The sequence below is a fragment of the Diabrotica virgifera genome, chromosome 4 (assembly GCF_917563875.1).
Source record: "Diabrotica virgifera virgifera chromosome 4, PGI_DIABVI_V3a".
NCBI lineage: Eukaryota > Metazoa > Arthropoda > Insecta > Coleoptera > Chrysomelidae > Diabrotica > Diabrotica virgifera.
Window position 1 is genome coordinate 111,958,076 of NC_065446.1, and position 144,179 is coordinate 112,102,254.

Consider the following 144,179-nt stretch of genomic DNA (forward strand, 5'->3'; position numbering starts at 1 on the left):
TTTATTGACGATATAGAACATGTGAATAGATTTACGTACCTAGGAATGAATCTGGTCGCAAGCAATGAAGAAGAACCGGAAATAAATAGAAGGCTTGTGCTGGCAAATAAAGCCTATTTCGCGATCGGCCACATATTCAAATTGCGAGACGTACACCGGAAAACAACAGAGGGATAAATTTACTGAGCACTATACTGAAACTCACAACAAAAATACTCATGGAGAAAATAATGGCGTGCATAAATATATCGGATGAACAACAAGGATTTAGAAGTGGAAGATCATGTAACGATGCAGTTTTTGTGATAAGGCAAATAGCGGAGAAATCATTAGAATATAACAAACCAGCCTTTTTCTGTTTCATAGACCTAGAGAAAGCGTTTGACAGAATCCAATTAAAAGATTTGATACACCTTCTATATGAGAAAAATTTACCACTGGATATCATAAAACTGATAGAAAACATATATGTAAGAAATAAAATAGAGATGAAAGTCAATGGAATAATAACAGAACCCATAGAAACAAACACAGGAATCCGGCAAGGAGATTCACTAAGCTCTCTACTGTTTAACATAATATTGGATGCAATAATAAAACAAGTGAAGAAAAAAAGAGGGTACAAAATGGGCAATAGAGAGATAAAAATACTCTGTTACGCTGATGACACCGTGTTAGTAGCAGAGTGCGAAGACGACCTACAAAGATTATTGCACGAGTTCAACATTAACGCAAAAGAAATGAATATGAAAATATCAGTCCAAAAAACAAAAAGCTTAGTAATTACCAAAGAACCAATAAGATGCAAATTGGAGTTAGACAATCAAATTATACAACAAGTAATTACTTTCAAATATCTGGGAATTAATCTATCAGCCGACAAAAATATCGAAGAAGAGGTAAAAGACCAAATAATTAAAGCCAGTAGAACGGCCGGATGCCTAAACGACACAATTTGGAAAAACAAACACCTAAGATTGGAAACAAAGGCCCGAATATATAAGTCAGTTATTAGGCCAGTTATGACTTACACGGCCGAAACAAGACCAGATACAAGCAAAACACGAAGACATCTGGAAACCAACGAAATGAAGATCTTAAGAAGGATTGCTGGAAAAGGACTACAGGATAGGGTAAGAAGTGAGGAAATCAGACGCATATGTGGAGTAGACAATATAAATACCTGGGTAAAGAACAGAAAAGAAGAGTGGAATGAGCACATAAGCAGGATGTCTGAATCAAGGATAGTAAGAATAGCCAGGGACAAGTCACCGTTAGGCAGGAGAAGTATAGGACGCCCAAGGAAAAGATGGAATGACAACTTAGGAGCAGAATGAAAGGCACCGTTGAAGAAAAACAGGCAGTACTGCCTATATAAAAGAAGAAGAAGAAGAAGAAGACACCGGAAAACAAAGCTCCGGGTCTATAAAACAATAATCAGGCCCATAGTAAGTTATGGCTGTGAAACATGGGTTGTGACACAGAAATCTGCCAATGCATTAGATGTGTCTGAAAGAAAAATATTACGTAGGATACTGGGCCCAATAAGTGAAAATAACAACTGGCGAATTAGGTATAATAGAGAAATATATGAGCAATATAGCGAACCAACTCTAGCACAATACACTAAACTGCAAAGTTTACGGTGGGCAGGGCACGTGGTCCGCATGCATGAGAATATAATCCCCAGAAAATTGCTAAATGCAAGAATGCAGGGAAAAACACCTGTTGGAAGACCTAAAAAGAGATGGGAAGATGAAGTCGATGAGGATGCCAGGAACTTCCTGGGAACGCGTTCATGGAAAAGAACAGCGGTAAATCGAAATGATTGGAGAAGCTTGTTGAAGGAGGCCAAGGCTCGATTTGGGCTGTAGTGCCATTGGATGGATGGATTTTTTTAAGAATTAGAAACATTTTGGTATATTTTTATCGGTTTTGTACGTATATTACCGTTATAAACATCCTTCTTGGATAAGAGCTGAAAGTTCACAACTGTGATTAACGAATATTCTCTTTATTTTCTATATTTGTGAAGAAGACGAACTATTCACTTCTTTCTCTCCTTCCCAGCTTCTCCCTTTTCAGGTATCGCTGTTCCTTACTCTTCTTTTCCTGAACCTTTTCCTCTCAAATGCTCTGCGACACATTCCTATGGCTAACGTTAACCAAACCATTTCTGTCGTTAACCGTAAATATTTTTTAGACTGTAGTTAACCCAGCTCCTTTCCCAATCCCCTCGTTTTTTATTCTGTTCCTTTTGATGTCTTACCCAACTTCCACCGTAACATTTTCATTTCATCTACTTCCATTTTATTTTTCTGAATCTTCTTTATAACATACATAACCCACACTTCACCCCCGTACACCAACGCAGGTCTTACCACCCTCTTGTATATTTTTCCCTTCAGACCTTACATTTTTCGATAACAGAGTACCATGCTCATTCGCTTTCAGATAAACAAACCAGCCTGCCTACGGAAAATTTTTAGATCTAGTGGCCTATTTTCTGTTATGTATGAGCCAAGGTATTTACATTTTCTTACTCATCCTACTTTTTCTCCAAGTAATTTTATATCCCCACCATTTCTGCTCCTCCCAACTACGTATAATCCGTTTTCGACCTGCTAACGTTATAAACCAGATGAAATCCCTGGACCAGATGAAATCCCTTTAGAAATACTTAAACTACTGGATGAAAGGGGAATTTCAGCACTACATAAAATATTTAATTTTATTTATGAAACTGGTTGCTATCCTCAACAGTGGTTGCTCTCTACATTTATTCCCCTATCCAAAAAAGGCAATGCAAAAAGATGTGAGGATCACAGACTCATTAGCCTGATCACACTTTAAAAATATTCTTAAAAATACTACATCAAAGATTATACAAAAAATGTGAATGGGATATCAGTGATTCTCAGTTTGGGTTTAGGCAAGGTTTAGGAACAAGAGAAGCAATAGTAGCAACACAGGTGTTGGTCCAAAATTGTTACGATCAGAGAAAGTACGTGTTCCTGTGCTCTTTAGATTACGAGAAAGCGTTTAATCGTGTCCAACATCACAAGTTAATGCAGATACTCAAGAAGCTTAATATAGACCAAAAAGACATAAGATGCATTGAAAACTTGTACTGGTATCAGACAGCACAAATAAAAATGGACAATTCTATATTCAAACCCATACATATAAGAAGGGGAGTTCGGCAGGGATGTGTGCTTTCCCCTCTTTTATTTAACATTTATTCGGAAGCCATATTTCAAGAATCTGGAAGATGCAGAGATGGGAATCAAAGTGAATGGGGTATTGATCAACAACATACGATAAGCTGATGATGCTGTCTTAATTAGTGACAACATAGCAGATCTTCAACAACTTGTCACTATAATCTGAGAATACATTAAGCGAATGGGATTAGAGATTAATACCAAAAATACCAAATTCATGATCATCTCCAAAAACTTGGATGCATTTGAAAACTCCATCATAAAATTGAATACTAAGTCCATTGAAAGAGTGAGCAAATTTAAATGCCTGGGAACGTGGCTTTTTGAAGACTGGGCATCGGACAGGGAAGTAAAATGTCGCATTGAGCAAACTCGACAAGCTTTCGTAAAATTCAGGAAGGTACTTACTTGTTCAGAGTTCGATCTTAAACTGAGACTAAGGTTTACTAAATGCTACGTGTGGTCGGTGCTGCTATATGGCATAGAGGGTTGGACACTCAAAACGAGGGATATAAATATATTGGAAGCCTTCAAAATGTGGCTTTATAGCCGTATCCTAAAGATACCATGGACAGCGAGAGTCACAAATGTAGATGTTCCTAAAACGCCAACCAAGAGCGCCAACTTTTCGAAAACATCAAGAAAAGAAAAACGACGCATTTGGGTCACATCATGCGAAACGAAAAATATCAGTTTCTTCAGCTTACAATCTGGAGTAAAACTGAAGGCAAGCGAGGAATAGGACGCAAGAAAATGTCCTGGCTCCGAAACATAAGGCAATGGACAGGGATTAACAGCATACAATCTCTGATACACATTGCAAGACACAGAGAGTTAATGGAAAATGTGATCGCTAACATCCATTATTGGATTTGCATCTGAAGAAGAAGAACCTTATAAACGTCACGTCTTCATTAATTTATATTTAAATAATTATTTTATTAAAAAAAAGATAAAAGTCCCAGATGCAAAATTCATTATTAAAATAATAAATAATAATTTAAATCAGAAACTTTCCGTGGAACCATTTTCTGGTAACACAATTTATCTCTTACTTTTACAATTTATAAGACAAGAGACGACGAATAAAGAAGGCAAAAAGACTCTGAAATATGCAGTCACATTTCGCCTTACTCGTCTAGGAAAAGGTCCGAAAGATAGTTCCTAGTACTCAAAATCTGAGTAAAGATAAAAGTGAAAGGCAGTTTGTATTTCCTCTGGATTCAAAGGTAGTCCACCATCCCCAGACAGCTGTTTCTGTCTCTCCAGACGTCTTCAGTGGGGCTACATGAACATCTCTTAATCGAAACGAAACCAAAATTCAGAGGTGTTCATGTAGCCCCACTGAAGAAGTCTAGAGACAGAAACAGCTGTCTGGGGATGCTGGACCACCTCTGAATCGAGAGGAAACATAAACTGCCTTTCACTTTTATATTTACTCAGATTTTGAGTACTCGGAACTATCTTTCGGATCTTTTTCTAGACGAGTAAGGTGGAATGTGGCTGCCTATTGTAGTGTCCTTCATGGCTCCATCTGGTCCTGGGTCTTCCTTTTCTCTTTTACCACCTATTGTAGCGCTTATCATGATTTTTGACATCCTAACTTGGGCCATTCTTTGGACATGTCCTAACCATCTAAGTCTTTGTGCTCTTACAACTGCAATTATATTAGGCTCCTTATACAATTCTTCTAACTCCTTGTTTGTTCTTCGTGTTCACTGACTGTTGATCATTTTCCCCTAAATATCCTTCTAAGTATTTTGCTTTCCCATACTTGTAACATTGATTGCTCGGTTTTTGTCATAGTCCAGGTTTCTGAGGCATACGTAACTATTGGTCGTATCACAGTTTTATACGTTCTTAATTTAGCTTCTTTGGATATATTTTTGCTTCTGAGTATTCTATTGAGTGCATACATGCAACGATTCCCTGACATTAGTATTTTGTGTATTTCTTCAAGGATACTTGATCTACTAGAAAATAAGGTCCCTAAATATTCCAATCTCTCTACCTTTTTAAATTCATACATTTGTCCTTCATTCGTTGTTATCATTAAATATTAGCCTTGTTCAAATTCTTTGTCGGTCCATTCCATGTACTTAGTTTTTGTTTCATTTCTATAAAGTTCTTTTTCTCGAGCTGCCTTTTCTAGTCGTTCTACTACCTCTTTTAATCGTTCCTCGCTTCTGGATAGAATTACTACATCATCCGCGAATGCCAAACATTGATGTTTTTTATGATATAATGTGTCCTGATCTGTTAATATTAGCCTCTTTTATTACCATTTCCAATACTACATTAAATAGCAGTGATGACAACGGATCCCCCTGTCGTACTCCTTCTTTCACTTCAAAATTTTCTGTTAGTTTGTTATTTTTACCTTTACCCTATTTTCTGTTTTCGTAAGTGTAAGCTTTATCATTCTTATTATTTTTGGTGAAACTTCTAGATTTTTTAACGCTTTATATATTTCTTTTCTTTTTATTCTATCAAAAGCTTGCTTAAAATCTATGAAGAATGCCATTTTCGGTTTATTATATTCGTAGCTCTCAGCTTGTATTTCTCTTAAAATAAAGATGTTGTCTATTATAGTACTTCTCCATTTTCTAAAGCCACACTGGTATTCACCTATGCTATTGTTAAGACTTCTTGCTAGCTTGTTTTTGATGTGAACTGCTATCTTATATATTACATTTAATAATGCCACATCCCTATAATTTTGACATTCTGCTTTGTCCTTCTTTTTATAAAGAGGACATATCACTTCTTGCTTCCACTCCATTGGTAGTTCTTCCTTTTCCCATATGTTTTTTAGTAATTTGTGTATTTTGTCTGTCAGCTGCGCTATTTTAACATTTCCGCTGTTATAGAATCGCTTCCAGGACATTTATAGTTCTTTAGATTCTTAATAATAATTTCAACTTCATTTAGGGATGGTGCTAGATATTCCGTACTGTATCTTTCCATATTCATTATTTCGTCTGTGTATCCACGTCTTTTGTCTTATAAATTGTAAAATTATTTTAATAATGAATCGCCTGGGACTTTTCACCTTTCCTTTAAGTGATGTCGCTACAGCGTCATAAAAGTGGAGTATAACGTTATTAATTTTTATAATTCAGCTTAAATACACAGTTTGATTTCGTTTCGATTCAGAGGTCATGTAGCCCCACTGAAGACGTCTGGAGCGACATAAACAGCTCTCTAGAGATGGTGGACCACCTCTTAGTCGAGAGGAAACGTACACTGTCTTTAAATAATTATTTTATTATAATTCCTGATGAATTTATTAATTTCTTATCCTTCTGTCTTGGTTTAACTATTTTTTTAAGAGAACAGTGGCGCCCTCTCTATTTCTTTTCTGTAGACTAAATATTCTGTTCTATTTTAAGACAGTTAATTCAATCGTATACATATATGTATATGCTTTATGCTTCTGTGCTACACTTCATTTCAGTTGACAAGACTCCGTCCAATGTTGTCAAAGTCAGTCATTCTTCTCAAGATAGCAGAATGTGTTTTATTAAAGTTGATATCTACCAATGACATATAAACACTGCTGTAAAACGTGGGGTCAACGTGATTCCCTTCGCCGGAGGGATATAATTTCGATAGCGAATAAATCGAATACAATTAAATGATGAAAGGGTTGCCAAGGAGAGTCCATTATACTATTGGATATAGAAATTGAGTCAATACTCGCAATCTTAAAGTTTGTATTTTGTTAGTTCTTACAAATTGTGGGGCAACCGGTTTCGAGGCTTACATTTTCTGCCTCGTCATCAGGCACAGTACATATAGTCTTCAAAATTACAAACTACAAAAGCTAAAATAACAAAAAGACAAAAATGTACAAAATATATAATATATATGTATATATGTTCACATATAATATATATTATATATTATATTATAAAAACAACTAGGTCTTGATTTAAATTAAAATACATACAATAAAGCAAACAACTGTAGAGTATTGAATTGAGTAGTCTATAGCATGTATATTGAGACATTTTGCCATTGGGAGTGACCAATCTGATGAGAATTGCTTGGTATATAATATAATACATAATGTGATATATACTAACATCAATCCTTAAGTGGTTAAGGGTTGATGGAGTCTTGACAAGATGGTATACGATAAAAATACACATAAAGTTAATAATAATAAGTCTGTACTTACATATCAGTGACAAGACTGTTCTACAGCCAAAGGTATTAATTTAAAAAATAATTTTATTAACGTTTATAAAATATAAATGGCACAAGGAAATAGCTTCAGAACAATATTCATGAATGTCACCAACCCCATCAACCAGCAAACTAGTTTAGTAGCTTTTAATATCTGGATTATAATATATGTGGATTATAATAATATTCGACATATTAAGAACTAATAAACTAGTCTGCTGTATGATGGGGCTGGTGACATTCATGAATATCTTTTGCTGTAAAACAGTCTTATCACTGATATGTAAGTACAGACCTATTATTATTAACTTTATGTATATTTTGATCGTATACCCTCCTGTCAAGACTCCATCAACCCTTAACTACTTAAGGATTGATGGTAGTATATATTATATATTATATTATATACCAAGCAATTCTCGTCAGATTGGTCACTCCCAATGGCAAACTTTAATTTAAATTAAGACACATGTGTTTTTATATACAGGGTGTCCAGAAACTCTACCGACAAACGAAGACAGGAGATTCCTCAGATAATTTTAAGATAATTTAACCCAATTCACCTAGTCCGAAAATGCTTTCTAAGGGAGCTAGAGCTCTTTGAAGATGGCGTCATGTAATTAGTTTTTCTTAAATACCTCCAGAACGCTTCTATTTAGAAAAACGAAAATTGGTATACATATTTACTTTCCAGAAATGAATCGATTCCATCCATTGCGAATTTCTAGTACCGGTCATAGGCGTACGTTTTGGGTAGGGCAACGGTTATTTTATCGCATAACTTTTTTGTCTTCAACTTTTAAGTACACACGAGAGCATACACGGAGAAATACACGAGTTTTTAGATACTGTTGTATCTGTGTGCTTGTTAGTATCCATCTGCACTTCCTAAACGCTACCCATACCAATCTGATTCTTCTTTGTACTTCAATTGTTTGGTTCTCTTTATTAGCTTTGATTATTTAACCCCCATGTATTCATCAATAACCTTAATATTTACGTTATTTATAATTATATTTATTCTCTCATTTGTATTTGTCATGATTTTTGTTTTACTCATGTTAACTTTAATCGTATCTTCTCTGATGCTTGTGCTAGTGAGTCAGTATTGTATCTAGTGCTTCTTGGTTGGTTATAAGAATAATCATCGCAATATCTGAGGTGATTAAGTTTCTTTCCGTTCATGTAGATACCTATGTCTCCTGATTCCAGTTCTTTCAAGGCGTCTTAAAGAGCAAAGTTGAAGAGTTTTGGATATATTACATGTCCTTTTCTTACGCATCTACGGATTGTTATACTGGACAATCATGCTCAATTCATTTTAAAAAGATATCCAGTGTTTAAATTTAATTCCTCTTACAAGTGTAGGAGTTTGGTTTCTTACTGTATTTTAATTTTCTTACCTTTGTTGTGTTACGTGAACAAATATTTCAGGTAAGCTTTTATCTATTCTTTATAATGTTTTTTTTCTTTTGTGCCTTTAGAAGAACCTTAATTTTTTCGTTCACCGTGTCCTAAACTTATTATATCGATGGAGCGCAGATATAGTATGTCCAAATTCCTTAATTGTTGAGGAGAACGTTTTGAAGTTTTCGCCTTACTTTTTGTTTGATACTGGTGATATACCGATACATCATAATGTTTGGGTAATAAGTTCGGGTATCATTATTAGCTTAATGTAGATATTTTTTAAAATACTAAGGTGTATGGACATACAACATAAGGCTTCCTACTGCTTGGACATACAACATGTGTAACCTAGATTAATAAAATAATTAGTTTGGTAAAGTTCTCTTTATTTTACGCCTTATTTGTTAAAACAAAAAGTGGGCACAAAAGAGTAAAACACAAAAGCAATTAAGCAATATATTTTATTCAAAATCATCTTCTTCATCTTCAGGGGTCCGCCAAGGTACAAGATCTTTTTTTTTATATCGGAAGACTTTCAAAATACGTTTTATAAACTATTGGTATGATCTCCTTATTTAGTAAATACAATAAGTCTTTCTTTTTGCCTCAGATATGTAAAGTATTTTTTGATATTTGGCTTTTAGCTGGACATCTGTCCATGCAACTTATGTAATTTGTTTAGTATGTCTTTTGTTTTGTATGACATCAAACTCTAAAAATTGTTTATTAGTCAATGAATATTTATATTGAATAACAAATGACCTTGCTTTTTCGAATCGGAACCACTTAACCTGGAGCCATTTTATTGCATTAGGTAACTTATTTTTCTTATTTTGTATTATAAGGGGAGCAAGATTCTGCAGGTCATAAAAATCTGAATAGTTCAGTCTATGTACTTCGTAGGGTTTTGGTTTGTGTCTTTGCTAATCAAAAGTGCCCATTATTCGGTCGTGAATATCTTTTTGTGCTTACGAGCATGCTCAATTGTTTCATGAATTGAGTCAGCTTCCAAATAAGAATGGCCAGATCCCATAAACTTTAGGTCGATCGTTTTAAGATTTTCAATTTTTGCAACAGCGTATAGCATCGAAGCACAAACAAACTGGTTGCGATTTTGCCCACCAAATGTGTCTGAGAAGTGGCTACATGTTCAATGGTTTCTGGCAAACTATACAGGTATTTTAAAAGGCATGTACCTATCTCTGAGGTACCTTTGGAACCCTGGGTTTCATCCCATACATAGCAGTGACCACTTTGATCAAATGAGTCATAAATGGTAAAATTAAAAACTGAAATTTTTCGTTTATAATAAATATGAGAATCTGCAGAAAATGACACTGTCAAAATTTCTTAAGTCAAACGTGATCGCTCTATAATTGATTCTTTTACTTCAATAGCTTTCTTCTTGTCTGCTTTTTTCATTGTCATAGCTTTCTCTTTCCTTTGCTTATGGAGTTTCCAATTATTTTCCAAAGAAGATTTGTCTGAGGCATTATAATAAATATTGCATGTAGAACATTGATCCTTTTTGAGAATGTGGAAGGACAGCTGTGGAAGAGCACAAATATTGCATGTCCAGACACACAATATTTACAGCCATGAAAAGTTTGATCGCGTGAGCACTAATATTGTATGTACAAAACATACTATGTTTGTGCACTTCCAACGGACATAATATATCTGTGCAAGTCGGTTTTTAGTACAAATGGGAAATACTATATTTTGGCAAGGCGGTCTAACCCATTTACAATCATTCTGGACTTACAATAATTATGCAGAACATTCATATGACTCTACTGAATATTCTTATGATGTTACTTTAAAATCAGCAAAAAGTGGACATACTATATCTGCGCTCTTAATCATCGATATATAAAATCTTCGGCAATGTATTGTTTGAAAGACTTAAACATTTTACAAAGGACATTGTAGGTCAATACCAATGCGGATTTACTGCTGGAAAGTCTACTATACATCAAATTCAAGCACATAGGGAGATTCTAGAAAAGTCACTAGAGTATAACATAGATACCCACCATCTCTTCGTCGACTTCAAAGCAGCCTATGACAGTGTTAAAAGAAGTGCATTATATAATACAATGATAGACTTTGGGATCCCACCTAAGTTAGTTAAGTTGACCCAACTAACACTGCAAAAAGTAAGCTCGGGCGTTAGAATTCAAGAAGAAAACTCTACGTCCTTTGACGTTGATAATGGTCTAAGACAGGGAGACGCGCTGGCGTGTCTCCTCTTTAATATTGCCTTGTAAAAGGCAGTCAGACAATTAAATATTAGAATGAATGGAACTATTTCTAATAGATCGACGCAAATTCTCGCATTCGCTGACGATATAGTTATAGTGGGCAGAAGTATGAGAGACATGGTACAGTGTTTTACAAGGCTTGCGGACGCGGCAAGTGAATTAGGACTTGTGGTAAACGAGGAAAAAACCAAATATATGTTGGTTTCTAAAACCTCCCGAAATATCCAACAAAGAATTCAAATTAACAATCACACCTTTGAGCAAGTCAAGGAATTCACATATCTTGGATCGCTAGTAAACTCAATAAACACGACAAGCGATGAAATAAAAAGACGCATAGCAATAGCAAACAGAACTGTTCACGGTCTCCATAAACATTTAAAAAAATAAAAATATAAATCGTGCAGTAAAGCTCAATATATACAAGATCTTAATAAGACCGGTTTTGGTATATGAAGCTGAAACGTGGACCCTATCTCAAAGTGATGAAAGACTTCTTGGTATTTTTGAGAGAAAAATTCTTAGCAAGATTTTTGGGGCAGTAAATGAAAATGGGCTATGGCGTCGAAGATACAACTTTGAACTTTATCAGTTATACACCGATCCAGATATTGTGAAATTCGTAAAATTGCAGAGACTTAGATGGGCTGGACACATTGCTAGGATGTCAGATCACGAATACACTAAGAGATTACCATTTTCAAAACCAGAGGGCACAAGAAGTAGAGGACAACCACGAAGAAGATGGATTGATGATGTGTAAGAAGACCTTAATATTCTAGGGGTCAGAAGATGGGGGGAAGTTGACAGGAATCGACAGGAGTGGCGACTTCTTTGTGCGCAGGCCAAGATCCACAACGGATTGTCGAGCCACTTATGATGATGGGTGTCCTAAGTTTAGGACAACCTGCTCTATATTTTTTTTTATTTAGCTCCATGTGTTTAACCCTTGTAGCACATTGTCCCCGATTATCGACATCCTATTTCGTCCAGTGAGTACTTGTGCTGACATCTAAAAGCTTTTGAACAAAAATATTTAATTTGTTGAACTATAAGTTTCTATAGTTACTTATAACTGGTGTATACAATGTGTATAATGCATTGTTCATCTCTGTATAAGTAAAAAATTGCTTTGTATGATACCGTTCATTGCTTATTGAATAAAATACTTTAGTTTTTGTTTTTTGTAAATATTCAAAAAAATATCCAATATTTTTACTCCATTGGCTCTTGATATCCTCAAATGCGGACATCTTGTAGTAACCAAACTGTGTATATTAAAAAAGTAAAACTAATATCAAAAATTCGCAAAAAATCATTCTTGCTACATATGTTATAAATTACAGATTTTTATCTTAAAGAAAACTTCGTGAACGAAAGGGTTAAGACAGTGTTTCTTAACGTTTTACCATTTGCGCCCCGATGTTCCATAATTATTTTCACCGCGCCCCCCTCGTTCAATAACAATATATCTATGCAATAATACATAATATACCTTGAGCAGCATGAAACCTAATAAACTAAAAAGACATTGGGAAACGCTTCACAGTGAGTGCATTAACAAACCCCGAGAATTCTTCGAGTTAAAATTAAAATGGCGTGAAAAGCAAACATTAGTTTTAATAAAAATTTTGACTGTGAATGAAATAGATTTACTTGTCTCTTATAAAGTGTAATATTAAATAGCCAGATCTAAAAAGCCTAACACTATTGGTGAAGATCTTATATTACCAACTGCAATCAAAATTGTAGAAACTGTGTTTGGAGATAATTTTGCTAAAAAATTGGAGTTTATACCTCTATCAAAAAATGATACTGTTGCCCACCGAATTAGTGATATAGCTGAATATGTACAGGATCAGCTAATCAGGAAGTTGCGTGAAAAGCTCTTTTCGATTCAGCTTGATGAGGCAACAAAATAGCAATAAATATGCTCATTTTATTGCCTACGTTCGATTTTGTGATGGCAGATCAGTAGTAGAACTACTTTTCTGCAAACCAATAGAATTGATAGCAAAGTCGCTTGCATTATTTGCTATGTTAAATGATTATAATATAAATGAAGCAAAAATAGAGACACTGTATGATCAACAAAGAAGCTCTGGCTTGAATATTGTGCTAACTACGATTGTAACAATAGTGAATTATCTACATAAAAATGAGACCTTTGAAAACTAGAGTCTTTTCTGTACTTTGCAAAGACATGGATGCGGTACATTCAGCATTATTATTTTATTGTGAGGCAAGCTGGTTATTACGTGGGAAATGTTTACGTGTTTTGAATTAAGACATGAAATCGCCATTTCTCTAGAAGAAGAAAAGAGGCCGCAAGCCAAGATGTTTCACGATGGTATTTTATTGATGAAATTGAGTTACCTGGTTGATATATTCGAGGAACTAAATATTTTGAACTTACAACTTCAAGGGGCCAATACGAATATATTTGATACGAATGATAAAGTTAACGCTTTCTGTAGAAAATTGAAATTGTGGAGCAGAAATTTAAAGCAAAAAACCTAGAAATATTTGAAAATGTGGATGAATGTTTTAAAACTTACCAGGTTGAAGCACAACACGTGAAAGTTGTTTTTGTAATCATTGAAAATCATTTAGCAATGCTGACAAAAAATTTTAAAAAATACTTTTTTGCCGACGACCAATTAATAAGTACCTAATAGTTATGAGTGGGTCGGGAATCCGTTTCAAATAACACCCGAAGAGCTCTCTACTGCAGAAGAAGAAACCTTCATAGACTTCACAGCAAATGCCGAAATCAAGAAACAGTTTAATATTAGATCCCTCTTTGAATTTTGTACAGGGGTAAATGATGAGTTTTCTGCACTGAAAACCAGAGCGTTCCGTATACTATTACCGTTTTCACCATCCTACCTTTGCGAAACAGGATTTTCCGCGATGGCTGCCTTAAAGACCAAATATAGATCGAAGCTAAATTTAGAGAAAGAACTGAGAGCGTCTATTTCTAATATTACACCCTGTTTCGATAAGCTTTGATCTGCAAAAGAGGCCCAAGGAAGTCATTAATTTACATTAAACTTGTTGATTTAGTGTTCAGTGCTCATAACTATGTATAGCTCCTTGTTCATGGGTATTTTATTTTTTGTTTGTCAGAATTTTGTTTTGCTTTGATTTTAGTAAATTAGTCAATGTTTTAAGTGTTTTTTTTTATACTTTCACGCCTCCCCCATGGCTAAAAGCGCGCACCCCTAGGGGGCGCGCCCCACAGGTTGAGAATCACTGGGTTAAGATGTTAGTCCAAAATCTTAATACATTAAAAAATATATTTTGTCGTATATAATATCACAAGAGAGAAAATTTTGCCGGCAATATTTTCGACTGGTATGAAAGTTTGTTGCCTGGCAATTTTCGCGAATTAAATTTTAACTTAAATCACGAGACGTCAGTCGAGTGATTTTGTCAAAATTTCATAAGCGAAAATTACCAAAAGGCAACGAACTTGAATGAAACCAGGAGAAAATTTTGCCGGAAATAATTTTCTCTCAAATGATATTCGACAAGACTATTTCACGAGACAATTAATGCACCATATCAAAGAAATATAATCTTTATTTATTTATTTATTTATTTATCTTTATTTATTATCTGTCATAATTTTGTCGCTGAGATTTCACGTCGTTAAGGAGTTTTGTCAGTAGGAAACGAAGCGTTGCTATGCCGTTTTATCAGTTAAAAACAGCCTAGTGAAATAGTCAGTAAAATTAATGACTAAAAAAGAATAGAATAGAAAAAAATGTTTTTAAATTAGCTTTATTTACATTTTATGTGTTTATACAGGGTGTCCCGGAAAATAGTGCGTTCTTTTAAGGTATGGAGAGAATACACAATTTGGAACAAAAAAGTCCTATACCATTTTTTTCTAAAGTTAAGCGTTTCCAAAAAAAAGTTAACATTGTTTTCCATATACCTGTATTTTAATGTTTGGAAATTTTAATAAACTGGCAACATCGTACGCACTACGGCATAATAACATAATAAGAACTCGTTTGTGATTGTGATTAACACTATTTAAAATAATCCAACCTAATAGTAGGTAATACTACTTATGTATTTACTATTTGTTTACTAAAATTATTTTCTTTTGAAATGTATTGAAATACCTATTGCATAATTTTAAACGAATTACACATCTTTTAACATAAAAACACATCTTTTAACTAAACTAGTATTATGTATTTAGTAAGGTTTAAATGGGTTGAATGCTGAGTATTGCTGAGGGCTTTAACTTAATTACATAGTTTTAATAGTTTACAGTGGAACTTAAATACACCAGATAATGTCTCAGTAATTTGTTTACTTGTGAACTGAAATAACTAAGTTGTACTTACTTGAAAATAATTAATATACCGAATAGATGTTTCAAGTAACCTTTCACAAACACCATTCATAGGTAATAACATAATAGGTAATACACTCACTATTCGAAAACATTTTCGGCATTGACACTAAACAGGATTCTTTAAAACTATCTGTTTACTATCATCTTCTATCTATTTACATGGGACTGTCTATGCTTAAATTTGCGTACCGCACATAGTTGTCAGATTTAAATTTGGATACCAAAATACATTTTAATTTTTTGGTCAAACGGTTGCATTTAGAAAAAAATGTTATAAGAGTTTTTTGTTCTACATGGTGCCTTCTACCTATACCTTTAAGGAACGCACTATTTTCCGGGACACCCTGTATAATGGTGTGTAACTTAAGTACAAAGTGGATAGTTTTGTGTCTGAAAACTGTTTATTGCATGATAAAAGTTCAAAAGTTGGTCTTAACTATACACTATTCTCCAATAATATATTCCCTTTATGTTTATTAATCTATCACGTTTGTTTCTTATCATTCGGATCGCGTTTTTAAAAGTTTCCTTCTATTTTTGAGGCCAGACAATTTCCTCAATCCACGGAATATAATGGGACACTCTGGTAAATGCTGACGGTAGTTTAGCTATTCCACAAGCTATTCCAAATGAAGAAATTCCTACTGCATCGTACATACAAGCTGTTCCGCTCTCATCTCTACGGTAAATTTGCAAAGGTCCTCCAGAATCAGCCTAAAAGTTAAAGAAAAATAGCAATAATAAACATATTGTACAATGTACAACTAAAATAGTTATTTATGTACCAAGGCAGTAAAGTAACTCCTTATCAAACGAGTCTAATATTACGACAGAGTGCGCGAAGCGAGCGAGGCGAGTAACAGACGAGGTAGATCCATTCAATCTCGGTTAACGTGATCAATATTTTGCGGCAGGTAAAGTTCTTCTTTCAGTACAATAAAGTGTTATTTTATTGACGCAAATGAGTACAATAATAAATGACTTTAGTGACGGTTGTGGACAAAATTTTTTAATTTTGTTACGTATATTTAAAGTTAAATGATTAAAAAATTATAACTTTGTTAATATAGATAATAATAATGTTAAGTTCTGTACTGCTAAAATCACTTTTAGCAAATAATATTTTATACATTTTTTCATTATTTCATCTTTGTGTTGTCATAACTCAAAAAAATTATTTTTAGCATACTTAATACGCTATTTTGTAGAGCTTCAAAAAGTTTTGTCATTTGAATTAAATCCGGAAAAATTCTAGAACTAATAAAAATGTTAAACGTCGTTTTCTCCGTACTTTGCTTTTTTGACTTATGACAATGTTTGTGCGGAGGTGTGATATACTATTTAGATTGAGAATAAAACTGAAGCACTGCGCGTATAAATATGTTGTCAAATTACATACTACGTAACAGTAATCGCATAAAAATAGAACGGGACTTAGACAAGGAGACCCAATGTTGCCTAAACTTTTAAATACGCTCTTGGAACATGTTTTCAAGAATTTGGAATGGATGACAAGGAGAATAAAAATAGATGGATAATAAATAAACGACTTACGTTTTGCTGAGAATCTAGGTATAGCAAGAGATATGGTTCAGGAATTCGTTGTGCCTACAGTTCCCTAATAGCAAAAGGACGTCCAATGGACGTCCATAGGACGTCCTTCACGGACTTTAAGGACGTCCCTTGGACGTCCGTTTTCGTCCGAGGAACGTCCTTTATACGTCCTATTTTGGTCCAAATGTCGCGCTACCGAACGTCCATTGGACGTCTATCTAAGGTCCGAGGGGACGTAAATTGGACCTTAATCGGACGTCCTAGGGGACGTAAATTGGACCTTAAAAGAACGTCCTAGTTTGGTCCAAAGCCACATTGCCAAATATCCAATGGACGTCCACCTAACGTCCGAGGGGACCTAAATTGGACCTTAATCGGACGTAAATTGGACGTTAATCGAACGTAAATTGGACCTTAATCGGACGTAAATTGGACCTTAATCGGACGTCCTAGGGGACGTAAATTGGACCTTAACAGGACGTCCTAGTTTGGTCCAAATGCCTCGTTGCCAAACGTCCAATGGACGTCCATCTAACGTCCAATGGACGTCCACCTAAAGTCCGAGGGGACGTTCGGTGGACGTCAATTGGACCTTCATAGGACGTCCCAGTTTGGTCCAATGTCGTGCTGCCGAACGTCCATCTAACGTCCTGAGAGGACGTTCGGTGGACGTCTAGCGACGATATTTAGACCTGTGGAGAATGTATTGTGGGAAATAAAAAATACATTTTTTAAGGAACTTATATTGCATCTTATATTAAATTACAATTATTGGATATTACATTATTTACATTAAATTACAATTACACTTCTCCAAGAAATTAACGCACCACCTTAAAAATGATGCATTTTTGATGTCTCGAATTTCCTAAACCTGTTGTCCAATCTCAGTGATTTTTTTTATAATATTATAGCCTAGGCTACAGGTTACCTCCTTAAGCTTGTCATGAACGGGGAGTTATACTGTAATATATTATGTATATTATATCATATCACTCCCTATAGTAATGAGTGAGCCTGGAGACACGGAACTAATGGTTCCGTGTGTGCAGGCTCACTCATTACTATAGAGAGCGATGTGATATAATATATATTACAGTATATAGCTCCCCGTGCATGACAAGCTTAAGGAGGTAACCTATAGCCTAGGCTATAATATTATAAAAAAAAATCACTTAGATGGGACAACTGGTTTAGGAAATTCGAGACATCAAAAATGCTCAATTTTTAAGGTGGTGCGTAATGGGCTGTATATTATACATATATTTCAAATCGACACCTTGCTCATTTGGAAATAATGGACAATTTCTTAAAAAGAAGATATTCTATCTATGTATACTTATTATATAGTGTAATATATTATAATATAATAATCATTCAACTTTTGTCTAATTTTTTTTTCAGCCGCCTTCGCTTTCTGTCTTTAGATAATTCAATATTATAAATAGATTATAAAATACTGAGATAAATACTTTTTGCTTACTAGGTACAATAACCAACCCAATCTGTCTGACAAAAGAACCGTTATTGGTAGAGGTAATAAGTTAAGACGAACAAAAGGCGACCCCGGTAGCGAAACTTTCCTTCAACAATTGTAATTCAAAATTCAAGGAAGTCTATACTTTATAGAAAATCAAAAAGATTGGCTAGAATACAAATATGTACTTATACAGAGTGTTTGGTAAATAATAGGCCATAGATTAACCTTAGATTTCGGAGGGTAAAATAGGTCGATTTAAGTTAACTTACGTTAGTACTAAAGTTGATAATAACCGAAATACAAGGTGTCAAATTTAAACTTTTATTTTATTTATTCTTGAATATTTCCTAACAAGCATGGGATAATATCACGAAATTTGGTAAGCGGGGTTTTTTTGGGACAAGAAATCTAAATTCAACACCAAAAATGATGTATTGCCCAGGAAATAATCAAGAATAAAATAAAAGTTTAAATTTAACACCCTGTATTTCGGTTATTATCATCTTTCGTACTAAAGTAAGTTAGCTTAAATCGACCTATTTTAAGCTCAGTAATCCAAGGTTAAGCTATGACCCATTTTTTACTAAACACCCATAAGATTGAAAAATGTATGAAAAATATACCAGAAAGAATAAGAAATATATATCAAAGAACATGAAAAAATATGTAAATGTAATAAAAAACGTAAATAATACCAATGTTTGGATACCAGTTGTCCTGGCTGGTGGTTTTGTCCATCATTCTCGGTGAGTTTGTCCTCTAGGCCATCATCGCAACAATTTAAAACATCTGAAGGCTTAAGACAAGGAGGAGTCATGAGCCCTACACTCTTTAACATCTTCATGGACGAAATAATCAAAGAATGTATACCACAATTAAAAAAGCTACATGTAGGTTACCGAAACCTAGAAAGAATAGGAATATCAGAATGTGCATTTGCTGATGATGTAATTGTCATGGCAGATAAAGAGGAAGATCTAAGAAATAGTCTACAAACATGGAATGAGGTATTAAATAGGCATGGGATGAAAATAAACACACGCAAAACAAAGATTATGGTAGTAGCACAAGAACAACCCGTATTAAACATACAAATCAATGGAGAAACAATAGAACAGGTAAACTACTTTCAATACCTGGGAGTAACAGTGGAAAACAACGGAAAACAACACAAAGATATAGAAGAAAGGATTAACAAAACGTCTAAAATATTCCACGCAATTAACAACAAATTTTTAAACAAAAAAGAAATATCCAGAAAAACCAAAATAACTGTCTTCAACACGATATACAGACCAGTACTTACATACGGGTGCGAGTCTTGGGTATTAACAAGAAGTATGAAGAGTAAGATCCAGGCACTGGAAATGAAATACCTAAGACGAGTAAAAGGAGTATCAAAAAGAGACAGACTAAGAAATATAGATATACGAGCGGAGCTCAAAACTAAACCACTCCTAGAATACATCGAAGAAAAACAGCTGAGTTGGTGGGGCCACATGAAAAGAATGAGAAGAAACATACCAGTAAGGAAAGTATGGGAAGCAAGAATTCAGAAAAAAAGAAACAGAGGAAGACCATCAGAAAACTGGGATACAACCATTGCGAAGATTATCCAAAAGAAAGGGAAAACCGTAGCAGAAGCAAGCAGACTGGCGCAGGATAGAAAACAATGGTCAAAGTTTGTGCACACGTGAATAGACATTAGTCCCGACACTGAAAAGTAAAAGGGACTTAAAAGACTATATATATATATATATATATATATATATATATATATATATATATATATATATATATATATATATATATATAATAATACCAATGTTTGGATACCAGTTGTCCTGGCTGGTGGTTTTGTCCATCATTCTCGGTGAGTTTGTCCTCTAGGCCATCAGGGATCGATAGGCTATGTCCAGACGGTGGTAGCAGCAGAGTCTGAATGCTTCCTCTTTGGCGTTCACTTACCAAGAAGTGACTGGCTGCCAACGTGGAGCTCCAGTAGCTGTCTGGGGTTGATGGCTCCGAAAACTCCTCATCTGATCGAGGAATCAGGAACATAGACTGTTTCGGCACTTCAGAAAAACTCCAGGAGCAGGAATCCTCAGGGTGGTAGATTAAAATGTTGTGCGCCTATGTCAAAGGGGCACATAATAATCCATTGGATGGGCTTATGCATTGATGCTCTAAATGGCCCGATGAGGCGATCGGACTCTGTGTTATGTTGTGAAACAGCGTCTTCATAGTTTTACGTAATATATAGTATATGTATAAGTATATTATACTTTAATTCGTATATAATATAATTTCTTACATTATGAAATTCAGTGGTTAATGAATAAAACTCTACGCGGGAGCCCTAACGACGACAACGACTGAGAGATCAACTCTCCAACTTCGACTGATATCGGTGGGTGAATCGAAAATCTATCGCCTATCGTTATAGTTTTGTGAACAGAGGAACCAAGTAGTGGGGGTGATTTTCAGACGTCCACAAAAAGTCCGTATTTCGTCCAGTACGGACGTCCAAAGGACGTTCGTATTTATTCCACCATCGGACGTCCACCATCGGAAGTCCGAAGGACGTACGTATTTAGTCCACCGTATTCATATTTATTCCACCCGAAGTACGTCCAACGTCGGACGTCCAAAGGACATCCATTTATAGTCCATAGACATTAGGACTAAGACTAGACCTATTTTGGGCACGGCCACGTATATTCAACTTCAAAAAGATGCTCTTAAGATTCATTTTTAGTACAGATACATTGATAAAAATTATATTTTTGCTTACTAGAATTAATTAGCAAACTTATGTCATCTTGGTAACTGGAATAATAAAATATTGTAACAAATAATTTACAAATAAGATTTTCACACTTTACAAAAAAAAAAACAAAAACATGTTTAGAATATTAAACTGTGCAATTTTGAATTAAATATAATTATCTTTTCGATGTAAACTATTTTATTAACATAATTAAGTTAATATTTTATTGAATTATTTTGCTATTTTATCCCTTAATTCGTATAATATGTCCAATATGGACGATCAGCAAACGTCCGTATTTCGTCCAGTACGGACGTCCAAAGGACGTTCATATTTATTCCACCCGAAGGACGTCCAACATCGGACGTCCGTAGGACGTACATATTTAGTCCACCGAAGGACGTCCAACGTCGGACGTCCGAAGGACGTACATATTTAGTCCACCGAAGGACGTCCAACGCCGGACGTCCAAAGGACGTCCATTTATAGTCCATGGACGTTAGGACCAAAAATGGACCTATTTTGGACGTCCAGAGGACGTCGTGTGCTATTAGGGTTAGGTGTTACATTTTCTAACATAAAGCTAACTATCATTTCTACTTATATAAGAATCTTGATTCCTCGATTATTTCAAAACGAACACATCTGCCCTTTGTAGCTTCCAAAGTAACTAATTCCGAGAATACACTGCTTCTCGAGGGTGGATACCCTTGCACTATGAAAACATTCGATTTTAAGATACATCCTGTTTCCCAGAGGCTCGGTCGAAATATTAAGAACAATTTCTATATCTTTAACTAAACAATGTATGATTTAAACTGTCTCCCTGTTCAGATTTATGTTTCCTAAAATCAATAAAGTCCTTTGTCCCTTTAGAGCTTCTGTTTACTTCTGAAACGTAAATTAGTCACGCATAGGACTTTGATAAATGAGTTCCCCTTCTTTTTGCTTTGAACCCGAAGGAAAGAGAAATCCTTATATTTAGTAGAGTTTAGTCTCTCAGTAACTTGTGAGCCACACTGATGGCTAGACGCTCGAGTTCTTAACTCTACTTAGAATTCTCTCGAATGATTACATTCCCACTTCACGGCTCGTATTTTCTTATTATCATTACTCGGTTTTTCACGCGAATTAATTCTTTCACTCTTTATTAATCACATACTCGGCTCTTAAACCGCGGTTTACTTTACTATCAATTCTATGTACATAGCAAATGTATGTATGTTGTATGTTTTTTGTTGTAGTAAACCCAATAATAATTATATTGTATAGTACTTGTAAATAATAGTGATTGTGTTAAATAAAATAATTATCCCATACGTATTTGAATTATTTCAACACCGATTTACACCTTGCTTCGACTCGACAAAGAATATCAGAGTCTAATTATATCAACCACTATAGAAGCTGGTTCCCCTCTTGTGTGAAGGACAAGAGATATTCACCAGGCCCTTTTACCACTGGTGAAGCGTCCTGCACAGTAGGTTTAAATATAAACATCGCAAAAACAAAAATAATGACAAATTTGGTACCCAACCAGAACATCAGTATTAGTGGGAAAGAAATGGAGCTTGTAGATAGATATAAATACCTGTGACAGAAAATTATAATTGACAGGGATAACCAGACTCGTTAACTGAAGAGGAGGATCGGTCTTGGGTGTGCAGCCAGGGCCCCCGCAAGGGCTACTGACGCCTGTGTGCAAAAATGATTTTGGCGCCCCAAGCCATTTTGGATCATGTTTTTCAAATTTATTTTATTGAAGGTAGTTAGGTAGGTGCTTGAAATAAAGCAAAAAACTGAACTTTAGAAGTAAAATATCAAAATAAAACAACCATAATAAAATCATAACAAAGTAAATTCAAATAAATTAGGTTTCACACAATTTTGAAGCATTTACTTAGCTAATGGGGTAGAGACACGTGGTTTATAAAATACTAGAAAATAACCCAAAACTAAAAATAGACCAGTAAGGATCTGTTTTAGGTGGATGTGAGAGGTGGCATTCAGATTTTTGCGGATAAAGTTAGGTGATAACTTCGTTAATAATAATTGACTTATGCTCTTTCTCGAATATGCCCGGAACATTAATAAAAAAATAAGGTATTTAAAAATTAAAAAAAAAAATTCGTTTTTTTCTATTTTTTTTGCTTATTCCTATAGGAATAAAACAAAGATAATTACATTTTCTATCAGATGCGATTGGTTAAAAATGTCTTAATTTATCACCCTTGCTTCAAAATAGCAATAAATATAAAATAAGGGGGCAAAACAGGCCTGTCCTTATTCAATGATTTTTCATCACTTAGGTTACACTTGGAACCTTCCTAATTCGCTTAGAAAATTTTTGTAATGTGCTAAAACCGTACCATTAAAATTGACTTACTAGATTTTGCATAATAATTTTGCAATCTAAACTTTTTTTTAAAAAATTAAAATTTTTAAAATCTTGCACAACAAAAACTAGAACATACAAAGATTTGTCAACTTTTTACATATAAAGAAGTACTCCACCTATCTAATGCACTTTGCAGAATTGAAATCGGATTATTTAAGCAGCCTCAGCAATGTTTTAAAGTTATAAACAATTTTTTGGCTTATAAACAAATTCGTGCTGTGACCAGGAGGGGGTGCTACGGGCTCCTTTATTTAGATGGACTTACCCAAGTTTTTTTATGTATTTTGACCCGTAGAACACGAATTTTTTGGGTAACAGTTGATCCAGATGTCGATAAGGTTGTTATAAACAAAGAACTTGAGGAATTACATACATAAAGTCGATTTTTCGCAAAATAAAAACATTTTTTGTATTTCTTGGGTAATTCTAAGCAAAAAATGTTCTTACAAGTTTTTTCATAGGATGCATAGTTTTCGAGATAAACGCGGTGGAACTTTCAAAAAATCGAAAAATTGCAATTTTTGAACGCAGATAACGTTTGATTAAAAAATAAAATAGCAATTCTGCTAACAGCATTTGAAAGTTTAAGTCAAATTATACCGGTTTTAATTATTTGCATTGCTAAAAATTTATTTTTTTTATTATTAAACAAAGCTATTTTTTTATAAGCCAAAAAATTGTTTATAAATTTAAAACATTGCTGGGGCCCCTTAAATATTCCGATTTTAATTCTGTAAAGTGTATTAGATAGGTAGAGCTCCTCTTTACACGGTAGACAGAGACCGGTATGCCTATACGCACGCTAGCTAAGGAGTGACGTCACGTGCGAAGCAAAGTTTCTAAGAACACTAAAATAACGTTTACTCTGTTAGTCGGTTAATATTAAAAGTAAGCATGAATATTTGGTACTTTATTTTATATGGTGTGTAGTTTACAATTTTTAACATTTTTTTGGGTATAGGTTTTCTGATTAATGAAAAATAAAACAACTATTTTCGACATTTCGCCGCTACATAAAGTGTATATATTGATATTAATGTAGGAATATAATAATGTTTTTTCAATTAATAAGCATGTAAATAAATTCTATTGTATATGTCATATTTCGATAGTCGGATTCATTACTGGAATATTTCGAAAATCGTGTATTTTGAACAAAATAGGTAGAATGGTTAAATATTAAAAACACTTTACGAATTACTTAACTAACGTTTACAATAATTAGAGGTTACAAAATATGTTTAAACTTTCATTTGCATTTTCCACCATTAGATTACTTGACAATGTTCCAATAATCAGAGGTGTAACCAGGATGATCCTAAGGGGGCGTTACAACACAACTACTTGATGGTCTCTGGGGGATATGGAATAGTACCTAATGGTGTTAAGCGTATAGAGCTCAAAGTACATTCAAATGAGGGGGTTATAACCATCAAATCCCCCCTGGTACGCCTATGCCAATAATGAGTCCGGCCGACAATTTATAATGAAGATTTATTGCACATTTATTGAATACCTATTTATACATTATTAAAATTTATTTCTTAGAGTTAACAAACTTTGATATTTTTTTGTCGAGTTTTCTTTGATAGTTACTCAAACTAAGCTTTCTGCTAATTTTTCTTAATCTTATATACGTATCCTACTGAGGCACAGAAGTACCTCAAATGATATCGTGATATTCACAAGTTGAGCCAAAGTTTTCTGTGCCAGCTCTTGGAAGATTTTAGCTTTTTTTGACACAGAGCTTCCATCGATTGTATAAAACAGTGATTCCATTTTTAGTGCAGCTTCCCAAAATTCTTCGTTTGGGTACATAAGAGAACCTCTTTAGACTGTCTGTAGCCAATCTGGTTCCATATGTGTCTCACAGGTTTTTGTAGGGTTTCCTAAACTATATTTATGCTTGAATTTGTATGCCACAAAACCAGCAACATACTTCAAAGAGTCCCGATGAATTTTTTCTTTCACCTCATAATTTTCTGCGACTTTCAAAATGTTATCGTCAGTTATATGATCCTTCTCCAAGTAGTGAGCTTCTATAAATTTATTTTGAAGTATTTTGTCCTCTTCAGACTGAGATTTTTTCGAACCTTCAGTTTTTTCTATCAAATTAGACAGCATTTTTTGTGTCAAGCAAATATCTTCTTATGGCGAAATATCGCTTGGCATTTGAGGACTTTCTATTGAGCTGTTACTTACGCAAGATTCAGTAGTTTCAATAGTATTGCGACATTCTGTAAAGATAGCCGCTAAATTTTTTCCTAAAATATACCACCTTAATCTATATTTAAAATCTATTGGCAAAGGATGATCGTTTGCACCACCCATTCCTCGAATATAAGAAAAAAAGTTCTCTAGCACGTCCTGATTCAGCTTCGATGTAAAAATATAGTCAACGTTGTATTTTGCTTGTAAGTAAGGAAGTTACTCTTTCAGAGATCTATTAGTAAGCATTAGTAAGCAATATCTCTTTTTGAAATGGAATAAGCCCTTTATGTTGTCATCTTGGCGCCGACTTGCAACCACCGTAGCAATACTTTACAAACTCTTCATTTTGAGGAAATCGAAAGTATTTTGTCTGATCCTTTCGTCACCCGATTATAATTCTTACAATTAGCTACGGCACAACCCGGCATGTCTTTATTAATACATAAAAACTGAACAAAACAGACTTAAATAATAGAAAAAGATCGAAAAGAGAACCTTTGTAAAAACAGTTCATCTACCGTACGATACACAAATAGATCAAACCGCACACGGGTGGTTCCTATATCTGGAACCTGTATTGTTGCTTCGTAGGTGACATCAAGCGCGTCGGGGTACACATTTTGATTTATTAACGAGCATACCGGTCTCTATCTACCGTGCCTCTTTATATGTAAAAAAATTAGCCAACTTCTAAATGGTCTACTTTTTGTTCAGAAAAATTTTAAAAAATTTGAACTTTTTTAAAATCATTTAGATTGCAAATTTATTATGCAAAATTTGTTAGGTCGATTTTAATCAAATTTGGTTAAGTTAAGTTAAAAGTTGGTTAAAAAATATTGAATAAGAACAGACTTATTTTTCCCCCATATTTTGTATTTATTGCTATATTGCAGAAAAGGTAATACCTTAAGACATTTTTTACCAGTCGTATATCATACAAAATTCAATTATCTTTATTTTATTTCTCTACGACTTTGTTCCAAAACGAATCGTTCTAAATTGATAAGCAAAGAAAACAGAAAAAAATCGATGTTTTTCGAAGTTTTTAAATATTTTAATTTTTTTATTAATGTTCCGGGCATATTTGAGAAGGAGCATAAGTCAATTATTATTACTGAAGGTGTCACCTAACTTTATCTGCAAAAATCCGAATGCCACCTCTCGCATCCAAAAATATAAGTTTTTTCGCAGATCCTTACTGGTCTAAAATGTCTACATACATAAATATAAGTACATACTACATGCTACTGATACTTAAATATTTTAAAAAATATGCAGATACTTCTGATAAAAAATACCTACGTAACTTCGTTGTAAAATCAACAGTGATAGGTACAATAGAAAAATAAAAAATAGCTGTTTATAGCGATATTTTCCGAGATTTTGCTGTTGCAAAGTCATTAATTACATCGCTAAAATTTATACCATCAAAAATTTCTTGTTCAATAATTGCTAATATTGCTAGCCCAGACATTCTTTCTTGAAGCATTGTCGATATTAAATAATTTTTAACTTTGAAAAAGATCGCTCGCCAGAAGCTACAGATGCAGGCAATGCCAAAATAATTATTCTTAGTGAAATGCTTATGTTTGGAAGGGCGGGAGGTTAAATTTTGTTTTCAAATATATATTGTAGAATACTTAAGGGGTCAGCATCATCAGGTAATGAAAACCACTTATTGCTTTAATTTCATTAAAGAAATCGTTGGAGTCTATATCCTTATTATCAATTTTACACAAAAAAAAGTTATTCTTCATAAAATGCTCTGCATCGTATTAAGACGCAACCATCAGATATCAAATGATATAAATTTTATACGAAGTAGGTAATATGTCAAAAAATATAAATTTCGCTAAAGAGTAAAGTACCTACCTTTTTATTTCAGAATATCAAAAAATGTTATTAAGAAAAGTTGTTTGTAATTAAAAAATGTTACAATATTCAATTACATTCTTATAATTGAAATATTGTGAACTATAAACGTACTTAACTCTTAAGCAAAATTCATATTTTTTGATATACCATCTTATGAAGAATAACTTTTTTTTCGTAAAATTGATAATAAAATAGTTATCATACTTATTATAAAATGATGTTGGGCATCCGTAATTCGAGAAAAATTTGCAGATTTTTTTTAATTAGAAGAATGTAATTGCATGTTAGATCACAGTTTTTTTAATAAAAATTTTTGATATTCTGAAATATAAAGGTACTTTGCTTTTGAACGAAATTCATATTTTTGACATACCTCGTATAAAATTGATAGAATTTGATATCTGATGGTTGAGTTTTAGATTTTAGACCACGCAGAGCCTTTTATGAAGATTAAATTTTTTTTCGTAAAATTTATAATAAAAAACTTTTCCATATGATTCCTAGTTACGCAGATATACTGTATAAGAGCTCAATTTTTTTTTGAATTTCTCAAATTGAAATGTCAGATTTGGTATCAGCATAATCAAAAAGGAAATAGAAACATTTTTGATCAAAGTAAAATGATGATTTCAACGATATTTTCAAAATCATGTATACAAAACAATTATTTAAACAATTTTTAAACAACTTATAAACCACTTATAAACAATTGATAAACAATTATTAACTTCCAAATACGTGAAGAAAACTTTTTACGTTAACATATATACCAGGTGTCCACTTATATTTTCCCCCATTTTAACTGCCTATAACTTCTCAATGGCCCAAGAAAGAAATAATATATGGTTTTCGCTGAAATGTTTTATTTTAGTAAAAGTTTTGTTTGAATAGATTGAATTTTTTATATCGCTTTCAATTAAAAAAAAAATGGGGAATTTTTGAAAAAATCGTTGTTGACTTTTTTTAATGGAACAACCAGTATACTTTTTGTAAATTGAAAGAACATTAATTCACCTATCCAGCGATACAGAGCTTTTTAAAATCGGTTGTCAAATGACTGAGTAATTAATTTTTAAAATATGAGAGATGCATTAATTATAAACACTATCTTATAAATAATGGGTCGATGTTGACAGTATAAAGTACGAAACACTTACCATTTTATAAAAAATCAAACCCATGAAATTGCAGTCAACAGGACTTGGTATTCAGCAGTTAATTTTTTAGAAAAAAACGTTGTAAACAAAATATACGACACAACACTTGACAAAATACAAATTACTTAAAACGTAGAAATTAATAGGATTACCGTAATAATACCTCCTTAGGCCACCCTGAGTTAAGTGAAATCTGCAGATATTTTTCAAATATTGTCGACTCGCTATTTGATAGGCGATTTGATTTACAAATCTTGTTGACTTGTCATTTTAGTCCGAGGCAATAAAGCAACACAATCCGAGGCAATAAAATTACCGCCCACACCCTTGCTCATCCAATGTCTGTTTGGAGTTTTTGCACGAAATCAGCATATCAGCCCATAGCTACAATTTATTTTGTATTAGGTATAACTACAGTTTTGTCTACGGTCAAGAAAGTGGGTGTTTGTTATTTTTATACTGAGATTTTTTATTTTATACATATCTAAGAAGACTTGAAAGACTGATAATGCCATCCAAAAAAAATTAAACTGAACTGTATTTAATTTCTAAACTTTTGTTTTAAAATTAATTTTTGGTTTTTGTTTTCTTTTTCAATTTTTTTATCTTGGGTTTTCGCGTCCCTAAAGGATGGCGCCCGTGTGCATTGCACACTTTGCACATATGGTAGCGGGGGCCCTGTGTGCAGCATATCGAAAACTGAGAGAAAGTGAATTGCCCGCATACCTAAAGAGAATGGTATTTGATCAGTGCGTCTTCCCAGTCCTGACATACAGAGCAGAAACACTTAGTTTAAGAGGCTACAGTAGCGCGTCATCAAAGCGGAAAACGCGTTCCAAGATTGAGGCTTTAATTTTGAATATTTTGTGGAGATATTTGGCCCACATATTCGTAATATAGCAAAGAATGGCGGTACAGAGCCCAATTTGAGAAATATGTTAGTATGAGGAAATTACTCTATAACTAAATACGATATTAAAAAAAAAACGAGCTTGTACCGCCATTAAGAAGAAGAAAAAAATACACTTCCTTCAATTAAACTTTTTTATCCGATCCCTAGATTTTGTGTCATATTGGAATTACTAACATTTTTTATCTGTAACAAGAAATCGAACATAGTATAACTAAATAAGTAATTAGTCAACATGGAGAAAGTGTCACTGTCATTTTGACAAACCTGCGTCAGATTTCTGTTATCTGTATCGATATCTGTTCAGTGAAGTAGTGTATTATTTTAAAAATTGGTTAGTGTTGATCCATAGGTAGCGTTTATTTTATAATTAATTTATTATATTTTTGTGTAATAGAACTAAGTTTTTGGACTATTTGAAAAAATAAATTATTGTTAATTGTGAGTTTTACTTATAAGTAAGTATTTTTACGTAAAAATATTTCGAATTCTAATACGAGTATAAAAAGTTTTATCAGGATTTTTTTCTAAAAATAATATCAATAGTTTAAAAAAATGGGATAAATGTTCATTTAAAGTTCTATTAAAAAGAAAGGGTTGAAACTACATAGTTAGAGTGCTTTTGGCGTTCATGAACTAATTAAAATAAGCCAGCTGTTGTTTCGCTTCACAAAGAAATAATCATTTATAATTATTGTTCTATTATTGTTTCGTGCAAATACCCATGTTAACATAAAATTTTCACCCATTTTGGTTTATTTTTATAAATATTTATTTACTAATAATAAAATTGTTTTCTATTACTTCCATTTAGCGCGCCTATTAATCCCTATCCGTTATGCCTATCCATTATGTCAAAATATTGATCTTAGATAATGCCAAATATTGCCACTGTTGCCAAAGTTTCGCAGAACTTTGGAAAAAGGATATATGCCAAATATCTCCACAAAATTAAAAACATCTAATAATATCTCCCGAAGTTATATTGATGACGCGCTACTGTAGGCTCTTAACTAGTCACACAGAGAAGAATGGAGCGGTCCATGTTAGGAATAACAACTCTTCGAGACAGAATAAAAAACTATGAGATCAAGAGAAGAACAAAGGTGACTGACGTTATCGAAAGGATAGCCAGACTAAAGTAAAGATGGGAAGGCACATAGCCAGAATGACAGATGGGCGATGGATAAAGAGGTTATTGAAATGAAGACCAAGAGAAGACAAGAGAAGCGTTGGTACACCGCGTACAATATGGACTGACGACTTAAGAAGGCGAAATAAAAACTAGATGAGAGCAGTTCAGGATAGACGGGATTAGACACAAGGGGGCTTATTTACGGTAGTGGACTGTAGTGAGGTTGGATGATGATGACTGCGCACATTCTGTTAATACCTGACATCCATCAAGAGTGCTTCCTCCAGCACACACCAGTTTATTATTTACTATTCCTTGTGGTAAATATTCTGGGACTTGACGTCTATAGGTCTTATTACAACTTTCGTTACTGTCAAAATCTACTATAACCTTTACCATGTGAGTTGGTCTTTCATCTAAATATTTTGTTGCACCCCATCCTAAAAAACAAAAAGTAAATTTTAGTGTAGTAAAATCTTAGCACTCGATATTAAAAAGAAACTACGATACGATATGATATTTGAAATATTTAGTAGCATAAAAAATATTAAAACAAACTCTAAACAGTATAATGCAAAATTATAGAATACCCAAACAGCACAAGTACATCCCTGGGATGTACCCGGGATTTACCACTAGGACATTCGTAAGTCCTGAGGACGTACGTTTCAAGTCCTGGGCCATTCTCAGGACGTACCGAGGACGTCCGATGTTACAAAATCATCCGTGCCCAGGACGTCCGACCAAACTCTCCTGGGGACGTCCGACTAAAACCTCCTTGGGACGGTCGTCCAAAACCTCCTTGAAACCTCCGACCAAAACTTTTTAGGGCATTATGTAAAATGTTCTCAGAAATTTAAACATGGCGTTTAATTACTATTAAACAATGTTAAAAAACTCTAAAATTATTTTATATAAACTTGCTCATAATTTTTAAAGATAAAATCTGCATTTAAAATGAAAAACACATATTAGGTAACTATATATCAAACAAATTTTTATTAAAATTTAACAAACAATAAGACGTCTTTTTATTTTCTTTATTTTGATAATTCTTTTACCTACAATCGTAGATAAAAGAATATACCTAAGTTCCTACCTTATATAAAAACACTTATGCCATAATTAAAATCGGGTCCTTGCTGATGTATTGTATCTAGCTGTACAAATTCTTCATTCTTCCTCTGTTTGCATTAGAAAGTTAATCTTTTGTGCAATGAATAGAACCTAACATTTCCTTCTATAACGGTTAATCTACCCCCTATCCTATGATTGGCCAGGCAGGGTTCTAGGCTTGACATAATATGACACTGTTGCCGTATCCTCAATTTTTTCACAAACATAACCACATCACATAAAGTTACCTTTAAAAATAACTGCTTCAATAGTTTTTAAGCACCAAAAAAATTATGTTTGAAAAAGTAAATAGTACAATATCAGTGTAAATACTGGATAGAAAAAACTCAAAAGAGGCATTTTAAATCAAAGTTAATTAAAATTGTTACAAAAAAGATAAATAAATATCAACTGTATATATGTTTCTAAATCAAAAGATAATTTAAATTTTTTATTAATGATTACTATTAAGACATTAATTGAAATTTAAATTATTCAGTAGATTATATTCAAAGTTAACTAACACTCTTATAAAAAGGAAGATCAACTGATAAATTAAGATAAACTGTATAAATTTTGTTTAGACTATAAATCTATCTCTATATATTAAACGTTCTTTTACAATCTTACTATTCTTGTATATTATACCATTGATTGGAATTATACAAGAATCAAACAAATAAAGTATGGCAACACTGCAAATGCCAAATAACTGAAGGTTATTAACTCCATTCCTGAACTGGTCTGGATTCGTAATTCCTAGGGACGTCCGTAATCGTACTTCCTGGGGCTGTCCGATTAAGGTCCCATTACATTCTGACTTAGCGGGACCTGAAACAGACGTCCTGGGGACGTCTGGATTTGCAATTCCTGGGAACGTCCGATTGAGGTCCCCGTACATTCGGACTTAATTGTGACCTGAAATGGACGTCCTCGGGATGTCCTGTGCTTTCTGGGTATAGCTATTAATTATTTCAGGAACGGCCATAATTTGCTATAATATGTGTTAAACAAACCGAGGTAATCAGTTATCGCATTTCGAAAGTCTCCTAATCGCATTTGCAACGACTCAATTATTTGAATGTTTATTTCTACAAGATTAACCAAAACTGTTGGTGTATTATTTAAGTTAATTTATAATAAATGTTTAGTGATATACAGTAAAATTACAAGAAGTGTTGAAGTGGACGACGTTCGGTACTGATGCAATCATAAAGACGGGAAGTAAATCCTTTCCTAACGTAATATAGTTTAGTGAATGAGGATTTATTGTAATTCCGTTTTTTTAACTAAGTACCCATATCATTTTCGATAACACTGTAGAAATAAATATTTGAATAATTCATCGTTGCAAAGCACATTAGAAGGCATTTCAAATGATGTGTCCCGTGACCTCGAATTTGTGACAACACTGATGGTGTAATGCCCAAAACATAAATATACTAGGTTGTTCAATAAGTTTTGCGGTTAGATAAGAAAAACACAATTTTATGAATTTACATACAATATTATTCAGTATAGTCTCCCTGAATATCAATACACTTGTTCCAAAGGGATTCCAATTCATAAATTAATCGCTAAGTGAGAAACTGGAAGGGCTGCAAAATATGCTTCTACAACTGTATGCACACATAAAAAATGCTTTCCACACCTGAATTTTTTTAGGTATTGGCACAGATTGAAGTCTCTAGGGGCCAAATCTGCTGAATACGGTGGATGCTCCAAGAATTTTAACTGTAATTAATTGATTTTAGCCACTGTTAAAATGCTCATATGACGCGTTGCATTATCCTGATGAAAAAGCATTTTTTTCTTCTGCAAACATGGTCTTTTTTCAGGAATTTTTTCCTTCATCTGGTCTAAAAGGTTACAATAGTATTCAGAATTTATTGTTTTACCAGTTTGTAAGTAACCTACATAGTGATAGACATAAGTCTCATCCATAGTGATGAATCGACGTACATCTACGAGTAGGTACTTTATTTTTTCGACGATGGACGATCGTCGAAATGAGAGAAAGTCGCATTCGAATGTGTTTTTGTTCCGTTGTTAACGAATGCGGCACCCATTGTGAGCAAAACTTTCTAAAACCCAATACTTTAGTCAAATTATTGTTTACACTGATCAATGAGATGCCTAGGGCTTCTACTAATTCTCATTCAGTCACTCAACGATTTTACATTACCATATCCTTAATTTTTTCTACGATTTCTGGGGTTGTTGCTGTTTTTGGACGTCCTTGACGTAGATCGTCTTTTACGACCACGGTTAAATTCAGCAACCCATCTTTGTACTTTACGTGACTGCAATAATTGAAGGCGAAGAGTCCTTATACAATTTCAATATTCGTTCATAAATTTTCTTTGCATTTAAACCTTTCAAAATAAAAAATTCAATCACTGCACGGTACTTGAGTGTTTCCATCGTAAAAAATACTCTAGTGTTGCCCAAATACAAGACCAAGACGAGACTTAAAGAGTCTTGGTCTTGATCTTGCACCAATACACCTGGTCTTGGTATTGCACTCCCCGTCTTTGTCTTGGTCTTGGTCTTGCAGCAAGAGTCTTGTAAGTCTCGCAGTTACCCACTAGCATATTGCTATTTATTAAACGTTACTTTAGATCTTAGAATAACGTAACGGTGTAGGTACATTCTTAGCTTGACTTAACATACAGGGTGAGGCAGATAACCTTCCTATTAGAAATATCTCGAGAACTAAAGACAACAGAATCAAGAAAATTGGAATAAGGGGCTTTGTAGAGTGATCTATTTAAATAAAATGTTTTTATATATTTCATACTTCAAGTTATACCGGAAGTTGCTTATAACTTCGTTTTTTAAAATGGGACACCCTGTATATTTTTAAATTTCTGAATTCTCTTCCATGTCTTCTTTCTAAAAGTATGAGGTTTTGTAATGTTATATAGGGTAGTTTAAAAGATAATTACGTTTTATTATTAATTTCGTAGCAACTTTCAAACCCTGTAGAATTGTAGTTATTTGACATTAAAAACTTTATTTGTGTTCAAATGATTTTTAATATAGTCTACTATTGTTAAAAATTATTATTATGTATATCTAAACAAGAATAAAAAACCGCTAAACGCCGTAAAAATGAGTGGCGCATACAATATTCCAGCTACAAAAGATCTGATATGAAAATTACGTGGCGCGAAAATGTATTTTCATTTTGATGCAAAACAAAATTCTAGTTTTATTTTAAAAGATTTTTCCATAATATTTGCTAACTTTGAAGTAAACGCGCCACGAAAGAGTAAATTTGATACAGTTTGAATTTTGAAACTCTTTTGTGGCGCGTTTACTTCAAATTTATCAAATATTATGGAAAAATCTTTTAAAATAAAACTAGAATTTTGTTTTGCATCAAAATGAAAATACATTTTCGCGCCACGTAATTTTCATATCAGATCTTTTGTAGCTGGAATATTGTATGCGCCACTCATTTTTACGGCGTTTAGCGGTTTTTTATTCTTGTATCAGGAGTTTTTCAAGTTATATACAAATTAAATGTATGAAGTTGAATGCAATTTTTCTCAATTACACGTTAAGCTTTATAAATGGTCACTTTTGTCGCATTATCTCCCAAATGATCTAGTGTCCATCGAATGTACTTCTTCTTCTTCATGTACCATGTCCTTTCAGAACGTTGGTTACCATCATAGCTATCCTCATTTTATTCACTGCCACCCTAAATAGCATGCTTGTATCAACACCATACCAATCTCGCAAGTTCTTCAACCATGAGGTTCTTCTTCGTCCTGGACCGCGTTTGCCTGCTATTTTTCCTTGCATAATATTTTGTAGCAACCTATATTTGGGACCTCTCATTACATGTCCGAAGTACTCCAGCTTTCTCTGCTTGATGCTTTTTATGATCTCAGTAGTCTTGCTGAGACGTTCTAGTATTGTGGAGTTTCGAAACTTCTCCACCCAGGAAACTTTTAAAATTCTTCTATAGCACCACATTTCGAAAGCCTCAAGGCGATTTAGATCGATTTTATTCACAGTCCAGGACTCGACACCGTAAAGTAAGACCAAGAACACGTAGCAGCGAAGTAGGCGGATCCTCAATGCCAATTTTAGGTCTCTGTTACATAACACCTTGGACATCCTTCTAAAAGCGGCTCTAGCCTGCTCTATCCTAGATCTAATTTCGCCGTGTACACTAGATCTTTTTTCCAGTCGAAATAGATTGAATAAAAATATTGGGATGGCCGGTAAATGAACTCGGATTGCCCGTTGCAGATCAAATTTAGCGTCGTAACCACTACAACTACATAAACCATTTCGGGAATAATCGTTAATTGGATTATACTTTTGTAGCTTAATAACTTCTAAACGGCTTAACCGATTTTAATCACTAAACATGAGTTTGAAACGTATTGACGAGTAGTATCTGATGCATCTGAGGTCAAGTATGAAAACTAAAGCTGTTACAGAAATGATTGAGCTTGAAAAACTGTTTTTCCCCATAGGAAATAGATTTGATCATACTTATGAAGGATATAACTTAAAATTTCGAATTTTCCCGGATATGAGGTAAACAACGTTAGATTCGTCTAGAGTCCTTCTACAAACGCTCAGTTATTGGCGCAATTCGTAGGTTGAAATTTTGAGTAATTGTCGAAAAACCAAAATTTTCAAAGTTTAGTTTTTCAATTTTTCGGCTATACTGAGCCGTGTGTAAGTGTGTATGTCTAAGCTTGATCGCTTAGGCACCATTTGAAAGCTTAACTCAACTCTATTGATGTGGTGTATTTGCGATTTTCCTGTCTCTCCTTGAACCTTAGATATATACGCCCAAAAAATTTGTCATTTTGTATCTACCTAGCCCTATAGCTGACTTACGAGTAGTCAGAAGTCAAAAATTACACCGGTTCTGAATCGGCCCTCACACCCTCTTGAAACACAGAAAAAAAAATTCAGATCGGTGTAACTTTTCCACATACATACATATCCACAAACATTTTTCCCCTTTTTAAATAAAAATTGAGTTCTAATTCTGAGCTCGGTAACTTTTGAACGGTATAACCGATTTTCAAAATTAAACATGCGTTGGAAAGGTAATGATCTGTGCTATCAGAAGCCGCAAAGGTCGAACTTAAGTTTTTGAAATTTTTGGGAGTTTTGGGGACGAGAACGAAAAAACAGACCCTAAATGGGAAAGGCCGTAAAATCCACAGCCTTGGACCAAAATGGAGAAGTAATATATGGATGGACGAGTCTTTTGCTAAACTTTAAGATGGGATTTGGCACAATTTTCAATTCAGTCAGGTTTAGAAAATCGAAAATTTCGTGTATATATAGTGTCGCATGTAGGGGTGTTGTGCGCCACTGGCGAGAACTGCCGTTCTCTGGTAATTTTCAAAATTAGATGTGCGTTGGAAAGGTAATGATCAGTACTATCAGAAGCCGTAAAGGTGGAACTTATATTTTTGAAATTTTTGATAGTTTTGAGAACGAGAAAGAAAAACAGACCCTAAATAGGAATAGACGTAAAATCCACACCCTATGACCAAAATGAAATGTTCACATATAGATGGGCGAGTCTTTTCCTAAACTTTAATTTTTTAATTCAGTCAGATTTATAAAATAGAAAATTTCGTGTATATATATTGTCGCATATAGAGGGGCTGTGCGCCACTATCGAGAATTGCCGTTTTCTGGGGTCGCCTTGGTCGCATTCTCTCCCAAATGATCTAGTACTTACGATACCAGTGATAAGACAATCTGAGTTCATATCCCAGCCATCCTAATAATTATGTAATTATGGCCGGCAAATGAACTCGGATTGTCCAATCAAACTTAGCATTGTAACCACTACAAGTACATAAACCATGATTGATTAATAACATTGATTTTTTCGATATAAACTAAGTTTCGATAACCAATAAATCGAAAACTATTAATTTTATCAAAAAAATATAAAACATTTTTTGCTTACAATTAATGTTTTTACCAACATTTGCAGTCAAAATATAATAAAAAATTTCCACCCTCGAGATGGGGTGGCAACCACCCCATGGTAAAAGCGTCTTTAGGCATCATATAGATTTTGATCATTGGACTATCCACTACTTATTGTCAAATTTTTAAGCAAATCGATCCATTCTGTAAAAATTGCGAAGTGAAAAGTTTCAGTTCCTGGACTAATTATACTTTTGGAGCTCTATAACTTCTGAATGGCTGAACTGATGTTGATCACTAAACATGAGCTTAAAACGTATTGACAAGTAGTATCTGATACATCCAAGATCAAGTATAATAACTGAACGTATTACAGGAATTATTGAGCTTGAAAAACGGTTTTTCCCATAAGAAATAGATTTGATCATACTTATGAAGCCTATAACTAAAAAAATCGAATTTTCCCAGATATGAGGTATACACCGTTAGACGCGTCCTGAGTCCTCCTACAAACACTCAGTTATTGGCGCAATTCGTAGGTTGAAATTTTGAGTAATTGTCGAAAAACCAAAATTTTCAAAGTTAAATTTTTCAGTTTTTCGGCTATGGTGAGCAGTGTGTATGTCTCAGGTTAATCGCTTAAGCACCATTTGAAAGCTTAACTCAACCCTATTGATTTGGTGTATTTGCGGTTTTCCTGTCTCTCCTTTAACCTAAGATATAAGCGCCCAAAAAATATGCTATTTTGTATCTACCTAGTCCTCTAGCTGGCTTACGGGTAGTCAGAAGTCAAAAATTAGACCGGTTCTAAATCGGCCCTCACACCCTCTTGAAACACAGAAAAAAAAATTCAGATCGGTGTAACTTTTCCACACACATACATACATACATACATACATACATACATACATACATACATACATACATACATACATACACACAAACATTTTCCCTTTTTTAAATAAAAATTGAGTCATACTTCTGAGCTCGATAACTTTTGAATGGTATAACCGATTTTCAAAATTAAACATGCGTTGGAAAGGTAATGATCTGTGCTATCAGAAGCTGTAAAGGTCGGGCCTAAGTTTTTAAAATTTTTGGGAGTTTTGGGGACGAGAACGAAAAACAGACTCTAAATGGAAAGGGCCGTAAAATCCACACCCTTGGACCAAAATGGAGATGTAACATTATGGATGGACAAGTCTTTTCCTATACTTTAAGATGAGATTTGGCCCAATTTTCAATTCAGTCAGGTTTAGAAAATCGAAAATTTCGTGTATATATGGTGTCGCTTGTAGGGGTGTTGTGCGCCACTGGTGAGAACTGCCGTTCTCTGTGGATGTTGCATTTGATATACAGGGTTCGTTGAAACTCGGAATGAGTATTTTCTGAGTTTTCATTAATGGAACACCCTGTATTTTAGTATTGTAATGAAATGATATTTTATGGTACTTTTTTATTTCTTAAGCATTCTCTATACCTAACTGCTTTAATTCATGCATCAATTCCGATATTAACATATGGGGCACAATTTGATGCATGCATTATTCCCATATTAACATATGGGGCACAAACATGGACAATCACAAAAAAGAATATGAACATACTCAGAGTCACTCAACAGGCGATGGAAAGAGCAATACTTGGCATATCACTTAAGTATAGGAAAACAAACATACGGATAAGACAGAAAACCAAAGTCACCGATGTGGTACAAAAATCATTAAAATTGAAATGGGAATACGCTGGACATGTAGGTAGGAGCAATCTTAACAAATGGCACAGAACAATTCTAACCTGGAGACCATACCTACACAAAAGACCCAGAGGCAGACCTCCTACGAGATGGACAGATGACCTGAAACGAACTGCCGGGAAAAATTGGCTACAAGTAGCGTACAACAAAAAACAATGGAAAGGAAGACTTGAAGAGGCTTATGTTCAGATGTGGACGTGAATGTCTAGACGAAGAAGAAGAAGAAAGAACTGCTTTAATTTGTGCTTAATTGTTAATCGCGCCAACAATGTTAACTACGTAGGAATTTTGATAGCTCAACCATTATTGGTAATTTTTAGGATCAGTCACTCACAAACTAAAGCAGTTAGGTATAGGGAATGCTTAAGAATTAAAAAGTATCATAACATATCATTTCATTACAATACTAAAATACAGGGTGTTCCATTTAAGAAACCTCAGAAAATACTCATTCCGAGTTTCGACTAACCCTTTATTCTAAAATTAAAAATTTAGCTATACTAACAATTCTTAAAAATAGTAGACTATCTTAAAAATCATATGAACGGAAATAGAGTTTTTGATGTCAAACTACTACAATTCTACAGGGTGTGAATATTGCTACGAAATTAAAAAAAATGTAATTCTCTTTTAAACGACCCTATATAACATTACAAAACCTTATATTTTTAACAACGAACACATCGAGGAGAATTTAAAAATGTAAAAATATACAGGGTGCTCCATTAAAAAAACGAAATTATAAGCAACATCCGGTATAATCGGAAGTAGGAAACAGATGAAAATACATTCATTAAATAGATCACTCCTTAAAACACCTTCGTTCCCATTTTCATGATTCTGTTGCCTTTAGTTTTCGAGATATTTCTAATAGGACATTTATCACTCACATCAAACAACTCACATCGGGTGGGGTTTGAACCCATGATCTAAACTATCCCTGCCTATACTCTCACTAACTGAGCTACCTACCATATCCCACGGGAGTCAGTCTATTTCTTTAAACATTTGCGTTTAATAACCTTATATTACATATTTGCTAAAACATGGTTAAAACAAAAAAACCAAATAAATGACATAAACTTGACTGTATTAAAGAACATTCTCGTACAATAAAACCTCGATATAACGGACTAATTGGGGGGACAAGGTGTCCGTTAAAGCCGAAAGTCCATTATATAAAAATAGGTTTAAATTAAAATAAATTAGACTATTTAGAAAGGTGTCCATCATTATGCTATAATAAAAAATTTATTGAAATTATTTGTAAAATACAGTTTGGAAGACACGGAGACCCCGTTGTTATGCAATGTATCTTGGTATGGACAGGGTTAAGTATGTATAATATAATGATGTTTTCTTGATCACAAAGCACTTTTTTAAAAATTACTTTTATTTATTAATACAAAATAAAATTTTACAACAAAATATTAACTTTGATACAATGAAAAGTAAATGATGACTGAAACATGAATGCTTGTTTACTAACTAAAATGTCTTTTTATAAGTTTATATTATCTTAATGGCCGTGGTCCAAGTCCTCTTGATAAAAGGTTCAGTAGCGTGGTTATGGTAATATTTTTCTCCTTCCTCCATAAGCGAATCCTTCGTTTGCGAGGATTCAAGAAATTCTTGTAGAGCTAGAGCTTGCTGGGCTGGAATTTTCGGGCTGAACAGCAATTTGTAGAGTCGTCGTCTTTTTCTTGCTATTATGTACATAATAATCGCTATGGCAAGGACTATTAAAAATGTAGAAAATAAACTTTTTTTTCTGGTATATCAAGGGGTGCTTATTATAAGACTACCTTTTTCTGAAAACATTTCGCCCCGGAACCTCCCTTTTCACCCCTTTAAAGGGGGTAATTTGTGGTTTTTGCGGAACGTAGCCCTTCCTGTAACTTTTACAAAAAATTTCTTTTATAGAAATATGAAGAGGACTATGTTTTCTACGATTTATTTCCGACACCATCTCTCTATCATCCACCGTTTAGCGGGGGTGGCGTCCTAAAGTTGACAAGTTTTTAAAAAAGATGTTTTTAAAAAATATATATTTCTCCCTAACTGTAAAGGAAATTAAGAAGAAATCCTGCGGCAATTATTCACAAATAATTGACTGATTTTTTGGTATAGGTTTCACTTAAGGCTAATTGCCCTTTTTTTAATTACAGGGTGTTACATTTTAAAAAACCTCTTTTTATACCATCTGAACCGTTTATGCTAGAGTAAAAAGATTTTCAGCGATTACCCATGTACTGGTGCTATTTACAAATTTGTATAATTCACCACCCCACCCCAAAAAAAAAGAAGAATTAATAAATAAATTGATTTTCTTGGAATCCGTCACACACAATGCCCTTTATTAATATGCTTCATATATCATTTTGTGCACGTTATTATTACCCATGCATGGACACCAAAAGCAATTTCCTAGTGCAACCCCTGTAGCAATAAAAAAATAAATAAAATGGGGGGTTGAATTTTTTTTTTGTTTTTTGCTTTTTGATCCATATGGGCATATGCTTCATCAATAGTGCTTTTCAAAAATATATATGGTTATTGCAACATATCTGCGAAAACCACTCCTATCCTTGAAAATATACTGCAGAAACTACCCCTATCCCTTGGCGAGCATGTTTTTACGATTTTCTCATTACCTATGTATTCTTTTTAAACAAAACTTATACAAGGTTAAAGACCACTATTTACTCTAAAAATTAGGTCCTATTCATTTTTTCCTATAAGCAACCGTTACGGCACAGTGGCGCCGTAAACCTCATATATGCTTTGGCGGGTTCCAGTTTTTGTTTTTTTTTTCATCATCTGTTCGTTTTATTGATAAAGTACTTATGCAAAATAAACCAACACAGTGTAACCTACAAATTATGACTTATGCACATTTTACATTCTTTGCTCCCCAAAGCCACAGTGGTGGCCCAAAATAAATTTTTGCATATTTTCGCCAAGTACATGCATTTTATTGCATTAATGCTACCTTAACAGCACAATATTTACCCTTAGGTGGTCGCTACGCAGTGGCGGATCCAGGGAGGGGTGATGGGGGTGATCACCTCCCCCCCTCTCAAACCAAGTGATATTATATTCAAAGATTATAAAAATATTCATTTATTTTTATAGAAATTTAACCAATTGGCACCCCCCTCTTAACGATGCTGGATCCGCCACTGTCGCTAAAGCATAAAAAGTCATTCTTATAAAAATAATATTAATATAATATAAGTATTTCTATAAGAATAAATGAATATTTTTATAATCTTCAAATATATTACTTGGTTTGAGAGGGGTGGGGGTGATCGCCCCCATCACCCCTCCCTGGATCCGCCACTGCTTAGGGACCACTTAGGGGTGAATATTGTGCTATTAAGGTAGCATTAACGCAATAAAATGCGTGTAGGTGGCGAAAATATGAAAAATTTTATTTTGGGCCACCACTGTAGCTTTGGGGAGCAAAGAATGTAAAATGTGCATAGGTCATGATTTGTAGGTTACACTGTGTTGTTTTATTTTACATAAGTACTTTATCAATAAAACAAACAGATGACGAAAAAATAAACAAAAACTGGAGCCCGTCAAAGCATATATGAGGTTTACGGCGCCACTGTGCCGTAACGGTTGCTTAAACGAAAAAAATTAATAGGACCTAATTTTTAGAGTAAATAGTGGTCTTTAACCTTGTATAAGTTTTGTTTAAAAAAAATGAATAGGTAATGAGCAAATCGTAAAAACATGCTGGATAAGGTATAGGGGTAGTTTCTGCAGTATATTTTCAAGGATAGGGGTGGTTTGCGCAGGGATGTTGCAATAACCATATATATTTTTGAAAAGCACTATTGATGAAGCATATGCCCATATGGATCAAAAAGCAAAAAACAAAAAAAAATTTTCAACCCCGCATTTTATTTATGGTTTTTGGCTACAGGGGTTTCACTAGGAAATCGCTTTTAGTGTCCGTGCATGGGTAATAATAACTTGCACAAAATGATATATGAAGCATATTAATGAAGGGCATTGTGTGTGAAGGATTCCAAGAAAATCACTTTATTTATTAATTCTTCTTTTTTTTTGGGTGGTTCCGGGGAAAAAATGGAGGTGCATTATACAAATTTGTAAATAACACCAGTACATGGGTAATCGCTGAAAGTCTTTTTACTCTAGCATAAACGGTTCAGATGGTATAAAAAGAGGTTTTTTAAAATATAACACCCTGTAGTTAAAAAAAGGGCAATTACCCTTAAGTGAAACCTATACCAAAAAATCAATCATCTATTTGTGAATAATTTCCACAGCATTTCTTCTTAATTTCCGTTACAGTTAGGGAAAAATATATATTTTTTAAAAACATCTTTTTTAAAAACTTGTCAACTTTGGGGCGCCACCCTTGCTAAACGGTGGATGATAGAGAGATGCTGTCGGAAAAAAATCGTAGAAAATATAGTCCTCTTCATATTTCTATAAAAAAAATTTTTTGTAAAAGGTACAGGAAGGGCTACGTTCTGCAAAAACCATAAATTACTCCCTTTAAAGGGGTGAAAAGGGGGGTTCCGGGGCGAAATTTTTTCAGAAAAAGTTAGTCTTATAATAAGCACCCCTTGATATGCCAGAAAAAAATAAAACCGGACTTGTGTCCATTTTGCAAGGTTCAACCTCTGTTTCCTACACTAATACTAATGGTTGAAGATTAAGTCTCTCGATTGGTTGTATTTATCGGTGCGTTCTTGTGACTTCTAATTTTTCCAACAATATGGAATGTTGTGGCTTAAGTTTGATTGGTACTATACTGGGTACTTGAATCTCTTGGGATGTTTGTGGTTGTATTTTCTGACCAAGTATGTATAATGTTTCATTGGTTATGACAATACTGGAGCGGGAAATTCTTCGTTGATTTACTGTTAATGGTTGAACTATTCCCAATAGGGTGGAATCTTTTGTTTCTTGGATAAAGTTTTCGGAGACGTCAACTATCGTGCATGTTTCGACATTTGGTATCTGGCATTTGGATTTTACTTTGTGGCATACATTATGGCTGGATTTCTGCATACAATCTTCGTACCAGGTATTGTTTAGAGTAGTATCTCGCAGGTGGAATAATCATCTGATGTTCGTCATTAGGTATTGGATAAATTTTAAAAATAGGGTAGTATGAAGGATATAGGATAGGTATTTTTAATATTATGAGCATATTATTTTGAGTAATACATACAAAGGCATGTGAAGATTCGAATAATTCGTAACGATGTTCTTCGTCAATAAGTAATGCATCGCGAGAATAAAGAGGAATTAGCATATTTTGTAAACTTTTTAATTCTTCAAGCGTAAATAATTCTATATTTGGTATATTTAGTTGGGAAAGAGTGATTGTTCTAATTAATTTTTGAATGTATTCGTTTATTGATTGGATTTCAAATATTTCATTGATAACGGCTAATTGTTGAGATATGTGATCTAATGCATCCGAAAGAATTTTATCATTGTCATTTATTTTTCTTAAAAGGTTATCAATTCTATTATTAAAAGTATCTCCAAAAGATATTTGTTTATTACATTTTGAGATTAATTCATTTTGTTTTGATTCAATTGCATTTATATGTGAAATTAAGAGTTCCATATCATTATTGTCGTGGTTTCCTGTGATAAATTTTATCGTTGTCCCTAAAATGTTAAGTAATCCTCTTTTTAATCTTGGTTTACGGGTTATCTTATTTAAATTGTCTTCTGTTTCCGTTAAAAGATGTTTATACTGGTTATTTAGTAAGTTAATGGCTGTGACATTAGGCAATAAATTTGAAAAGGTTAACGAGCTATTTGTTAATATTTGTTCTATGTTTGATAGATTAATTTGAATAATGTGTTTGTGGTAACGGGATATTGTGTTAGAAGGTCCAATTAGTTCTTCGTAATATCCATTATTTTGAATTTCTTGTATTAGGGCCGTTGACTGAAGATGTCGAAGCATCGACCTCCAAAGGGGATTTTTTATAAGTTTTTCGTAATCGTTTAGCGTTTTTAAGATGGGCGGTAGTTGTGTTATTCTTATCTATTAGACCGATAACTTTAGTTTTAATTTATTTCGTTGGCTTAATAATTTGATAAGGGGCTTTTAATTTTGGTTTATTTTTCGTCTTTCTTACGTAAATATTTTCGTTAATATCTGGGATTGTTTCAGCTGATTTATTTATTTTTGTTAGGGCGTCGTTTCGTTTTTTCTTTTGTCTATCGTATAAATCGTTTATGAAGGGAAGTAATGCGTCTTTGTGTCTTTGATTGTAAGTATCGTATATTGGATGGTCGAAATCAAAATGAATTTCTTCTGAATAGGGGCCATAAAGTATCTAAAAAGGTAAATAATTTGTTGCAGAATGGATGGATTGATTGTAAATTAAAATGGCACGAGTGAAGGTATCATCAAGTGAGTAATTTGGGTTTTGGGCTTTACGAGTGGGAGGTTTTTCTAATAGTGTGGAATGAAAACGTTCTATAGGTAAATTAGATGAGGAATTGTTGACTGTGATAAAATGTACCTCGATTTTATGCATTTTCATGAATTCTTTTATGAGAATAGCGTTGAATTCTTTTCCGCTGTCAAAGATTACTTTTTTCGGATAATTATGGAGACTAAAGAAATGTCTGATTTTATTTAGAACTGAAGTTGATGATTTATCGGGTAATTTATAACATTGTGCATATTTTGAAAATGAGTCAATTATTGTAAGATAATATTTTTTGTCACATTGAAATATGTCTAGATGTAGGATATCGAAAGGTTTTTGACCTAGTAGCGGTCCAAACTGAGGTAATTGATATGGGTGTCTTTCGTATTTGTTTTGCAGGCAAATTTCGCATTTATTGATGTAGTCTGCTATTGTTGTCTGCATTGACGGCCCGTAAAATTTATGTCTAAGGTGTTTATACGTCTCGGTTATACCGTTGTGATTTGATGTGTGGTATATTTTTACGCATTCTATTTGTTTATTTTCGTCTTTTATGTCTTGTAGAATTTGTAACAACTAGCTGATGATTTTCTGTTGGAGTGAATGAAAAGGGAGTGGTAAACTCCAACAGAAGTAGTAAAAAGAAGAAGATCTACTTAATGTAGCCAAAGGACAAAAATGTGTGGCTTCTCCGTTGAAGAAGCTGGAGTAACTAAAATACAACTTTGTAGTAGTATTTGTATGGAAGGATGCCAAGACAAAGAATATCGAATTGATACAGGACTAGAGATGAGAAATCATTAATAGATAGATATAACTTGAATGGCTAGCTAAATATGTATGAGAAGGGCCACTTGACACTCAAGGAAGGATTCGGCCAATTTGCACGGCTATTTTTGGCCAGACAATAGATTAAAGGAAGTGACAATGATGGCTCGAAAAGAAGATATGAAGATAATGTTCAGAAAATAGATAGAGTAAATATAATAATATACTGAAAATAGAATGAATTTTTGGGCGCCAGAAGAAGGATAACTAGGTTAACGCTCTTCCAGGTATTCTACGCTGCTATAGAGTATGTTAAATTTGTAGTACAAGTATGTGAAAAGTTATTAAAGATTATTAAATTATAAAATATACTACTAAAAATAAAGGATTAATAAGAAAAAAAAAATCACAATAAATGTATATTTATTGAATGTAACTACTAGATCTTTTTAACAATCTCTGAGTTAGGACAAGTAACTAGTGTGTAACTCTAACATGACAGGAAAAAGTGATACTAGTGAAAGTCAATTACAAAATCATCATACAACTATGATCTAAGAATACTCTTTATAAGGTTAGAAAAACTGACTACGGGTACCTCTAATACAGGAAGTACAACTTACAACTAGGTTAGTAGAACCCTCACCAAATAATAATTGTACGTTTATAATACGTACACCTTAATTAAATACTACCTGATACTATATATAACATATAAATACCTCACTGTGAGTGGGACAGGCACAAGCCTTATTGAATAAATAAACCTACGAGTGGATACACAGATCCTTTTCCTAACTCGTGGTTTATAATAGTAATAATAACAAGTGAAACCAAAAACTAATCTGAGGGATTAGAATCCAGAAGTTCATATGAATTTAATAAATTAAAGTTAAAGTTAAATAAAGTTAATAAGTTAAAGTTAAGTAAAGTTAATAAGTTCAAGTTAAATAAAGTTAATAATTACAATTTTGACTAATATGTGAAGTTAATTTTTAAAAATTTAATTAAACATATACTAAAATAATGGAATGAGTTTAAATAATTATACAAAAGTGGAACACAGCCTAAAAATAATCAAGATAAGAGTACCGACTACTATTATCAGGGAAAATATCTGAGCTCAGAAATTTATACCTTTATAGATTGCAGAGTGTTGGGGAACGCTATCAATTAAATATTATGTTGTAAAGAAAAAAAACCTATAAAAAATATAAAGCAGGAAAAATGTGTGTGCAATTGAACTATAAAAAAAAATGTACTAAATATCACAAAACCAGTCTGTCTTTAATAAGAGCACAGTAAATGTTCCCAAACAAACCACTCTTTCCTAATCTTGAAGTTGATGTAATGAGCACCCAAGGGTGCTAACTCTCGCTAGCAGCTGTCCTGCTGGAGGTACAGGAGAGGAAGACTGGTAGAAAGCAGCTGAAGGTACTCAAAACTGTTGGAAAGCAGCTGGAGGTACTCAAAAAAAAAAGAAAATGTGGAAATAATCCAGGCTGGTCGCCTATTGATTGTTTCTCTCTGTGTGGTCTGGCCTTGGTGTTGTTGTAGGGTGGCTTTAAGATTTCATGGTAGGTGCGGGGTAGAACTCATTGGATATAGTATGCTCTAAAATTCTTCAAATCCACTGCTGCTGGATAACTTCACTATACTTTTATTGTAATATTTAATCAATTTGGAACTGAGAATTAGAGGTGAATAATTGAGTCTAATGACCCCGCACACTACGATTCAGACCGAACACTCGAGAAACAATGGCAATCCAAGGCTCACGTTCACAGCTGAATCCTTCGTACCCCTCTACTAAGCATTGGCTGTCAAAGTGGGGAAACCAATGTTGCCACGTTTTAAATGTGACGTCATCAAGCATTTAAAAATTCTGAGATGGGTTTAAGTTCTATTTGAATAAACATTGAAAGAAAATAATTCTGAAAATAATTAAATAATATTTTGGATAGTTAAATAATATCTTCCCATCAATAATCGATTCTATAAGGGGCGGAACGTCACATTCCCTTTCAACCACCAGAAAAAAAATTTTATTTAAAAAAAATTTTTTTTTTTTTTTTTTTTTTTTCAAAATATTAAACTAGAGTAGTAGTGCTTAGTGTATCATTCCCCGTTGATTCGCAAGATTACAAATAATCACCACTAATAATCAAGGGAAAGTAGGATGGTCACTGCAGCAAATAACGGAAATTGCAAAATATGACCCGAAGTCCTAGTAAAAGTGCTAAAGATGAGACATAATTTATAATGACAAATAAGTGTCGAATTGGCAGTAAATCCAAAGTTGAACTATCCATGGACATCAGATTTATAAGGAGTATATCCAAGGACGAACAACCAGGCAAAGGTGAGAGCCAATTCATACCATAACGCAAGTACATATACTAAAGTCACCAATGAAATCAATAACTATAATAAGTGAAGAATCAAACACTCAATCCTAAATTGGACTAGCAATGGACACCAGATTCGTAATAGCATATCCAGAGAAGAACAACTAGGAATATTTATAGAATAATTTTCACCAATACCAACTAATATAAATAGTGAACATACCAAAGGAATGCAAACACATTAACCAAAATAAATGTGGAATCAGACACTCAATCCAAAGTCAGACTATCAATGGACAACAGATTCACAAAAGCATATCCAATGAAGAACGACCAGGAAGATTTATGGACCAATTCACATCCATACTAAATCATATAAATAAATTAGGTCTACGTACACCCACATCCGGTAATACGAACCTATACAACCAAATAAACAAAATAAGTGAAGAATCGGACACTTAATCCAAAATCGGACTAGCAATGGACACCAGATTTATAGGAGCATATCCAAAGAAGAACGATCAGGAAGATTTATGGACCAATTCTCACTAATACTAAATAACTAACTAAATTAGCTCTAGATCTACCCTCATCCGGTAATATGAGCCTATCGAAACTAAATAGTAAAAATAAAGGATGAACTTATAAGTTCTATGACTCCATGGTAAATACAAAATATGACGGGAACGAGCTCCCAATCTTTCATAAGACTGTATATTCATGTGAACATACATAGGATTATCCAGGAGATATTCCTGAATCTAAGCAACAATTAATGCCTAAGGAAAGAAGAGGGAATCTACTAAAAAGAAAATCAATAATTTGTCCCAGTGGGTTAATCACTAACATTACGACTCTACGTCTATGGAAAGTCAAGCATCAATATACTATGAACTAAGAGACATAAAATAAGCAAACTAGACTTCCCTATTATCGTGTGAAAATGTGCCTGGAATATTTGGAACAATTGCACAAGAATGGTTAGGAAGTGTTGTACACCATTTCCCAACCAGAAATATTATCATGGATAAACATCTGCCTACTCTGACAAGAAAGACATGGATTACGAAATCGGATAGCAGTGATCAGTTGCTGAACTTCGAACCCACGTATTCACCAACTTTGAGCATTAACAGACTAGTTCATAAGAAGAAATATGAAGGACTCAAGAATTCATTTATAAATCAAAATTCCAAATTCATTCCAGAATCATCCTGTGGAGGAAGTAAGAATCCGAATTAATATAAAGTATTTAAGGTACCTGTGACAAATATCAATAAAGTAACCCAATAACAAATTAACAACCACAACTTCTTTCCAATATGGCAAATCCAATGACATGATATAAAAACAATAAAAAAAAAATAATAGGTATGTAATCAAATATCCAAGATATAACACATAATCTAAGATATGGTAGTGTAACATAGCTCCATCTATATTAAGCAAGAATACTTGTATGAGCCCACACATCCAAATATCTTAATATATAATAATCAACAGCCCTTTTATTCTGAGAGGTTGAGTACAAAACTAAGAGTACAAGTGGAGGTTATTAACTTGGTAATACTACTGGCTGGATTAGTATTTGAGAATATTTGTCGATAATGACTCAAATGCAATCTATAATACAAAAAAAATAATAATAAACTCATACAAGCGGTATTACACAAGAATTCGGTACCTAATAACTAATACGTGAGAAATCATCAAGCCATGCCGAAGGATAAAAATTGCTATGGTCAGGCATTATCTGGTGATTAACAATTTAAACTAAAATACTATACCATAATAAAACTAATTAAAGGCAAACACAGGAAGATATTAGCTTAAACAACCCTGTTAAGCTAATCTTCTTCCGATGAAGTTGAAGAATCCACATCGTCCATGGTGTTGTCAGGCAGTAAATCCTTTACATGAAATTGACCAATTCGCTTATTAGTCGAATTGTCCTTTAATTCATAAATCAAAGGAGATATTACCCTTGAGACAGTACATGGGACATATTTCTGGCAAAACTTTGCAGAAATGGCATCACCCTTATTGGATTTGACAAAATTGCGCTTTAAGACTCGATCACCAACAAAGAATCGCAGATCTCGTTTCCTCAAATTATAGTGCTGCTGGTTCCTTAGGTAAGAAGTTTTTAACTTCTTCCTAATGTCTGCGAAAATATGAGGTAACGTCTGGAGATCATCTAAGCGATGAAGTTTCTCAGATATTTGAGGAAGATTTTCGGAATTGTCTGAAATTACACCAAAATAATCACCTGATAAAGCCACATTCCTACCAAAATTCAAATATGCTGGAGAGCACTGGGTAACTTCATGGACAGAAGTCCTTATGGCTTGAGCTATGGAATGAATATATTGATCCCAAGCTCTGTGATCAGGGTAAGTATAGGACCTTAGAGCTGTGACAATACTGCGATTTACTCTCTCAGTATGATTTGCTTGTGGATGGTAGGCAGCATTATAAAAGGTCTTTTGAACCTTATATTTAGCTAGAAGATCTTTAAAGGCCTTCGATACAAACTGAGGACCGTTGTCACATGACACAATTTGAGGAACACCATACACCAAAAAGACTTGTTCCTCCAAATATTTTAAAATTGCTGGAGTTGTGGCCTGGCGAAGGGGACAAACTAAAGGAAATTTAGTGAAATAATCCACAACTACCAGGCAATAGGTATTACCCTTGTAACTCCGAGGATAAGGTCCAATGAGATCCATTGAGATCATCTGCCAAGGAAAATTTATGTTCCTGAAGGAACCCATAAGTCCAGCCTGTGGTAGGTTACTTGGTTTACAAGTAGCACAAACCATGCATTTAGAAATGTACCTTTTTATAGACTTCCGCATACCAGGCCAATAATATAATTCGGCAATACGGTGATAAGTCTTATAAAAACCAAAATGACCCGCCGTAACTTCATCATGAAACATATGCAGAATATTTTCCCTATTTGGCGTAGGTACAACTATTTTCCACTCCGACATATTGGATAAGGACTCTATCGGACTTAAGATGTGTTTGTACAGAATATTATTCTCTACCTTAAAATCAGGATATTTTTGTGGGTCTTGAGTGACCCTATCAATCATATTCTGATACCACATATCAGGACTTAAAGAGGACAGATCTAGGACATTAATATCATGGACACGTGAAAGAGCATCTGCGACCACTACCCCGTTTGCCTTTCTATGGACAATCTTATATGAATAGGCAGCCAGTTTGCATATCCATCGAGAAAGCCTCTGTGAAGGGTTTTTCATACTATGAAGCCATACTAAGGAACTATGATCAGTAATTATAGTGAAATTACGACCTTCCAGATAATAACGAAAAGCTTCTAACCCATGGATGATAGCTAAGAGTTCTTTCTCCGTAGTTGAATAGTTTTTCTGGGCCTTGTTCAACTTCTTACTAGTGTACGCTATGGGGTGTTCGGAGCCATCTTTCAACTGAAATAATACGCCTCCAGAAGCTGTATTAGAGCAATCTGTCATTAGATAAAAATGCTCATCAAAATTAGGTGACATCATAACCGGAGCGCTCGTTAAAGCATCTTTAACGCGCCTAAAAGCTTCGTCAGCCTCAGGAGTCCAAGTAATGGTCTGTCCCTTTTTCCTGTTCTTCAAAAGATCAGTAAGAGGTGACAACAAAGTAGAGTAGGACGGTACAAATCGCCGATAATAGCCACACATTCCCAATATCCTACGGACTTGGGTGGTGGTCTTTGGTATAGGAAAATTTTTGATAGCAACTATTTTCTCAGGATCAGTCCTCAGCCCCTGGTTATCCACAACATAACCCAAGAACTTAAGACTAGGGCGACAAAACTGACATTTATCCAGATTGACCGTTAGATTAGCTTCCTTAAGACGTAAAAATAACTTATCTAAAATTTCCATATGAAGGGAAAAATCAGGAGTGACAACCAAAATATCGTCTAAATAATAGAAAACATAGGGCTCTAACGGTGGACCAATGACTAAATCCATCAGACGACACATTGTCTGAGGAGCAGAAACAAGACCGAAAGGCATGGTGACAAACTGGAATAATCCTTTACCACTGACAGCAAAAGCAGTATACTTCTTGCTCTCTTCACTCAGTGGGATCTGTAGGAAGGCCTTAGACAAATCAATAGAAGAGATGTATTTGGCATTCTGAAGTTTGCTCAAAATCACATCTATTCTGGGGATAGGATAAGCATCCCTGTTAGTTGTGATACTGTTTAGTTTTCGACCGTCAAAGCAGATCCTGAAGGATCCATCCTTCTTCTTCGTTAACCAGAGCGGAGAACAGTAGGACGATGTTGAAGGTTCTATGATATTTAAAGCAAGCATCGAATCTACTTCCTTTTCTAAATCTGCCTGCCAGGCTTGAGGTATGGGGTACTGATATAATCTGAAAGGAGTGGGATTTCCCACTTCGATAGTGTGAGAGATTAACGACGTACGACCTAGTTTGTCTTTTGAAGAAAGAGTAGTAAATTTAGAGATCATACTCTCTAATTGCCTTTGTTCAGAGCTTGATAAACTAGCAAAATCGTGAATAGCACTAAGGGTAGATAAATTAAATTCAGATATGGAAAAAGAAAAATCAGAACAACTTAAGGTACTATTGAAAGCATTGAAAAAGTCCATACCTAAAATTATAGAATTCTGCACGGAAGGAATAACATAAAATGTAATTTCCCTACATAAATCTGCCACTGTGATTTTAATTTGGAGTTTGCCCGTAATGGACTGAACTGTACCATCTGCAGTAGATACTTGCAAAGATGAAATGGGCATAATGGGAATACTAGAATTTTTCAATAAATTTAACGAATGTGCCCCTATCAATGAAATATTAGAGCCACTATCTAACAAAGCTAAACACGATTGTCCTAAAATTTGAATAGGAAGATATGGCCTATTATCATTTTGTTTCCTAACTAATAACGAATTAATATCTAGATCTAAAGTATTTGGTTGTCTACAACCGTTATATGGAACTAACCCAGACGTATCATCATCATTAACAAAACTAGAATCTAATATAGATAATGGAACCACATTACTATCACAATTATTATTGTTACGTTGAACACTACCAATCAAAGAAGCGTTTGTAAATGACCATCTGTGATCATTTGAATCAAGCGAATCTAACGTATTATCTATAGAAATAAATTTCTGGTTTAATTTTGTTTTGTGGTGTGTGCTGCTTTCTTGAACGACACCCCTTTCCCTTTTCGTGAAGATGGGTTTGGGTTGCTGGATGTGCTTGGTCCAGCAGTTTCGTTTGACGATGGGGTTTGATTCCCTGATTGGATGTTGGACGGAGAAACGTTCAGGGGACGGACCTCCGACGTGTCGTTTCCCGAACACTTAGAACAGTTTCTTTTAAGGGTGTTCTCTCGGCCACAACCATGGCAGAAAATACGATTTTGAGGAATCCCACAATTGTAAAATGGGTGACCAGGCTGATCACAATTCCAGCAGACAAGAGAACTAACAACCGAAACATTATGTTCATGACCCTTATTTAGCCAAGAACGTTGCCTAAAGGAAGTTGGCTGAGAAGAAGAGTTAGAAGAGGATCGAGATGTGGATGGAGGTTGAGAAGACCAGGATAACGTTTCCTCCAAACGTTTGCATTTTATAGTAAGGTCATCAATGTTCTGAATGTCCATAAGAGCTAATTGTTGATGATAAAAGGGCAATAGACATTTAAGGATGATTTTAATTTTAGCTAAATCTGACAAAGGAGTGTCTAAACGACTACACATACCTAATATAGTATTAATAAACATAGTAACAGATTCCCCAGGTTTCTGCTTATGATTCTTAATTTGATCTAATAAATCATCCTGGAATGAATACGGAAGAAAATCCGACTTCAACTTTTTAATCAGATCAGACCAACAAGAAAAATTACCCCTGTTATTCATAAACCATGTAAAAGCGGTCCCGGTGAACAACTCAGCAGAAGCAGCAAACAAATCCTCTTCCGAAACACCTCTAGATATTCGAAGACATTCAACCCTTTCTAAAAATGACATCACATCAGTGTGCTGTTTTTCACCTGAAAATGAAATACCCCATTTGTGTACTTGAACAGGTTTGGAGTACGTAAAGCTAGGTACATTGACTGAAGCATTAGGAGTAGAGGTAGCAATGGGGTTAACTCTAGAATCAAGTTCACCCTCTAGTGTTAATATTTTAAGAGAAACAGACCTCTTGAACGGTTCCTGTTCTTCAGAAGGACAGTGTAGCAAGTGTACACGGGCAGAAATATGGCCTAGACGAGATGTTAATCGCGCATACTCTGTATCCTTTACCGTTCCCCTAAACTTTTCGATTTTTTTAGACAAGCTGTCCAATGTTTCAGTGATTCCTTTTTGTTGTTCCTCAAAAGGAAGGGATACAGCTGAAATTTGGAGAAAACTTCTATTGCCAGCTTCTTGTTTCAAAGCACCTCTCAAAAGATTGCGTTTTTTATCGACAGTTGTCGACTCCTCTGGCATTATGTCCCGAATCTTTAATTCATAATCCAATTCATCCACCAGAAGATGTTCAGCTTTAAAAGCACACATGATGAGAGCAAAGTTATTGACAAATAGTCCAAAGAACAGAAATATGAAAAATATGAAAATATGAAAGTTTGCACGCAAAATATATATAATATAAACCGAGAAAATATCAGCAACACACCAACAAAATCAAAATAGCCAGCAAAAAAAAAAAAATATATATATAATGCAGTATATAATCTAATAAATAAGATCAAATAAATATATAAGATCAAATAAATGGATAAATAATCCAATAAATATTGTATACTCAAGTAAACCTACTACCTAAATACTGGAAGTAAATTTTTTTATTTATATGTAACTTACCACCACTCTAGAAAAAATATATATCTATAATAATAATAATAATAATCAACACTTAGTTGTACCTCCAACTATACCACTATTGACTGAAGAAATAAAATTGTTATATGAATTATATTATTAATAGCAATATTAAATATAAGTTCCCAATAAAAATTCAAAATCTAACCCAGAATGTAAGCTGCACAAACATATACTATAATGAGGTCCCAAAATATAAACAAAAATCAAAACAGCGTTTAAGAATACCTGATATGTATCAGAAATTAAAAATAAAATAAATAAGTAACAATATGTGTATAGGATACCAAACGGAAATAACAAAGAGATTTCAGATAAAAGAGAAGAATTGACCTAAATGAATACTGTCTCAGACCAAAAATAAAGCCACCACGTTGGAAAGCCGATGTAACAACTAGCTGATGATTTTCTGTTGGAGTGAATGAAAAGGGAGTGGTAAACTCCAACAGAAGTAGTAAAAAGAAGAAGATCTACTTAATGTAGCCAAAGGACAAAAATGTGTGGCTTCTCCGTTGAAGAAGCTGGAGTAACTAAAATACAACTTTGTAGTAGTATTTGTATGGAAGGATGCCAAGACAAAGAATATCGAATTGATACAGGACTAGAGATGAGAAATCATTAATAGATAGATATAACTTGAATGGCTAGCTAAATATGTATGAGAAGGGCCACTTGACACTCAAGGAAGGATTCGGCCAATTTGCACGGCTATTTTTGGCCAGACAATAGATTAAAGGAAGTGACAATGATGGCTCGAAAAGAAGATATGAAGATAATGTTCAGAAAATAGATAGAGTAAATATAATAATATACTGAAAATAGAATGAATTTTTGGGCGCCAGAAGAAGGATAACTAGGTTAACGCTCTTCCAGGTATTCTACGCTGCTATAGAGTATGTTAAATTTGTAGTACAAGTATGTGAAAAGTTATTAAAGATTATTAAATTATAAAATATACTACTAAAAATAAAGGATTAATAAGAAAAAAAAAAATCACAATAAATGTATATTTATTGAATGTAACTACTAGATCTTTTTAACAATCTCTGAGTTAGGACAAGTAACTAGTGTGTAACTCTAACATGACAGGAAAAAGTGATACTAGTGAAAGTCAATTACAAAATCATCATACAACTATGATCTAAGAATACTCTTTATAAGGTTAGAAAAACTGACTACGGGTACCTCTAATACAGGAAGTACAACTTACAACTAGGTTAGTAGAACCCTCACCAAATAATAATTGTACGTTTATAATACGTACACCTTAATTAAATACTACCTGATACTATATATAACATATAAATACCTCACTGTGAGTGGGACAGGCACAAGCCTTATTGAATAAATAAACCTACGAGTGGATACACAGATCCTTTTCCTAACTCGTGGTTTATAATAGTAATAATAACAAGTGAAACCAAAAACTAATCTGAGGGATTAGAATCCAGAAGTTCATATGAATTTAATAAATTAAAGTTAAAGTTAAATAAAGTTAATAAGTTAAAGTTAAGTAAAGTTAATAAGTTCAAGTTAAATAAAGTTAATAATTACAATTTTGACTAATATGTGAAGTTAATTTTTAAAAATTTAATTAAACATATACTAAAATAATGGAATGAGTTTAAATAATTATACAAAAGTGGAACACAGCCTAAAAATAATCAAGATAAGAGTACCGACTACTATTATCAGGGAAAATATCTGAGCTCAGAAATTTATACCTTTATAGATTGCAGAGTGTTGGGGAACGCTATCAATTAAATATTATGTTGTAAAGAAAAAAAACCTATAAAAAATATAAAGCAGGAAAAATGTGTGTGCAATTGAACTATAAAAAAAAATGTACTAAATATCACAAAACCAGTCTGTCTTTAATAAGAGCACAGTAAATGTTCCCAAACAAACCACTCTTTCCTAATCTTGAAGTTGATGTAATGAGCACCCAAGGGTGCTAACTCTCGCTAGCAGCTGTCCTGCTGGAGGTACAGGAGAGGAAGACTGGTAGAAAGCAGCTGAAGGTACTCAAAACTGTTGGAAAGCAGCTGGAGGTACTCAAAAAAAAAAGAAAATGTGGAAATAATCCAGGCTGGTCGCCTATTGATTGTTTCTCTCTGTGTGGTCTGGCCTTGGTGTTGTTGTAGGGTGGCTTTAAGATTTCATGGTAGGTGCGGGGTAGAACTCATTGGATATAGTATGCTCTAAAATTCTTCAAATCCACTGCTGCTGGATAACTTCACTATACTTTTATTGTAATATTTAATCAATTTGGAACTGAGAATTAGAGGTGAATAATTGAGTCTAATGACCCCGCACACTACGATTCAGACCGAACACTCGAGAAACAATGGCAATCCAAGGCTCACGTTCACAGCTGAATCCTTCGTACCCCTCTACTAAGCATTGGCTGTCAAAGTGGGGAAACCAATGTTGCCACGTTTTAAATGTGACGTCATCAAGCATTTAAAAATTCTGAGATGGGTTTAAGTTCTATTTGAATAAACATTGAAAGAAAATAATTCTGAAAATAATTAAATAATATTTTGGATAGTTAAATAATATCTTCCCATCAATAATCGATTCTATAAGGGGCGGAACGTCACAAATTGTATTGCAGGAGTTTGCTTTTACTATATTATTAATATTGTCTCTAAAATAATTACAAATAAACGGTCTGTATTCGTTAGGGACTTTTATACCGAATTTTTGTTTTGGTCTTAATATTTTTCTAAGAGCGCTTAGGATGCAATCTTCCTAGTTGGCTGTCAGGTTAATTGTGTATCTGTGTTTATTGAATATTTTTGTATATTTAACGTCGCACTTGTCGCAATTTGGTAACATTATTATCTGATTTGTAGATAGATTTAAAGGTTCTTCGGAGGTTGGGATTCCGTTTATTGGATTTTCTCTCGAAGTATGTTGAGTTTGTGTATCGTCTGAGATATCTTGTTGAATTTCGTCAAATGTATTTAGAAAATCGTTGGGGTCAAAATCTGTACTGTCAGGAGGTTCGGCGCAAACTGAGGCTCGAGTGAGTGCATTAATTTGCACACGCGAAAGGGCGTCTGCTACCTGATTTTCTTTGGCTCGTTTATACTTAACCTCGAAGTGGTAATCTTCTAATTTTAGGCGCCATCTAGCTAATCTAGATGTCGGATCTTTGATCTTGTATATCCAGACTAAAGGATTGTGATCGGTTTCGATTAAAAATGTTTGTCCGTATAGATATGGGCGAAAATGTTTACATGAGTCAACTAAGAGTCCTTTTTCTATGGTTGAATAGTTTTGTTCTGCTGTGTTTAAAGTAGGTTAGTAGTAAGCTATAGGGTGATTGTCTTGTGTTAATACAGATCCTATTGCAATGTTTGAGGCATCTGTACTTAGCGTGAAACGTTTAGAAAAGTCGGGGTATTGAAGTACAGGGGTATTAGAAAGTAGCTCTTTGCATTTTTCGAAGGCTTCTACGTATGTGGCGTTAGTGTGATCGATGATGGAATTTTTTCGTGTGCATCTCGTAAGGGGTGAAGTAATTTTTGCAAAGTTTGGAATGATTCTGCGGTAATATCCAATTAAGCCTAGAAATGACTTGATTTCTTTTAAAGTTTTGGGAATTGGATAATCTTGAATTGCTTCGAGTTTTGCCGGATTTGGCATGATACCTTAGGGAGTCACGATGTGGCCTAAGAAAGCGACTTTTTTTGTAAGAAATTCTGATTTGTCGAGTTGGACTTTAAGATTATTTTCTTGAAATGTTTGGAAGATAGTTTTAATATGAATTAGATGTTCTTGAAGTGATTTGGAAAATTTTATGACGTCATCCATGTATACGAAACAATATTTGTATAAAAAAGGTGGTAAAATATTGTCCATTAATTTAGAACAGCTCGATGGGCTGTCTTTCAGACCAAATGGTAATCTAAGGGATTCAAAATGTACATGGGGGACAGTAAAGGCAGTTTTTTCAATTAAAGAGGGGTGCATTTCAATTAGATGAAATCCTTGGGCAAGATCGTGTGTCGTGAAATAAGTAGCTTTACCTAGATTGTCGAGAATCTCATCTATTCTCGGAAGTGGGTATTTATCTTCTATTGTGTTTTCATTGAGTTTTCTATACTCTATAACTATTCAAAATTTTCGCTTTCCGGAAGCGTCTGCTTTTTTGGGAACCACCCACACAGGCGCCGAAAACGGGGATATACTAGGGCGAATAATTTTATTTTCTAATAGTTTATTTATTTGTCTGGTTATCTCTTCTTGCCTACTTTTAGGATGTCTAAAACTACGTGCATAAATAGGGTTTTCGTCTTTTGTTCGTATTTCGTGTTTTATAGCTGAAGTGAAACTTAAGTTTGTTTTTTCATCATAAAAAATATCTTTATATTTATGACGAAGATTTAAAATTTTTTGCTTTTCTTCTTCGTTAAAATGTTGGGTGCGAATTTTATTTGGGTCAAAGTTCGACGGTAGGTTAGAATGCAGATCGTAATCATTGATGGGTTCTACTTGTATAGGATCAATTTGAATCGGTTCATCTAACGAAACGTTATTTAAAAATCCGTTTGTTACCGAATGAATTGACTCAAGTATTACTTAATTATTTAATTTTGTTTCAGGTAGTAATATTTCTCCATTTAAGATACTTACTGGGATCTTATTAAATAGAGTTTGAAATGGTACACTTATTCTAAATAAATTAAATGTTAAATTTTTTGATTTATAATTTAATATCGCTTGAAATTTTTCTAAATCGTGATTTCCTAATAATATGTCAAAATCATGGCTCCAGTCTGCAATACGTCCATCGATGAAGTCATTTATTTTAATTTCCTTAAGTAAATTTGTTTTTATGTTTAACAAGTGTTTAGTTGTCTGTTTCATGGAAGTTAAAGTGAAATATTTTTTATAAACATGTTGTGAATTAAAATATTTTGCGGCATTAGGCGTAATAATTGTATCCGATCTCCAGTGTCGATTAATACTTTAAGTCGACTTTTTGGTAGGATGAAAAACGGAAGTTTTGGATAAATTATTTAATACTACAGAGGAGGGGGTGTTCTTCTAATGTGAGGTCGTGAAAATTTTTCTCGACGTATTCTGAAGGTTCATCAGACACTGAATTGTCTGTAAATTCTTCGTCTACATTATTATGTTGTGTTTATTTCTTCGTTTCTACATTAAAAGTTTTGTGTTGAAATTGTCATAGGTCTCGTTTCCGTATTTATAGATTGCACACCACTCATAGGCGTAGGGGTATTAATTTGTTGGTGTCTTAGCATAGGGCTTCTATAAGGGGTTCTATTATTAGCGAAATTGTTCCTATAATTATTAGAATTATTCGAAGTAAAAGCAGGTCTTGAATTATTCTGAGTGAAGACGGTTCTTGAATTGTTTTGATTAAAGACAGGTCTTACAATATGAAAATTTGGATTTTGTGGAATGAATTGATTTCTTTGGATACTAAAATTAGAATTATTTTGTGCATAAGGTCTAAATTGATTATTACTAAAATTTGGAGTTCTAGCGTTAAAATTCCAGCGTTCTGCGTTCTAGCGTTCTAGCGAATTATTTGTTTTTGGTTTTTCCGTTTTTTTGTTGGGATTTTAAGAAATTCATATAAGATACTTGATTTTTATGATTGTCTAAAGCTATACATTTTTGTAGGGCCTCGTCTAACGAATCTAACTTAAAGTGCGACAGGTGTTCGCAGTAAGGATTGTTAAGACCAGTACAAAAGGTTTTTAGTGCTAATTTTCTAAAGTAAGGGGTTTTAAAGTTTAAATTTTCTGGAGAATTATGTAGCGATATATGCTGTAATAAATCGTTTAAATTATCTATGATTCGATGGTGATAGTCGTCATAACTTTCAGAAGCTTTTTGTACCGTTGTTGTTAATTGGGTAACAAGGATATCTTCAGATCTCCTGTCGCCGTATTTTGTTAGTAAAGCTCGACGTACATCTGTCCATTTAGTTTTATTGGAGTAATTTAGATAATCTCGTGGTTTACCTTTAATACGTGATAAAATGTGAGCGTTAATAATAAATTTTTGCGGTGCAGTAGTATTCTGTTTTTGCAAAAATATTAATAGATTATCTACGGATTTAATAAAAGTAGAAAGATTTTGTATAGCAGTAAATTCTGGAAGCGTAGCACAGAGGCTAGAAATGTCGGCAATGGTAATGGGCATTGTTCTTTCCGATCTAATAATAGGACTTCTGTCGCGAAAATTATTTGAAGGTGGCTGAGAGAGAATTGCGTTAATTTCTTCGACCGTATCAAAAAATGTGCTTATAGGTGATAAGGAAAATGAAAAAAGGAAAGACTTACAGTATGATGATCGCTGTTGATAACATCTGTTGTTTTTCTCTAACAGGTGGATACTCTGCTAAACAATTGAGATTGACCAGGAATTGCGAAAGATTCTGTACAGACTATCCTGTTCGCAGCGCCAATGATGTTTTCTGGATCACAAAGCACTTTTTAAAAAATTACTTTTATTTATTAATACAAATTAAAACTTTTACAACAAAATATTAACTTTGATACAATGAAAAGTAAATGATGACTGAAACATGAATGCTTGTTTACTAACTAAAATGTCTTTTTATAAGTTTATATTATCTTAATGACCGTGGTCCAAGTCTTCTTGAAAAAGGGTTCAGTAGCGTGGTTATGGTAATATTTCTATATTAACAGGACGTTGTTAACTTTTTTACAGTTGACGGGATCTTTTGTCCGTTATATCCGAAGTCCGTTAAATAGAGGTCATTCTATCGAGGTTTTACTGTACGATGTTTAATCTTTATACGATGTGGTATTTAGAATCCTACTAACTGATAAGGAAAAACAATTGAGTGTGTGTCGTATTATATTTTTTATCAACTTAGGCGACATATCTTTAAAAAGTTTCAAAAAGATATTACTGTCGGCGTCACAACACACATTATTTTTTGAAAGGAGAGCTATTCTCAAAGTCTAGACAATTAACATACAATTAATTTCAGAGCGAAGGCGTCCGTCGCCGTCGTCTTCTAGGAAAAAATGTATTACAAAATATTTTATTTTTACATTATAATAATTTATTATGACCTCTGAGTACGTGTCAAATAAATATGTCAAGTGTTCTTTTAATGAATATTTTGATTCGCTATGTATGTTCATTGTATTGTTCATAATCCAAACAAGTCCAATTTTCCAAATTTTTGTTACCTACGTATCTTTTTGCGTCTCATAGTCTCTAAGCATATACCCGAACTACTATATTCCCTAAAATGACACTCAATCCTAACTGCAAGACGCAAGAGTCTCGCAGGCTTAGTCTTGTTCTTGCTCAGGTCTTGCACGGTCAGTCTTGGTCTTGGTCTTGCTAAAATATAGCGGTCTTGGTCTTGGTCTTGCGAAAACGCAAGTACAAGACGAAGATTGCAAGACCAAGACCGATTTTGGGCAACACTAACTGTGACACGCAACGAACTGTTAACATTGATGGAATGGCCCCGTCCCATTCAAACAGTGAAGCGAGATTGTCTGCCACATACAAGAGAGAGGTCCTAGAGAGACAGAGAATTTTTCAGGTAAAATTTGCTACAACTACCACCAGAGTTGCCAGATGTGATTTTATAAATCCCCCACTAAGAAACTGAAATTCCCTCAAATTGAAGCTCAAATCACCCAAATTAAAATTTTTGCCGCATTTTAATAGATTAGTAGTCAAATATAGAGAACAGTAAACAAAAATTATACTACTTATCAACAGAGGGCCCTGGAAATAATTCATAGGTCATATCTTCTTCGATTATGTGAGAGTATAATACACAGTTCTATGTGTACATTCGCAAATTTAATTTTCCATGGCCCCTTAAAATCTTCCATAATTTTCACCCCAAAAAATCTCCCAACAATTTCTGCCCAGAGAAGTTCCCCTATACGCTTTCAAATTACCCCAAAATTGTGGGAAAATATCCCAATCTGGCAATCCTGACGTACCTGACTAGCACTGTCAATTTGTATGTTTACGAAAGATGGCGATTATCTTCCCTCCTTTACCTGATTATCTTCTATCTCATCCTGAAGGCATTAAATTCGCTTCATGGCGATTCCATCAGTGTTGACAGTTCGTTGGTGACACGTCGATAATAAATGGCTTGTAAACAGAGAATGAATTGACAGATCAAAATGAAACTTCGAACATGTGCATATGAAGAGTGTACCAACATAATAAAATTGGCTAGTAGCAACGCCCTCTCTTATCGAACAGCAAAACATATTGAAAAACCGAGTAATATACCAATTGATGGCCTTTCAAAAATTAAAATTGACGTGTTTTAAGACTTTTTTTAAAACACTTCTCTTTCTGAAATAAAGATTTTATTACATATTTTTGCATTATATTGTCTATACAGGATGTTTATAGACGACATGATATGTATATACGAAAACATGTTTGAAAAATCCAGCGACAGGTAAATATTTGATTAAGTGGAGATATTTTTCCCATATTTTACTTTCACCCCTAAGGCGGGGTAAGAATCACCCTACATTGTTTAATGGCAATGAGGGTCGAATAAAATATCGTTTGAAAGCCCTTGCAATTCGCTGTATATTAATTAGTCTTTAAATTTTCCAAGGTAGCATGTAAACTTGTGGCAAGTTTGATTCTTCTTTGACTTTAAATTGCTGCGTCAAATATGACGAGGCAAGTTTGTGTTAAGTTTGCTGCAATATTGTTATGACAAAGATGATGATTCAAGTTTATAGCAACTTTGCTGCAAGCTTACAGTTGCAAAGTCTTACCCTGACTGATATCATGCCCACGAAAACAAAAGTGTTTCCACCGGAGGTAAATTTTCCTTTTTGCGAGAATTTTCAACATAAAAGGGAAAAAGTTAACTTATAAAGGAATCTTTGCTCCAGTCCAAATTGTAAAATATCTAAAAAAATCAAAATATTTTTAAAATAATTCAACTTATTTTCACAGATTTTTTAAATAGGAGCATAGGAGGGAACTTTATCATAAAAGTGGGAATTTTTAAGGTACGTTGAGGGAAAAAGCTTACACGACAGCTGGCAATACGGGAAAAGTAACCTGTGTGAAGCGGTGATAATTTGTGATTATGTCATGTCCTATCCTATGTTGATATTTTTCCTTAAGTTTTTTACAACATTTACCGTACAATTTGCCTAGACTATTACTTCAATTACTAAGCTGAAGCTTCTTTTCTTCAGTTTTTCATAGACCCACCTGCTTGTGGTGATTAGGTACGGATTGGTATTCTTTTTGCTTTGGTGAAATTGAGGTAAGTTTGTTTTATCTTTTTCGTAGCTTCTAGCTGTATTTACATCAGTGATAACTGATTTACATACATACTGTCTAAAATAAATATATTATAAAATAAAAATAAGTTTTAGGTTTTATTGTAAAATTGTTACTAGTATAGTATAGTTGATCCAAAAGATGGCATAACCCAGACATCCAAAGTGAAAACTATCCTTCAACACCAAATTGTTCTATATGGTCCACACAATGTCCAGAAAAAAGTCACACCATTTGGAGCGTCGGGTTTGGGGGGAGAAATCGGTAAAATCGTAGTTTTTTAAGTTTTTCGCCAATATTTCTAAAACTATGCGGTTTAGCATGAACAATCCTCTAGGTATACAAAATTGTTCTACATTAAATTTGAAATAAAAAAGGCTCTATGCATAATCTTTCTAAAATGAATGGTTCCAAAGTTACGGAGGTAGTATAATATAACTGGTCCAAAAAAAGGCCTAACCCAAACATCCAAAGTAAAGGTTTTCCTCCAACACCAAAATGTTCTATATGGTCCACATATTGTTCAGTAAAAAGTTACACCATTCTGAGCGTCCGGTTTGGGAGGGAGATGGGAGAGAAGCCGGTAAATTAGTAGTCTTTTTACGTTTTTCGTCAATATTTCTAAAACTATGCTTTAGCGTAAACAATGTTATATACAAAAATGTTCTACATGAAATTTAAAACAAAAAATGTTGAATACATAATTGTAATAAAATCAACGGTTTCAGAGTTACGGAGGGTGAAAAGTCGAGGTTTTCGATACTTTTTATATTTTTTGGGCAATATTTATGATATAACTATACCAAAAACCCAGACATCCAAAGTGAAAGTTATCCTCTAACACCAAATTGTTCTATATGGTCCACATAATATTCAAAAAAAAGTCACACCATTTTGAGCGCCGGGTTTGGGGGGGAGAGGGGGGAGAAATCGGTTAATATAAAAAGTATCGAAAACCTCCACTTTTCACCCTCCGTAACTCTGGAACCGTTGATTTTTTAACAATTATGTATAGAACCTTCTTTGTTTCAAATTTTATGTAGAATATTTTTCTATAGAACATTCCTTACGCTAAAGCATACTTTTAGAAATATTAACGAAAAACTTTAAAAAACTATTAATTTACCGATTTCTCCCCCATCTCCCCCCCAAACCGGACGCTCAAAATGGTGTAACTTTTTACTTAACAATATGTGGACCATATAGAACAATTTGGTGTTGAAGGAAAACTTTTACTTTGGATGTCTGGGTTAGGCCTTTTTTTGGACCAATTATACTATACTACCTCCGTAACTTTGGAACCGTTCATTTTAGAAGGGTTATACGTAGGGCCTTTTTTATTTCAAATTTAATGTAGGTAGAACAATTTTGTATAAAGGATTGTTCATGCTAAACCGCATAGTTTTAGAAATATTGGCGAAAAACTTAAAAAACTACGATTTTACCGATTTCTCCCCCCTCTTCCCCCCAAACCCGACGCTCAAAATGGTGTGACTTTTTTCTGGACATTGTGTGGACCATATAGAACAATTTGGTGTTGGAGGATAACTTTCACTTTGAATGTCTGGGTTTGGGTCTAACTATACCATACTATACTTGAACATCTTTTTATCTATTTTAATAGCAAATATTAATTCTGTTCACACAGCAAGAGTGTATAGCAATTTATTTTATTTGTTTCAGAGCTGAAAGACAAAACTGCGCATCGGAATCTGAAGCTAACGGGTTTAATATAAGTATGTATGTATGTATGTATGTATCGGTTTTAGAACGTCTTTCGACGTTGTCCGATGCCTAACTTCCACGTCCTTCTATCATCCCATAATTAATATAAGTTCCAATAAATAATTTTAGAAAATAGATTTTGTTTTATTTGAGTGATTGCTTTGAGTTATATAAAATGGGATTGTATTTTTATTCACATTGTTTTATTCAAATTGTGGCTAGTATGTCAAAACAAACGTTAAGCAAGTTTGTATCAAGTTTGAAAAAAAAACTTCATGCAACAAAACAAAAACAAACCTTCAGCAAGTTTATTATATCGAGTTTGTATCAAGTTTGAAAAACAAACTTCATGCAAGTTTGTCACACCGTAACTAGCAAGTTTGATTTAAACTTACGGCAAGTTTGCAAAGTTGCCATGACAAACCTGCAGCAAGCTTTCATGTTTGATGTATCAAACTTGTTGCAAGTTTGAAACAAGTTTATATTGCTACCTGGGTTTAAATTCGATCCAATACTTTAACCCGGGAGCACTCGCGCTCACTTCTGTCACGTAAGCAGTCGCGCGTAGAAAAATAAATCTAACAATACGAATTTAAACACGAATTTAAAACAAATTTCTATTTTATAATATTTTTGTTTACTTGATATGTTAATACCCACATAACAATGATGTTCGCATCATGTTCTAAGCATATCCTACCAACATTCGTCGAAGTATATCCTTTTTAGTATATGCGTAGTACAAGCATAGCATGTACCATAAAAAACATTCTAAATTTCATGTTATTTGCATGTACTTCAAAGAATATTCTTACACCGAATATATGCGTAGTATCTCGGAATGTTCGTAAAAGTTTATTCTTAGAATATACCTTAATCGAATATTCTTAGTATATGCGTGAGTATATGCAAAAGTATATGCGTAAGTATATGCAAAAGTATATGCTTAACACATATTTGTATATACTTTTAAAATATCTTAAAAAGAATATACTGTATGTACCTATAGGAAGAAGGATAATGTTACCCTATAGATTATCAACTTCGCGTTAAGAATAATTAATAAAATTTAGGTGTTTTGGTAGGTACTACTGAACTATCTAATTCATTTTTTTTATACCGTTTTACTTGTATGGTAAATAAGTTTAAAACTTAATTCTATTGAAGAAAAATGAGAAATTCTCGTTTCGTTTGCAATTGAAATGAATATACCATTTTGATTTGAGTTTATACCATGAGTATTTTTACCTATAATTTTCGGGAATCCGGAAACGGCCATTCATTGTCATTCTGACCCTTGCATTGCATACTTTATACCTGCACAAGGGAAGGGGGTAGGTAACAACAAGGGCAAAATATGAAAATAGTTTCCAGTACAATTAGGTATTTATGTCTACGCTGTTAGGACGAAGCGAAGACAAAGTATTTCTAGCTACAAGAACTAAAACATTTTTAAGAACATAAAAAGCAGCTTGAAAATAATAAATTCATATTGGTACTTCACTATTTCCTAAATACCTAGTAAGTAAAAGTATGTATAATGTATATAGATACCTATAAATTTTAGTAATTTACATACATATTATATATATTTGGCTATTATATAATATATAAGCAGCATTTTTATTTTGATGTGCACATAATAACTAAATATATTACTTATATTTTATATATACCTACTTACTCATATAATATTAATTATACATAGATACCTATATAACTAACTAAAGTTTTTATATTATATTTTATACTTAATTTTTACGTAATATTGTAGAATGTAATAACTACATTCTCATATGCAATTAGAATATGTAAATATTATATATTAGTAGAACCTAGGATGAGTTTGGGTGATGTTGAAAACATACTTCTGAGAAATATAGCCCATCCTTGGAATATCCTTCCCATATACTAAAAATATGTGCGATAGTACATTCGTATATAAATAGAAGGTATATAGCACTTCCTTGGAATATTATTCCCATATACTAAAAATATGTGCGATAGTACATTCTAAGTATATAAATAGAAAGTTTATAGCACTTCCTTAGAACCTCCTAAGAAATATGTCCTTGGTATATACTGAAAAGAAGTGCGGTAGTACATTCTGAGTATATACATAGAACGTTTAAGTACTGTAATGTAGTATATACTCATTCGTAATGGTAATTACGCATATTCGCAGTATATACTTTTTCTGAAAAGTATGTTCTATGAATCTACTAAGAATATGAAATTGTTATGTGGGTAACATCTATTTTTAAAAATTGTAATGCTTATTCGATATCACCAAAGCCATAAATTCCTCACAAAAAAAATAAAAAAATTAAAAAAAGTCATTTTTTTTAATTCTTACGGATTACTATAATCTTCTTCAAGGCACTTGCAAGTGGAAAGTTATGTTGCAAAATTTTTCATCAAGTTATCACGAAAAAGAATAAAATGTTAATTTTTTTTCTAACGGCGCTACTGCTCCCGGGTTAATATTATTTTATTTAAATAAAATTTAATTTGCCCTATTTAAATTTTTAAAAATATTAAATTTTATAAAATTTTAAAAATAATATTTTTTCTGTAATTGTTTTATTAAACATTTACCATATACCATGACTTACCTGAGTGAATGCCTTCTATATCAGGATTTTCTTCGTTGGTATGTAAACATATTGGACTAACAAACTTATTAAATATAAAATCTTCTTTAACTTTAAAAAGAGCTATATCGTTATATTTTACTAGCGGCTTGTACTCAGGATGAACTATGATAGACTCAATTGTCCTTGTCTGCGCTTTAGACAGGTCCGCTTGATCTGTTACTCCAGCTCTTACTATTTCAGGTGGGTCCCTAAAATTAAATTATCATTTGTAGCGTTTTTTTTCTTCATCTAGAACATTAACTGGTTACATCATTGAGCTTAATAAGAATAAGGTTTTAAAACTGTTGACTTGTGGCATGATACCTACACCCGAGAGGGTAGAAGGTCTAAAGATTATATATATTGACTTGTGGCATGTCTAAGTTAAATACAGTATGCGCCAAAACAAACGACACTAAAAAACTAAAGCTTTATTAAACATGAAAAAGTAAATAACAACATTTATAATGCGAATTTTAAGTTTTGCTTCTATACAAAATGTGTTCAAAGTGCTCGCCATTGTGTTCCAAGCATTACTTATAACGCAAGATTGCTTAGCATGTTATTAAAAATAGGCTTCTGCATTCTTCTGAAAAAGGTCAAAATTTTTTCACGGAATTCATCAATAACTGCCGGTGGGTTTTCTGTAAAAACGGCTTGTTTCAGCATACCCCATACGTAAGCATCAAGAGTTGTTAGATCAGGTGAATGAGAAGGGTAAGGAAAATTCGTGTTACGGAAAATTACGCGGTCTTCAAAATTTTCTCGAATCAGATCTAAGGATGCTCTCGTGGTATGACAAGTAGTCCCATCCTATTGGAACCATTGGGTATTTAACTGTATGTTTCTGGCACGACAAAATTTTCTGAGATTAATAAAAAATGGTGTCAAAATTTGTTCTCTAGGTATATCGCACTTGATTTAGTGTAACGGGTGTTCTACGCTCGTGTTCCACGAAGTAAGGGCCCAATAGTCTATTACCTGAAACTGCGCACCAAATAGTTACCTACAGGGTCACTATGAAGAGGATTCTCTACGATGATGTCTGGTCGTTCAAAACCAAGAAAACGATTTGTCTGTCGATTGATAAATCCATTCAGATGGATGTGACATTCGCGTGTAAACCACCCATTAGAAAAAAATAGGAGTTATTCATAAACCATTGCCAAGATTGAAGCACAATAAACAACTCTTGATTTCTTGACTTGTCTTGTCAAGTGTTGCCCAATCTGTATTTTATAGAGAAAACAACCAATCTTCTTAAACATTCTTCGGGTAGACGTTTCACTCAAATTCATTTTTAGAGATGTTCTGCGGAGACCTATTTTTGGTGAGTCTACACCTGTTGAAATAGCCTTCCTTGATTCGCATTTGTTGTCACGGTAACTGGACGACCAGTACAGCTTTTGCGTTGAGTTAGATCGCTTCCTGTTCGTCGAAATTTTGCAACAACTCTTAACAAGTCCTTATTAGTCGGTGCAGGCTTCTGAAACTCTTCCCGAAATTGATTGGCAACCATTAACAAACTATAGTTTATTTTTTAACCAGGAGGAGTAACCTAAAAAGACAGATTCACACCCAAGAAAGTCACTAGAATAATAACCAAATACATCTTCTTTTTTGGTTGATCTAGTCGGCCCTCAACGGTAATCCATAAATATTATATTAAATTAATACGACGCTAAAGACTTCCAAAAACAACTGCTTTTTATATAAAAGCAGACTAACAATCTAAAAATTAAAGGAATCACACAGAAAACACAAAAACTGCCGATATAACTTAATTAACCTATGAAATGTCACTAGTGTCAAAATTTGATAAATGTCATTAGTGTCAAAATTTTATAGCAATGGAGTAAACTTGCCTGCGGTTGGACCAATTACAAACAAGCAATACAGCGCGGTAAATTTGAATCACTCCTCTTGGTTAAAAAACAAACCATAGGTCCATTTGATCGCCAATTCCCGTATGAGCGCAAATAATACTCAATAATAAATAGTTTTTCTTGCTTTGTAAGCACCATTTCGAATCTTTTTGACAGTTTGTTAGAATAAACAATGTTTAAAAATATCATGACAACTATTGTCACTTGTTTCATATATGACGCGATTATATTTCACAGGCTTCCTGATTTCAGTGTCTTTTGTTTTGGTGCATTCCGTAGTATGTTTATATGGGATTAGCCACAGCTTGGTTGTAATGATTATTTCAATCATAGGAGATTCTGACCAATAGAAAGCTACAGAAATCTAAATTAAACTGATTATTTCATTCATAGGAGATTCTGACTAATAGAAAGCTACAGAAATCTGAATTAAATCGATAATTTTTGATAATCTCCCGTCGTTAAGTATATTACGTCAGATGCCCTTCGCTGCTACGAAAAAATACATTCAGTGACATTAATGACAATTAATGTTTTAAAAATTATAAAAGTGATGACTTTCAATCGTCAAATATTTATAAAAACTGTGTGTTTAATGGTACTTACCTACATAAATAAATTACAATAAAATTTTGGTTTTGAACAGTTTTATTCATAAAATAATCGCAACAAATTGCACTCGCCCTCTGAAATTAATATAGAATTTTTGCTCTCGTGACACTTTGACATAATTTCACTCGCCTTCGGCTCGTGAAATTAAAACTGTCAAAGTGTCACTCGGGAAAAATTCAATAAATTCAGAGCTCTTGTGCAATTACTACTGATAACTTTTTTGATAATTGCCCGTCGTCAAGCATATTACGTCAGATGCCCTTCGTTGCTACGAAAAAATACATTCAGTGACATTAATGACAAATGTTTTAAAAATTATAAAAGTGATGACTTTCAACTGTCAAATACATATTTATAACAACTGTGTGTTTAATTGTACTAATTTGTACTTCTTCTTCTTCTTCGTGTGCCGTGCTCGATTATCGAACGTTGGCTATCAAATTGGCTATAGCAATTTTGTTAACGGCAGCTCGGAAAAGGGATGCAGAGGATCTGTTATACCATTCTCTCAGGTTTTTAAGCCATGACGTTCTTCTTCGACCTGGCCCTCTTCTTCCGTCTACCTTGCCTTGTATTATTAAATGGAGTATATTATATCTCTCTGGGTGTCGCATAACATGGCCAAAATATTCAAGTTTTTGATTTTTAACTGTTCTGACGACTTCTGTGACTTTTCCCATCCGGTGCAAAACAACTTCGTTACGAACTCTATCCACCCAACTTATTCGTAGGATTCTTCGGTATACCCAAATTTCAAAGGCTTCCAATTTCTTGAGAAGAGTATCTGTTAAAGTCCAACCTTCGACACCGTACAAAAGAGTAGAGAACACATAACCTCTCACTAATCTAATTTTAAGATTCAAAGTAATGTTGTTTCCACATAAAAGTTTCTTTATCTGAAAGAATGCAGCTCTGGCCTTCTCTATACGTATTCTAATTTCTTTGCTCATGTCCCAGTTCTCATTTAGATTACAACCAAGGTAGGTGATACTGTTAGTTCTCTCTAATTGTTACTAAGCTGTTACTACTTCCGGTTGTATTGGCGTCTTACTGACAACCATCACCTTGGTCTTTGCGGTGTTTAGCTTGAGTCCATATTCATCACACGTTGTGGTAATCCTATTAATCAGATGTTGAAGTTCTTCATAATTGCTCGCAGTTAACACCGTGTCATCCGCATATCTCAAATTATTAATATTGACGCCATTCATTTTGATACCACATTGAGCATTATCCACTGCTTTATTGAAAACAAACTCAGAATAGATGTTAAATATTAGTGGGGACAAAATGCAGCCCTGCCTTACTCCTCTTCGTATTTGAAGTTCTTCAGACGTGTCCCAGCCAATCCTGATGTTTGCACGTTGATGCCAGTAAAGATTTTTGATAATGCGTAGGTCTTTATCATCAATACCCACTTTCTGAAGAATAGCAATCATTTCCGTATGTTTTACCCGATCAAAGGCCTTCTCAAAGTCAATGAAACACATATAAACCGGATGTCCGACATCTCTGCATCTCTGTACCATAACCTGAATACTAAACAGTGCTTCTCTGGTCCCAAGGTTATTGCGGAATCCAAACTGTGTATCACCAAGCTCTTCTTCTATTTTTTGGTACATCCTAGAGTGCAAAATTCGTAGAAATATCTTTAAAACATGACTCATCAAGCTAATGGTTCGGTAGTCACTACATCTTTTCGCGTTTGCTTTTTTAGGTATCGTCACAAAAGTCGACAGCAGCCAATCCGTTGGTATATAGCCAGTTTGATAAACTTTATTAAAAAGATTAAGGAGAGATCTTTTACCTGAATTTTCGAAGAGCTTTATTATTTCATTCGGTATTTCGTCTGTTCCCGTCGCTTTTCGGGTCTTTGCTAATCTTATTGCTTGTTCAATTTCGTCCATAGTTATGTCAGGTCCTGTAACTACTTCGTTAATTTCAAGCTCGGTCCTTTCATCATTAAACAGTTCCTCAATGTATTCTTTCCATCTGTCTATTTTATCCAAATCAGTGATAATCAGTTTTCCGTCTCTATCAACGATGTTATTTGCATGTCTTTTGTTCTGACCGGTGAGTTCTTTTATTTTTTTATACATATTAAATTAATCATGTTTTCTCTGCAACTCTTCAATTTCTAAACATTTTTTTTCAAAGTATGTTTCTTTTGCCTCTCGTATTTTAGTCCTTATCTCTTTATTAATGCGTTTATACATTTCGATGTTTTGATTCTTAAATTTGCGTCTTTTTTCCATCAAATTCAAAATCTCGTCGTCAAAAATTTGTACTTACATAAATAAATTACAATAAAATTTTGGTTTTGAACAGTTTTATTCATGAAATAATCGCAACAAATTGCACTCGATCTCTAAAATTAATATAGAATTTTAGAGGTCTTGTGCAATTACTACTGAGAATTACGTATTTCACGTAAAAAAATACTTGACGTTTCGATTTCCACTCCGGAAATCGTTATAGACATTTGTTGAAAGAAAAATGTGTTAAAAAGATTTGTTAACCGCCAGTTGTTGTTATTGAGGGTATCACAATCAAGTAAGTATTGAGGTTTGAGTCTACCTTGCCTATTATGGTTGTAAGTATCAGCCAGCTTTGGCTGGAAAGATAAGAAGCTGGATGTCCTTATGCCCTATGATATATCAAATTCTTATTATTCTGTGTTTTTATGCAATCATTCTATGTTTTATGTGATTCTAAGTTTGGGAGTGTTTGTAAAAATGAGTTTTTGGGGTAAAATGTTGAAAAGTGTGTTTTTATGCATTGTGTGTTGCATATATATAGTGTATGATAGAAATACGTGCTTCACATTTTCCTATCCCCTATTGTTGGTATGCTTTTATTGCTAACTTCTGCTTTAACCATTGGCAAGACTTTGATTGTGGTTGTAAATTGAGTGAGTCATATATGTGTGTTTTTGCTGACTTCGGCTTAACTAAAAGGTCATTCCTCTCTTTAATTTTTAAATGCTTATAAGCTATATAGACAAGATGGAAACGGCGAGCTCGTTGGGAAAAATATTCTCATGAGATATTTTTGCATAATCACATTCGTGAGATATCCCAGAATAAGGTTCAAGAAGTCGCCCACGAGAAAAGTGGGCCAATTTTTTTTAACAATATTTTTTAATCAAATTGCAAAAATCAATATTTTTGGCCCGTACTAATTTTTTTTAGTTTTTTTGGAGCATTCTGGACAAAAAAGTTTTCTTATAATTTTTCTTTAAAGTTGATCTTTTTCGAGTTATAAGCAACTTAAAATTTGGAAAACGCGAAAATGGCCATTTTTAAGACTTAATGACTCGGTCAAAAATTATTATTTTGAAAGTCAGAAAGTGACTAAATCAAAGTTTAAAGTCGCCGTTACATGATCCTGAAGAAATCTGTGTCATTATTTTACTACTAAGCTGTTATTTTTATTTAATAACAATGAGTGGTTAGATCGTATTGACGCTGCTGTAAATGTGAGTGCGAGTAAGATGCACAATTGGACTGCTGGAATGGCTTCTCTCTCGCACTCAGCATTTACAGCCCCGCACACGTGCATGGCGCTTATTATTATTACTTAAAAATAACAGCTTAGTAATAAAATAATGACAAAAATTTCTTCAGGATCTTGTAGGCGGGGCTTTAAACTTTAATCTAGTCATATATTGACTTTCATAATAATAACTTTTAAGCGAGTTATTAAGCCTTGAAAATCGCCATTTTTCGTTTTTTTCAATTTTAAATTGCTTATAAGTCGAAAACGATCAACTTTAGAGAAAAATTATAAGAGATCTTTTTTGTCCAGAATGGCCCAAAAATTAAAGAAAAAATTGTTTGGGCCATAAATATTGATTCTTGCAATTTGATTTAAAAAAAATTGTTAAAAAAAAATTGGCCAACTTTTCACGTGGGCGACTTCTTGAACCTTATTCTGGGATGTCTCACGAATGTGATAATGCAAAAAAATCTCATGGGAATATTTTTCCCTTCGAACCCGCCGTTTTCGCCTTGTCTAATAGAGCTATAAGCGAAAAAGCTATAGAGTTCGGCATCCTAGCGTATATTTGCTTCATTGATCTGACGAGGCATTGGACAGGGTTCGCCTGGGAGACATTCCAAATATATTAATAGAAAATAAAACACCGACCAGTATAACAAACATATTATATAGTCCAGAGAAATAAGATTTTTCTCGTGACACATCCCCCTCCAGGCCGAAACCAAATTTTTTGAGTAGTATGGACATCTATAATAATAACCTATATATTTCCTGCAGCCGATTTTGATGATATACATAGTTATAAACAAATAAAGATCAAAAAACGGTAAATTTTCACTTTTTTCGTCTATAACCAAAAAGTTAAGCACTTTAAACAAATTTGAGAATAAGAAACTCATAAATTGTCTAAAAAGTTTCATTATGGCGTTCGCTGAATATGTTTATCCTTATTGGTTGCTTAGAAAATTGCAAAATAAATCATAAATTTTGAGTTTTTATAAATTTAATATTCAGATCTTATGTAAAAATTAACTTAGAACCTTCTTATTACACGAATTGCTGAGACTTGTGATGCTTAAATTATATTTTAAATTTCAAAGCAATTGGTCAAATAGTTTAAAAGTTATTTAATTTGTTTTTCCCAAATTTCTTTTTTTTTTGCAACACTATAAGTCAGAAAATTATGAGGTTACAGTAAGACTTGTGACAGTTTATGGAAGAAGAAAATTTATACTATTGACTTATTAAAAAAAATGACAAAAAGTAATTTTAAACAGTGTAAAATTATTTTGCAAAAACACGTCGAATTTTTGCTTACTTATAAACAATTAGGATAACTTTTTAACCGTTACCCGTAGAAAAATTATTTTTTCAGATTTAAACAGACTGAATTCTTTTACACATTTAGAAAGAAAAACAATTGTCCTAGGACAATAATTAGGGACGAAGTTAGCCCCCCTTTTTTTAATTCATATGTTTTTGCAAAATAATTTTGCAGTATTTAGAATTATTTTTTGTCATTTCTTTTTAATCAAATTAATAGTATAAATCTTCTTCTTTCATAAACTATCCAAATTATTAGTGTAACTTCACCATTTTCTGACTTATAGCGTTGCAAAAAAATTAATTTGGGATAAACAAATTAAATAAATTTTAAACTATTTGACTAATTGCTTTAAAATTTAAAATATGATTTAAGCACCACAAGTCTCAGCAATTCGTGTAACAAGAACGTTCTAAGTTAATTTTTACATAAGTTATGAATATTTATAAAACTCAAAATTTATTATTTATTTTGAAATTTTCTAAGCAACCAATAAGGATGGACATATTCAGCGAACGACATATCGAAGTTTTTTATACGATATATGAGTTTCTCACTCTAAAATTTGTTTAAAATACTTAACTTTTTGGTTATAGACGAAAAAAGCGAAAATTTACGGTTTTTTGATCTTCATTTGTTTATAACTTTGTATATCATCCAAATCGGCAGCAGTAAACGTATAGATTATTATTATAGATGTCCATACTACTCAAAAAATTTGGTTTCGGCCTGGAGGGGGTTGTGTCACCAACATGATATTTTTTTTCTTATTTCTCTGGACTAATAGTCCATAACCGAAATAATAACGTAATCCAAGCTAGAGCAGAAGACCAATTTACTGAAAATATTCCAACAGCGGGAGGAATTAGACAAGGCGACAATTTAAGCCCCTTCTTGTAGCTCATGGGCAAAATTATAAACAAAGTAACATCTCTTAATCGGTCAGATTAGCTAAGCGGACAGCCCGGTGAATAGAAAAATAAAAAGGCTGACGTCACAGTCTAAAATTCTAAATAATCTACGACTTGGTCTGGAATAAACTGGTGTCTGATCGGCCTATGGAGGAGCAGTACGGCAAGGGTTAAGGCTTGGTGATACTCCTCCATAGATCCCTACCGAAGGGCGTTGACGCCTAAAAACGGTGTATATATAATACATCTCTTAATTTTGGGTATATAATGGGCAACAAAATAATTGGTATGGTGTGTTACGCAGATGATGCAGCAATTATTGCCGAATCAGAAAATGATCTTCAGAGCCAGCTCTTTCAGTTCTTCTAAATAAGCCGCCAACTTAAAATATGAACATTTTTACCAACAAAACTAAATGTATCACAATAGCAAAGATCCTCTCACATGTAAGTTAATAGTTGAGAACAAACCCCTTAGAAGAGGTGGTGCAATTCAGATTTATCTCGGCACAGATTTATCAAGCACACACGACCCAGTAAAGAACCTGAGGAGTCAGATCAACAAAGCCTCTGCATTGACAGGATGTCTGCGGGAGATAGTCTGGTCAAACATTAGAAAGCAACGCAAAATTAAAGATATTGTAAGATGGGAAAAGCAGCGCAAGATGATGTGGTATAACGATTTGAGACGAATGGATGAGAATAGACTTCAAAAATTGCACTAGAAAACAACCCACCCGGTTCAAGACCCCGGAATACTACCTAAAAGATGGAGGGATAGTTGGCTATCTACCTCCCAGAAAATTAACTAGAGGCAGCTTCAGAACAGATCAAAAGATCTCCAAGAAGTAAAAAAAGAAGAATAATTTTTTTAATGAAAAGACATTGAACCGAAATGCTGTTTATTTATATACATTTTAAAGGAACAACATGCCTGAGTACACTCTATATAAAGCAACAGGGGCTCAGGAGACTTCTCTTTGATTGTGATTAAGTAAGCTGCGCTTCCAAGCTTGCTGAAATCTGTTGGAGGCTGTTAGGAATATCTTTTTATTCCGGCAATACATATCAAGTATACCTTCCTAAAACACCATCTTCTGCACTCTTTACGTAGAGAAAAGACGTCAGCCCTATTCCATTCTGAACACTCATCTAGGTGCTCCTGACGAGTCTTTGATATGAAGTCGAAACACGTGTAGGGTACCGATGGTGTTCAGAATGAAGTGAAATGCAATCGCCGATTTTCTCATATTAGGATTTCTCCGTACTTGACGAATGCTTAAAAAATAACGTCGATTTGTAGATGTATTTTTGGGGCAAAATTTTTCCTTACATCGTTTTCATTGCTTTTAAGAAAGCTTCGAAATCCACATTTCATGTTAGCCGTTCGCTACTGAACGGATTTATTTTCTATACGAGGGAAGTGTTTTTTTTCCTTTATTTCATAAGTATGTCGTACCTAGCGTACTGAAGTCGGTTTAGTTTATTAAACGACCTAGACCTGTCGCATTTCATTCCACTTTGAACACTCATTTACGTGCTCCTGATGAGTGTTTAATATGAAGACGACACACGTTTAGGGTACCGATGGTGTTCAGAATGAAGTGAAATGTAATAGCTGATCTTCTCATCTCTATATACAGGGTGTTTCATTAAGAATTGTCCATATAGTAACTGGAGAAAAAAATACGAAGATTTAACCTAAAACACTTAAATAAAATATTACTGCTTACCGAGATACAGAGTGTTTTATTACAAATATTCTAAAGTGATTTTAGCCATTGTTAAAGTACCTTTTAATATTTTAAGGATGATATTTACGTAAAAAGTAACGAAGAATCAAACAAACATGCTGAAATAATTATTACGACAGTGGCGTAGATTGTAAGGGGAGAAAAGGGGTGAAAATGAAGTATATATCCCTACAGCACGCCTCTGGTAACAGCGGAAAACTATGTGTCAACAGTGTGGTAACAGTGTGTCAAGTTTGAACAAAAAATATTAAAAGGTGCTTTAACAATGGGCTAAAATCATTTTTAAACATTTGTAACAAAACACTCTGTATCTTGGTAAGGAAAAATATTTTATTTAAGTGTTTTGGGTTAAATGTTCGTATTTTGTGATAAGGTAATGAAATACTCTGTATATGTACATACGATATAAAATACGATGACTTACCTCCATTCAGGTTCAGCGCCATGAGCTACAGTAAGAACGTAATTTTTACTAACTATAAAACCACTAACATGCCACTCAGTTCCATTATCGCCTTTGTAACCGACCTGTACCTAAAATATTTAAATTACAAATTATAATATAGAAGGACGTTGTTAGTTAAAACACCAATAAACTTAGAGTTGCTATTAGCAGATATCAGGATGTGCACCTTTGCTATGTGTTATGTGTTATGCGGCTACACTGTATGAGCCCAAATATTTGTTATACAGTGCGGTGGAATAAGTGTTGCCCCCCCCCCCTGCTAACTTGTTTATTTTAAGAATATAAGCAAAACGCTCGGACAGGTCGATTTTTAAACTAATCATAGTATATCATAGCAGCAACGTTTTGAACTTTACGCGATCCCTCTTCAGGTGACAGGCATAACTTTGATTTTTTTAAATGGTAAAGTATTTCATGTGACACCTCATTTAACAGCTTTTAAAATACTGATTTCAAAAGTGTATAATACTTTAATCCTTTTTGAGATCGCAGGCCCAAAATTTCGGTCGAACTCTTGTTAAACGCATTTATTTTTTTCGAATTCTGAGAAAACTAATAAGTATTTTTGAAAAATTTAAACGCAGAATGAAAGATTAGATTATTACCGAGGGCTGACAGTCCCTTAGAATAAACAAAAAAAATTCTTTTCAATGATATATTTGAAATTAAAAATCACACTAAATTTTCTCTTTTTTCCACCACTGTGACTTATTAAAATAAACATTATAGGAGTTCTCAGAGACTTCGGACCGTCGAAAATACTGTAATATTTCATTCTGCGTTTAAATTTTTCGAAAATATTTATTAGTTTTTTCAGGATTCGAAAAAAATAATTGTATTTAGAAAGAATTCGACCGAAATTTTGCTCCTACGCTCTCAAACAGGATTAAAGTATTATGCATTTTTGAACTCAGTATTTTAAGAGCTTTTAAACGAGGTGTCACATGATGTAATTTCCCATTTAAAAAAATCAAAGTTATGGCTGTCACTTGAAGAGGGATCGCGTAAAGTTCGAAACGTTGATGCTATGATATACTATGATTAGTTTAAAAATCGACCTGTCCGAGCGTTTTGCTTATATTCTTAAAATAAACAAGTTAACAGAGGGGGGCAACATTTATTCCACCGCACTGTATGAGCGAACAACAAACAAGTCCAACACACTTATGCCGGCTGGCCAAACATGCTAAATATACAGGGTGTTTCATTAATAATTGTCCATATATTAACTGGAGAAACCTTAGCACAAAATACGAAGATTTAACCTAAAACACTTAATGTGGTTCCTTACTAAGTTACAGGGTGTTTTATCTAAAAATTTAAAAATTATTTTTGCTCAGCATTTTAAAACTATTCTACGTATTCTTTTCATACTTGGCAGAAAGTGCGACTACTAGACACCCTACTAAATTATGATAAACAAACTTTTCTAGCTGCTACCAGAGGCATACCACAGGGGATGGTGAATGGTTGACCCTTCTCAAATTCTACGCCACTGGAGGAATTACTATTTTAGTGCCATTTTTAGATTCTCCAATACTTTCTACGTAAATAATAGACTCTTTATTGGTAACGATAAAGTCATTAGTTTTCGAGATATTTGCAGCTAAATATGAAACGGCACAGTTATTTTGATTAATTTATGATATGATTCATATGATTAAAATTTAAAAATTATTTGTACCCAGTACTTTAAAACTATTTGTCGTATCCTTATCATACTTGTCAGAAAGTGTAGGTACTGCCCACCCTCCTAAATTAAGATAAATAAACGTTTCTAGCTACTACCAGAGGCGTACGACAGGGGATAGTGGCTGGTTGACCCTTCCCAAATTCTACGACACTGACGAAATTGCTATTTTAGTGTAATTTTTTGATTTTGCAATACTTTTTATGTAAATAATATACTCTTCATTCGTAACGATAAAATAATTAGTTTTCGAGATATTTGAAATTAAAAATAAAGCGACACAATACATTAATCAAAATAACCGTGTCGTTTCATTTTTAACTTCAAAGATCTCGAAAACTAATGACCTTATCGTTACGAATGAAGAGTATATTATTTTCATAGAAAGTATTGGAGAATCAAAAAACTAAACTAAGATAGCAATTTCGCCAGTGGCGTAGAATTTGGAAAGGGTCAACCATTCACTTTCCCCCGTCGTACGCTTCTGGTAATAGAAGAAACGTTTGTTTAACATAATTTAGTAGTTTGTACCGTACCTATACTTCCTGCCAAGTATGAAAAGGATACGTCGAATAGTTTTAAATTGCTGAGCAAACATAATTTTTAAATTTCTAGATAAAACACCATGTAACTCAGTAAGAAACCACATTTTATTTAAGTGTTTTAGGTTAAATCTTCGTATGTTCTGCTAAGGTTTATCCAGTTACTATATGGATAATTATTAATTAAACATCCTGTATGTTCCATGTTTGGTTTGGAAAGACGAATATGTTCTAGCAGTTGGTGGGTTCGTCTGGACGGATATGTTGGCTCTTTCATATTATTTTTAATTTTATTCCAGGCCTCGTTAACCTTTGATTTTACTTTATGGCAACTATTATGGATCCCAGATGCAAGGTTGCATGTGATATAACTCGAGAAATCGCATTACTTTTTCATTGTCCACTCAGGACCGGCCACAACGGTGGGCGAACTGGGCAGCCGCCCAGGACGGCAAACTTAGGAGAAGCAAATTTTAGAGGACAGCCAATTTTTGAAATTGAAGAAATTATAAATTATGTTTTTAATGTGATAAAAATCAATATCATGAACAAGAGCGGCAAAATGCAACTGTAATTTTGCAACTGCAAAAGAGAGTCATTAATATTCAGCTGAACGGATAGGAGTGCTATTGTCAGAGTTGAGAAATTCCATAAACAATGGATCTACCTGTTTTATCAAATTAAACGTTTGTTTATATATTTTCACAACTCGGACACTGGCACCTCGCTCAGCAGAACGATATATAAAAAAGTCATTATTATTCAGCTCACCGGGATGCTATTCTTCAAGGTATGAAATTATATTAACAAAGAATCTACCTGTTTTTTGTAATAATCACTTGTTTATTTGAGCAGGGGACGAATGCGCTCATTTTACCTGAGCTACGTTAAGCTGAGGGCATGGATGCGCCGAACAAACTCAGAGGGTCGCTAATCCCTGGGCATGACTGCGCCGGCACCCGTGGTATTGTAATATCCTAATGTCTTCCTTTTACTTTTTATATAATTTACTATTTTAGGTAAATAAATAAATATTTAAAAAAAATTAAAATTAAATATAAAAAAAATTAATTAGGAAATAAGTATTTACATTTTTAATATTACCTAGTTTAACATATTTTTGAGAATACATCATTAAACAGACATTCATTCCTGAAAATATAGGCACAAAACATTTTTATAAAAAAATAGTGTATTTACCATATGAGGAAATTCTCCTGTCTCTGCGAATTTGTCACGAGATATTAAATTCACGGAGGTAAAAAGAGGAATGGGACAATTACCATTTTTCTTTGCATTCTCTGTGTATATTTTACACACTGAAAAATAAAATGTAGTATTACGATGAAAACCTTTTTTTAAAGTTCTCTATACTTACTTTCGTTAGCTATGGCCCCTGGAGGTGAGTCTAAAATAATTAAAAATATATTTAACATGAACTAAATTGTTAAGTCTGTGAATTAAGAATCAGTAAAATATTTTAAATTACATACGTGGGTTTTACGAAGTAAGATGTCGTGTTTTAAGGATAGAATGATACACTATTTCATGCACTATGCCAGCATGCTCAAGAAGACTTATACAAAAGTAATATTGAGAATCAGAAAGAAAAAGTATCGGACACAAATCAATGGAAGGAAGTGGTTAAGAAACTTATTAAAAGACTGCAGAAATATTCAAGGTATTCTATATAAATCGATGTAGATAATAGTAATTATAATGGAAAATTAAACTTTTCAACCCTTTAGGGCCTGTTAGGCTCTATAAATAAACAAATTATTGAAATGAATTTCAACTCAATTCAAGCTTTCTGCTTAACCCAGGTATAAACATACCAAAAGGCACCGCCAGGAAAACATTCCACTTTGCGGTTCAGAGAGCCCATATGAAACGAGTCTTTGTACTCTATGCAGAGTATGGCATTAACAAAATAAGAAAATTTAATCAAAACGAAACCGTAGATTTTCTTATTTTTTAAAATAAATTATTATTATAAAAAAAATAAAAAATCAGATTACACATAATTAAGCAATTTTTAAAATAGACTTACCTTGGGAATTTCCCTTTGCGATATTTAAATAAACACATAATATGCACGTCAAGAAATTCGCTGTCTTCATTATCACTAACGATCTTATTTTACCGAAGATTGTCAACCTACTGCATGCTCTCGCTCACCTGTGTATCATTTATTAAAAAAATATATATGTTCTTGTAAAACTAGATAGTCAGGTGAGGTGAATATAATACGTTAATCATTGGAGATTTTAAAATTCTGCTCATACCAATCAGGGTTATAATATTATTCAAAGTAAACAATAAACAACAAATTTATTTTTTGTGTTTTACAAGTTTTTTTAATTAATAGTCGTTCAGATCATGATAAAAAAACCAGTTGACGTAAAGAAAAAAAGTAATGGCAATGCTCATCAATATAACACACGATGTAGTTGTTATAAAAAGCACTTCAAAGCATTTCAAAATGAAAGCACTTCACAAAAATTCATTCAAAGCACTTCAAAGCACTTCATATATTAAAGCACTTCAAAAAATAAAGAAAAGTAAAACAATTGGACCAGATATTCCAGGGTAACTACGGATAGGAACAAGTTGGCTTATTTAATAAAATATTGATAGTAAGACAAATGCCAGACGAATGGAGAAGCACTAATATTTATTAACAAAGGTTTACGAAAACAAGGAAAATATAAGACAATGCACAAACTACAAGATCATAATACTGCTGACATTGTCTGAATGAATAACTTATGTCTATACGAATAAAGAAATACTAATTAGTCAAAGAACGAAAATATGAGAGAGAGTCTCAGAGAGTAATTAACGACTGGAAATTAGAACGGGTTAAAATGCCAAAAAAAATTTTGAGATAATCTAAAAAACAGTACAAAGAAACAAAAACATTACTTCGAAAAACTTTATTTGGTAAGTACATAATAAACACTTCTCCAAGAAATTAACATTAAAAATAGGGCATTTTTAATGTCATGAATTTCCTAAACCTGTTCTCCGATTTTAGTGATTTTTTTAACATGTTATAGCCTTATTGTTTGACAATATCGCTGTAATATTATTGTTGTTAGATAGGTAAATTGTCATTGTATACTGGATGTACGAATCAAACTGTGCTTTCTCTCAAAGTTCGCGTCAACCTGTGGAATATTCGAGCATATATAAAACACTGAAATTAAAACCCAACTATAGCCTCATGTTTTCTTAACATTTTCTTTTCTGATTAATTCGCTGATATTGCACAATAAAAAAGTATTTTAACAACTAGTCTTGTTTTTCATCAATACAGTTTGATTGGTACACCCGATATACAATGATAATTTACATACCTAGCAACAATATTACTAGTTTATTCGGTAGGCTTACACCGGTGACGGATTAAGAAAGAAATGAACAAATTGACTGGTCCGCTGTTGTTTGACTATTTACACATGGGCGCAGTCATTTTTTATTTGAGGGGGTTCTTATATAAATCAAATAATGTTAAATTTTAGGTATTTGTATAGCCTCACAAGCCTAAACGATATAATTTCATGATTCTTTATAACAGTTCATTACCCGTAGCAAAAAATCAATATATCTAATTTTAGTTGTGGCATGAATATCAATATAATAAAAATAAGACAAATTCTAACTTACAAAAGGTAGAAAGCTAATCGTTGCTGTATTGTTGGTGTTTTGATTTATTCTCTAAAATGGTTTTATATAAAGCCACAATCAATTTAATTGATATATTAAAGCGGTCGCAATGCAGCCTAGAGTCAATAATAGTTCTGGATCCCGCGTATGAAAAAAAAAGTTGATTAATATTAAGCTGAAAATTTGTTAATAGCTTAAGGGTCAGACAAACTTTGATATATGGGAACACTGGAACAGGGGAAGTTTTAATTGTAGAACAGGTTAAAAATTTGGAACGGTCAGGCCACGAAAACGGCACATGTATTTTTTCCGACAGAACAGACTTAAACTCTTCGAACAGAGAATAAACCCTCATGCAAAAATCAGACTGCTATTTATCACCAAATGGGCGTTTTAATGAGTGGAACATGTAGAATGTCAAATGACAGGAATTATGACAGTTGATAAGTAGCAGTCTGATTTTTCACGAGAGGTTAATCTCTGTTCGGAGAGTTTAATTCTGTTCTGTCGGACAAAATAAATGTGCCGTTTTCGTGGTGTGACCTTTCAAAATTTTTAACCTGTTCCACAATTAAAACTGCCCCTGTTCCAGTGTTCTCATATATCAAAGTTTATTCGACTAGACACCCTTAAGCTATTAACAAATTTTCAGCTTGCTATTAATCAACTTTTTTTTCATACGCTGGATCCAGACCTATACGTTGGATGTTTTAAAATTAAAGTCAATTGACGCGTGTAAAAAGCATTTATATGACATTGTAAATTAACTTTAGCTTGTTTTATTCATTTATCAGATCGCATGTTTTCTATGTTAGTTATGTATATTTTATAGTTTATATGTATAATGGGGTATTTTTTCCGTAAATAAAATTAATTAAAAACAATATTACAATATGTATGTACCTACAATATTTACAAATAGTTTCGATTTCAAACAAATGATCTAAAATGATCACGCCTTAAAAAGGATCCGGAAATCCTACAGCAATGCATTATGTAAACATCAAATATTTAAGTAAACTGCTAAATATTATTAAGTCAATATACGTACCAATTTTTTTACTAAAATGATTTAGTCGTTATTGTTCACACTATCATCGCCATCGCTGCCATCGTCATCGCTGTCGTCACCGTTAATTGTTATTATGATTGGGCTTATTTTCGTTAATTTTATTTTCACGAATCCACCAACCCTCAATTAATTTTTCGAACTTGGATATACAGTTCCGCCATACTTCTGGAGTTGGAAATGAAAGTGCTTCTCACCAAGTTTCCCAAACCGCTTCGTCAGTATAACCATTAGGCCCAATATGGTTATAGTAATATTGTTTTGCTATTCCCCATATACATTTGATGGGATTAAACTGGCAGTGGTATGGTGGAAGACGTAAAGCTTGATGCCCGTAACTTTCAATAACCAGATCCACCACAAAGATTTTTGGTTTCGCATGTTCTTTTGTCAAACATAACAACTCAGACCTTAATATATGCTGTGGAATAGATATGCCTTCATTTTTTAGCCATTCTTTAATTTGATCTACATTCCACGAATTTGTTGGACTTTTGTTTAGTATTTCTAAATGGTAAGGCGCATTGTCTAAAATAATTACGCTGGATTCACTAAATCCGGGAAGAAGTTTTTCACTCAACCGTCTCACAAACATTTCCGTGTTCATATTGTCATGATAGTCACTATTTTTTGATGTAGACGAAAATATTAAATTAGCACTTTCTACATATAAAGCCTGTCTTCTATAAAGCCACTAGCATGATTGATCGATTTTATGTTGTCATCTTGCCATATTCTCTTGGTAGCACCCTTAGAAAATATCCATGTTTCGTCTAAATATACAAAAGTTGACCCTTTTTCTTTAAATTTGTTATATTTTCTCAGAAACTCAATTCTCTTGTGTACAACAGAATTTCTTTCACAAAGCGCTTTTCTCTTTTAAATTTGAATCCTATGTTATGTAGGACTTGCCATAAACTTTTTCTGCCGATGTCATCAAATTCCCCCATTCTCATTTAAAAAATCATCGATTACGTCATCACACCCAAATGGATGACGACACTAGTATGATATATATGCCAAAATATCATAATTTAAAAACAAAAATCGGAATCTTTCGGGATTTTCCCTAATATCATCGGTTTACGAAATAACGAATTTATTCCTTTCATTTGCACCCTACTGTATATACGAGTAGATGCAAAATTTACTGAATGCATTAACATTATTTAGTGGTGGCCGCATATCGAAATAACTACTCTGTGATAGACCACATAACGAATTAACAATTAGCTACTCTGCGGTGGACCGCATATTGGATGGTAGACCGCATATCGAATCGGCACTAATCTATATATTTTTTCGTATTTAAAATATTACTTGCGGGTAAATCCTAATTGTTCTTTTAGTCAAGGAAGTCTCTTTGCATCCGCTCGGGAAAATATTTTAGTCAGGTGTTTTGCATAATCTTACTCCTAAGTTAGTATTAAGTTTTTGCTAAGAAAGGTATTTCTAACAAGGGTGCATTGTGTTTTATTATCCATTTTATTATTTTTCCTTAAGAGGAAACAGTAGCGATCAACAGGTATCGAAAACGCGTTCCAAGATTGCGGCCGTAATTTTGAATATTTTTCCGAGATATTTGGCACACGTATTCGTAATATAATAAAGAATGGCGGTACAGAGCCCAATTTGAAAAATATATTAATATGTGGAAATTACTCGGTAATTAAATACAATATTAAAAAACGAGCCTGTACCGCCATTAAGAAGAACAAAAAAATACACTTTCTTCAAATAAACTTTTTTATCCGATGCCTAGACTTTGTGTCATTTTGGAACTACTAAATTTTTTTATTTCATTAGTAGTTCCAAAATGACACAAAATCTAGCCATCGGATAAAAAAGTTTATTTGAAGAAAGGGTATTTTTTTGTTCTTCTTAATGGCGGTACAGGCTCGTTTTTTTAATATTGTATTTAATTACAGAGTAGTTTCCACATATTAATATGTTTTTTTAAATTAGGCTCTGTACCGCCATTCTTTATTATGTTACGAATACGTGTGCCAAATATCTCGAAAAAATATTCAAAATTACAGCCGCAATCTTGGAACGAGTTTTGGCTACCTGTTGATCGCTACTGTATCACCTTAAGTTATCTTGTTTATTAAATTTTAACCAAAAAATTACTAAAAATTTAATAATTACATAGATATTGGCCCTCTACGCACCCGAGGTCTACGCTTATGCTACTGGTATACCTAAAATATTACAATCGACCTGCCGATTCGTTTGTTTCTTTATTAATCCCTAACCGACATTACTACAGTGATATCGTTAAAGAATAAGTCTACAACATATTAAAAAAATCACTTAACCCTTATCCGGGCAACACATTTTACTTACGTAACCGGGCAACTCGGGTCCGTTGGGCCCACCAGTGTTCTTGAACGTACTAATTATATTTACAGAATATTTCTAATATTCTTTTTTAATTTTTTATTAAAGTTAAATTTAAATTGCTTCGATTAAAAAAAAAGGTGCTACTATAGTAGGCAGTCTACCTCGAGGGGGTTTACTAAAGGATTTGCACAAAATAATGAAATGCAAGAAAACATTTGTAGAAGAAATATTTATTCACAAGTAATAAACATTTGGAGCCAAATAAAGATTTAATTAATAAATAAATAAAAACTTTTGTAAATCTACCAAGCCATTTTATTTGAAAAGAGGGGTTGGTGTTTACGCATACCCGGAAAATGATTACGGTGTTGTTGCCTTTCATTATTGTGTGAAAACCCTTCTGAGAAAAGATTATGGAAATTAGCAGCTCATGTATAAAATACCGACAAAAACAATCTTTGCAAAATGAATAAAACGCATAAGTCAGAAGAATATTATTATTCTACTTTTACAAATTAATACTTTGCCATGTCAATTTACTATTTTAGTTGGGACTAAGTCACAAGATTAGCTTATTCCCAACTAGAATAGCAAATTAATATGTCAAATTAAATTATTATTAAACAATAAGTTAAATAAACAATTAAAATAAAAAAAAACATAGATTAGTCATTTATTTTTCTTTTATTTATTTGTCATTTATCTATTTTTAGCAGCTTAGTTGCCGACACTAACATCGATATCAAACGACTGATACCAGATGCATTATTTATTTCAAAATATGTGAAGGTACTTACCTAAAAATATTATTGCATTTCAACAGTGATTATCAGTTTTTAAAATTCATTTAGAATAGATATAACACCTATCGTAAGCATCTCCTTGATGTTCACATCAAAGAGAAATTTACATTGTTTGTTACACGTTTAGACTTTATTATTGGATTTCCGGAATCATAAAAGTCGTTTAGATAATCCACAAAAACATTACCTGACTGCTAGATTAACTTCTGTAATAAAGATTTAGACTTTAGGTATAAATACAAATAGGGTCCGCCGGGCCCGTGTTGCTCCTTTACGTGACAAAATTCTTTTGACGCAATAATTTCAAAAATGGCAATGAATATTTTGAATAGCTCATGACTATGTTCAAAGAAACATACTTCTAAACAAATTCAGTGATGCATAAAATTCAATAAAATTTTTTTTATCAGTTTATGATAACAGAATTGGCGTCTCGGGCCCGTTGGACCCACCTTGCCCGGATAAAGGTTAAATCGGACAAAAGGTTTGGGAAATTTAAGGCATCAAAAATGACCCATTTTTAAGATGGTTCGTTTCTTGGAGAAAAGTATATAAAAGTGGAAACTGTTATGGTTAAAAGTTTTTTTCTAAAAGTTCTTGTATAATTCATAATCTGGCCAGTTGGTTGCTTAAACCAGTGCCAATAAAACATAAACACACTTGTATAATTCATAATGAATATCAAATCTTGATAAGATGTATAACAAGTTGTATAGCTATTAGGCCTATTTAACATTAAAATAGTAACGGAAATAGTACTTACGTACATTTTATTTTGATTGGGCCAATTTAAAGGTTTGTGTCAGGTCCGAAATAGATAATTAATTTTAGAGCTGGTCTTCGTTGATTGCTCGAAGTAAAAGCATGGTTTTTTAAGTAAACCGATCAGCCTTCGATCAAAATGTGCATATATTACCACAAGTTATATTTTGGATTATTCTAAAGATAACTTAAGTTTATGGAACATCGTATGGACTTAGTTTTCCGATTCCTTGTTGGATGTGAATTATAGAATCTATTTTCTGTGAAAGCTTTCGTTAGCCATATTTTTTTGTACGAAGAAGAAAACCACGTGTTGCCACCGCGTAGATCTTCCAGAATTTGGTATAGAGGCTGTGAATTTTATTTTAAATATTAGTTGGAGACCTTTGTCCGCTGAAGTCGCATATTTATTCCGATTTGATGTTCGCCGAAATGCAGTAATGATGTTGTTGGATTCAACTGTTTCTATTGGTTGTTTGTAAGAATGTTGATGGTGTGAAAATGTTCAATTTCGGGAAATAAATGTTAGTGAAATTATTTACATCACTACTTGCGCGTAGCAAAGACTATTCTTTTGTTTTTTTTTATTTGAAAGACACTTTAATATCAAAATTATTTAACAGTTTTATTTTAAAATAATGTAAAGAGCTATTACGGCTTTAGGTACTTTAGTTGAAACCTCTTCTGGGTGACTTTTTATCAAGGCTTTTCTCTTTCATTTAAAACATTGTAACTATATTCTATATTGATGTTTGATACACAATATTTGTTTTGGTAAAAAATTTGTATGTATTTACTCTTTAATTTATAATAATCCTCACATATTTTTGCTGGTGCTCTCTTGTTAGACATTCCTAAAATCTACTTTGATTAAATCATTTTAGGCCAGACTAAAATGATTCCTTCTTATGTTTTCTAACCTACCCCAGAGAAATCTCAAATCTCTATGGCCTGACTTTTATTTGTTTCTGTTTTCTTTAAGTAAATTATAGCTGTTACAGAGAAAACGTCTTTCTTGTTAACAATATATTTGGGCGCCTAACGTGGGGCCCGATTTTGTACTTTTTGCCGGTCAGACATTTCTTTTGTTGTTCTCTTTATTTTTTGTGCTGTGTGATTTTTAGTGCTAGCCTGTTTTGGTTTTCTTCGGTATTTGCTAAAATATTCATACCTGCACTAATTGATGTTATTTACTAGTTAATTGATTATTATTAATTGACTGGCTTATTGATGTAAATTAATGTTGTTTCTAATAGATATTTCTTTTATACAGATTGTCATTAATTAGTATTATTGTTTTGGTTCAGTGAACTAACTTAAAATAATTTTCTCATTTTGCTAATTTTTCTTATAAAGTATATGATTTTAAATTCATTCGTATTATAAATGGAACATTGGTTTAGTCTATGGTATTTTTTATAGTTGGATAATAAAACCTGTTATAGTTTAGTAACATTTTTGTTTGATAATACATAGGGAGTCCATTTTAGGAATTAAAGTTGTTGTCAGATGATATTAAGGTTATTTGTTGTTTTTTATTTTGGACAATGTTGAACTATCTATTTGGTTAGGTATTGATATTGCAAGTATATGTAAGAGTTAAATAGTTATAAACAATGGGAGTACATTAAATTATTTTGTCGAGATTTTAATGAAGAAGCTTTTACTTTTATGATGTAATGTTGGAATTTTAAGTAAGTATAGTAAAGAATAGGTGAATTGTAGATACTTCTTTTAAACCAAGGGATTTTTGTTGATTGTGTTATTTTCTGAGTGTTATTACTAGTATCTGAAGTAAAGTTTATTGATAGTAAGGTAGTCCTGTCGGCAGATATAGTTTTCTCAATAAACCAGCCAAACTTTCCTGCTGCCAATTTGTCTATTGTCCTCATATAGTTTTTTTTTTATAATTTTCTGTCAATGTTTGGGTCACCAAATAAAGTTCTTTCCCGTCTATTCTCTTGAAAAATAGGTCATTTTCCCTCTCTGCTCTTCTTTTTTCTCTCTCCTCTAGTTTTTCTTGAATTGTTCGTAGCTCATTTAACGAAAATATACCTTCTTCTTGTGTTAAGATGTTTAAGCCCACATGTAACGTGATCGCTTCTTTTTTTCCCGTGTCTTTATCTCGTGTGAGAGCGTCGGCTATGATGTTATCTTTTCCTTTTATGTATCGGAACTCAAAATCGTATTCCTGTAATAACAGGATGCCTCTGTATATTCGGTTATTCACCAATCGATTCTTCATGATGTGGACCAACGCTGCATGATCCGTCTCGATTGTGAATTTCGCCCCCAACAAATAGAAACTTAATTTGTTCACACAAAATAATATGCTTGTAAACCGTTCTTGTTACCCGAGAGATAAAATATATTGGCAATTCTTGTCCGTTTTGTATTTGCGATAACACTCCTTTTGGATAGATGAATCTGTTAGGAGTATAAATAGTAGTTCTGAAGCTATTTCCCTGTGGTATTTTTATAATAAACTATTTTTTTATGAATGCTATACAATGTGCAACTTCTCTCACTACTTACATACATTCAAAACGAACAATTTCTCAGGGTGTGAGAAAAGTCGGCCATTGCAGTGAGACATATTTTTTCTCACCGGTTCCATACGTAGAATCGCGGTTTTCATGGTAACATGCACAAAACAAACAGAAATATATTTGTCAAATAAAATTTGTCAAATCAAAACTTACGAGGAATTACCTTTCAAACCTGCTCAAATATAACTGGTAACTATATTAAATAAATAAAAGTATATAAATATTAAGAATATTAAATACCTACATATGTATATAATATGTATTTTATTTCAATTTTGGCATATAATCTACATAATAGCACCTAAATTATTTAATTTTGGAGATTGAACTCTTGACAAAAACGCATCCATAGAAAAAGTACAGTGTACAACACGTGAGAAAACGACATATTTCTCTCTCGCTTGATTTGCGGCACTCGCCTCGTACTTCGGCTCGTGCCAACAAACTTCTGCGCTCGTGAGAAATATGTCTTTTTTCTCTCTTGTATACTATTAATGGAAAATAAGCCACAATTTTACCAAAAAAATGATTTGGGCTTCGAAACGTTAATAAAATCATTTTTTTGAAAAAAGTGTGGCTTATTTCCCATTACAAATAGTTTATTATATATATATTTTAAATAGGACGTTTTAAACCCATTATATATATATATATATATATATATATATATATATATATATATATATATATATATATATATATATGGCTCACAAATGATAGGAAGCCCGCTACAACCTGCCGATGAATGGAAGCCCGCGGTTTACGGGGTAAGGGGATTGTAGCACTGTCTTATTCCTACAGTCTTACGAAGCCCACTCGTATAAACGCGTTCACAGTGTATATGGATTACGCATTATACGAAGCCCGACGATGTTGCCATGTTTTAATTTACGTTTAAATAATACGACTGTTCTACGAGATCCTTATATGTGTATATAAGTCATCATATTGCCTGTTATAAGAAGCCCAATTGTATTCAGCAATCTATACGAAGCATTTTAGAAGAGTCAAGATAGAACGAAAAGATGCATTGTTTCGGAGCAATTCAAACAAGATTATCTTTTTCTAAAACTTTTTTTGTTAGTTTATATACATGTTAAAGTAAAAAGTTCTACTCACAGATTTTGCCGCTAATTGTTTATTATTTGTTTAAACAATAACAATAATTGTTTTGTACAGTGTGTCCAATTAACACGTTGACAGACACTGCGTCAAATGTATAAGCAAGTGTTGTGACACTATATGTATTTTGCAAAGTAGAATAGGGAAAAATTCAATGTATATAGACATTGTGTCACATTACATCAATGGAAATTAGACGACTATAGACGTTCTGTTCGTCAACGTGAAAAGTTGAGCATGGTCTAAATTAAAAATAGAACCATCAGTTCATTTTTTTTAGGCCGTATACGAGATATTATGTCAAAAAATATGAATTTTACTCAAGAGTAAAATAGCTTTATTATTCAAAATATTAAAAATTGTTGTAATGAAAAGTTGTTTGAAATTGAGAACTATATTCTAATATGCCATTTCATCTTTCTAATTAAAAAAAAGTTGAATTTTTTTTAATTATGGATATACAACATTATTTTCAGTTATTTCAATTATGATAACTTTTTTATTATAGACCAGTAAAGATCTGTGAAAAAACGTCTATTTTTGGATGTGAAAGGTGGCATTCGAATTTTTGCAGATAAAGTAAGGTGATAACTTCGTTAATAACAATTTACTTATGCTCCTTCTCAAATATGCCCGGAACATTAATAAAAAAAAATAAAATATTTAAAAATTCGAAAAACGTCGATTTTTTTCTGTTTCTTTGCTTATAACTTTAAAACGATTCGTTTTGGAACAAAGTCGTACAGAAATAAAATAAAGATAATTGAATTTTGTATGATATCCGACTGGTCAAAAATGTCTTAACTTATTACCTTTTCTGCAATATAGCAATAAATACAAAATAAGGGGGCAAAATATGCCTGTTGTTATTCAATGTTTTTAACCACTTCGGTGGTACTTAGAACCTTAGTAATTCACTTAGGAAATTCTTTGTAACATACTTAAACCGTGTACCAAATTTCATTAAAATCGACCTAATAGATTTTGCATAATAAATTTGCAATTTAAATGTTTTTAAAAAAGTTCAAATTTTTTAAAATCTTTCTGAACAAAAAGTAGACCATTTAGAAGTTGTCTAATTTTTTTACATATAAAGAGGTGCTTTACCTATCTAATACACTTTACAGAATTAAAATCGGATTATTTAAGGGGCCTCAGCAATGTTTTAAACTTATAAATAATTTTTTGGCTTATAAACAAATAGCTTTGTTTAATAATAAAAAATTAATTTTTAGCGATGCAAATAATTAAAACCGGTATAATTTGATTTATACTTTCAAATTCTGTCAGCAGAATTGCTATTTTATTTTTTAATCAAAAGTTATTCGCGTTCAAAAATTGCACTTTTTCGATTTTTTGAAAGTTCCACTGCGTTTATCTCGAAAACTATGCATCCTACGAAAAAACTTGTAAGAACATTTTTTGCTTAGACTTACCCAAGAAATATAAAAAAGTGTTTTATTTTGCGAAAAATCGATGTTATGTAATTCCTCAAGTTCTTTGTTTATAGCAATTTTATTGACATCCGGATCAACTGTTACCCAAAAAAATCGTGTTCCACGGGTCAAAAAATACATAAAAATCTTGGGTAAGTCCATCTAAATAAAAGAGCCCGCAGCACCCCCTCCTGGCCACAGGACAAATTTGTTTATAAGCCAAAAAATTGTTTATAACTTTAAAACATTGCTGAGGCTGCTTAAACAATCCGATTTTAATTCTGTAAAGTGCATTAGATAGGTGGAGTGCTTCTTTATATGTAAAAAAATTGACAAATCTTTGTATGTACTAGTTTTTGTTGTGCAAGATTTTAAAAAATTTTAATTTTTTCAAAAAAGTTTAGATTGCAAAATTATTATTCAAAATCTAGTAAGTCAATTTTAATGAAATTTGGTGTACGGTTTTAGCACATTACAAAAATTTTCTAAGCGAATTGGAAGGTTCCAAGTGTAACCTAAGTGATGGAAAATAATTGAATAACAACAGGCTTGTTTTGCCCCCTTATTTTATATTTATTGCTTTTTTTGCAGCAAGGGTGATTAATTAAGAGATTTTTAACCAATCGCATCTGATAGAAAATTTAATTACCTTTGTTTTATTCCTATACGACTTTGTTCCAAAATGAATCGTTTTAAAGTTATAAGCAAAAAAATTAGAAAAAAAAAACGAAATTTTTTGAAATTTTTAAATATTTTATTTTTTTTTATTAATGTTCCGGGCATATTTGAGACGGAGCATTAATCAATTATTATTAACGAAGTTATCACCTAACTTCATCCGCAAAAATCTGAATGCCACCTCTCACATCCATCTAAAAACAGATCCTTACTGGTCTATTATTAATTATACGAAAAAAAGTTATCCTTTGTAAAAAGTTCTGCATGGCCAAAGACCTTAAATACAAGAATAAAGTACCTTTATAGTTCAGAATATTTCAATGAGAAGGATGGAATATTGGAAGATGGTTTTTAGTGTTGTTCTGAAGCTATTTTCTTGTGGCAATTTTATAATTATTTTGATTGGGAAATAAGCCACAATTAAATTGAAAAAATAATTTTATTAACGTTTCGACGCCCAAATCGGATGTCCTTGTCAAAATACAAAATATTACCGAGTAAATATTAGTAATATTTTATATTTTGACAACGACATCCGATTTGGGCGTCGAAACGCGAATAAAATTATTTTTTCAATTTAATTGTGGCTTATTTCCCAACCAAAGATAGATTCCCAACCTAGCGACCCGGCATTGGTCGCTAGGTAGATTGTTACGCGAGTGGTCGCGCGTGAGATTTTCTCTCACATATCCAAATTTTACCTTTTTTTACAAAATAAAGTTTTTAAAACAGTTTTTAAACTTTTTTTATTAACTAATAATAAGAAAAAAAGAATGTAACATAATATAGATAATAATATAATAAAATAAAAAGAAATAATCGGAATGAATTAAACCAATATTAATCAATCTCCTTATCTTGATAATTTACGGCACAGCACACAAATATAACAAGAATGCTCTGAAAAAATTGATTGATGACAATTACAATTTTTTTTACATTATTTTAGGTTTTAAGTGCCAAAATAAAATTAATTTTTATGTACAGTTCGTAACGCGGGTGGTCGCTTGATGAGAGAATGTCTCACTTAAAGCGCGCTGACTCAACAATTGGGTGATATTAGGTCAACTGAGTCACTATCTGAGCGGACGATTCTATTAGATTGTCGAGGGAGGATAGTTAGGAGACTAGAAGGAACTACAGATCTTATAATTTCCCAGAAAAAAAATTCTGTGCAATTTTCTGAAACCGTGAGAGAAAATCTCATATAGCGACCACTGGCGGGTTAATTATGGTTTTTATTTCTAAACAACTTTACATAAGCACAATTTTCAATATTGTGAAAAATAAGGGTATATTATTTAAGTACTCTTGGGAAAATTCATATTTTTTTTATATACCTCGTATAAAATTGACAAAATTTGATATTAGACGGTTGTATTTTAGGTTTTAGACCCTGTAGAACATTTTATAAAGAATAACTGTTTTTCGTAAAATGAATAATAAAAGAGTTTTCCACCTACCTCTACCGAAAGTATACTTTTCCGGACCTGATTGTAGGGAGCAAATTTGTACTTTTCCTCCCTAGGGAAGAAAAGTAAAAGTGGTATTTCATTCATAAAAATATAACTTATTGACGCCCTGTACAATATCTATTTTCTATTACGTAAGTTTGTATACATTTTAACGTTTATTTATAAAACACTCTGTATTTCACAGAATGGTAAAAAACTATAAATTGTTATTTTGATTTAACAATGTTTACATTTTTATTTTGACTTATATTTGACAGTTGACAGTTATATTGTACGTACTTATTAGTTTTAGTTCTAATAAATTTTGTTGGTTAGTTACATAAATAAATTAAGTAAAAATGAAAAAATGACTTGTTATTTGAGGAAGGTGGAAAAACCATATGTATAACATGGGAGTAAAGTGCCCTTTCCTCCCTTGAATGATTACTGCCCTCCGCTACGCGTCGGGCAGTAAACTTCATTCTCGGGAGGAAAAGAAGCACTTTCCTCCCTTGTTATACAAATATCTATATGTATCATAATTGAAATAAACAACTAAAAATAATGTTGATTAGAAAAATTTTCAAATTTTTTTTTTCCATTAGAAGGATGAAATTGCATATCAGAATATAGTTCTTAATTCCAAACAATCATGTTAAATTATATAATTTAAAATAATTTTAAAAATATCGTTGAATTTTGTTTCTATTTTGTTTTTGATTATGCTGAATCCGAATATGGCATTACAATTTGAAAATGCTTATAAAGAAGCTCTTCTACACTATGTCTGCGTAGCAAGGAACCATATTTGAAACATTTTTATTACAAATTTTACGAAAAAAAGTTTATTCTTCATAAATTGCTCTGCATAGTCTAAAATCTAAAACCCAATCATCAGATATCAAGTTTTATCAATTTTATACGAGGTATGTCAAAAATACGAATTTTGTTAAAGAGTAAAGTACCTTTATATTCCAGAATATCAAAATATGGGTATTATAAAAAGTTGTTGGGAATTAAAAACTATGTTTTATTATAATTACATCATTATAATTGAAAAAAAAATTCAATGTTTTCTCAAATTACGGATACCCATCATCATTATTTTATTTCAATTATTTCAACTATTTTATTATTAATTTTACGAAAAAAAGTTATCCTTCATAAAATACTCTATTCTGGTCTAAAGTCCAAAAAACAAACATCAGATATCAAACTTTTTCAATTTTATACGAGGTATGTAAAAAAATATGACTTTTGCTTAACAGTTCAGTATGGTTTGTTCAACAGTAAATGGCTGAGTTCAATTAGTGCGGTCGTAAATATTATTAAATTTATCTGACCTGGCCCATTGTTAAGACCCACCCGGAGCGATAAGCAACCGAGGTAGACAGAGTTGGTCTTTTGACAATTAACACTGACTATACGGTAATCCCATAATAAAGCAAAGAAATTGTACCAGAAAACATATTCAAATTTTACCTGAAACCGGACCTTTTATACTATTATCGGTTATTCCAGGATGTTTATAGTGGTAACTAATTGAACTCGACCATTTACTGTTAAACATACCATACCTTTATAGTTCACAATATCTCATTTAGAAGAATGTAATTGAACAGTGAAACATATCTTGTAATTCCAAACAACTTCTTTTAATAACAATTTTCGATATTGTGAAATCTAAAGGTACTTTACTCTTGAGTGAAATTCATATTTTTTTACATACCTCGTATGTCAAAATGTAAAATCGTATGTAAAACCTCGTATGTAAAATTAATAAAATTTGATATTTGATGGTTGCATCTGAGATTATATACGATGCAGAGTATTTTATAAAGAATAACTTTTTTCGTAAAACTGGTAATAAAAAAGTTATTAATAGGTTCGAAGTTACACAGACATAATATTTAAGAGCTAAAAATATTTTTTTGTTGAAAATTTATTATTGTTCAAGCTTATTATTAAATTTATTTTAGGTAAGTTTTAGAGAAAACATTTTTGATCACTTTTTATAAACAATTTTTTAGTTGGTAATTTTCGGTTTTTGTATTAGGTAAATTTTTGTTATCTTTCTTAATTTTTGTCAAAAAGGAATAGTTTCATTCATAGTTTCATAGTTTCATTTTTTCTAAAATAAAATTATTGAGTAAATTTTAAAAATACATCAAATGCTTTAAAAAATCACCTATACAATTGTAAAAAATCTTTTCAAACTTGAGTAATACCGTTTTAAAATGCTGGCAATTCTGTAAACTACGTTTTTAGTTAAAACTTACGTAAAAGATTTCAAAAATTGCATTTTTGCGTCATATCATTTGAATTAAATTTTTGGCATTTTTTTGAATGAAACATTGTTTAGTAAGATGTTTGAAAGGTAAGTTGTGCAAATTTGAGAGCTTTATAAGAAAAATTTTATTAGATACACATTTTTAAATAATGTTTAAACAAAATTCAGCCCACACCGTACTTATGCCCATACATTTTATGTCTTTTTATTATAACCATAAGATAGCTTAATTGTTCTTCTTTCCAATTAAGCTATCCTTTCTTGTTCCTTCTCTTAATTTCCTTCTTTCTTGTCCAATTTGTAAAATTTTATTTGATCCATTAATTAGAGAAATACACTGAAATAACTCAGCCGTGCACTTCGCTAGTTTACAGTGCGCCAATGTTTGTGAGAAGGGTGACTTTAGCGTTATAAATAAAAAATTATAGAAGCTACAGATTTAATTTTATAAAAATTTTAATCTTATATATAGGTTTTTTTCAATAGTCTGAATTTTTCAATAGTCAAGTCAGTTTTTTTCTAAAATTTATATTTTCGGGATTATTTAAAGAAACATCTAATTTCGCAGCTCATTTGTTTAATAAAAAATTAAGTGCCCACTTCTAGAGTAGAACTTTTTAATATGTTGTTTATTAAACATTTCTTAGGGCCATCGGTACATAATTCGCAAATATTTTAAGGCTATCCCTACTTTTTCTGTCTTTACACGGCAAATTACGTGTAGTAAAATTGTCACTGGTATGGATATGTAAACTTTACTTGACAATTTCATCATTAACTGTAAAGATGGCTTTTGAATGTTCTTGGATAACTTTTACTAGTATAATTAATTGCCTTAATTGTTAATTCAGTTAATTAATATGATTATTTCATATTTCCGACCAATAGAAAGATACAGAAATACAAATTAAATTGATCATTTTTGATAATATCCCATCGTCAAGTATATTACGTCAGATGCCCTTCGTTGCTGTGAAAAAATACATTCAGTGACATTAATGACAATTACTGTTTTAAAACTTATAAAAGTGATGACTTTCAATCGTCAAATATTTATAACAACTGTGTGTTTAATTGTACTAATTTGTACTTACATAAATAAATTACAATAAAATTTTGGTTTTAAACAGTTTTATTCATGAAATAATCGCAGCAAATTGCAGCTGGATCTCTGAAATTATTATCGAATTGTTTCCCTTGTGCCACTTGACGTAATTTCACTCCCCTTCGGGTCGTGAAATTAATACTGTCAAAGTGTCACTCGGGAAAAATTCGATAATTTCAAAGCTCTTGTGCAATTACTACTGATAATTTTTTCACTACCTATGTATTCAGTAATAATTTATCTACTGTAAAACAAAAGCTAATAATCAATCGAGAAAAGAGGAAAAGTGATAAAGTGATTTTTTAATAATATATTGTTACTATGAAACTCTTACAATTTTGAACATCTGTAACAACACAATACTTGGATCACTGAATATATCCTGGTGCATTCTCTGCTTTGGATCTTCCATAAATAATAAACAATAAATAACTTTTTATTAAGTTCATGTCTTAAATCAATTATTTATTAAACATATTATCAATATTAATTAATCAACAACTGAAAATATTCCCAATGCCAGGTCAAATATTTAAAATTGTCACTGTCTGACTGACAATATGCTGGCAATATTCTATTTACTACTGACAAAGATTTGGAAAATATTACCATGGACATTGTGTTCATTTTTTTTCAAATCCTGAAAAAAAAACAATAAATGTTTTTGAAAAATTTAAACGCTAAATGAAAGACTAAATTATTACCGAGGGCCGAAAGTCTCTTACAATAAATAAAAAGTTTATTTTGAATGAGATATTTTGAAATTAAAAGTCACACTAAATTTTCTTTTAGTTTTTAGCCCTGTAACTTATTAAAATAAATATTATAGAAGTTCTCAGGGACTTTCGGCCCTCGCTAATAACGTAATTTTCTTATTCTGAGTTTAAAATTTTCAAAAATAATTATTAGTTTTCTCAGAATTCGAAAAAAAAATGAATTCCATTTGAGTAGCATTTCAGCAGAAACTACGTACCCATCCCCTTAATGAAATTAAAAAACATCTATATTGTTTGATTTTTTCCGAAGGGAAAATCTATATGCATTATTGTATTAAATATTTTGTATTTGTATTAAATGAGGCGCTCAGAGCAACAGTGGCACAGTCCACAAATTGAGCATTTTTAGATTAATACATCAATAAAAGCAGAAAAATTGGATATATGGTTCAACAGTGGTCTACACAATCTTGCTCTATATTTGGCAAGATGGCACTACATAATGTATTGTTGCCTTGACAAATACTAAAAATACGAATGAAACAGTGGCCTAACCCTCAATTGTGTGGCTCAGACCCATCAAACAAGTGTTCATCGTATCAGAATCAGAATAATACGCATAATTCATAAGAATGACTATTTTTAATTTTATAGCTAAAGTAATATTTAATAATAATAACTTTAACCCCGTCCTTGACTGAGTGGTAAGAGCGCCTACCTTTGGATCGAAAAATCCGAATGGTTGTGAGTTCGAATCTCACCAGGGTCAGAAATGTTTCATTTATTATAAATTAATAAATGAAAATAGTTTCTGTCCTTGTGGGATCGGTACTCACCGGAGGAACCGCAGACGTTCGGATACAGTTAGCGTCTCTTTGCAAAGACAATGACGTCAACTTTGCAAAGTAACAAGACACTTACTCAACACACACACACACACACACTACACATTACACTAGGTACCTAACTGTTAAAAATTACCGTACCTACCATGCCAATGGCCATTAGTTGTCGAGGCATTAACCTTTTTTAAATAAAAAAAAACAATCATTTAATTTGTCATATTAATTTCCTATTTGGTAGCAAATTTTGTGGCTTATTACAAACTAAAATAGTAAATTAGTAATACAAAGTATTAATTTGTATTAATTGTATCAATTAAAATAAATAATTCTTTTGCGATTCAATTTTTAAATCTTTTTTCTGTCGGTATCTTACTGTGTACAGGTAATGCTAAGAATTACCATAATCTGTTCTCGGGAGTCTTAGTACACAAGATTAATGACGATGAACGACCCAAAAATACGAAAAATGTGCATTGCCAGGTAATAATAAAAATGTTTACAAGCTAATAGTACTTTGAGGAATACGCAAAAACGTTGCCAAACTTCAGGGCTTCTTATAATCGGTAGCTCAATGTGGGCTTCCTAACGCTGCTGAACTTCTACAGAGTATATACTTTTTTTCGCAGCGCAAACTGGTGGTAGATACCATGAACTACGAGTGTATGTTTTGATAATAATTCCAGGCATAAGCAGCCCGGGCTTCGTATTGGTAATCATGATTTCAGAGCTACCTATGGTACATTTCTAAAATTTTTCCGAATATATATGAAGCCCAAGCGTATTCACATGTTCTGAGCTTGGTTAAAATATCGAGAGATGGTGTAAAGTACGTTTTTTGGGGAAATAACATTAAAGAATTACGAAGCCCGAATCCGGGCTTCGTAAGGAGGTGTCGGGCTTCGTATGACCGGTGCGATATAGCGTTTTTGGCTTCCTAAAGTCGGAATCCATATATATATATATATATATATATATATATATATATATATATATATATATATATATATATATATATATATATATATATATATATATATATATATAATCCTACTATCAATTTGGCATCGATACATTATGCATTTACCATCAATTTGGCATCGTCTTGCAAAGTGGCATCTGTATATCGATGCCACTTTACACTACCTTAATAACTTTTTTCCTGTACTTGTTAGCAGAAGTCTAATCAACTCTGTAGTTAGAGATTTGATTCCTTGATGTTACTTTAATATATCAGCTTTCTTTGTTTATTCCTTACTGACTTATATAAGTTTATTCCATAAAATGTTTGAGTTCAAAATGATGGCACAGTGAAAATATTATATACATTTAGTTCAGTGTTTTACCGTTTTGTCGCTGCCGCTATATACATGAAAACGTATATCCCACTTTCATTATCAATCATTTTGGCATCAGAAATTTGGCATCACTGTTGAATACAATATTATCCACAACGAAAAATAGGCAATTTGAGAATGTATATATTATTTTCATCAACAAATCATTCTGGCATCAAGTTGTTTTCACCCAATTTTGAAAAAATGTGAAAGCTTATAATCCAAGGATGGTACTAAAGGTGAGAAATTTGACCTAAACTATCTGTCCGTCGGTCTGTCCGACCGCGAATATAACTCTTACGTCATTATACCAGGTAGAATGACAAATGAGGTGTCAAATGAAAGCGTATAATCCAAGGATGGTACTAAAGGTGAGATATTTGACTTAAACTTTCTGTCCTTCGGTCTGTCCGACCGCAAATATAACTCCTCCGTCATTATACCAGGTAGAATGACAAATGAGGTGTCAAATGAAAGCTTATAATCCAAGGATGGTACTAAAGGTGAGAAATTTGACTTAGGCTGTCTGTCCGTCGGTCCGACCGACCGCGAATATAGCTCCTCCGTCATTATACCAGGTAGAATGACAAATGAGGTGTCAAATAGAAGCTTATAATCCAAGGATGGTACTAAAGGTGAGACATTTGACTTAGGCTGTCGGTCCGTCCGACCGCGAATATAACTCCTCCGTCATTATACCAGGTAGAATGACAAATGAGGTGTCAAATGAAAGCTTATAACCAAAGATGGTACTAAAGGTGAGAAATTTGACTTAGGCTGTCTGTCCGTCGCGTCGGTCAGTCCGACCCCGAATATAGCTCCTCCGTCATTATACCAGGTAGAATGACAAATGAGATGTCAAATGAAAGCTTATAATCGAAGTATGGTACTAAAGGTGAGACGTCGGTCCGTCCGACCGCGAATATAACTCCTCCGTCATTATACCAGGTAGAATGAAAAATGAGGTGTCAAAAGAAAGCTTATAATCCAAGGATGGTACTAAAAGTGAGAAATTTGACTTAGGCTGTCTGTCCGTCTGTCCGTCCGACCGCGAATATAGCTCCTCCGTCATTATACCAGGTAGAATGACAAATGAGATGTCAAATGAAAGCTTATAATCCAAGGATGGTATTAAAGGTGAGAAATTTAACTTGGGCTGTCTGTCCGTCCGACCGCGAATATAACTCCTCTACTATACCAGGTAGAATGACAAAAGAGGTGTCAAATGAAAGCTTATAATCCAAGGATGGTACTAAAGGTGAGAAATTTGACTTACGCTGTCTGACCGTCGGTCCGTCCGACCGCGAATATAGCTCCTCCGTCAATATACCAGGTAGAATGACAAATGAGGTGTCAAATGAAAGCTTATAATCCAAAGATGGTACTAAAGGTGAGAAATTTGACTTAGGCTGTCTGTCCGTCGCGTCGGTCAGTCCGACCCCGAATATAGCTCCTCCGTCATTATACCAGGTAGAATGACAAATGAGATGTCAAATGAAAGCTTATAATCGAAGTATGGTACTAAAGGTGAGACGTCGGTCCGTCCGACCGCGAATATAACTCCTCCGTCATTATACCAGGTAGAATGAAAAATGAGGTGTCAAAAGAAAGCTTATAATCCAAGGATGGTACTAAAAGTGAGAAATTTGACTTAGGCTGTCTGTCCGTTTGTCCGTCCGACCGCGAATATAGCTCCTCCGTCATTATACCAGGTAGAATGACAAATGAGATGTCAAATGAAAGCTTATAATCCAAGGATGGTATTAAAGGTGAGAAATTTGACTTGGGCTGTCTGTCCGTCGGTCCGTCCGACCGCGAATATAACTCCTCTACTATACCAGGTAGAATGACAAAAGAGGTGTCAAATGAAAGCTTATAATCCAAGGATGGTACTAAAGGTGAGAAATTTGACTTACGCTGTCTGACCGTCGGTCTGTCCGACCGCGAATATAGCTCCTCCGTCAATATACCAGGTAGAATGACAAATGAGGTGTCAAATGAAAGCTTATAATCCAAGGATGATACTAAAGGTGAAAAATTTGACCTAGGCTGTCTGTCCGTCGATCCCTCCGACCGCGAGTATAAATCCTCCGTCATTATACCAGGTATAATGGCAAATGAGGTGCCAAATGATAGCTTATAGTTCAAGCATGGTATTAAAGATGAAAAATTTTACCTAGGCTGTCTGTCCGTATGTCTGTCCATCCGCGAATACAACTCCTCCGTTATTAATACAGATAGAATGACAAATCGGGTGTCGAATGAAAGCTTTTAACTTAAGGATGGTATTATTAAAGATGAGAAATTTGACGTCGGAGTTCCGGTTTTAGAGTTGCAACCGTAAGTATTTACTATTTTAAAGTTGCCGAAAGAGAATAAGTGATATATTATTCAACGTGGCTTAGCAAGATGAGAACAAATGTAAAATTTTGGTTTTTACGTAATTTCCGCTTAAAAAGTTATAACCGGAAATGCCATTATTCGCGGTGTGCAAGTACTTGGAACGGATACGAGAAACGATCGTGCGCGAATAGCGGAGAAATATTGCAACTTTCTTAAATAATTCATATTGTCCATTGAAATTGTCAAATTGACGTACATTTCATACCTACTGTCATTGAAGAAGAAAAATTATATTTTGCTCTGCAATATTGATATTATATGCAATTATTATATGAAGGCAAATTAAATTAATTGTATTTTGCTTGCAGTACTGCATTTTAATAACTAATTTTATTTACTACATACAATTGTTTACGTTTTAATAACATAACCTGAATCTTATTTTTTCTTCTTATTATTTTTTTGGATTATGGCCTTGACAATTATCCAGTAACCAGGACTAATATAATTGGCCAATATAATTAAAAGTGCGAATAAAGTTGCAGAGCGTAGACACCAGGTGTCGTTTTGCCGAACTTGCACGGTCCCAATAGACTCAGAAATAGTATACGAACACATAAATCGAAGCGTATTGAAAGGTTTGAATCTTTAGAGTTATTTCTGTGTAAACAGTTTAGTAAAAATGACTCAAAATTAGTAAATTTGTATATCAATCCACGCAAAGTTACACGAAGAATTCAAATATCGACTTCCAATTCTACTTTCGATTACTTTGGGTGAAAACCTAGGACTTACGAAGTCCAATTACTTGTTTTCTTTAAAAATAAGACATGTCATAAATATGCCTTAGGCATCATAGAAGACAATGACACAGAAAAATCAAACAAGCAGCAGGTCAAAAGGGCCTTAGTTATGTATCTTCGGTCCTATTGGTTCAATCGTGACGTACAGCGCCTGAAACGATGGGATTTAACTGGCAGAATACGATGGTGTAGACAAATGAAAATGACGGCATGTAATAACACTTTAAAATTGTAGAAATAAAATGGATTAACGCACATGGTATGACATATTATGTGAGAGTATTTAACAAATAGAATACGATTACATACGTCCAGTTTTTGACAAGCGACTTCTCTACATATGATAAACGCGAAAGGGCCCCAACGTTCACTGTTCGACATAGGCCTCCCGTTCACTGCATATACCCACTGCTTTCTGACGCTGTGACTTAAGAGGATAGGATTTAACGAATAAAACGACAAAGAAGACTAAACAAGGCAGATCACGGGAAAAACACAACTGTCCGTTTTATACTCCACAGGGAAGCATCAAATATTCAACGTAAGGATATATTATAGTATAACGGTATGATAAATCTTTTTCTTTTTTTTTTTTTTTCATTTAGTGCATTCCGTACGTTTTTTAAACATAATCAGGAGAAGTTGTTGAATTTCTGAAGTCTATAAAAGAATTTCTTAACAAACCTTTTTTTAATTGTGTTATGGATTATTTTTAAGAATGTGTTTAAAAGGTAGCTCACAGGCTTATTGTTCAATGGTCTTATCACTTTTAAACGCCTGTCTTTTTTGTAGGACTATTAATTGTGATTTCAAACATTCTAGCGGGACAATGCCTTTTGTGTAACTGAAATAAATATTGTTATCCATTTAATTTTTTTCCTCAATTAATTGAATGCCTCCTACTGGTGTTTGGTCTAAGCTTACCGCTTTTCCCCATTTAAGCTAAACTGCTCGTCAAAAGTTAGGGATATAGAAAATTATGCTCATTTTCATAGCTAATTTTTTCGAGAACAGATTAACGGATTCCACTAATTTTTTTTAATATTTTAGATTTTTCGTTAGTATTTACACAGTTGTGCAAAAGTTTACCCAAACTTTTTTTTGTACTTTTACCGAGTGGTATAAGTACAAAAAAGAAGTTTGAGTAAACCTCTTGTTAGGTATTAGTTACGTATCTTCACTCCCATTGGTCCAAACGTGTCGTACGGCGGCTCAAATGATAGGAATCAGTCAACAGAATACAATGACACAGAAAAATCAATTACAGTAAAATATTGAAAGGGCCTTAGTTACGTATATTCGCTGCTATTTTTCCAATCATGACGTACGGTGGCTAAAATGGTAGGAATTAACCAACAGAATACAATGACACCCAAATCCGGTGTCGGAAAGCTGGTCGAGAACACTTCGTCGACGGAAAATTGGTCGACAACAGTTGGTCGACAAACAGTTGGTCGAATGCACAATTCATCGAATGGACAATTCATCGACGAACATTTGATCGAATGGAATTTTCGTCGACAAACTGTTATTTATCTTTAGGATAAAGGGATTAATGGTGACAAACGACGGGTAACTGGAATATTGTATTATATATTTTTTTTTGGGTTTTGTTAATTTTGTACCTAAATCTTACCGGAGGTATTGCGCCTTTTATAAATGTGTAGTTGTGAATTAAGTTTTTGATAATAAAATCAAGAGGGTAAGAATCGCTTTACTTTTAAACTCTTCACTTTTGGCGCATCATGGACGGCTCGTTTTTAAAAGAATCGTTTTAATTTTTTTTTGTATAAACATGCTCTTTCATTCGTTTAAATGTTGCTTTTCAAATTTTCTAATATTTATAAACAAAGCCCCGGTGAATTTTTGAAAAAAGTGGCTAACTCGGGTTTTAAGGGTTGTAGGGCATTAAATTTTTGTTTCAGTTTCTATAAGAATACCAACATGTCGAATAAAAAAAATTAACTTCCTACGTGTTGTTGTTCTGAAGCTATTTTCTTGTGGCATTTTTGGAATTAACTAGTTTTGATGGGAAATAAGCCACAATTTTACTAAAAAAACTGATTTTATTAACGTTTCGACGCTCAAATCGGGTGTCGTTGTCAAAATAAAACCATTTTTTTTAGTAAAATTGTGGCTTATTTCCCATCAAAATTAGTTAATTCCCACATGTTAATGCGGTTGTTATTTTAATTGTTTATTCGCGAACTCAATCGACTATAGGTGGCAGTGCAGTTGCATGAAAATGGCCGATGTAATTGGGATAATGCATTTTGATATAATTAATATTTTTATTGATGTAATTAATTAATATAAATAAATCATTCATTAAATGAACACACCAGACAAGCATTCAATCGACATTGATATATAGGTTAACGGATGTTTTGTTTAAATCTTCATCCCAATTCCTCTAGTTCAAAATAAGCGGCAGCACCCTCGCTTGAGTTCGCGAATAAGCTTAAAATAACACTACTTTTTCAAAATTATTTTATAATTATTTATAATATTTATTATAAACTTTTTATTCAAGACTTGATCTAATTTGATAAATTGAACCTTTCTCTTTGGTTTGATGTCTTTAGAATTTATGTTGACCTAATAGTTTATGCATAATAACGCTGTAGATAGAAGCTTTTTGGGATAAACAATTTCAATTTTGCAATAACTATTAGGTAAAACTTCTTGAAATTTTAACGGCTGAATACTTCTAATATTGTTCCTTTACTTACGCGAAAATAAAGCTTTTAGTGTATTTTTAGAAAAGTTATTAATTATTTTCAAAAAATCGACTTTTGAAGCTATTTTCCCAATAACTAAACAACAAATTAACAAAAAGAACTTTCCAAACACTCATTTTAAAGAATTTTCTATGCTCTTCAGTAAAATTGTATCACCTTTCCATACAGCATACCGGTCTCCACCTTTAATATTTACAATCAAATAGCGATCTTTAATTGTTTATATATTGTTTATAAGTTAAAAAGTACGTTTGATTTTTTGCATAATTTTTATATTGGATACTGTTGTAACTAAATTTACCCTAATGCCATAAGCAGTTCTTAGATACCTGTATCAACGGATGTCACGAAAGAGGCCATTTATTTGCTAATTTCTCTGGTCTATCACACCCTTTCTTATCTGTGTTTACAATCCAAATCATTAAGCCACATAAAGAGGTAGGGCAATAAACTCACTATAGCTATAGAAATGCTTTTACTACAAAATTTTAAAAGATAAGAGTTATAACGGAACAAGTATGCATACCTGCATTTTAAGACCCAGGTAGATTTTTGGGGATGACACAATGACACTAGATGGCTTTGCCGATGATTGCATTCAATTGAGATGGTAAGTAGGTATGAATCACCTCTAGTTATATTTTAATGGCTTTGTAATTTAACTTCATGGGGTACGAAAGAATTAAGAAACTTTTAAGAATTTGAAAAAACATAGTTTTTGGGGGGTTTAGGTGTTTTACACAATTTTTGAATATCCCTAAAAACTCAGTTATTTCAAATTATATATACGTAACCTATAAAAAACCTTGAGTTAGTCTATTTTGAAGTATATAAAATGGAGAAAATCCCAAAAAACTACCGAAAAAACCAGTTTTCCGGATTTTTGAAGATGGCGCACCTTACGAATAAATCTGAAAAAAGTCAGAAATACAGATTTTGATAAAATTCACAAAACGCAAAAAAATTAGACATGCAGCCATCGCCAAAAAAAGTTATACGTACCTATTAAAAAAACAAAAAACATTGAGGTTATGTACACTCGACCTTCGGGTCCATAAAAATATATGTTTTGTAAAAGCCTCAGCTGTGCGTGTGAATTTTTTGTAATTTATAATTTAATTGCAAACCAACTTAAAAAAAAATAAAATCGAAAAATTGACATTTTTTGATGTGGGGAAAGGGGAAGGGGGTGGTGGGCTAAAATTGCGGTGATTCTTAATTTTTTTAATCACATAGAACGTAAAAAAATAAAAAAAAATATTCAGGCTGTATCGACTTCAAAATAATACAGCATCATGCCAAAAGGGCCTTAGTTATGTATGTTCGGCCCTATTGATCCAATCGTGACGTACGTCGGCTGAAATGATAGGAACTAACCAATAGCATACAATGACATAGAGAAATCAAATACAGCCTCATGTCAAAAAGAATAGAATAAACAAAAATTTCTTTTGAATTAAATATTTGAAATAAAAAATCACACTAAATTTTCTTTTTTTTTTCACCCTTTCACTTATCAATATAAACATAAAAGTTTTTAGAGAGTTTCGCCCTCGGTTATAATGTAATCTTTCATTCTGCGTTTAAATTTTTCCAAAATTCTTATTAGTTTTCTCAGGATTCGAATAAACTGAATGCATTTAAATAGCATTGGTCATAATTTTGCGCCTACTCCCTCAAGGCTTAAAAAATGTAACATTTCAAAGGAATGGAGATATTTCAAAGATTCGCTGAGACTATAATTTTTATCTAATATACATATATCTGTAGTCCATCCACTCACGGTAAATATTGCAAAACCTCCGAATTTTAAACAACCGCTTGGATTGACATGAAATTGGGTATGCACATAGCTGACAGGTCAAAGAAAAAGTGATATTGTGCCGACGTGTGCTTTTGCCTTGGGAGTTAGTACAACCACTTTTATAATGTGAAAAGACATACATTCAAAATAAGTCCTAAAGTGGATAAACTGAGTAATTCTAAGCTAGTTTTTGTTCTATAGATTTTTTCTTAACATACTGTTTGAGTTATTTGCAAGTGAATATATTATGTTCGTTTTTCAACAAAAAAGTCACGTTTTTAGACGGTTTTAGAAAAAAACTCAAAAAGTATTTTAACGAAAAATATTCTTAGCAAAAATATAGCGTATAAAAAAGTGAAAACAATGGTGTATGTATGAAGTCTGTAGACCCTGTAAAAGTAGAGTTGTAGTTAAGAGGAAACAGTAGCGATCAACAGGTAGCGAAAACGCGTTCCAAGATTGCGGCTGTAATTTTGAATATTTTTTCGAGATATTTGGCACACGTATTCGTAATATAATAAAGAATGGCGGTACAGAGCCCAATTTGAAAAATATATGAATATGTGGAAATTACTCTGTAATTAAATACAATATTTAAAAAACGAGCCTGTACCGCCATTAAGAAGAACAAAAAAATACACTTTCTTCAAATGAACTTTTTTATCCGATGCCTAGATTTTGTGTCATTTTGGAACTACTAAAATTTTGTATTTCATTAGTAGTTCCAAAATGACACAAAATCTAGGCATCGGATAAAAAGTTTATTTGAAGAAAGTGTATTTTTTTGTTCTTCTTAATGGCGGTACAGGCTCGTTTTTTTAATATTATATTTAATTACAGAGTAATTTCCACATATTAATATATTTTTCAAATTCGGCTCTGTACCGCCATTCTTTATTATATTACGAATACGTGTGCCAAATATCTCGAAAAAATATTCAAAATTACAGCCGCAATCTTGGAACGCGTTTTGGCTACCTGTTGATCGCTACTGTATCACCTTAATGAAAAGCAGGTTCTACTTCGTCAAAATACAAATCGAATATTTTAACATGAAATAACCATAAAACGAAGCACTTTTCGGGAAAAACTCATGACTTACAACTGTTATAAAATGTCTAAAAAGTTTTATTTGTATTTTTATAAACGTTTCTAGCATCAAAAGTTAGTTAGCATCAAAATGAAGTCTCTTTTTTGTTAAAAAAATGTAAAAATCACCGCCTAATTTACTTATGTATTGTTTATGTGATATGTACATTTTTTACTCTTTGAGATATTTAGTATCACTAATGTTTAAGTTATTTTAAACCAAGGCATTTTTTTTTCAAAATTAAAATTTTTTTATTTTAAAACCAATTTTTTTTAATAAGCATTTCTTGCCAATAAATCTTATAGATCATATAAACAGTATAATATAAGTAAATTAACTAGGGCGGTAACTATTAATTTCATATGGAATGCTAATTAGGTGGTGATTTTCACGATTTCTTTTAGCAAAAAAAGGGACATATTTTATTTAAAGCGTAACTTACTTTTGATGCTGATGGTGATAGAATAGATACTTTTTAAATAACAAAAATAAAACTTTTTTAAACACTTTAAAAAATTTGTGGCGAGTTTTCCCCGAAAAGTGCGTTATTTTTTGGATATTTTACGTTGAACTAGTCGATTTGGAATTCGACGAATAAGAACCAACTGTTGTTCAGCTCCAACTCTGTTTTTATTGTGTGTCCAGACTTCATACATACATATTTTTTTTTACTGTTTTATAAGCTTTATATTTGCTAAGAATAGTTTTTTCGATCAAATACTTACTTTTTGATTTATTTACGAAAAACCATCTAAAAACAAAAAATACAAGGAATTTAATTAGTTTATCCACTTACGGACATATTTTTACCTATATTTTTTCACACTCGAGAAGGGGGTGGTACTCATCCCCAGAAAAAAGCACACACTGGCACAATATCACTTTTTTCTTTGACATGTTAGCTATGCTTATGTCAAATTTCATGCCAATCCAAGCGATTTTGTAAAATCCAAAAACAGTGAGTAAATTGTCCAATGATATCTTTAAAAAAGACTAGTGCATTTTACAAAAACTTAGGTCAATAAATAATATGAAAACAGCGGAATATCAACCAATGTTGAATGTTTTTACAAAGTATTGTTTATTTTTCGCTACTCGAAGGGGACAACTATTAAACTGGTTTCTTCCACTTCCAGACAATTTTTTAACCGCATATGACATCAAAACCAAAATTAAAAAAATTCGGTTTCGACCTCTTAATACACGTAAATTGATCAAGTATATTTTTCTGTGACTATGTGTGTCACTTCCGGGTACACCATTTTAACCGGAAGTGGTGTAAAACTAAAAAAAGTATTTCTTTGTTCTCATTTTTCTAATGCGCGTCAAATTTCTAATCGCTAGTACCATCTATGGGTTATAATCTTTCATTCAACCTCTGTGATTATATCTGACAGACGGACGGACAGACAGGCATAAAACCGGACAGGCATAAATATTTGTTCTCGTCTTTCTAAGGCGCGTCGAGTAATATATAGTTTGTACTATTTCTGCGAATTTAGAACAATACTTCGGGTTGCAACTCTTTATCCTGAAGTCGGAGGCCAAATTTCTCACCTTTAGTACCATCTTTGGGTTATAAGCTTTCATTCCACATCTAATTTGTCATGTTTTAACCCGGCATCCGACAGGTGAACTTTTTTGCCACTAACAGACAGGTGGGATGTGACAAACCCCAGCATTGAAAGAGTTAAAGAATCTCAAAAAATATCTCTACGTTTAGATTAGTTAACAGAAACAGTAAAGATGCAGTAGAAATAAACAAACCAAGACACGTTAAATGATACTAGGAGCACTCCCGAATCATAATTTACAATGTGTAAACTTTGGAAATCATGACTTGGAATTTACAATGTATATACTGATGTGATCTTGATTATTGATATGAGATAATATTAATTAATTAACCAGATCACATATCAATATGTTTTCAATCTCAGGGCGAATTATAAATTAATTACTTACTTTCGTGGCTTCTGAATATTTCTTAATGGTTCCTAATCGGGATAGAAAAGAAAAGAGTAAAAAAAAATACAAATATGGGTTACAATTATAATCAAAATATTTTTTATTTTATTCAAAAGGCAATCAATGCTTAATATTTGCTATTTCTTATTATTCTTAAACATAACATTTACAACTGGGAATTTTATTTCCTTTTGGTTTTCTATTGAAAGTTTTTATTAACATTTAACTATTAGGAGTTATTAGGGACAACTCTATTTAAGTTTGATGAAGCTTTTCTGATATTATTGATTATGTTATTCAATTTTTTATGTGGAATTTAATACGAAAAACCCATACATTCATGTCCAAACAAATGAGACTGACCTTTTCCTGGTGAACTGAAAATGTCCTCACACAAAACCCTTTCCTGCTATCCTTGGCTGCGATCAAACCTCGTCCTGGCTTCCAGTGATGTTCTCCTTTGAAAAACTAGCTCGAATAGCTCTCGTTCCTGCTTTTGTCGTGATGCTGTGTTCTACCTTTTTCGAAACTGCTATCAGCTACCGGGACACTCTGGGCTCAAGGAGGTTCTTTTACTCTCGACCTGGCCTACTTCTCGTTCCACGATAGATACTCCACACTCACGGAACTACCGGCTTTCTCACTCCTCGAACACTACCGTCTACTACTCGACTTCACTTCTCGACAGCTCAAAACATTCTGATCCCACTTTGTCATTCATTCACCTACTTTCTCAATATCCCTTCCAGATTCACAAATCAACCTTCCACCACCAACTCTCATTCTCAGTATTCCTCAAAAACCAATTTTTAATCTTTCTAAATATGCTTAATGGATTTCAAAAGAAAATATTTAATTCCCATTCTAAAATCACTTTCTACTATTTACAAATTTTAATGACCTATTCTCTCTTTCAAATGAGTCTTATTTAGCATAGGCTAATGATCGAAACCTTCCGCGAAAAACGATAATGAACTATCATCTATTTCACTGAGTTTTATTTAGCATAGGCTAATGATCGACCTTCCGAGAAGAACGATAATGGTACGCGTCATTCACTTTGTTTATTTTAAGCGCACTGTCCCGAGTTCCGTCTAATCACTTCTTAAAATTAAATATAACAATTTGTTGTATACAGGGTGTTCTAAATTTATATGCCCGTGGTTGAGAAAATTGAAAATATTTTATATTAAATTGAATCCTGTTTACAACCATCAAAATTTAATTTTCATATCAAATAGAAATATAACAATACATTGTAAATAATTATGATTCGGGAGTGCTCCTAGTAGCATTTAACGTGTCTTGGTTTGTTTATTTCTACTGAATCTGGATTTTAAATTTAGTATAAATTTCTACGTATTATGACTGTTTCTTGTTGAGAATAAAGAAAAAACTTCACCAATTATGGTTTCATTTCGAAAACAACGCACACATCTTATGGAAAATATAATGTCACTCAAATTCAATAAAATTTATACGAATAGATCCGTTTTAATTTACCGATCAAATCTTATCATTGCGCCAACTCTCTATTTTCAAAAATAAGAGCAGAAATTGATACAAATAAATCTGAAATCAAATGGGTAGGTACATAAGTTAGAGAGAGAAAAAATATTTTAAACTACCCAGATTTTCGGTACTCCATAAATCAGCGGATTAGTTTCACTAATCCGCTTAGGCCCAGCGGGATTTAAGCTCTTATGAATAGCACTCGGAGCAATAATGATTGTAACTTTAACACTTTTAACACTTTATGGACTCCAAAAATGTGATTTCGATAAACTTTAATTGCAATTTTCGCCGTAATTAATCATAATTAAGAGTTGGCGCAATGATAAGATTTGATCGGTAAATTAAAACGGATCTATTCGTATAAATTTTATTGAATTTGAGTGACATTATATTTTCCATAAGATGTGTGCGTTGTCCGTATTATGACTGTTTCTTGTTGAGAATAAAGAAAAAACTTTACCAATTATGGTTTCATTTCGAAAACAACATAAGTCCACAAACTTTAAAACATAATATCAAAAAAATAAGCAACATTTAAACTTTTTTGGTCTTTCAGATATAGGTCTGGATCCCGCGTATGAAAAAAAAGTTGATTAATAGCAAGCTGAAAATTTGTTAATAGCTTAAGGGTGTCTAGTCGGATAAACTTTGATATATGGGAACACTGGAACAGGGGCAGTTTTAATTTTGGAACAGGTTAAAAATTTGAAACGGTCACACCACGAAAACGGCACATGTATTTTGTCCGACAGAACAGACTTAAACTCTTCGAACAGAGATTAAACTCTCATGCAAAAATTAGACTGCTATTTATCACCAAATGGGCCTTTTAATGAGTAAAGCATGTAGAATATGTCAAATGACAGGAATTATGACAGGTGATAAATAGCAGTCTAATTTTTGCATGAGAGTTTAATCTCTATTCGGAGAGTTTAAGTCTGTTATGTCGGACAAAATAAATGTGCCGTTTTCGTGGTGTGACCGTTCCAAATTTTCAACCTGTTTCACAATTAAAACTGCCCCTGTTCCAGTGTTCCCATATATAAAAGTTTATCCGACTAAACACCCTTAAGCTATTAACAAATTTTCAGCTTGCTATTAATCAACTTTTTTTTCATACGCGGGATCCAGACCTAATAGATGCATTTATAACCCATAATACTTATATAAAATATAGTATTACTATCAGAATCTCTAACTACTAATGGAAAGATTTTTACGTTTCCTGAAAAATTTACACATTGTAACATACAGTGCTTCCATAAAGTAACGCATAATTTCATTATTTCGTAAACCGGCGACTTTAAGGAAAATTTTCGAAACAGGTCGATTTTTATTTTTAAATTACAATTTTTTGGCATATTACATATCATACTAGTGATGTCATCCATCTGGGCTTGATAACGTAATCGATGAATTTTTTAAATGAGAATAGGGGTCATGTGATAGCTCATTTGAAAGGGTATTTAATTCTCTATTTACTAATACAAACAATAACATAATTATATATACAGGGTGTCCAAAAAGAATTCTTTAATTAAATTAATTGAGACAAAAAGAAAAATGTATGTAACTTACTTAATTCAAAATTCGTTTTACTTTTGTCAGAAAATTAAATGTTAGAGCTGCCATCCACCTGCCTCTTGGAAGTTTAAGATTACGCTTAAGCGAAAATCAATATTTAGGTTTTAAATAAAACATTTTTATGTTTGCTGGCACCAATAAAATATATTTAGAATTAAACAAATTACATACATTCATCTTTTTATACCAATTAATTTAATTTAAATAACATTTTTTGGACACCCTGTATAAATAATTATATTAACAATTATATTATTGAATAGAGAATTATATACCCTTTCAAATGAGCTATTACATGCCCTTTATTCTTATTTAAAAAAATCAACGATTACGTCATCACGCCCAGATGGATGACGTCACTAGTATGATATGTATGCCAATAAATTGTAATTTAAAAATAAAAATCGACCTGTTTCGGTATTTTTCCTGAAAGTGTCCGGTTTGTGAAATAATGAATTTATGCGTTACTTTATGGACGCACTGTATATTGTTTCGCAATGACCCATTAAATTATTATAAATGCAATTAACCATTGACCATGTCATGAAAATGGCAATATAAAATTAATTTTTCAAATGTCAAACTTTAAAATTTGTTTTTGTTAACAAAAAAATAATTTAAATATCTATTATGAAATTCGTTACAAACAAAATCTGATATTTCAACTAAACGAAACAAAATACACAATAAAAGTGAATTATTAAACTCATTCAGGGACCCGTTCAGACAAAAGAGCCTACAACTGGTTTTTACCTGAGTGCGAGTGGAAGACTTGTAACGTGAAGCGATCGATATTATGTATCTAACTAGGTACTGTCTTTTCCGTAAAAATGTATATCTTGGCAACATCCTGTTGTTGCCAAAGTGATGTTTAAGCAATGTTTTTGACCTACGGGGGTCAAATTGTCGTTATAGTGTAAGGAATAAAATATATAAATAAATCGGATTACTGAAAATCCGACAACGGTGCCAAGCTTAAAGAAGTGTACTAAGCGAACATTCACGGATTATACCTAGAAAATGATAGCATTTCTAGGTGATGCCAAATGACTGCAACGTGAAAAGATGCCAATTTAATAGCGGGATGTATATATATATATATATATATATATATATATATATATATATATATATATATATTGTTATATTTCTATTTGATATGAAAATTAAATTTTGATAATTATAAACAGAATTCAATTTAATATAAAATATTTTCAATTTTCTCAACCACGGGCATATAAATTTAGAACAACCTGTATACAACAAATTGTTATATTTAATTTTAAGAAGTGATTAAATAAGACTCAAGTGAAATCGTTAATAAGTCATTATCGTTTGTTCGCGGAAGGATCGATCATTAGCCGATGCTAAATAAGACTAAGTGGAAATAGAGAATAGGTCATTAGAATTTGTATATAGTAGAAAGTAATTTTAGAATGGGAATTAACTATTTTCTTTGAAATCCATTAAGCATATTTAGAAAGTTTAAAAATTGGTTTTGAGGAATACTGCGAATGAGAGTTGGTGGTGGAATTTTGATTTGTGAATCTGGAAGGGATATTTAGAAAGTAGGGGAATGAATGACAAATAGAGATCAGAATGTTTTGAGCTGTCGAGAAGTGAAGTCGAGTAGTAGACGGTAGTGTACGGAGAGTGAGAAAGCCTGTGTAGTTCCGTGAGTGTGGAGTATCTATCGTAGAACGAGAGGTAGGCCAGGTTGAGAGTAAAAGAACCTCCTTGAGCCAAGAGTTCCCGGTAGCTGATTGCAGTTTCGAAAAAGGTAGAAGACAGCATCACGACAGAAGCAGGAAACGAGAGCTATACGAGCTAGTTTCAGAGGAGAACATTACTGGAAGCCAGGACGAGGTTTGGATTGCAGCCAAGGATAGCAGGAAACGGGTCTTGTGTGAAGACATTCTCAGTGCACCAGAAAAAGGTCAGTCTCATTTGTTTGGACATGAATGTATGGGTTTTTCGTAGTAAATACCACATTTAAAATTGAAGAAACATAATCAATAATATCAGAAAAGCTTCATCAAACTTAAATAGAATTGTTGCTAATAAATCATAATAGTTAAATGTTAATAAAAACTTTCAATTGGAAATCAAAAGAAAATAAGATTCCCATGTGTAAATGTTATGTTTAAGAAAAATAAGATATAGCAAATATTAATCAGTGATTGCCATTTAAATAAAATAAACAATATTTTGATTACAATTGTAACCCATATGTGTTATTATTTTACTCTTTTCTTTCCTATCCCGATTAGGAACCATTAAGAAATACTTAGAAGCCACGTATGTAAGTAATTAATTTTATAAAAAGCCCTGAGATTGAAAACATATTGATATGTGATCTGGTAAATTAATTAGATTATTATTAATGCATTGATTAAATTAAATGACATATAAAAATATTATCTCATATCAATAATCAAGATCACATCAACTGTCGTCCAACGTGGAAAGCATTGTTAAGTATTTCTAGTGGCAAATTTGAAGGATAGAAAGAGTAAAGCCGGTATTTGAAAATTTATATGCCTGTGGTAAAAAGTGAGATACTTACATTTGATAACATAAAATTTTAGATCTCTTTAGGTACAAATTTTACATAACTGATTTAATATTTTATTTTTACGATATTTACATTTGATATATTTATTGACAATTTATAATATTTGGGTGAGAAAAAGTCGTCTTGGTAACATACTAGTAAAATTTCATATTTGGCGGGGACAGTACTTCTTGAAAACAAATGTCTGTGACAAGAAGCCAAAGCAAAGACAACAAAAAACAAAAAGAACATTCAAATCAAGAGAATAATTCAGACCAAGAAGATATTTTAGACACGACAATCATGGCATCAGAACAGCAAGAATTATCAGGAATAGATAAATTATTACAAATGATGCAACTCCAGTCACAAAGAATAGAACAAAAAATGGATAAAAATCAGGAGGAAACAAAACAAGCAATGGAGAAAAATCAGGAAGAAACATCAGAGAAAATGGATAAAGTGGATCAAAAAATGGATGAAACACAACAAAAAATGGATGAAACACAACAAAAAATAGATGAAACACAACAAAAATTGGATCAAAAAATGGATGAAACACAACAGAAAATGGATGAAACAAAAAGAATAATGCAAGAAAATCTGAAGGAAACAAAACAAGCCATAGAAGAGAACAACAAGAAAATGGAGGAACGCATAGAAAAGTATGAAATGAAAATTAAGGATCACATGAAAGAACAAGAAATGAAAATTCAAAATAAAATAAAGGAGATAACGAATTGCCAGAAAAAAGAAATGGAAAGTTTGGAAAACAAGTTGCAAAACGCTATTCAAGCAGACATAGAAGAAGTGGAAAGAAAGATTGCGGAAATCAATACTCAACAAAATGTCGGAGAAAGAAGAGAAATGGTTATACATAGCACAGATGACGTGAAGATAAGGTTTGGCGGGGACGTAAGAAGATTACACCCAGTGCCGTTCATAAATAGCCTGAAAAAGAAAATACAGCACATCGGAAATTTCGAAACAGCAAAAGAAACTATCAGAAACCATCTCAAATATGAAGCAAGCCTATGGTTCGATAGCAAAGAAGAAGAATTCGGCAATTGGCAACAATTTGAACAAAAATTTTTGAATTATTTCTGGGGAAAGGTCCAACAATTGGAAATTAACAAGGAATTGCAAAATGGGAAATACAATGATAGGATGGGTGTATCAGAAAGGACAAATGCTTTGCAAATTTACAATAATGCAAAACATTTACAATATAATTACTCATCGGAACAATTAGTCGAACTGATTGCAAGACATTTCGAGGAAACGCTGGAAGACCATATCACATTGCAAAACTACAAAGACATAGATAGTTTATGCCAATTTCTACAAATAAGAGAATCACGTCTAAGAGAAAGAAAATCAAGAAAGTCGCGAGAAGATTACAGGCCCCGAGAAACACAAGATTACAGAGATAGAAATCAAAATAGGAGGGACTATACAAGACGAGATTTTAATCCCAGAAGGGAAAACGAAAATAGAGACAACGGAAGAGGAAATTATGAACAAAGAAATAGGCAATGGCATGAGGACAGAAATCGAGAATACCAGAATAGAAACACCACACGCTCAAATCAAGAAAACAGAAATAATGGTAGACAAAATGAACAGGGATATCGAGAAAACCGAAACAGATCCGACAGACCAAGAGAAAATAGAAGAGAGGTAAATAATACCCAGACAGAAGAATATGACGGAGAGAGAAATTATGACGAAAATATAAACAACAATGAGCAACCGGCGTCTTTTCACGACGGCGCTCACTAAAAACAAAAAAACAAACAGGAATCTTTTGTCACCCCAAGGAGTTTATTAAATTGGCAGGAAACAACGAAAAGAAAAATGGAATTAATTTAAAATTTGTGGATGGATTTATCAACGAGACACCAATTAAAATTATGATAGATACTGGATCGGAAATAACATTGGTCAACAGAAAACTAATAGAAGAAGTTAACTTAACAAATTTAATTTACAAAATACCTAGGGTAAATTTAGTGGGCGCAAACAAACGGACATTGGCAACTATAAATGAAGGCATACGAGTAATGGTACGACTGGGTAAGAATATGTATGCACTACAATGTGTAATAATGCCAAATATGTCACATGACATGATAGTAGGAGTTGACGAATTGGCAGAAAAACATGTAGTGATAGATTTTAAAAATAATACGATGAAACTAACAGAAGAAAAAGAAAAGGAACAGGACAAGGAACAGGAGAAACAAAATACGGACGAATCAGGTAAAGAACAAACAGTGGAAATTAATTTGGCAACGAAGCAAGGACAAAGAAGAAAAGGGAGAAAAAGTCAGAAAAGGATAAAAGAAAATGAAACCTGTGGCTCCTCAAAAGAAGAGTTGAGCCCAGAAGAAGAAAATTTGAGAGTATCAGAAACAAAGGAAACCTGGGATTCCTCAAAAGAAGAGACGAGCTCAGGAGAAGTAGAAATAAAGCTAAAAAATGAAAGTGAAAAGAATATGATTGAAACAGTGGTATTTGAAGAGGAGGTATATGCAAACGAGGATGCGGAATGCACGGTAAACATGTGTGAAGAATCTGAAAAAAAAGACAGAAAATTGATATGTGGAGAAGGGAAAGAAAAAGAATTGCGGTTGATGTTAAGAAACTACGAAAATTTGATCAATGAGGAAAACAGAGTGGCTAAAAAGTACGAACATTCATTTGAGGTGAAAAACTTGGGAAATTTTCGATCAAAGACTTACCCGATTCCATACAAGTATCGACAAGAGGTGAAAGAAGAAATAAATAAAATGTTGGAAGATCAAATCATCGAAAGATGTGATTCACCGTATGTTAACCCGATTGTGATAGTAAAGAAAAGCAATGGAGAATTGAGATTATGTTTAGATGCCAGGAATATCAACCAGCACACTGTATCACAATATGAATCACCTCTAAACATCGAGGCCATTTTTGGAAGAATCACCGGGTCACACATATTTTCGAAAATTGACTTAAAACACAGTTTTTGGTTGATACCGTTAGCTGAAAAGTGTAGAAACTACACCGCTTTTTCTATTGATGGTATTGTCTACCGGTTTAAGGTAGTGCCATTTGGATTGCAGAGTGCTTGTGCTGCACTCGTCCGAGCTCTACATACCATTTTGAATCGCCATGAAGATTTCATAGTTCATTATATCGATGATTTATTAATTTTTTCACAAGATACTCAGAGTCATCTGGAACACATAGATATAATTCTGAAAGAATTGGACACAGCGGGATTGAAATTAAACATTGAAAAATGTCAATTTTTTCAAAAAGAAGTCATTTATTTGGGTTTTCAATTGGACACCAAAACAGTAAGATTAGCCGAAGACAGAGTCAAGCTCATAGATGAATACCCAAGACCAACGAATTTGAAAACATTGAGAGGTTTTCTTGGCACGATAAATTATTTTAAAAAGCTGATTCCCGATTTGAGCCAAAAGGAAATCCCTCTGATAAAATTGCTTAAAAAAGGAATAAAATGGAATTGGAAAGAAGAACAGGAGGAAGCTTTCGAAACATTAAAACGAGAATTCTCAAAAGGAACGAAAATATACCACCCCATTTACAATTTACCTTTTATACTCCGAACTGATGCGTCCATACAAAAATTTGCAGGAGTTCTGTCTCAAATACAAAACGACCAAGAAGTACCGATATGTTTTATATCTCGAGTGACTAAAACACATGAAAGAAAATATAGTGTTACAGAATTGGAGTTTGCCAGTGTACTATATTGCGTAAACAAATTGAGGTTTTACTTATTGGGAGCAAAATTCACAATCGAAACAGACCATGCAGCTTTAGTACATATCATGAAGAATAGATTAGTAAATAATAGAATACATAGAGGCATTCTATTATTACAGGAGTATGATTTTGAGTTCCGATATATAAAAGGAAAAGACAACATAATAGCCGACGCTCTAACACGGGATGAGGACACCGGAAAAAAGGAGACAATTACTCTACAGGTGGGACTAAATAGATTAATACAAGAAGAAGGGATATATTCTTTAAATGAGATAAGGACAAACCAGGAAGACCTAGAGGAAAGAGAGAAAAGAAGAGCGGAAGTAGAAAATAACATATATTTTAAGAGAATAGACGGAAAGGAACTATATTTAGTGACACAGACATTGGCCGAAAAGATAATAAAGAAATTACATGAGGACAATGGGCATATCGGTAGCAGAAAAGTTTGGCTCGTTTTTAGGGAAAATTACATAAGCCGGCAGGATTACCGCATTGCAAAGGAAATTACCCAGAAGTGCGATGTATGTCAAAAATATAAGAGTCGGAATTTCAAAAACGAAAATGTTGCCAAAAATATTGAAGCCCGAAACAAACTAGACATTGTAGCAATAGATATGTTAAGCGATCTAATTATGACCACTAAAAGGAACAAACATATTCTGGTAATGGTGGATGTGTTTTCAAAATACGTAAAATTATATAGTTGCCGCACCACAAAGGGGGAAGAAATATTAAGAAAAATCGACAATTTTATAGCCATAGTAGGAACACCAAAAAAGATTCTACTGGACAATGCAACGTATTTCCGAAATGATCGTTTCAAGGGACAACTTCGAGAACGAGGAATAGAGACAAATTTTGTCAGCATCAGGCATCCACAGAGTAATCCTTCGGAACGATTCATACAGGAAGTGACGAAATTTCTTCGCATTGCAACAGATGGTCAACATCGCCACTGGGACAGGAAAATGGCGGAAATAGAAAGGTATCTAAATACAATTCCGAGCACAGTAACAAAAGAGACCCCAGAATACATCATGAAGGGTGTACTGCCGATAAGGCCATGGGAAGACCAAGAGCCAAAAGAATATCAACAGGTGATTGAAACCGTACAGAGAAGATTACGGCGAAGCAACGAAAAATATATCCAAAGACAGGAACAAAATAGAAAAAGAAGACCAGTGACTTTCCAAAAGGATGAAAAAGTACTCGTGAGGGCATTACGAGTATCAAATCTTCTTGGGGGCATTTGCGCAAAGTTGATGCCTGTTTTCGAAGGCCCGTATATCGTGAATAATGAAAATGGGATAAATAGTTATGAGTTGAGGCACAGGAACTCGGAAACGATCCGAGGAATTTATAATATTCACGATGTATACAAATATCACGAATAAAAGACAGAATTACATGAAGTAGATAGTAAGTTAGGATATAAGACGTAGATTAAAGTAAGGAAATATACAGGGAGTTGGTTTTGCCTCGAGAAAATTTATTTAAAAATGCAGATAAATTTTATCGAATACAAGGCGGGGATTTGTTATATTTCTATTTGATATGAAAATTAAATTTTGATAATTATAAACAGAATTCAATTTAATATAAAATATTTTCAATTTTCTCAACCACGGGCATATAAATTTAGAACAACCTGTATACAACAAATTGTTATATTTAATTTTAAGAAGTGATTAAATAAGACTCAAGTGAAATCGTTAATAAGTCATTATCGTTTGTTCGCGGAAGGATCGATCATTAGCCGATGCTAAATAAGACTAAGTGGAAATAGAGAATAGGTCATTAGAATTTGTATATAGTAGAAAGTAATTTTAGAATGGGAATTAACTATTTTCTTTGAAATCCATTAAGCATATTTAGAAAGTTTAAAAATTGGTTTTGAGGAATACTGCGAATGAGAGTTGGTGGTGGAATTTTGATTTGTGAATCTGGAAGGGATATTTAGAAAGTAGGGGAATGAATGACAAATAGAGATCAGAATGTTTTGAGCTGTCGAGAAGTGAAGTCGAGTAGTAGACGGTAGTGTACGGAGAGTGAGAAAGCCTGTGTAGTTCCGTGAGTGTGGAGTATCTATCGTAGAACGAGAGGTAGGCCAGGTTGAGAGTAAAAGAACCTCCTTGAGCCAAGAGTTCCCGGTAGCTGATTGCAGTTTCGAAAAAGGTAGAAGACAGCATCACGACAGAAGCAGGAAACGAGAGCTATACGAGCTAGTTTCAGAGGAGAACATTACTGGAAGCCAGGACGAGGTTTGGATTGCAGCCAAGGATAGCAGGAAACGGGTCTTGTGTGAAGACATTCTCAGTGCACCAGAAAAAGGTCAGTCTCATTTGTTTGGACATGAATGTATGGGTTTTTCGTAGTAAATACCACATTTAAAATTGAAGAAACATAATCAATAATATCAGAAAAGCTTCATCAAACTTAAATAGAATTGTTGCTAATAAATCATAATAGTTAAATGTTAATAAAAACTTTCAATTGGAAATCAAAAGAAAATAAGATTCCCATGTGTAAATGTTATGTTTAAGAAAAATAAGATATAGCAAATATTAATCAGTGATTGCCATTTAAATAAAATAAACAATATTTTGATTACAATTGTAACCCATATGTGTTATTATTTTACTCTTTTCTTTCCTATCCCGATTAGGAACCATTAAGAAATACTTAGAAGCCACGTATGTAAGTAATTAATTTTATAAAAAGCCCTGAGATTGAAAACATATTGATATGTGATCTGGTAAATTAATTAGATTATTATTAATGCATTGATTAAATTAAATGACATATAAAAATATTATCTCATATCAATAATCAAGATCACATCAACATATATATATATATATATATATAACAAAGGAGCACTCGTAAGTGTAGGGTTTTATCGGTCAAGTGGGTGAAAAAAGAGACAAAGAATTCAGCTACTTCATCTATTTATTGAAGACGTTTCGTCTACTGCTCAGTAGACATCATCAGTTTATCTACAAAAAGAGTGGTATAAGAAACAACATCCAAAAGAGAGGTAAAAAAGCACTAGCGTTACCTTAAAAAGAGATGTAGCAAAAGATAAGATGTACATAGTAAAAAAACCTTATCCATGAACCAACGTAATGTAAAAGTATATAACATTTAAGTGTATAGTTAATATTTAAAAAACTTTAGTACAGCCAAAGACAAGACCATGTGGTAACAGTCACATATAAAAAACAAGTGGAAAAAAGCCGGCTTTCTTTTTTAAAGTCAAGAATGAACCAAGAAAAAACCAGATTCACTTCCAAAAACTTAGTAGTATTTAAGCATACTTCATTTTAACTTTAGGTAACATCATTAAATGAGTAGAAAGCTAATATGCAACTTTGAAAATTTAAAGTTAAATAGTTACCAGCAGGTCATCCTAGCCCAACGGACACACAAAAGAAAATGGAGTTTGAATTATTAGGTGTAAACTGACATCTCGCCAAGAGGCAGGCAACCTTTAAAAAATTATAACAAAGAGTGACTGACAACTGCAGTGCAGCGCGGTAAAATTTAAATTGATGTAATTAAAAGTGTTTAAAAAGTGAAAGTAATATCAAGAAGTAATCAAGGGATGTACCTTATACCTCGTAGACAAGAATCACAGTTTATTTTAAACAAGTGAGGGCACTTCACACAATTATATTGAAAAGTGCCTACGTTAGTACTGGTAATCCAGTTAACTAACTAATATATAAGATAGTACAACAGTATAACTCCCATATATCGCAGCTCAAAAAGCAAGAAAAAATATGCAATAATTTAAGAAAATTTATAAATCAGTTTAGCAAATTGTAATTTATAATTAATATCTGTAATGCAAAATTTTATCCTATGGAAAATTTTAAATTGTTCAATCTATTAAGTAAACTGTTATTATCAAAAAAAAGTGGGAAAAGCTTGAAAAAACCACCAAAAACTTTTTTACAATAAAATAATTTAAGTGAATAACATCGACTGATTCCGCAAGATCAATATTAAAGAAGTGGAAAAAGCCTGTAAACCACAAAACTTTTTTACAATATAATAATTTGAGTGTAATAATACCAACTAATTCTGCAAAATCAATGCATGGTATATTTGACTCAAGTTACTGATGTCAGTTCTCTTGTTAAGTACATTAGAGGTTTTTAATATGAAACACATCTCTAAGAACTGTCTTTTCGACAGGTTGCGTTCATTGCAAAGGATCTTGGCTTCATCAAAGTCCACCTTATGTTTTGTATCTATTGCATGTTGGGCTAAGGCACAAGTTGGTTTTTCAAATTGATATCACTACGGTGTGAAATTAAACGTGATTTTAAAGCTCGCTTTGTCTGCCCTACATAACATGCGTCACATTCAGCACAAGGTATGTGGTAGACCACATTAACTTGTTCCAAAGGGGACAAGGGTGTTTTAGTCTTAGAGAACAAATTTCTGACTGTTCTTGCGTTCTTAATTGCAATCTTAACAGGAATTTTATTATTTTTATATAGTTTAATAAGTTTATCAGTAACCTGAGGAAAATAAGGAAGTGAAGAAAACTGGGAAACAGGAGTCCCAAGATTAGAAGTAGGCAGAATTGTGATGTTAACAGTATTATTCGATATTGATCTAAGTTGGTCACCATTGGGTATGTCGTTCAGAGAAGAACCGTAGCTTTGGGAAAAAAGAAATTTATTGATAAGGGAGGACGGGTAGGAATTATCTACCAATATACTTCTGAGTAGCAGAAGGGATTCCCTTCGATTAACCGGATGTGTCAACCTATGTAGCCTACAGCTTAAAGCTTTAATAAGATTTATTTTATATTTAAAAGGATGACAAGAATGGTAGTTGAGAAACCTATTAGAGGCCATTGGTTTCCTATACCAACTTGTACAAAGTGTGTTATCTCCACTTCTAGTGACACGCATGTCCAAGAAGGGGATACTATGGTTGTTGGGGTCCTCGAGTTCACATGTGAACTGCAAATGAGGATCAAACCCATTGAAGATGGACAAGGTGGCCTGAGTCTTGTCTGGTGGTAAGGCTAGTAATAGGTCGTCCACATAACGTTTAACAAAAGGAACTTGAAAATCTAAATAACCCAGACGGTCAGAAACTAAATCATCCAAAACATAATTCACTAGGATGGGTGAAATCGAGGAACCCATTGTGTCCCAAAAATTTGTAAATAAAATTTGTCGTTAAAGACCAAAAAATTAGTGTCAAACACTAATTGGAGCAATTCTGCAAACCACTGGAGCATTCCACTTGTTTTTTATATGTGACTGTTACCAAATGGTCTTGTCTTTGGCTGTACTAAAGTTTTTTAAATATTAACTATACACTTAAATGTTATATACTTTTACATTACGTTGGTTCATGGATAAGGTTTTTTTACTATGTACATCTTATCTTTTGCTACATGTCTTTTTAAGGTAACGCTAGTGCTTTTTTACCTCTCTTTTGGATGTTGTTTCTTATACCACTCTTTTTGTAGATGAACTGATGATGTCTACTGAGCAGTAGACGAAACGTCTTTAATAAATAGATGAAGTAGCTGAATTCTTTGTCTCTTTTTTCACCCACTTGACCGATAAAACCCTACACTTACGAGTGCTCCTTTGTTATATTGGAATTGACGGTCGTACTCCTTTATGATATATATATATATATATATATATATATATATATATATATGGTGATCAACTTCTGTGACAAAGTCCAATATATCTGTTATTATACAATATATGAAAAAAAGTTGTTAATAAAAGTTATAGACACCTTTAATGTACACATTTTAAAATTAGTGAGAAATATACAGGGTCCTCCATAACACGGTGCCAAACCAAAGTTATGTTTTTTTAAATGGAACACCCTATATTTTATTCAAAATCTGGTTTCTCTACATTTTTCTGATTCTAGAAATATAACACTTGTCTAGGGTTATACTGAGTGTTTCAAAGTTACGAGCACATTTATTAAAAAATCATCCTGATTTGATCGCCCTGTATGTTTCTAACGGTGTAATATAAACTTATTTTTTAATGCTTTTAACTGTCAATATTAAAGTAGTTTTGCAGCAATGTACAATTTTTTTATAACTACACAAATTGTATACAGGGTAAGTCAAAATGTAAATACAAGATTTTCTTTATAATTTTAAATAGAACACCCTGTATTTTATATTATTATCGACAAGTTCTATTACTATACTTACATATCTTTTAAATATTCCCTATACCTAAAGTTATTATTTTTAGAGATATTTTAGTTTTATTGTTGATAACAGCATGTATTACTTAGTTATTAATAACAATACTTTAATTTATTAAAATTTATTAAAAAAACTAAATTAAATAAAAAATATGTTTAACATACATATGTTATTACGTTCTTATGTTATAAAAGGTGTTCACAATGACCTCCCATAACGTCTACACAAGCCTCGAGACGAGTTTCGAAAGACCTACTGATGTTTGCAAGCATTTGTTGTGTGACACTTTGAAAGGCGTTTTGAATCCTTATTTTCATATCGTCAACTATTGTTGGAGGTGCCCTATACACTACATCTTTAATATAACCTAAAAAAAAGAAGTCACCTTCGTTAAATTCTGGTGATTTGGTTGGCCAGTGAACTGGCCCATCTCTTCCTATCCATCTTTCAGGAAATAGTTCATCGAGTTCACCGTTGACAAGTGCGTTTTGGTGAGCAGGGGCTACGTCGTGAAGGTACCACATATGTTGGCGGATGTTTATTGGTACATTTTCAAGTAGAATAGGTAAATGATTCACTAGAAAATTTAAATAAACCTCACCATTTACCGATTCCTCAAAGAAAAAAGGAACTATAACGTAATTGCCTATGATTCCACCCCAAATATTTAAGGACCATCTCGTTTGACTATGTGTCTGAGCACAGTATGGATTGGTTGTGGAATAATAATGAAAATTGTGTCTGTTTACACTACCATTTTTGTGGAATGTTGCCTCGTCTCCAAAAAAAAAAGGACAAACTCAAAAAAATCTCTCAGTATAAATATTTGTTTTTGTGACCATTGACAAAATTGTACTCTTCGTTCGAAATTATCCCCAATAAGTTCCTGATGTAATTGTATATGATATAGGTGCATGCTGTTTTTCTTGAGTATGTTTTGGATCGATCCATAACTTATATCTTGCTCTCTTGTAATATTTTGAATACTTGTATGACGATTTTCTGTAACAGGCAGTAAAACATTTAATTAATTTTCATCCGTAATAATGATTTTTGTTTTTTCCTTTGCTTCATAAACAGAACCAGTACGATTAAACCTGTCTAATAAGTGGCCAAATGCTCTCTTATTTAACAATAAAAAACTGAAAACGTTTGTTTTCTATTTATTTGGTTGCTCTCTTATTTGGTTGTTGATGCTATGGACACCGTTCCTTATAAATTCTTGTGGCAACTAATGAGTTTTTGAAACACTCTCCTAAAATCCGTATCATGTCTGTCATTTCTTTACGACTAAAATTCATTGTTAGGTAACAAATATAACAATATGGCAAACAATTATAATCAATAACAAAAGTAAAAACGTACAGATCATTAAAATCGTACATCTGACAGTTCTTGTGTCAATTACTTCAAAGCCACCTTAAACAAGAACTAGCAGCAATTTATAGTTCCCATTTCTTCGCGGAAAAGTAATACCATTTTGTTAGTAAATATAAAATTGTCGTTATTGTATAGAATTTACCATAAAATTGTAGAAAAAATTAAATGCAGTCTAACTTTAATTATCATTAACAAACTCATTGGAGGTTTCTATTATTAAGGGTAATTAATTTACTGTAATAAACGTATCTATGAATTATCCACAATGAAACTAAAATATCTCGAAAACTAACAACTTTAGGTATAGGGAATATTTAAAAGATATGCAAGTATAATGAAAGAACTTTTCGATGGTAATATAAAATACAGGGTGTTCCATTTAAAAATATGAAGAAAATCTTTTATTTGCATTTTCACTTACCCTGTGTAAAATTTGTGTAGTGATAAAAAAATTGTACGTTGTTGCAAAAACTACTTTAATGTTGACAGTCAGCAACAGTAAAAAATAGGTTTATATTATACTGTTAGAATCATACAGGGCGATCAAATCAGTATGATTTTTTGATAAAAGTGCTCATAGCTTTGAAACACTCAGTATAACCCTAGACAGGTGTTACATCTTTTTAATCAGAAAAATGTAGAGAAACCAGATTTTGAATAAAATACAGGGTGTTCTATTTAAAAAAACATAACTTTAGTTTGGCACCGTGTTATGGAGGACCATGTATATTTCTCACTAATTTTAAAATATGTACATTAAAGGTGTCTATAACTTTTATTAATAACTTTTTGTCATATATTTTATAATAACAGATATATTTGACTTTGTCACAGAAGTTGATCACCCTGTATATATATATATATATATATATATATATTGCTCCTGTAGTGATCTTTTTCCAAGTTAAACTATTATTCTTCTAACTTGGCTATACTGTACTGATGACGACTAATGAGTCAGAAACACGTGTCTGCAGTTGCATTCCATCTTTTTATATTGTTAATTTTGTATTCACATTCACATTGCGAGTTATTTGCCAATGATTTTTCTTTTCTATGTTTATAGTTGTACTCGCGTACTTAACATCCTTTATTATATATATATATATATATATATATATATATATATATATATATATATATATATATATACATCCCGCTATTAAATTGGCATCTTTTCACGTTGCAGTCATTTGGCATCACCTAGAAATGCTATCATTTTCTAGGTATAATCCGTGAATGTTCGCTTAGTACACTTCTTTAATCTTGGCACCGTTGTCGGATTTTCAGTAATCCGATTTATTTATATATTTTATTCCTTACACTATAACGACAATTTGACCCCCGTAGGTCAAAAACATTGCTTAAACATCACTTTGGCAACAACAGGATGTTGCCAAGATATACATTTTTACGGAAAAGACAGTACCTAGTTAGATACATAATATCGATCGCTTCACGTTACAAGTCTTCCACTCGCACTCAGGTAAAAACCAGTTGTAGGCTCTTTTGTCTGAACGGGTCCCTGAATGAGTTTAATAATTCACTTTTATTGTGTATTTTGTTTCGTTTAGTTGAAATATCAGATTTTGTTTGTAACGAATTTCATAATAGATATTTAAATTATTTTTTTGTTAACAAAAACAAATTTTAAAGTTTGACATTTGAAAAATTAATTTTATATTGCCATTTTCATGACATGGTCAATGGTTAATTGCATTTATAATAATTTAATGGGTCATTGCGAAACAATATACAGTGCGTCCATAAAGTAACGCATAAATTCATTATTTCACAAACCGGACACTTTCAGGAAAAATACCGAAACAGGTCGATTTTTATTTTTAAATTACAATTTATTGGCATACATATCATACTAGTGACCTCATCCATCTGGGCGTGATGACGTAATCGTTGATTTTTTTAAATAAGAATAAAGGGCATGTAATAGCTCATTTGAAAGGGTATGTAATTCTCTATTCAATAATATAATTGTTAATATAATTATTTATACAGGGTGTCCAAAAAATGTTATTTAAATTAAATTAATTGGTATAAAAAGATGAATGTATGTAATTTGTTTAATTCTAAATATATTTTATTGGTGCCAGCAAACATAAAAATGTTTTATTTAAAACCTAAATATTGATTTTCGCTTAAGCGTAATCTTAAACTTCCAAGAGGCAGGTGGATGGCAGCTCTAACATTTAATTTTCTGACAAAAGTAAAACGAATTTTGAATTAAATAAGTTACATACATTTTTCTTTTTGTCTCAATTAATTTAATTAAAGAATTCTTTTTGGACACCCTGTATATATAATTATGTTATTGTTTGTATTAGTAAATAGAGAATTAAATACCCTTTCAAATGAGCTATCACATGACCCCTATTCTCATTTAAAAAATTCATCGATTACGTTATCAAGCCCAGATGGATGACATCACTAGTATGATATGTAATATGCCAAAAAATTGTAATTTAAAAATAAAAATCGACCTGTTTCGAAAATTTTCCTTAAAGTCGCCGGTTTACGAAATAATGAAATTATGCGTTACTTTATGGAAGCACTGTATGTTACAATGTGTAAATTTTTCAGGAAACGTAAAAATCTTTCCATTAGTAGTTAGAGATTCTGATAGTAATACTATATTTTATATAAGTATTATGGGTTATAAATGCATCTATTAGGTCTGGATCCCGCGTATGAAAAAAAAGTTGATTAATAGCAAGCTGAAAATTTGTTAATAGCTTAAGGGTGTTTAGTCGGATAAACTTTTATATATGGGAACACTGGAACAGGGGCAGTTTTAATTGTGAAACAGGTTGAAAATTTGGAACGGTCACACCACGAAAACGGCACATTTATTTTGTCCGACATAACAGACTTAAACTCTCCGAATAGAGATTAAACTCTCATGCAAAAATTAGACTGCTATTTATCACCTGTCATAATTCCTGTCATTTGACATATTCTACATGCTCTACTCATTAAAAGGCCCATTTGGTGATAAATAGCAGTCTAATTTTTGCATGAGAGTTTAATCTCTGTTCGAAGAGTTTAAGTCTGTTCTGTCGGACAAAATACATGTGCCGTTTTCGTGGTGTGACCGTTTCAAATTTTTAACCTGTTCCAAAATTAAAACTGCCCCTGTTCCAGTGTTCCCATATATCAAAGTTTATCCGACTAGACACCCTTAAGCTATTAACAAATTTTCAGCTTGCTATTAATCAACTTTTTTTTCATACGCGGGATCCAGACCTATATCTGAAAGACCAAAAAAGTTTAAATGTTGCTTATTTTTTTGATATTATGTTTTAAAGTTTGTGGACTTATGTTGTTTTCGAAATGAAACCATAATTGGTAAAGTTTTTTCTTTATTCTCAACAAGAAACAGTCATAATACGGACAACGCACACATCTTATGGAAAATATAATGTCACTCAAATTCAATAAAATTTATACGAATAGATCCGTTTTAATTTACCGATCAAATCTTATCATTGCGCCAACTCTTAATTATGATTAATTACGGCGCAAATTGCAATTAAAGTTTATCGAAATCACATTTTTGGAGTCCATAAAGTGTTAAAAGTGTTAAAGTTACAATCATTATTGCTCCGAGTGCTATTCATAAGAGCTTAAATCCCGCTGGGCCTAAGCGGATTAGTGAAACTAATCCGCTGATTTATGGAGTACCGAAAATCTGGGTAGTTTAAAATATTTTTTCTCTCTCTAACTTATGTACCTACCCATTTGATTTCAGATTTATTTGTATCAATTTCTGCTCTTATTTTTGAAAATAGAGAGTTGGCGCAATGATAAGATTTGATCGGTAAATTAAAACGGATCTATTCGTATAAATTTTATTGAATTTGAGTGACATTATATTTTCCATAAGATGTGTGCGTTGTTTTCGAAATGAAACCATAATTGGTGAAGTTTTTTCTTTATTCTCAACAAGAAACAGTCATAATACGTAGAAATTTATACTAAATTTAAAATCCAGATTCAGTAGAAATAAACAAACCAAGACACGTTAAATGCTACTAGGAGCACTCCCGAATCATAATTATTTACAATGTATTGTTATATTTCTATTTGATATGAAAATTAAATTTTGATGGTTGTAAACAGGATTCAATTTAATATAAAATATTTTCAATTTTCTCAACCACGGGCATATAAATTTAGAACACCCTGTATACAACAAATTGTTATATTTAATTTTAAGAAGTGATTAGACGGAACTCGGGACAGTGCGCTTAAAATAAACAAAGTGAATGACGCGTACCATTATCGTTCTTCTCGGAAGGTCGATCATTAGCCTATGCTAAATAAAACTCAGTGAAATAGATGATAGTTCATTATCGTTTTTCGCGGAAGGTTTCGATCATTAGCCTATGCTAAATAAGACTCATTTGAAAGAGAGAATAGGTCATTAAAATTTGTAAATAGTAGAAAGTGATTTTAGAATGGGAATTAAATATTTTCTTTTGAAATCCATTAAGCATATTTAGAAAGATTAAAAATTGGTTTTTGAGGAATACTGAGAATGAGAGTTGGTGGTGGAAGGTTGATTTGTGAATCTGGAAGGGATATTGAGAAAGTAGGTGAATGAATGACAAAGTGGGATCAGAATGTTTTGAGCTGTCGAGAAGTGAAGTCGAGTAGTAGACGGTAGTGTTCGAGGAGTGAGAAAGCCGGTAGTTCCGTGAGTGTGGAGTATCTATCGTGGAACGAGAAGTAGGCCAGGTCGAGAGTAAAAGAACCTCCTTGAGCCCAGAGTGTCCCGGTAGCTGATAGCAGTTTCGAAAAAGGTAGAACACAGCATCACGACAAAAGCAGGAACGAGAGCTATTCGAGCTAGTTTTTCAAAGGAGAACATCACTGGAAGCCAGGACGAGGTTTGATCGCAGCCAAGGATAGCAGGAAAGGGTTTTGTGTGAGGACATTTTCAGTTCACCAGGAAAAGGTCAGTCTCATTTGTTTGGACATGAATGTATGGGTTTTTCGTATTAAATTCCACATAAAAAATTGAATAACATAATCAATAATATCAGAAAAGCTTCATCAAACTTAAATAGAGTTGTCCCTAATAACTCCTAATAGTTAAATGTTAATAAAAACTTTCAATAGAAAACCAAAAGGAAATAAAATTCCCAGTTGTAAATGTTATGTTTAAGAATAATAAGAAATAGCAAATATTAAGCATTGATTGCCTTTTGAATAAAATAAAAAATATTTTGATTATAATTGTAACCCATATTTGTATTTTTTTTACTCTTTTCTTTTCTATCCCGATTAGGAACCATTAAGAAATATTCAGAAGCCACGAAAGTAAGTAATTAATTTATAATTCGCCCTGAGATTGAAAACATATTGATATGTGATCTGGTTAATTAATTAGATTAGTATTAATACATTGATTAAATTAAGTGACATATAAGAATATTATCTCATATCAATAATCAAGATCACATCAGTATATACATTGTAAATTCCAAGTCATGATTTCCAAAGTTTACACATTGTAAATTATGATTCGGGAGTGCTCCTAGTATCATTTAACGTGTCTTGGTTTGTTTATTTCTACTGCATCTTTACTGTTTCTGTTAACTAATCTAAACGTAGAGATATTTTTTGAGATTCTTTAACTCTTTCAATGCTGGGGTTTGTCACATCCCACCTGTCTGTTAGTGGCAAAAAAGTTCACCTGTCGGATGCCGGGTTAAAACATGACAAATTAGATGTGGAATGAAAGCTTATAACCCAAAGATGGTACTAAAGGTGAGAAATTTGGCCTCCGACTTCAGGATAAAGAGTTGCAACCCGAAGTATTGTTCTAAATTCGCAGAAATAGTACAAACTATGTATTACTCGACGCGCCTTAGAAAGACGAGAACAAATATTTATGCCTGTCCGGTTTTATGCCTGTCTGTCCGTCCGTCTGTCAGATATAATCACAGAGGTTGAATGAAAGATTATAACCCATAGATGGTACTAGCGATTAGAAATTTGACGCGCATTAGAAAAATGAGAACAAAGAAATACTTTTTTTAGTTTTACACCACTTCCGGTTAAAATGGTGTACCCGGAAGTGACACACATAGTCACAGAAAAATATACTTGATCAATTTACGTGTATTAAGAGGTCGAAACCGAATTTTTTTAATTCTGGTTTTGATGTCATATGCGGTTAAAAAATTGTCTGGAAGTGGAAGAAACCAGTTTAATAGTTGTCCCCTTCGAGTAGCGAAAAATAAACAATACTTTGTAAAAACATTCAACATTGGTTGATATTCCGCTGTTTTCATATTATTTATTGACCTAAGTTTTTGTAAAATGCACTAGTCTTTTTTAAAGATATCATTGGACAATTTACTCACTGTTTTTGGATTTTACAAAATCGCTTGGATTGGCATGAAATTTGACATAAGCATAGCTAACATGTCAAAGAAAAAAGTGATATTGTGCCAGTGTGTGCTTTTTTCTGGGGATGAGTACCACCCCCTTCTCGAGTGTGAAAAAATATAGGTAAAAATATGTCCGTAAGTGGATAAACTAATTAAATTCCTTGTATTTTTTGTTTTTAGATGGTTTTTCGTAAATAAATCAAAAAGTAAGTATTTGATCGAAAAAACTATTCTTAGCAAATATAAAGCTTATAAAACAGTAAAAAAAATTATGTATGTATGAAGTCTGGACACACAATAAAAACAGAGTTGGAGCTGAACAACAGTTGGTTCTTATTCGTCGAATTCCAAATCGACTAGTTCAACGTAAAATATCCAAAAAATAACGCACTTTTCGGGGAAAACTCGCCACAAATTTTTTAAAGTGTTTAAAAAAGTTTTATTTTTGTTATTTAAAAAGTATCTATTCTATCACCATCAGCATCAAAAGTAAGTTACGCTTTAAATAAAATATGTCCCTTTTTTTGCTAAAAGAAATCGTGAAAATCACCACCTAATTAGCATTCCATATGAAATTAATAGTTACCGCCCTAGTTAATTTACTTATATTATACTGTTTATATGATCTATAAGATTTATTGGCAAGAAATGCTTATTAAAAAAAATTGGTTTTAAAATAAAAAAATTTTAATTTTGAAAAAAAATGCCTTGGTTTAAAATAACTTAAACATTAGTGATACTAAATATCTCAAAGAGTAAAAAATGTACATATCACATAAACAATACATAAGTAAATTAGGCGGTGATTTTTACATTTTTTTAACAAAAAAGAGACTTCATTTTGATGCTAACTAACTTTTGATGCTAGAAACGTTTATAAAAATACAAATAAAACTTTTTAGACATTTTATAACAGTTGTAAGTCATGAGTTTTTCCCGAAAAGTGCTTCGTTTTATGGTTATTTCATGTTAAAATATTCGATTTGTATTTTGACGAAGTAGAACCTGCTTTTCATTAAGGTGATACAGTAGCGATCAACAGGTAGCCAAAACGCGTTCCAAGATTGCGGCTGTAATTTTGAATATTTTTTCGAGATATTTGGCACACGTATTCGTAATATAATAAAGAATGGCGGTACAGAGCCGAATTTGAAAAATATATTAATATGTGGAAATTACTCTGTAATTAAATATAATATTAAAAAAACGAGCCTGTACCGCCATTAAGAAGAACAAAAAAATACACTTTCTTCAAATAAACTTTTTATCCGATGCCTAGATTTTGTGTCATTTTGGAACTACTAATGAAATACAAAATTTTAGTAGTTCCAAAATGACACAAAATCTAGGCATCGGATAAAAAAGTTCATTTGAAGAAAGTGTATTTTTTTGTTCTTCTTAATGGCGGTACAGGCTCGTTTTTTAAATATTGTATTTAATTACAGAGTAATTTCCACATATTCATATATTTTTCAAATTGGGCTCTGTACCGCCATTCTTTATTATATTACGAATACGTGTGCCAAATATCTCGAAAAAATATTCAAAATTACAGCCGCAATCTTGGAACGCGTTTTCGCTACCTGTTGATCGCTACTGTTTCCTCTTAACTACAACTCTACTTTTACAGGGTCTACAGACTTCATACATACACCATTGTTTTCACTTTTTTATACGCTATATTTTTGCTAAGAATATTTTTCGTTAAAATACTTTTTGAGTTTTTTTCTAAAACCGTCTAAAAACGTGACTTTTTTGTTGAAAAACGAACATAATATATTCACTTGCAAATAACTCAAACAGTATGTTAAGAAAAAATCTATAGAACAAAAACTAGCTTAGAATTACTCAGTTTATCCACTTTAGGACTTATTTTGAATGTATGTCTTTTCACATTATAAAAGTGGTTGTACTAACTCCCAAGGCAAAAGCACACGTCGGCACAATATCACTTTTTCTTTGACCTGTCAGCTATGTGCATACCCAATTTCATGTCAATCCAAGCGGTTGTTTAAAATTCGGAGGTTTTGCAATATTTACCGTGAGTGGATGGACTACAGATATATGTATATTAGATAAAAATTATAGTCTCAGCGAATCTTTGAAATATCTCCATTCCTTTGAAATGTTACATTTTTTAAGCCTTGAGGGAGTAGGCGCAAAATTATGACCAATGCTATTTAAATGCATTCAGTTTATTCGAATCTTGAGAAAACTAATAAGAATTTTGGAAAAATTTAAACGCAGAATGAAAGATTACATTATAACCGAGGGCGAAACTCTCTAAAAACTTTTATGTTTATATTGATAAGTGAAAGGGTGAAAAAAAAAGAAAATTTAGTGTGATTTTTTATTTCAAATATTTAATTCAAAAGAAATTTTTGTTTATTCTATTCTTTTTGACATGAGGCTGTATTTGATTTCTCTATGTCATTGTATGCTATTGGTTAGTTCCTATCATTTCAGCCGACGTACGTCACGATTGGATCAATAGGGCCGAACATACATAACTAAGGCCCTTTTGGCATGATGCTGTATTATTTTGAAGTCGATACAGCCTGAATATTTTTTTTTATTTTTTTACGTTCTATGTGATTAAAAAAATTAAGAATCACCGCAATTTTAGCCCACCACCCCCTTCCCCTTTCCCCACATCAAAAAATGTCAATTTTTCGATTTTATTTTTTTTTAAGTTGGTTTGCAATTAAATTATAAATTACAAAAAATTCACACGCACAGCTGAGGCTTTTACAAAACATATATTTTTATGGACCCGAAGGTCGAGTGTACATAACCTCAATGTTTTTTGTTTTTTTAATAGGTACGTATAACTTTTTTTGGCGATGGCTGCATGTCTAATTTTTTTGCGTTTTGTGAATTTTATCAAAATCTGTATTTCTGACTTTTTTCAGATTTATTCGTAAGGTGCGCCATCTTCAAAAATCCGGAAAACTGGTTTTTTCGGTAGTTTTTTGGGATTTTCTCCATTTTATATACTTCAAAATAGACTAACTCAAGGTTTTTTATAGGTTACGTATATATAATTTGAAATAACTGAGTTTTTAGGGATATTCAAAAATTGTGTAAAACACCTAAACCCCCCAAAAACTATGTTTTTTCAAATTCTTAAAAGTTTCTTAATTCTTTCGTACCCCATGAAGTTAAATTACAAAGCCATTAAAATATAACTAGAGGTGATTCATACCTACTTACCATCTCAATTGAATGCAATCATCGGCAAAGCCATCTTTTAGTGTCATTGTGTCATCCCCAAAAATCTACCTGGGTCTTAAAATGCAGGTATGCATACTTGTTCCGTTATAACTCTTATCTTTTAAAATTTTGTAGTAAAAGCATTTCTATAGCTATAGTGAGTTTATTGCCCTACCTCTTTATGTGGCTAATGCCCGGTTGCACCAACATATCTTAAGCTTAAGTCGAGAATATCATAAGAACTAATATAATGTAATTATAATATATTACAATAAGAATACCATAATATAATAATAGATATAATTGATAATAAGGTAAGAATCTAAAATTATGGTGCAACGTAAGTGATACTCAAGGAGGCCCTATTTATAAGTAGAGCTTAGCTAATCTGGAACTTAAGATCTGTTGGTGCAACCAGGCATTAATGATTTGGATTGTAAACACAGATAAGAAAGGGTGTGATAGACCAGAGAAATTAGCAAATAAATGGCCTCTTTCGTGACATCCGTTGATACAGGTATCTAAGAACTGCTTATGGCATTAGGGTAAATTTAGTTACAACAGTATCCAATATAAAAATTATGCAAAAAATCAAACGTACTTTTTAACTTATAAACAATATATAAACAATTAAAGATCGCTATTTGATTGTAAATATTAAAGGTGGAGACCGGTATGCTGTATGGAAAGGTGATACAATTTTACTGAAGAGCATAGAAAATTCTTTAAAATGAGTGTTTGGAAAGTTCTTTTTGTTAATTTGTTGCTTAGTTATTGGGAAAATAGCTTCAAAAGTCGATTTTTTGAAAATAATTAATAACTTTTCTAAAAATACACTAAAAGCTTTATTTTCGCGTAAGTAAAGGAACAATATTAGAAGTATTCAGCCGTTAAAATTTCAAGAAGTTTTACCTAATAGTTATTGCAAAATTGAAATTGTTTATCCCAAAAAGCTTCTATCTACAGCGTTATTATGCATAAACTATTAGGTCAACATAAATTCTAAAGACATCAAACCAAAGAGAAAGGTTCAATTTATCAAATTAGATCAAGTCTTGAATAAAAAGTTTATAATAAATATTATAAATAATTATAAAATAATTTTGAAAAAGTAGTGTTATTTTAAGCTTATTCGCGAACTCAAGCGAGGGTGCTGCCGCTTATTTTGAACTAGAGGAATTGGGATGAAGATTTAAACAAAACATCCGTTAACCTATATATCAATGTCGATTGAATGCTTGTCTGGTGTGTTCATTTAATGAATGATTTATTTATATTAATTAATTACATCAATAAAAATATTAATTATATCAAAATGCATTATCCCAATTACATCGGCCATTTTCATGCAACTGCACTGCCACCTATAGTCGATTGAGTTCGCGAATAAACAATTAAAATAACAACCGCATTAACATGTGGGAATTAACTAATTTTGATGGGAAATAAGCCACAATTTTACTAAAAAAAATGGTTTTATTTTGACAACGACACCCGATTTGAGCGTCGAAACGTTAATAAAATCAGTTTTTTTAGTAAAATTGTGGCTTATTTCCCATCAAAACTAGTTAATTCCAAAAATGCCACAAGAAAATAGCTTCAGAACAACAACACGTAGGAAGTTAATTTTTTTTATTCGACATGTTGGTATTCTTATAGAAACTGAAACAAAAATTTAATGCCCTACAACCCTTAAAACCCGAGTTAGCCACTTTTTTCAAAAATTCACCGGGGCTTTGTTTATAAATATTAGAAAATTTGAAAAGCAACATTTAAACGAATGAAAGAGCATGTTTATACAAAAAAAAATTAAAACGATTCTTTTAAAAACGAGCCGTCCATGATGCGCCAAAAGTGAAGAGTTTAAAAGTAAAGCGATTCTTACCCTCTTGATTTTATTATCAAAAACTTAATTCACAACTACACATTTATAAAAGGCGCAATACCTCCGGTAAGATTTAGGTACAAAATTAACAAAACCCAAAAAAAAATATATAATA

At 32.7% G+C, this 144,179-nt stretch overlaps 1 protein-coding gene across 1 annotated transcript; it reads right to left on the bottom strand.

The window, feature by feature from the left end:
• Window positions 1-14,859: 14,859 nt before the first annotated feature.
• On the bottom strand, window positions 14,860-84,933 carry LOC114335351 (serine protease snake-like). Its single transcript, XM_050649583.1, has 7 exons — window positions 84,644-84,933; window positions 83,972-84,001; window positions 83,794-83,912; window positions 80,320-80,429; window positions 69,888-70,117; window positions 31,213-31,394; window positions 14,860-16,178 (listed from the first exon to the last, which is right to left on the bottom strand). Exons 1-7 carry the CDS (start codon window positions 84,711-84,713, stop codon window positions 15,996-15,998), a joined length of 924 nt encoding a protein of 307 aa, XP_050505540.1. The 5' UTR covers window positions 84,714-84,933; the 3' UTR covers window positions 14,860-15,995.
• Window positions 84,934-144,179: the final 59,246 nt, after the last annotated feature.

Excerpts from the sequence above, each read along its gene's own strand:
- LOC114335351 (XM_050649583.1), bottom strand. The coding sequence starts at position 84,713 with ATGAAGACAGCGAATTTCTTGACGTGCATATTATGTGTTTATTTAAAT. Across the intron at positions 80,430-83,793 it reads CAGGAGAATTTCCTCATATG|GTACAGGTCGGTTACAAAGG; the intron begins GTAAATACACTA and ends TAAATATTTTAG. Across the intron at positions 31,395-69,887 it reads TATAGAAGGCATTCACTCAG|GATGGGGTGCAACAAAATAT; the intron begins GTAAGTCATGGT and ends TTTGTTTTTTAG.